The sequence below is a fragment of the Dendrobates tinctorius genome, unplaced genomic scaffold (genome assembly GCF_039654945.1).
Source record: "Dendrobates tinctorius isolate UK_male_01 unplaced genomic scaffold, ASM3965494v1 ptg000224l, whole genome shotgun sequence".
In the NCBI taxonomy this organism is placed as follows: Eukaryota; Metazoa; Chordata; class Amphibia; order Anura; family Dendrobatidae; genus Dendrobates; species Dendrobates tinctorius.
In genome coordinates this window covers 686095-830273 of record NW_027361891.1, presented here as the reverse complement: position 1 = coordinate 830273, position 144179 = coordinate 686095, and the positions used below count along the sequence as shown (strand labels likewise).

The window sequence follows — 144179 nt, the reverse complement described above, 5'->3', positions numbered from 1 at the left end:
TTATAACACAGAGCCGTGAAAAAAAATAATAATTTTTTTTCCTCAAAAAATGATTTTTTTAGCCCGCAATTTTTTATTTTCACAAGGGTAATAGGAGAAATTGGAGACCAAATGTTGCTGTCCTTTTTGTCCTGAGTACGCTGGTACTCCATATGTGGGGGGAACCACTGTTTAGGCACACGTCGGCGCTCGGAAGGGAATTAGTGATGTTTTGAAATACTGACTTGATGGAATGGTCTATGGGCATCATGTTACGTTTGCAGAGTTCCTGATGTGCCTAAACAGTATAAACCCCCCACATGTAACTCCATTTTGGAAACTAGACCCCCCCAAGGAACTTATCTAGATGTGTGGTGAGCACTTTGAACCCCCAAGTGCTTCACAGAAGTTTATAAAGCAGAGCCGTGAAAATAAAAAATTATTTTTTTTCCACAAAAAATAATTTTTTAGCCCACAATTTTTTATTTTCCCAATGGTAACAGGAGAAATTAGACCCCAAAAGTTTTTGTGCAATTTTTCTTGAGTATGCTGATTTCCCATATGTTGGGGTAAACCACTGTTTGGGCACACATCGGGGCTCAGAAAGGAGGGAGCACAGTTTGACTTTTTGAACGCAAAATTGGATGGCATCAATGGTGGCGCCATGTCGCGTTTGGAGACCCCCTTATGTGCCAAAACAGTGGAAACCTACCAATTCTAACTCCAACCCTAATCATAACCCTAACCACTAGCCTAACCCTAACCCCAACCCTAACCATAACCCTAACCCCAACACACCCCTAATCCCAACCCTAACCCTAATTCCAACGCTAAACCTAACCCTAATTCCAACCCCAACCAAAATTCCAACCCCAGTCCTAATCCCAACCCTAATCCCAACCCTAAACCTAATTCCAACCCTAACGGAAAAATTAAAATAAATATATTTTCTTTATTTCATTATTTTTCCCTACCTATGGGGGTGATAAAGGGGGGGGTTATTTACTATTTTTATATCTTGTTCACTGTGATAGGGTCTATCACAGTGATCAAAATGTACCTGCAATAAATGAATGAATCTGCCGGGTGCCGGCCAGCAGATCTCGGCGGGCGCACCGCGCCCACCATTTTATTAGATGGCAACACCCATGGGGGAAGGCCCAATAATGGAGGGACACCGGGGACTCGAGAGGTATCGGGGGGAGGGGGTGGAATCAGATGGCAGGGGGAACGGAGGGCAGGAGAGGGGAGGTAAGCAAATACTGACGGCAGCAGATATCCGTTGTCCGTGGGTGGCAGGGGCAGATCGCCGCCATCAGTCGGTTGGAATGGCACGAATTTTCATGACGCCTACGCAGGCGTCAAAGGTCGGGGAAGGCGTTAATGCACCCCATGATCCTGTTTGCCTTGGCAGCCGCTGCCTGGCAGTGGCTGCTCCAGGTAAGTTTATCATTAACTAGGATCCCCAAGCCTGTCTCCATGTCATATTTACACAGTGGTTTCACGTTCAGTGAGTAATGGTGATATTGATTCCTTCTTCCCATGTGTATAACCTTACATTTATCATTGTTAAACCACATCTGCCACCTTTCAGCCCAAGTTTTCAGCTTATCCAGATCCATCTGTGGCAGAATGCTATCTTCTCTTGTATTAACTGATTTACATAGTTTTGTATCATCTGCAAATATCGATATTTTACTGTGTAAACCTTCTACCAGATTTAATAAATATGTTCAAGAGAATAGGTCCCAACACTGACCCCTGCGGTACCCCAATGGTCACAGCAACCCAGTTAGAGAATATAACATTTATAACCACCCTCTACTTTCTGTCACTAAGCCAGTTACTTACCCATGTTTTCCCCCAGACCCAGCATTCTCATTTTGTGTGCCAACCTCTTGTGTGGCACGGTATCAAACGCTTTGGAAAAATCAAGATATACCACATCCAATGAATCACCTTCGTCCTGGGCTGGTGTTAGGGGCAGGCAGACTAGACAGCTAACTAGGGCCCCTGCTGCTCTAAGGACTCCCAGCCAGAGGTGGACATACCACCGATGCCACTGCTCCGGGGCCCAGAGGTGGAGGGGGGCCCCTGCAGGCAGACCCGTTATCATGCAGTATCGGGCCCCTCTCACTCCCTCCTGTAATCATGCCAACACCTAGAGCCAGGGAGAGAGTGGTGCGCGGAGTGCAAGAGTTCAAAAAGGGGACGTATCATGCAGGGAAAAACGCTGGCCAATGAACACTTTCCTCACCAGACTGAGGAGAGCACTCACTGGCTGTCGTCTTTCCTCCTGCATGGCGCGTCCCAATGGTGAGTACTCATCTGCAGTCAGGGGCCCCATGCCGTACAGCACAGAGGGATAGCAGTGGAGGAAGAGCAGGACTTACAGGGGGTCTTCTGCTATCTCCACTTTTCTGTTCCCAGTAGGCTGCAGCATCTCCTCACAGAGAAGACGTGGGGGAGGAGCTCACTGCATGGCAAAATATGGCAGCATCAGGGGGCTGATATCAGTCCTGTCTGCTTTGTGTTTCCATCCACCACAATAAGTTCTGCAGCCCTCTCCAGTTGAACTATGTGGCCGACCTCCTCCAGGGCTCATCTGATCACCTGATATCACAGATTAGTATGTGTGTATGTATGTGCGCATCTGTGTATGTACAGTGTGTGTATATATGGGTATGTTTCTATCTGTGTATGTATGTACAGTATACACTACCGTGTAAAAGTTTAGGGTCACTTAGAAATTTCCTTATTTTTGAAAGAAAAGCACAGTTTTCATCCAATGAAGCTAACATAAAATGATTCAGAAATATACTCTACAGATTGTTAATGTGGTAAATGACTACTTTATTCTAGCTGCAAATGTCTGGTTTGTAATGCAATATCTTCATAGGTGTATAGAGGCTTATTTCCAACAACCATCACTCCAGTGTTCTTATGGTACTTTGTGTTTGCTAACTGTGTAAGAAGGCTAATGGATGGTTAGAATACCCTTGAAAACCCTTGTGCAAGTATGTTATCACAGCTGAAAACAGTTTGGCTGATTAGAGAAGCTATAAACCTGACTTTCCTTTGAGCTAGTTGAGAATCAGGAGCATTACATTTTCTGGTTCCATTAAACTCTCAAAATGGACAGAAAAAAAAGAACTTTCATATGAAACTTGACAGTCTATTCTTGTTCTTAGAAATAAAGGCTATTCCATGTGAGAAATTGCCAAGAAACTGAAGATTTCCTACAACGGTCTGTACCACTCCCTTCAGAGGAGAGCACAAACAGGCTCTAACCAGAGTAGAAAGAGAAGTGGGAGGCCACGCTGCACGACAAGTACATTAGAGTCTGTAGTTTGAGCAATCAATGCCTCACAGGTCCTCAACTGGCAGCTTCATTAACTAGTACTCGCAAAATGCAATTTTCAACGTCTACAGTGAAGAGGCGACTCCGGGATGCTGGCCTTCAGGGCAGAGTGGCAAAGAAAAAGCCATATCTGAGACTGGCTAATAAAAGGAAAAGATTAATATGGGCAAAACAACACAGACATTGGACAGATGAAGATTGGAAAAAAGTGTTATGGACAGATGAATCCAAGTTTGAGTTGTTTGGATCACACAGAAGAACATTTGTAAGACGCAGAATAACTGAAAAGATGCTGGAAGAGTGCCTGACGCCATCTGTCAAGCATGGTGTAGGTAATGTAATGGTCTGGGTTGCTTTGGTGCTGCGAATGATTAAATTAATTTAAAGTAATTAATATTAATTAAAAATAAAAGTATGAGTTATCATGGAAAACACTAAATTGTCTGGGTGACCCCAAAATTTGGAACGGTAGTGCATGTGTGTGTATGTATAGTATATTTATATGTCTGTGTGTGTATGCATGTACAGTATATGTGTATGTCTATGTGTGTATAGTATATGTGTGTACGGTATGTGTATACTGTATGTGTATATAACTGTTTGTGTGTATGTATGGTATGTGTGTGTATGTATGACGGTATATGTATGTGTATCTTTGTATGTATGGTATATGGGTGTTTGCATATACGGCATATGTATGTGTATCTATGTGTATGTAAGTGTATGTATGTACGGTATTATTATTACTATTTATTTATATAGCGCCATTAATTTCATGGTGCTGTACATGAGAAGAGGGGTTACATACAAAGTTATAGATATCGTTAATAGTAAACAAATTTACTATGACAGACTGGTACAGAGGGGAGGGGACTCTGTCCTTGCGGACTTACATTCTACGGGATAGTGGGGAAGAGACAGAAGGTCGGGGGTGCAGCAGCTCTGGTGGTGATGAGGCAGCAGCTCAGGCGGTGGTGAGGCGGCAGAATGGTCATTGCAGGCTGTAAGCTTTCCTGAAAAGATTGGTTTTCAGGTTCCGTTTGAAGGAGGCGAGGGTGGTGGATAATCGGACGTGTTGAGGCATGGCATTCCAGAGGATAGGGAATATTCGGGAGAAATCTTGGAGGCGGTTGTGTGAGGAACGAATAAGTGTGGAGGAGAGTAGGAGGTCTTGGGAGGATCGAAGATTACGTGAGGGAAGATATTGGGAGATTAGTTCAGAGATATAGGGAGGGGAAAGGTTGTGGATGGCTTTGTAGGTCAGTGTTAGTAGTTTGAACTGGATCCATTGGGGAATTGGGAGCCAATGGAGGGATTTGCAGATGGGGAGACAGGGGAGTAGCAAGGAGAGAGGTGGATTAGTCGGGCAGCAGAATTGAGGACAGACTGGAGTGGTGCAAGAGAGTTAGCAGGGAGGCCACAGAGAGTGTTGCAGCAGTCAAGGCGGGAGATGATGAGGTATGTGTATGTATGACATTATATGTATGTGTATCTGTGTGTATGCATATAAGATATATGTATGTGTAACTGTGTTTATGTATGGTGTATGTATGTACGGTATGTGTATGTATGATGGTATATGTATGTGTATCTGCGTGTATGTATGGTATATGGGTGTTTGCATATATGGTATATGTATGTGTATCAATATAGAAAAAAAAGTTATTCAGCTCACCATTAGATGAATTTCTGTGGCTTTGGGTGTGGACTCCAGAATGGTGCTTGGAAAAAGCGGCTGTGGAAATCAAACAAAAAAAGTTCCAGCAACAGACATCCAAAGTGAGGGACTACGCGTTTCGAACAGAAGTTTTCTTAATCATAACCAAGTTATGATTAAGAACACTTATGTTCAAAAGGCGTAATCCTTCACTTACTATTTTAACAGCATGTTTGTAAAGGCATTGCAATAAAATGAAGTTTTTAACGTCCACTCAACCTGATTTTGGATGTCTGTTGCTGTATCTATGTGTATGTAGGGTGTATGTATGTACGGTATATGTATGTGTATCTGTCTGTGCATGTAAAGTATATATATGTACGGTATATATGTATGTATGGTATATGTAGAGCAGATACCAGATGATACAGCTACCAGACATATACTGTAATAAAACACATACACAGTCGGGGTCTGCCGGTTCTAGCAGTAATCATATAACCATGAGGAGGCGGTTTGCACACTTGCTGTCATGTGCCAACTAGAGTCTCAACCATATCTGTAGTGTTCTATTCACTGACATAGCGGACACTAGTTGTCACTTGACTGCAAGTCTGACTGTGCTGGAGCCAGCAGAACCGACTGCTAACTAATATATACTGTAGGAATTCGCTCTGGTAGGTAATAGCAGGGCTGCAATAACGAGGCAACACACAGGCTTAAAGTCCAATTTCAGTGGTTTAATGTCACGTTGCAAACAGCAGATTAACAGAAAGTAAGGAAAAACATAAATATACTCCAGCTTGGAGAACCACTGGTCCCAGACTCACCCCTTGCACGGGGCGGGCTTAACTAAGCAGCTGCCAGCTCCGCGGCATCTGCCAGGTGCCATTCCCAGGGTTGTTGAGAGTCTTGCTGCTATAGTCCTGCAGCACGGGGATCCTGTATACAAGTTCAGGCTAAGTCCAGCCAAGTTCCTGTAACTTCCTGAAACACTCTTCATGTGCCAAACACCAACCTCCATTACATAGACCATAACCCCTCCTACAAGTGAGGTAAACATCACATGGGCTGATCATGTGACCATGACATCATCGCAGGTCCTGTCTTTAGGGAAAAACCCGGCCAAACATTAACCTGCTGGGCGAAATGTATCTCCCATCCAGTAAAACAAACCTTTACTGTACCACAATACATATTTATTACACACACAGCATATATATCTATCTCAGTGAAAAAATATAAATATATATTTTTTTTTAGAGGTGTGGGGCCCAAATAGAACTTTTGCTACTTGGCCCTGTGATTGCTATATATACCCATCCTTGCATGGCAGTAATAATGAGGGCAATCTGCTTTGTTTCTCAGAGCCTGAGGCTCCAGGGTCCCATTGCCAGATTGCCATCATCATAAGCAGCGTACCGAGCACGGAGGGGGACTCAGATACATTTGTTGAACAGGGGCCCCAAGTTAATTAGTGTCTGTCCCTGCCCTCAACCAGTGGCGTGTCGCTAATAGCGGCACACCATGCAGCTGCTATGGGGCCTGTGAGTCAGGGGGGCCCGCCTGGTGCCAGTGGAGCAGCGGGTGACAGAAGGCAGGAGCCTGCTGCTGCAGCTAAAGCCTGTGCCCGCTGCTAAACAGAAATTAATATTCACTGCTCCCCACGCCCATAGTTGCTCCTACCGCTATGCACTGAAGTCGGTGCATAGAGGTGGGAGGGACTATAGGAGTCGAGAGCAGTGAATATTCATTTCACTTTAATAGTGGGCACAGTAGCCGCAGCTGCAGGCTTCCTGCTGCTAGGCAATCACATATGCCGGCTACTAAAGGGAATGAATATTCACTGCTCTCCACGCCCATGAATACGGTTTATATCAGTGAGCGAGTAAGTACGTGGTGGCCATCCTCATTGCCTTCGCTAATATCCTCCCCTAAAGTGGACTTTAGACTATACTTTACATAAAGGCAAACCCCTCCTCCTCTCTGATTTTTACAATCCTTTCTAAACAGACTGTAACCCTGTAAGTTAACTGCCCAGTCATAGTTTTCATCCAACCATGTCTCGGTTATTCCCACTATGTCATAGTTACCTGTAGATATTTCTGCTTCTAGTTCTTCCATCTTGTTTGTCAGTAGTGATGAGTGAGTATACTCATTGCTCGAGTTTTCCCGAGCATGTTCGGGTATCCTCCGAGTATTTTGGCGTGCTCAGAGATTTAGTTTGTGTCGATGCAGCTGCATTATTTGTGTCTGCTGGACAGGCTGAATACACGTGAGGAATGCCTGTTTGTTAGGGAATCCCCACATGTATTCAGGCTGTCTAGCAGCCGTAAATCATGCAGCTGCTTCGACAAAAACTAAATCTCCGAGCACGCCAAAATACTCAGAGGAAACCCGAGCAACAGGTATACTCGCTCATGACTTTTAGTCAGACTTCTGACGTTTGTGAGCATGCAGTTTAGAGGATTTTGTTTTGTTTCAATCTACTCCCGGTGGATTGCTTTAGAAATTTTCTTACATCAGTCTTTAACAAACAGTATCGGGCACCCTCCAGTTCTATCGATACAGTACATTTTCAAGCCTTTGCTTACGTCCAGCTGGGACTATCCTTACGCATGATCTTCTTGTCAGCCCCGTAACATATCCCTCTCATGGTTCTCCATCCACCTTTTCCTGTATGAAAGGGATTATTGCACACTCCTCAGTGCGTATTTCGGGCCATAGGCCAAAGACATTACAAGAAGGTCTGCAGGAAATTTGGTTATGACCTCATTTTGCCAGAATGATATGTAATCTACGTGCCACCAGACCACTGCAGCTTGAAATTTTTCTTGGCACGAACCTCACACTACATCTATCTCATGAAACCAGGAAGTAGTTCCCCTTTTGAATTGACCTGCCCCCTCCATCCTGGGCTGCTCACAAATATTTAACTATATCATACACTGTTCCTATCACTTACACACTTATAAGGCCCACCATTGGCTATCTTGCTGTCCTGGTCACTGCTCTGGGCCCTAAACCCTAACCTATATCTAGAGTCACTAAACTATGTCCAATGCTTTCCCTACCCCTGAGCTGAGAACCAGAGTTACCTTAGGCCAGTGATGGTGAACGGAGTGCCCAAACTTCAACTCAAAACTCACTTATTTATGGTAAAGTGCCAACACAGCAATTTAACTGAATACTGCGGTTTCACTTTAGAAAAACAACTTGTACAGAGAGCAAGAATGGTCAGCATAGAGCAGACAAGGGCAACAGGGAGTAGCCACAGACAGGAGCAGGGGTACCAGACTGCAGATATAAAGGAATATGCTCCTTATACTGGTATATAATCCCTCATTTTGGTATTTGCTCTCCCCATCCTGGTACATGCCCCCTATCCTTGTATATGCCACCCATCCTGGTATATGCCCTCAGATCCTGGTATATGAACCCCATCCTGGTATATGTCCCCATCTTGGTTTATGCACCCCCATCCTGGTATATATCCTGTATCCTTCTATATGCCCTTCTTCCTTGTGGTATGTTTCCCCATCCTTGTGGTATATGCTGACCCATCCTTGTATATGCTCCCTTATATATGACCCTCATCCTTGAATATGCTCCCCCTTCCTTGTATATGCTCCCCCAATCCATGCCCCCAATCCTTGTATATGCTCCCACAATCCATGTATATGCTCCCTAATCTGTGTATATGCTACCTCAATCCATGTATATTCTTCTCCAATCCATGTATATGCTCCCCTAAATCCATGTATATGCTCTTCCATCCTTGTTTATGCTCCCCAATCCATGTATATGCTCCCCCAATCTGTGTATATGCTCCCTCATGCTCGTATATGTTCTTTAATCTACTGTATGTATATGCTTCCTCACCCTAGTATATGCTTCCCCATTCCATGTATTTGCTCCCCCAAACCATGTATATGCTCCTCCATCCTTGTATATGCTCCCACAATCCTTGTATATGCCCCCCATTCTCGTATATACTCCCCAATTCATGTATTTGCTCCCTCAACCCTTGAACATGCCCACCCAATCCATGTGCATGCTACCCCAGTCCATGTATATGCACCATCCATACACAGTTGTGCTCAAAAGTTTTTATACCCAGGCAGAATTTTTGCTTTATTGGCCTTTTTTTGAGAATATGAATGATAACGCCAAAACTTTTTCTCCACTCATGGTTAGTGGTTGGGTGAAGCCATGTTTTGTCAAACTACTATGTTTTCTCTTTTTAAATCATAATGATAACTCAAAACAGCCAAATGACCCTGATCAAAAGTTCACATACCGTGGTGATTTTGGCCTGATAACATGAACAGAAGTTGACACAAATGGGTTCAAATGGCTATTTAAGGTAACATCCTCACCGGTGACCTGTTTGCTTGTAATCAGTGTGTGTGCATAAAAGTTGAGTGAGTTTCTGGGATCCAGACAGACCCTTGCATCTTTCATCCAGCCACTGATGTTTCTGGATTGTGAGTCATGGGGAAAGCATAAGAATTGTCAATGGATCTACGGGAAAAGGTAGTTGAACTGTATAAAACAGGAAAAGGATACAAAAAGATATCCAAGGAATTGATAATGCCAGTCAGCAGTGTTCAAACTGTGATTAACAAATTGAAGATCAGGGGCTCTGTAAAAACAAAACCATGGTCAGGTAGACCAACAAACATTTCATCCACAACAGCCAGGAAAATTGTTCAGGATGCAATTAAAAACCCCAAAATAACATCAGCTGAAATACTGGACTCTGAAAACTAGCAGTGTAGCTGTTTCAAGGTGCACAATAAGGAGGCACTTGAAAAATGGGCTGCATGGTCGAGTCGCCAGAAAAGTCATTACTGTGCAAAGGCCACAAATTATCTCACCTACAATATGCAAAACAGCACAGAGACAAGCCTCAAAACTTCTGGAACAAGGTAATTTGGAGTGAAGAGACCAAAATTGAACTTTTTGGCCACAACCATAAATGTTACAGTTGGAGAGAGGTCAACAAGGCCTATGATGAAAGGAACAACATTCCTACTGCAAAGCACGGAGGTGGATCGCTGATGTTTTGGGGATGTGTGAAGTACCACAGGAAACTTGGTCAAAGTTGAAGGAAAGATGAATGCAGCATGTTATCAGCAAATACTGGAGGCAAATTTGCAATCATCAGCCCGGAAGCTGCGCATGGGACATACGTCGACGTTCCAACATGACAACAATCCAAAACACAAGGCCAAGTCGACCTCTCATTAGGTACAGCAGAACAAAGTGAAGGTTCTGGAGTGGCCATCTCATTCTCCTGACCTCAATATCATTGAGCCATTCTGGGGATAATTCAAGCGTGCAGTTCATGCTAGACAGCCTAGGAATTTACAGAAACTGGAGGCTTTTTGCCAAGAAGAGTGCGCAGCTTTACCATCTGGGAAAATAAAGAACCTCATCCACACTACCACAGAAGTCATTATGATTTAAAAAGATAAAACACAGTAGTTTGACAATTAGTGGCTTCACCCAACCACTAACCATGAGTAGAGATAAAGTTTTGGTTTTATCATTCATATTCTCTGAAAAAAGGCAGAGAAAGCAAAAATTCTGCAGGGGTATGTAATAGCTGCAGGTGGAATCGCGATCACGAAAAATGGAGACTCTACGGGTATCGGAAAATGACGCATTTTTTTTATTTTTTTATTTTTTTAGCAAAGTTTGAAATTGGATTAAAAAGAACCTAGACATGTTTGGTGTCTATGAACTCGCAATGACCTAGAGAATTATAATGGCAGGTCAGTTTTAGCATTTAGTGACCCTAGCAAAAAAAGCCAAAAAAACACAAAACAGTGTGGGATTGCACTTTTTTTTTTTGCAATTTCACTGCACTTGGAATTTTTTCCTGTTTTCTAGTACACAACATGGTAAAACTAAGGGTGTTTTTCAAAAGTACAACTCGTCCCACAAAAAATAAGCCCTCACATGGCCATATTGACGGAAAAATAAAAAAGTTATGGCTCTGGGAAGGAGGGGAGCAAAAAACAAAAAAAGCTCCGGGGGTTAAAGGGTTAAGTTATCTCCCCATCCACTGGTCGATTGGACCCCCAGCAATCCTGAAAATGGGGCTCTGAAACTCGGGAACAAGCCTTTGCAAGGCCCATCTTGAATGGATCAGAGGACTGTAGACTTGACCTCCACTCCATACGTTGTCTATATGGAACTGGAGAAAGACAAACAAAGTGGCCACTTATTTTTAGCAGTCCCATAGACAATGAATGGAGAGGAGAATGAACAATGCGCTCCCATTCTCCATTCACAACAGGCCTTTCTTGTGTTTGGTAGAGGTCCCAGTGGTTGGAACCCCAGTGATCAGTAAATTATCCCCAATCTTCTAGATAGGAGACAATTACTATCATGCATACAACACTTTTAGTAGTGGTTATTCCAGCATGCATTAAATCAAGTAAACATTATTTTTATAAATCATTTGCTTGAAATGTTTTTTCTCATAAAGATTGTTCTGTTCCACTTCTTTTTATTGAATTAGAATCTCACACTACCAATAATTTGGATATCATACTATCAAAATTTAATTAAACCATAATTATTATTTTTTCACATATGGACAGTTGCTGTATTTAGTCTAAAAGTCACCTACCGTACCACAGAATTACTAACTATTGCAGAGATCCACCATATGAGTGGATGGGGATTAACTCGCTTTGCTGTGATATTGAGGCACAGTAACACTCTTGCTTAAAGTAACAGTCAGTGTGGCTTATTTCCTTCATAAACCAGTGTCACAGGAACAGAAGGCAAACAGTCTTACATCAGACAGACAAATTCTTAATGTCCATAGTAGAGCTTCGCTCTCTCAGGCCTGTGGGCACACAGGCTGTGCCATGTCCAGCACGCATGCTCTATAGCCAGAACACAGTCTCTTACTGACCCCGGTCAGCATTACTCACGGTTTATCCCTCACAGGTTATCAGGGAAGCGGCCGCACTGGGATCACTGTTCCAGACAGTGCCTTGCTCACTAGGCCATCAGTTGCAGAGCCACAGCTGGGCAGTAGCTTCCCTACACAGAGCCGTCACAGACTCTATCAGGTCTGGGCCTTTCCATGTGCTCTCCAGGAAGTTCAATCCCAGACACTTTCAACACACCCAGGCCTTCCGAGACCTTGCACTCTGACCACTCAGGATCAAACACACAACCCCTGTGATCAGACCTCAGTCACATTATATATCCCAAACCACCCCATATGTGGGCGGTGTGTATGTGTGGCTAGCCGATCCCGCCCAGCTCTCTGACTAGCCCTATAAGCCGCTCTTATAGGTAAATAACTTGTGGACTACAAGTCCCCGCATGACAACGCTAATTTGGCTTATAGCGCAGAGAACCTCTGCGACACATACTGGACGTTTACAACCATGCCGGTCACTGTTTCACCATCAAGGAAATGCCCACATGCATATTCTGAGTCGCATATGCAGCGCCCCCTAGCTTTAACAGAGGTTACTGCACCAGACTATAAATATAATGAAAATATACCAAAAATACAAAACCTATAAAATTGAAAACAATATGGATTTTATGGTACAGTGGGGAAAAAAAGTATTTAGTCAGTCAGCAATAGTGCAAGTTCCACCACTTAAAAAGATGAGAGGCGTCTGTAATTTACATCATAGGTAGACCTCAACTATGGGAGACAAACTGAGAAAAAAAAATCCAGAAAATCACATTGTCTGTTTTTTTTTCATTTTATTTGTATATTATGGTGGAAAATAAGTATTTGGTCAGAAACAAGCAATCAAGATTTCTGGCTCTCACAGACCTGTAACTTCTTCTTTAAGAGTCTCCTCTTTCCTCCACTCATTACCTGTAGTAATGGCACCTGTTTAAACTTGTTATCAGTATAAAAAGACACCTGTGCACACCCTCAAACAGTCTGACTCCAAACTCCACTATGGTGAAGACCAAAGAGCTGTCAAAGGACACCAGAAACAAAATTGTAGCCCTGCACCAGGCTGGGAAGACTGAATCTGCAATAGCCAACCAGCTTGGAGTGAAGAAATCAACTGTGGGAGCAATAATTAGAAAATGGAAGACATACAAGACCACTGATTATCTCCCTCGATCTGGTGCTCCACGCAAAATCCCACCCCGTGGGGTCTGAATGATCACAAGAACGGTGAGCAAAAATCCCAGAACCACGCGGGGGGACCTAGTGAATGAACTGCAGAGAGCTGGGACCAATGTAACAAGGCCTACCATAAGTAACACACTACACCACCATGGACTCAGATCCTGCAGTGCCAGACGTGTCCCACTGCTTAAGCCTGTACATGTCCGGGCCCGTCTAAAGTTTGCTAGAGAGCATTTGGATGATCCAGAGGAGTTTTGGGAGAATGTCCTATGGTCTGATGAAACCAAACTGGAACTGTTTGGTAGAAACACAACTTGTCGTGTTTGGAGGAAAAAGAATACTGAGTTGCATCCATCAAACACCATACCTACTGTAAAGCATGGTGGTGGAAACATCATGCTTTTGGGCTGTTTCTCTGCAAAGGGGCCAGGACGACTGATCCGGGTACATGAAAGAATGAATGGGGCCATGTATCGTGAGATTTTGAGTGCAAACCTCCTTCCATCAGCAAGGGCATTGAAGATGAAACGTGGCTGGGTCTTTCAACATGACAATGATCCAAAGCACACTGCCAGGGCAACGAAGGAGTGGCTTCGTAAGAAGCATTTCAAGGTCCTGGAGTGGCCTAGCCAGTCTCCAGATCTCAACCCTATAGAAAACCTTTGGAGGGAGTTGAAAGTCCGTGTTGCCAAGCGAAAAGCCAAAAACATCACTGCTCTAGAGGAGATCTGCATGGAGGAATGGGCCAACATACCAACAACAGTGTGTGGCAACCGTGTGAAGACTTACAGAAAACGTTTGACCTCTGTCATTGCCAACAAAGGATATATCACAAAGTATTGAGATGAAATTTTGTTTCTGACCAAATACTTATTTTCCACCATAATATGCAAATAAAATGAAAAAAAAAACAGACAATGTGATTTTCTGGATTTTTTTTTTCTCAGTTTGTCTCCCATAGTTGAGGTCTACCTATGATGTAAATTACAGACGCCTCTCATCTTTTTAAGTGGTGGAACTTGCACTATTGCTGACTGACTAAATACTTTTTTTCCCCACTGTATGTATTTAAACCCTTATGCTGAATATTTCATATTACTCAAGGTAAAATTTAAGTAAAGTTCATAGCACTGAGCAAAAAGACGGTCACGTATGTTCTAAGAAGTGATTTCATCACTATCATTGTTTTAAAAAGTCTTGTCCCCTTAGAATTCATATTACGTTGAAAAGTATGAGACCTGAATTTTTTTTTTCTCAGCAATACTTCACATTTCACAACCTTATAGGAAAGGTCTAATTGGCCGGGGAACATCAAGGAGTCCATTCTATGGAGCGCTACCAAAGAAAAGGATCTTGATTGAAAGCATCCGGCATGAATTGAATTCAAATACAAAGCATCTGGAACCCCAGCAAATAAACATTAACAGTAACACACTATCTCTAGAACAGATCAATAAAATGTCATAACCATGCTGAGAAAAGTAATGAAATTTCAAGACAGTGAAATCAAAACATCTGAAGTGCATTAACATATTTTCTCATTTGTTCTACTTCAATACAAATGACCATTTAAGAAAGAATCTGTTTCTCCAAAACTTGTGTTTTGTGTGTTTCATTAAATGCCTGACTAGTAATGTAGACCAGTTTAGCATTACATTCCTGTCTGCACAGGTCAAGGTTTGTGTTTTTACATGATTTTTTATAAGGCACAGAAGTTTTATTCCTCGCCATCTTTGAGCAGGAGTTTTCTAAAGGTGCAAGATTAGGGAGATACAAAATTGTTTTCTTTGTTTCATTCACATGCTCAACCATAAGCATTTAAGGCATCAATTAGCCATAGTAAATCACCAAACTGACCTTGTAACTTTTTTTGTGGGGATAAAATAAAATCATAAATTACAAAAGCAACTATTACTATCAAACCTATAGCTTTAAAAGAGATTGTCACATCCAAAACTAAAATGTAACAATTTAAACTTTCATAGCTCCTGTAAAAATCACATTGCTACAATAGATTTTAGTATTTTTGCTTGATATAAAAATATATTTTTTAGATATGTGAGGGGGCTTCAGTGCAACCTTGCATGGCCATGAATTGGTCATGCAAGGCCACCCCTCAATTACCATCTTCCACCCTTCCCCTTATGGTGCTTGCCTAATCTAAATTCCTCCTCCTGCTGATACTGACACTGCAGTGGCTGAGTGCACACACAGTGTCAGGCCTCTTTCACACATCAGTATTTTTGATCAGTATTTCATCAGTATTTGTATGCCAAAACCAGGAATGTCTCCAAAATAAGGAATAGGAGTCAGTCTTTCAATTATATTTTTTTCTCGGTAAGTTCCATTCCGGCTTTGGCATACAAACACTGATGCAAAATACTGACCAAATACTGACGTGTGAATGAGCCTTCAGTGTGTTCAGAAGTATTAATATCCCTCTACTGTGCTCAAAGATGTCAATGCCACGGGTTTACCATGACAGAAAGGAGAAATCAGACGCTGTGGTCTTCTGGCTCCTCTCTGTCGCATTAAACTCGTGACAGTCAATCTTTGAAATTGAACTATTTTGGCAATCACATAGGGGACTTAGCCCCCTATTACAGTAATGTAGACTTTAGTAACTTTGGTTTGAAATAAAAGTTTTATAAGATATGTAAATGAGGGGACTTTAGTGCACCTGTGGCATGGCTGAGAGCTCAGTGCAGCGACCAGCCCCCAAATAGCATCCTACTCCCTTACCATTGTGGTTATTGAGAGCGCTGCCTGATCTAAATCCCCAGCTCTGCGGATACAGAAAGAACAAGCTGCTGAGCTCAGGGATTGGCAGCAGTGCTGACGACGTGTCATCATTGCTACAACCAAACAACAGAGAATTGGATAGCCCTGAAAAAACAACACTGTCCTCGGGGAGGCTACATAAAGTGTGTGTCACAATCCATTTTTGGATTTGTGGCAGCTCTGGTTCCACTCAGTTAAAACTTTTTTTTCCTTTCGGGCCATAGAGGGTTAACGTCAGTTTTTCCCCCCCCCGCTGGCAATCTGGTGTAATTGCATTGCTGCAGGTTCAGCTGATGTGGGTGGTGACCACTCCCACCAGCCTTTAAAAGGTCATCTGATGCATCAGTTGACAGTTGGTGATACAGTTCCTTTCTGGAGACCAACCTAGCAGGAGCAGCTCTTTGGTGTCAGCCACGTCTGGTGTTTGGAGTGCAGTTGCTGTTGTTATCTGCGGTGTGGAGCTTAGCAGCAGTGTTCTTAAGCTAAGTGTGGTGTTTTTGTTACCTTGTTCCTTTGGTGTTTGTTACTTGCCCCTGTGTGTTATTATCTGTAGTGACTAGGCTAGCACCCTACGCCGGCCACTGCACTAGCCAGGGCAGTTTAAGTGACAGTGAGGAGCGAGATATCCTGACGGCGGTGGAGGGAAGGACCCACATAGGGCGTTAGTTGAGTGGGGGAGAGGTTCAGGTTGGAGCTCAGGTGGTGACCATCACTCATTCCCTATTGGTAGGGCCTTCCTCTCCCTTATTCCTTCTCCGTTGTGTGTTGTGCCGCTAGCTGACCGACATCTGTAGGGTTGAGTCACTCCGTGACAGTGTAGCTTGTTTTTTTTTTTTTTTACAATGAACTGAGCTAGCATGTTCTAAAAGAGGACAACCTCTCTAAAGGGTATCCATTTATAATGTTTTCCATAAATTAATTGTATATGTGAAGACAAAAACTTCCACTTAGTCAGGAATGTCTCTTTTCACCCACTTATCTTCCTATTTAAGTCTATTAAGCAAGAAGGAGTGAGCAGCTCCTCCCTAACATTTTGACCCGAGAGCTGGAATTACAGTTATACTGCTCAGTACTGTTGCATAATGCTGGCGCTTTGGAGTGTGCTACAGAGATAGAGCACAGGGTGTATAATTAGCCATGTATCTTGTTAGGGACGGCGGAACGCACTAAATATAAATAATAGGAAGTGCGTTTGCCGCCCGGGGTCCACCGTGCAGTAGGTGTAACAACCGCTGCTGAGTAATGGTAGACTCGCTATATGGCGGTATACTGCGCCCGGGTTAAACGTCACCCGAAGTGTGCAGAGCGGACTCTGTTAAACTCACAGAGGCGCTTTAGTATAAATAAAGCATAAACGCCGAGCCTGTTAGCTTCACAGGTCTCAGCTGGCTTGCACACACGGTATATGGTCACAGGACATGGCCCAAGGCAGAGGTCGTGTCCGTCCTGACCTACTGTGCGTGCGGTGTTGCTACCGCGGACGCCGGTAAGTGCTGCTAACTGCAGCGTGGCGGTAACTACTGCCGCTGTACGACAGTGCCGTGAGGCATAACACTATCGGACGCTAGTGTAGCGGTTCGGTATGCACTGTGGCGTATGGGTTGCCACTGACTTGGCGCTGACTACAACTCTAATTCCCTAACCACATACGTAATATCAGAGGGAAGGGGTTTCAAATGAGTCAGTCACCAGAATCATACATCCATTACCATTCACACATAGCAAGTATAGTCTATACTAGCGCATGGCCTTTTATAGCCATGCGCTTCCGGGACCTTCCAGACCTCTGAGATGGGCCAATCAGATCAGGAGAAGGACCTGAGCACGTGACCTCCGATCTCCACTGGGAGATCGTCTCGTGGGCATGCCCAGTAGCGCGGCGAGAGGACTTAGCCTCTGGAGTGGTTTCCTGCAAAGCAGGTTGCGCTACCATTGCTGGTCCAGAGGTGGCAGCAACAACCAGACCCAGAGAGCTGGTCTGAGCAGGGCGCCTGGATCGCTGAGATTGCTGTGTAGGTCCCTGAGCAGGCGGAAAGGAATGGAAGACCGCTGGATGTACGGCTATGGATTCCTGCTGTGCAGCTGCAGGAACCCGACGCCTAACAGTATCTAATGAGGAAACATATCTCTGCAGCACAGAAACCCATTTAGGGAAAGTGTTTCTCCATTCAACAGGGTGCTACACAACAGACCTCAACAGGTTACATCCCAGGAGTTCTACAAATAGATTGTATGTCAAACTGCAGTTCTTAGGCTTGATATGCCATAAGATAGAAAATTTTAAAAGAGGTAGCCCAGAGGTCAAATAAACTTTAATCTAAATCCCTATCTATTTGATGCCGTAATGTAAACTAATTTCTAATATGCTTGCATTGAAAAAATCCCTACCGTTCCCTAATTACACTAACTGCTATTGTACTTTTTTCCCACTTCTCTGTGCATGCTGGGATACTCAAATGAAGCGTCATCAGAGCGGGGGGAAGAGGCTGTAGTCACTGTGACAGTCTCTGCCCTTTCCATGAAACAAAGTGTCATCAATGTCCCCTGCTCTGATGACGCTTCATTTGAGTATCCCAGCATGCACTGGCATTCTCAAATTAAATGTCATCAAACAGGAAGTAGGGGAAAAAGTATAAGAGCTGTTAGTATAGTTAGGGAACGGTAGGGAATTTTTAATGCAAGTGTGGGCCCCCTGAGGGTTCAGTTGCCACAGAGGTACTGCACCTCCTCCTGAGGTGTGGTGCCCCACCATCCAGGTAGGTTGGAGGCTCCTGACCATGCTCCAGCACTTGCATCCCAAACAACACAGTAGTTCAGCAAAGCCACATTGCGGCTCCCTGCTTGGAGTGTAGCAGAGCACCTTTGGTGGCTCCCTGTTGGAACACTAAACGTGCTGGGAGGTGGGTGGAGTTAGAATATATAAAAGAGCGGGAAGGTTTAGAATTTCAGGGAGTTCGGAGTCAGTCAGAGAGAAGTGAGGAGAGAAGATCCCGGGGAGAGGGATGGAGGAAGGAGGTGCTGCAGCAGATCTCAGTGACCTGGGTCTGCTGGCACGGGAAAGGAAAGAAGGAGAAAGACATTGAACAGAAACCTGATCTTCCATAAGAAGGAAAGACTAGTACGGAGCGTAGGAGTAAAAGGGAACAGAGGACGTGGGTTAGAGGAAGAACCCTGTCTAGAAGTTCTATGCGCAAGGCCGGGGCCCGGTCCCCGAGGTTGTATTGACACTAATGGTTCTGCAGCAGACACCAGTGGAGTAGTGGGCTGTAAATGCACTACTCCCATCTCAGACTTGGGGGCACAACAGCAACATTGATAGTGAGCCGGGACTTAAGAAGCAAGGAGTCCCCGAAGCAGACTACAGCTGTCTGCTGTACAAGGAAAGTTCTTGGGAACATCTGTCAGAAGGAACTCCAGTGTAACTCAGTACTAGGAGTACTTCACACTTAAAGGCGCTATAGAGGAGACGTTCAGAAAGGCACATGTTGGCGGAGTGTTGGAAGGGAGCATTCCATCTGGCCTGGAGGTTGACCGAGTCTCTGACCCGGAGGACACAGCACGGAGGCAGGCACCTGTGTGTACTACAGACTGTGAGTAAAGCTTTGGAACTACAAGCCCTGGTGTCCTCCATTCATTCCTGCGCCAACACACCTGGCACTGCTACATCTGGGTACCAGCTTCTACACTGCCTGCGCCTCTCTTCTACCCCTACATCTACACTGCCCTGGGATTACAGCTCCACCTGTGGGGAGCTTCACCATCTTGGCTGCAACACACCACCAGTCCCAGAGGATCTGCATGCAGCGTCGGCGTAACACCTCACTTGCCGAACACCACAGGTGGCGTCACGAACTATCATTCAATTAACTACGTTCCACCATTTCAATTCCCCCATTACTTGGGCGCCCAGGGCCACGGACCGGGTCACCGCCGCTGTGACACATCCCGCTGAGACCGGTCCGGTACCGAGTACCCCACAGCCCTGGGAGGGCGACCCAACTTGGCGTCACGAACAGGATGACGAGACCCGATGCCATCGGGTTCTGTGTGCCTAAGACTTAAAGTTTTTGAAGATGTGCAGAAGACCCAATTTAATAGACTGTAAAATGAACATTAAAAATGGCCGCTGGCGCGGTGAAGAAGGACATGACAACATGGGAGGTCCTAAGAAAAGACCGCGAACTGTCTTGGGCCTCCCCTGCCTGAATTACTATGCAACGGCGACATGGCCCACCCCCCGAGGGGTTCGTATACTGGCTTGGTATGGAGGAGCTGGAAGAAGACGCCGCCCCAAGAAGGAAGAGCGGAAGCCAGTGGCGGGAAAAGAGCCAAGACAGGAAGAACGCCATCTTGGAAAGAGACGGGAGGAGGCCTGCGGAGCGCGAGGAGGTTATGCTGAATCTCCCCGGCGCCATGGCTGAAGGCTCCAACCCAGTGTCCGAGATGACCCGCCAGCAGCTGGAAGATGAAATAGCCCAGCTGACGCGCCGCCTGCAACTGAGGCAGGAGGCGCTATGGACTTTAAAGCTGCAGCGCGCCCAGGAAGGGCCTACACCTGCGGTACCCGCACCACCGGTACCTTTCCAGGCAGACTCTGTGGAGCCTGAGACCGCTGCCATACCACCGGCAGCATCCATTGTCCCCTCTCTACCGTTACCACTGTAAGAATTGTCTGAGGCCTTGGGAGCCGAAGCGGAGGAAGAGAAGCTCCCGTCCGGACCTGAAGCGGCAGCGCAGATCCCTCCAGAGACCCCTGCAGACCCGGAGCCGCCATTAGCTCCACCGCCGTCCCCCAGTGTCCCACCGAACGGCGTCCACCGCCACTATGCCTGCACCGGAGCGGAGACTGCACCACCAGGAGGCCCCCGGTATGTCTGATGCCCCTACACCTGGGAAGGCCCTGGGGTGTACCGCGGTCGCAGCGACTGGCCAGGTCGTGTTGGATCTGGTCTGGGACCGGGATACCTGTCCATGGGGGGAACCATCTGAACCCCTGATGGTTGTGCCGCGGTACACCACGAGCCGGGATCGGTCTTGGGAGGAACGGGAGGAAGATGAGAACTGGGCTAGCTGCCAAGTGACCATCCGACAACTGGCAGCTGAACACAAAGAGAGGGAGCAGCAAAGGTTAGCTGTACTGGGCCCTGACTTGGACCGGAAAGAGCAGGTCCGTGCCGGGCGCTATGGTCCCCGGGACTCAGCAGGTTGGGGACACATCCTAAGTGTCAATCATGAGAGTGGGTTCGGCTTCATCCATGACCCTAGCCGAATCTCCGATCTGTTCTTTAATCGGCGGGACGTGGAGCCCCACTTGAGAAAAGGGCACCCTGCCAGAAACCTACATTCGGGAGATCATGTAACGTTTACCAGACATGAAGGATTGAGAGGCAGGTATGCAATGAATATCAGACGGGTCCCGGAGGATCTCATCAAGACCTACAGGCAGAAACCGCCTACTGCCCCCATGTGCCAAGCTGGATCTGCACCAGTCCTGCAGCCAAGAGTGCAGAAAGCTACCGATTTTACCCCTTTGGAGGAAGAGTATCTGAAGGCTGCCAACGCATTTTTCACCCCTGGAAGCAGTTCCAGTCCAGAAACCCCAGGAGGGGACAACAACTAGTCAAGATGCTTCCTTAATTTAACTCTCGTTACCCAGGAGGGTATTTGCACCGTTGTGCCTGTGTTCCTATTTTTTTGTACCAGTTTTCTATTTTTGGCTATCATGCTCTAGTTTTGTTTTTCCAGTGTTCCCCAGTTATATTGGCAGCCTCAATATTGAACTGGCGAGATCATGAACGCTGAATGATCCAGAACTGTAACTTGTACATAGTTTGCACCTCTTTAGGTGCTCTCTCTTGGTTTTACATAGGACCCTTTTCCTTGAAAAAGGATTACCTCATCATAAGGACATTTCCCGACATATTGGCCGGACCAGTGTCTACAATTGCAATTATTGATAATGCTTAATGTTATTCTTTCAATAGAAATGAGGAAGTGATATAATGAAAGTATTATTGACAGATTTTATAGGGTTATATTGAAAAAGAAATAGTGAGTATTTTACAGTCTTGTGAATAAAGATATTGTGAATTTGAATAAAGAATTGAAGTTACAGGTGATGAACCAGGCACCCACGGTTGTCACTTAAAGAAGCAAGTAAGAGAAGGTGAAAAGTAACAGAAAGAAAATGTGTTGCTAGAAAATGTGAATTGATATTGAGTTGCTTCCATAGCACTTTAAATTAGGTAGCATAACTTTGAATTTAGATAGTTAACTTGTTTGTAATGTTCCAGAAACTGTGCCTCCCACATTGGGAAGTTTAGTATAAGACATTTTTATTCAGCATCACAAAATTTTGTATGTTCCTGTATTGTTAATGCTGTTTGAATTGCAGCTCGCGGACGTGCTGTGTTTAACGGGGGAGTGTGGCGCCCCTGAGGGTTCAGTTGCCACAGAGGTACTGCACCTCCTCCTGAAGTGTGGTGCCCCACCATCCAGGTAGGTTGGAGGCTCCTGACCATGCTCCAACACTTGCATCCCACACAACACAGTAGTTCAGCAAAGCCACATTGCAGCTCCCTGCTTGGAGTGTAGCAGAGCACCTTTTGTGGCTCCCTGCTTGGAACACTAAACGTGCTGGGAGGTGGGTGGAGTTAGAATATATAAAAGAGCGGGAAGGTTTAGAATTTCAGGGAGTTCGGAGTCAGTCGGAGAGGAGTGAGGAGAGAAGATCCCGGGGAGAGGGATGGAGGAAGGAGGTACTGCAGCAGATCTCAGTGACCTGGGTCTGCTGGCACAGGAAAGGAAAGATGGAGAAAGACATTGAACAGAAATCTGATCTTCCATACGAAAGAAAGACTAGTACGGAATGTAGGAGAAAAAGGGAACAGAGGACGTGGGTTAGAGGAAGAACCCTGCCTAGAAGTTCTATGCGCAAGGCCGGGGCCCGGTCCCCGAGGTTGTATGGACACTAATGGTTCTGCAGCAGACACCGGTGGAGTAGTGGGCTGTAAATGCACTACTCCTATCTAAGACTGGGGGGCACAACAGCAACATTGATAGTGAGCCGGGACTTAAGAAGCAAGGAGTCCCCGAAGCAGGCTACAGCTGTCTGCTGTACAAGGAAAGTTCTTGGGAACATCTGTCAGGAGGAACTCCAGTGTAACTAGGAGTACTAGGAGTACTTCACACTTAAAGGCATATAGAGGAGACGTTCAGAAAGGCACATGTTGGCGGAGTATTGGAAGGGAGCATTCCAACTGGCCTGGAGGTTGACCGAGTCCCTGACCCGGAGGACACAGCACGGAGGCAGGCACCTGTGTGTACTACAGACTGTGAGTAAAGCTTTGGAACTACAAGCCCTGGTGTCCTTCATTCATTCCTGCGCCAACACACCTGGCACCACTACATCTGGGTACCAGCTTCTACACTGCCTGCGCCTCTCTTCTACCCCTACATCTACACTGCCCTGGGACTAAAGCTCCACCTATAGGGAGCTTCATCAGCTTGGCTGCAACACACCACCAGTCCCAGAGGATCTGCATGCAGCGTCGGCGTAACACCTCACTTGCTGAACACCACAGGTGGCGTCACGAACTATCATTCAAGTAACTACGTTCCACCATTTCAATTCCCCCATTACTTGGGCGCCCAGGGCCACGGACCGGGTCACCGCCGCTGTGACACATCCCACTGATACCGGCCCGGTACCGAGTACCCCACAGCCCTGGGAGGGTGACCCGCAAGTAAATTAGAAAATAGTTTAGATTACGGCTTCAAATAGCTAGGGATTTAGATGAAAATTTATTTGACCAACCCAGACCACCCCTTTAATCGCCAGTGTATGCAGTGTTGCAATCTCATAAACAGCTTTTGACAAACAATTTCTGCTCAATGTATTCGAGTTATAATAGCAGTTTGTCTCTGTGCAATATGAAGCTAAGGTCAGTGAAACTGATAGAAAAGGCCTATAAAAGGGAAAAAATGTTAGAGTGCCACATGACATGGCAGGTACACTTTAAGGACTTGTGCATATGTTGATTTGGTGCCTTGCTGCCGTGCAGGTTTGCTAGTAAAACCTGATGTCAGCAAAGTGAATGAGAAACATGAAGTGTCATGCACACGGTGAGTATTTTTGACTTGCAGATTTGGAGCAGAAAATAATCTGTAGCGTGTCAAATCTCTGTGCGTTCTTGCCCTGAATTTTTCAGCATTGCCCTCACTCAACTCAGTCAAAAAAACTCATCAAAAATGCACATTTTTGCAGTTGCGTTTTTCCTGCCAGGAGATGCAGGAATGGTGCAGAAATTTCTGTATCCATTTACTCAAAGTGTGCATATAGCCTAAAAGTAATGGCTTTAACAAAAACTAAGGTATGAAGCGGCTCGATGGAATAGAGTGCACCTAATTCATGACGCTTGCACTCTGCTTAATGAATTAGGCGCATCTCTTAACCAGCTGGTGCCGCCACAAGAAAGGTACACAGGTACGGTACTGGTGTACATAGTTACGTTACATAATCTATCATGAATTTTACAGGCGTAGCCACACCCCACCCATGTCCTGTATATGCGACTCCCTGTAGTTGGCCAGGACTGGAGTGTAAACATCAAATGTCATAATGTTTTTGCACAATTTATGAGTTGCACAAAAATATTGCAATTTATCAAGGTGCCTTATGCCAGACTTCTGGCTTAAACAACTCTATGAATTGTCCCCTAATTATTTTTGGAAAATATCCATAAATAATTAGCCAATAGCAGACATGTCGTGAAGCTAATTCTAAACTAATTTATCAGCAGTATTAGTGAATTTGTCCCTAAATCCTCACTCACAACAAACTAATCCTAAAAATGGTCAGATTCTGAACTACAAAGTTACATAACGTTTCATTTATATAGTGCTAACATTGGAAAACCCCTTATATTTCGTAACATAAATCGGTACTTTGGAAAACCCATTATATAGCTGTCAGACGAAATATCCCTAAAACACAGGAGGGCTCGGCTGAGAGTACTTGTGTACTGTATGAGAGAGCTTCTGCCAGAATTATATGGCAGTGACTTATATCTCCACTTACCAAAAGGATTTGGTGATTGAATTCCACCTGCTCAATCCTTTAGTCCCCAACACAATTTATCAAGGCCCCCATACACATGAGAACCCGCCTATTTCACCGACTCTAATCCAAGGTGCATTGGAGCCTTAAACCGGTTTCTTGCAAAAAAAAAAAAACAATATTGAAGTATAATGAAGCCGGAATCACACCAGTTATGTTTTTACATTAAACAATACTGAGATTTCTCGTCTACTCTAACAATTAATTCACATCAGTAACCTAGTGCTGCTTTGCAGTACAGGAAATGTAAGAGCAGACTGGATGAATCCCGGTGATGCCAGCACTAATGCCGTGGTCTATACAGAAGAAAGATCTCATATGGTTCAAACAAAGCATAAAAGGTTTCAGGTGCTGCTCACATGTGGATGCCATTTCCAAGGATGAAAGTCCTAACTTTGTAAGCAACAAACTGCAGACCTCTCCGGCAACTGAGGCAGCAAGTAAAAAAGTCAAATGGAAGATACAGACCATAAGTATGGAAGTGTTACAAATAGGGGGCCAGCACTAAATGTAAAAAGGCAAAACACAACCCATTATTTATTTACAGAGCACTTGCACCATTGTATTTTACTAAATATCTTGTAAAAATGCTTAAACGGATTTCCCGTGAGATAAGGGCAGATATATGGTGCACAGCATTATTTTTTGTGACATGTAGCCTAATTACAGAGTGCTATACCCATATTACACAAGTAAACCATTTCCTCTGTGATACAGAGTACAAAGCCACATGTCACACATATAATGGTTCCCATAGGTTATGTTATCAAATGCGGATCTGGTCTATTTTTTCTGCTGCGTGTTCATGTATGTACCAAACACAGCCGATTACAGTGTATGGGATTTATAGAAATCTCATGCTCCCTGTCCTGTTTTTCATACTGTGGAAATTGACCTGTGGTGCATTTTTCAAAATCTTCAGCATGTCAATTTCTCCTGCAGTAAATTTGCGCTTTATTATCGCCGATAGCTGCTACTGCGCATGCGTTGCCGGCGCCATCTTAGTAGAGACAATTTTATTTCTCTAGAAAAATGGCGCCGCTGGCATCTGTGCCATCTTGCAAGAGGCAATTTTTTTTTCTTCAGCAAGATGGTAGCCGCCAGCGCCTGTAGAGTAGCAACTTTCGGATCACTGCACAGGTGCGGCCAGAGTCATTTTTAAACTGATTTTTTAAAATAAGTTTATGGATTCCAAAAAGAATAATTAAATGCACGTTATGGATGTTATCATGGTGCAGCGCAGGCTGCCTGCCTGCCTGCCTGCAGAAGGGGATTTTTTTTTTTTTAAATATACAGTGGGGAAAAAAAGTATTTAGTCAGCCAACAATTGTGCAAGTTCTCCCACTTAAAAAAATGAGAGATGCCTGTAATTGACATCATAGGTAGACCACAACTATGAAAGTCAAAGAGGGAGGTTTGCACTCAAAATCTCACGATACATGGCCCCATTAATTCTTTCATGTACACGGATCAGTCGTCCTGGTCCCTTTGCAGAGAAACAGCCCCAAAGCATGATGTTGCCACCCCGATGCTTCACAGTAGGTATAGTGTTCTTTGGATGCAACTCAGCATTCTGTCTCCTCCAAACACGACGAGTTTTGCTTCTACCAAACAGTTCTACTTTGTTTTCATCATTCTCCCAATACTTTTCTGGATAATCCAAATGCTCTCTAGCAAACTTCAGATGGGCCCGGACATGTACTGGCTTAAGCAGGGGGACACGTCTGGCACTGCAGGATCTGAGTCCCTGGCGGCGTAGTGTGTTACTGAGGGTAGCCGTTGTTATGGTGGTCCCAGCTCTATGTAGGTCATTCACTAGGTCCCCCTGTGTGGTTCTGGGATTTTTGCTCACCGTTCCTGTGATCATTTTGACCCCACGGGGTGAGATCTTATATGGAGCTTCAGATCGAGGGAGATTATCAGTAGTCTTGTATGTCTTCCATTTTCTTATTATTGCTCCCACAGTTGATTTCATCACATCAAGCTGCTTGCCTATTGCAGATTCAGTCTTCCCAGCATTTTGTTTCTGGTGTCCGTCAACAGCTCTTTGGTCTACTCTTCACCATAGTGGAGTTTGGAGTGTGACTGTTTGAGGTTGTCGACAGGTGACATTTATACTGATAAGTTCAAACAGGTGCCATTACAGGTAATGAGTGGACGACAGAGGAGCCTCTTAAAGTAGAAGTTACAGGTCTGTGAGAGCCAGAAATCTTGCATGCTTTTAGGTGACCAAATACTTATTTTCCACCATAATTTGAAAAATAAATCTTGCAAAATCAAACAAGGTGATTTTTTGGATTTGGTTTCTCAGTTTGACTTTTAGGCTATGTACACACGTAGCGGTTTTTTTTTGCGTTTTCGCTGCGTTTTTTAAAGCGCGATTCCGCACACATAGGAATGCATTGTTCCGCTTACTTTCCGCATGTGGCTATGCCCACCATGCGCAAAGTAAGCGGATCATGTGCGGATGGTACCCAGGGTCTGGAGGAGAGGAGATTCTCCTCCAGGCTCTTGGTACCATATACCTGTAAAAAATAGAATTGAAATAAAAAATAGTGATATACTCACCCTCCGGCGGCCCCCGGAGTCCTTCCCGCTTGTCACCACGCTCCCGGCATCTTCCGGTCCCAGTAATGCTGTGCGCGATTGACCGCAATGACGTCGCGATCTTGCGAGCATGACGTCATCTCATGCCCTTCGCGCAAAGCATTACTGGGACTGGAAGATGCTGGGAGCGTGGCGGAAAGGCGGGAAGGCTCCGGCGGCCATCGGAAGGTGAGAATATCACTATTTTTTATTTTTTTTATTATTTTTAAAATTCTATCTTTTACTATTGATGCTGCATAGACAGCATCAATAGTAAAAAGTTGGTCACACTTGTCAAGCGCTATGCTTGACAAGTGTGACCAACCTGTCAATCAACTTTCCAAGCGATGTTTGAAATCGCTTGGAATGCGCAAGCATTCCGCAAGCGAAAAACGCTTGTTTTTCGCGGGAAAACCGCATGTGAATTCGCATGCGTTTTACCCGCGGAGGGAGTTGCGGAAATGTGGAAATTTCCGCAGCATTTCTCCAACGTGGGTACAGAGCCTCATAGTTGTGGTCTACCTATGATGTCAATTACAGGTCTCTCATCTTTTTAAGTGGGAGAACTTGCACAATTGGTGGCTTACTAAACTTTTTCCCCACTGTATATAATATTCATTATGCAAACTAGGGGGCAGGTGACTGAGGGATCAATGACCTGTCAGAAGACATACAGATTAATACCTAATCAGAGCACCACATGAAGACCCCCCCCCTCCACAGGCCATCCAGAAGCACAAGCATATCATTAACTCAAACCTCAAAATAAAGATTAAACAACAACCACAAGATGGATTTAATCACCCCAGGTATGATTTTAATCAGTATAATGGCGTCAAACTGACAGTGTCTGTAGGTTACTAAGCACAATCCTACTCACAGGGTCCCTTTAAAAATTGGTTCAAGGCCCAAGCTTGATAAAATACGAAAAACACAATAGGTGAACAAATAATCACTTCAAACAGCTGATTATTCCGACTCCGATACACGTAGTAGACGACAGAGGGGCAAATCTAGAGGGACTGGTAGAGTTTTTTCAGACTGGAACTACTCACTCCGGACATGCAACCTACAAACCAGAGACCAGTCAGAGATTGGTTCAGATAGTAAACCTGTCCAGTAGACCCATAAATGTCTGTATTGAGCAAGGGACTCTCCTTTATACCTACTAGCGATTTTGTCATCTTTGAATGGATTAAAGACCTTAATCTGTTTGTCAGGAAATTAAAATGGCAGAAACATTTCGCCCCACAAGACAAAAGGACTTGTGCGGAATTAAATATTTCAATGGAACTTCTTTCCGATGTGACGCTACTAGCCAATCTTGATAACCCTATCACCCCTCAAGGGTAAAACTGTACCTTTCACATCCTTAAAAAAACTCTGGCACTAAGATGCCTCCCAATACAGCTGAGGTCTCTCACATTGATGTGTGTCTTAAAATAGTCACCAAAGAAATACCAGAGTTTAATGCCACTTTTAACAAGTACAATTTATCTAAACAACAAATGTCAGCTTTATGTGCCTTGGAAAGAGACACATTGATTGTAGTTAAACCATTGGATAAAGGAGGAAAAATTGTCATCATGGATACAGACCAGTATCACATGTGTCTTGCTTTACATTAATGACCAGACAACCTATATGATCCTATAAAAAAATCCTATGTCACTTTTCATGGTAAGGTTGTCCTATCTCCTCACTGCAGCAAGAGGAGATAACCTCATTGGTGTGGATGAACTTGACTACATGGTTCCTAAGCATTAAGTTGTGGCCACCTGCCCTTCCAAAGATAAATAATGGCCTTGTCATGATCCCAGTGCAGGTTTTGACCTGCACGTCAGGGGTTAATGTCTTGAGCCCAGTGCAGGCTTTGACCTGCATGCCTGGGGTTAATTATTGTGGCCTCTCTTTGGTTCAAGGAGAGCTTCTTATAGCCCTGGGAAACGCCAATCCCCGTCAGTTATACTTTTGCCTTTGGCTGAGTCCCCTGTGTGCCTGTTGATTGTCTTCTAGCTTGCTTATATGGTTCTGACCCGGTTCTGTCCCCCGTTGTGAGTTTGCCTGTTGATTCTGTACTGTATATCTGTTTCCCTGGTTTCTGATTTCTTGGCTACGTCCTGACTATCTGTTCTGTCTAGCCCTTTGGTACTGTCGTGCTATCTCGTGCTTTGACCCCGGCCTGATCTGGTTTACGCCTCTGTCTATGCCCCTTGGTAACTTCGTCCCGTAGTTACCTTTCTAGGAGTTTTCCTGCTGGTCCTAGCTCTCTGGAGTTTAGGCCACGCCCCCAGCAGTCACGTGCTTCAGGTCCTGTTGGTCTAGCACGCATCTTCTCTGCTGCTGCCCGCTCCACAGGTATCTTAGAGCACAGTTTCTCTTACTCAGGACACACACACTGGCTCAGTGAGCAAGTGCAGTGCGGTGTTCCTGACATTATAACTGACCGTGAACTTTTTTTTCTCACTTCTGCAGCATGGACTCAATGCATGCTTTATCTGAGCAGGTGAAATGTTTGACTCAGTCGCTGCAGAAACTAAGTTTAGAACACCAACCTCTGGCCCAGTCTCAACGGCAGGTTGCGGACTCGGTTCAGGGGGTGCTTTCCGCTGGGTTTCAGCAGGTGGGGACTAGAGATGTCATTTTAGTCCCACCTGAATCCCCGGTTAAGTTACAAGATACGTTTGCTGGTAACAAAAATGAATTTAGAGCGTTTAAGGAGGGCTGTAAGCTCTTTTTCTCCTGGAGACCCCGCTCATCTTGGCATGAGAAACAGAGGGTGGGGGTGGTTATGTCCCTGCTTAGGGGGGCCCCCCCAAGCCTGGGCATTTTCTCTTTCCTCTTCTGCCCTGGAGAGAATGACTGTGGATGCGTTTTTTGAGGCCTTGGGGCATATTTACTATGAGCCGGATAGAGTGCGTTTGGCTGAGGACAAGCTGATGAGTGTGTCTGTTCTGAATTTAGGCGTTGAGTGGCTGAGATTTATTGGAGTGATGACGCCCTTCGGGGGTTGTTCTGTAGAGGCCTGTGTGAACATCTGAAGGATGCCCTGGCACTTCATCCTCCACCTGACTCCTTGGAGGATGCCATGACCCAAGCGGTTCACATGGATCGCAGACTGCGGGCAAGAGGTGTTATGCAACTCGAAACATCTTTATTCTTCAGTGGAGGTGAGACCCGAACTCCTCATGAGGCTATGGAGGTGAGCGCTGTCACCTGTCAGGAGAAGGAAAGAAGATGCCACCGGGAAAACAGTTGTGTTTCTATTGTGGGGAATCTGGACATTGGAAGAAGGACTGCCCCTCCTGTCCGTCATCCTCCAAGGTGGAGGGAAATGACTAGGTCTGGGTAGTAGTCGAGGAGGCTACCCAGACCTTCAGGTACCTTTTTCCTCACTTGCAAAAATTGTGCTTCGGGTGAAACTGGAACTTGGCGATGGTCCTGTTCAGACTACCGCCTTTGTTGACTGTGGCTCTGCTGTTAACCTGATTGATGCCCGGATTATAACTCTTAATAAGATAGGGACAGTCAGGCTTCAGGATCCTGTTAAACTTGTGGCAATTGACTCATCTTCTCTTACCCGGGACGGTATCTGTTTCAGGTCTGAACTTTTTTCTCTGAAAGTGTTTCCCACTCATGTGGAAAAATTAACTTGTCTGTTATGAATGGGTCACCAAGGAAGATAGCAGGCCCAGGCTAAGCCACAGAAAAACCAGAGAGGTTGGAAACTAAGCGGATTGCAGACCCCTGATCCTGTCCACACAACTAGCAGTAGTCGTGGAGCGTACCTACGATGATCCTAGATGCCTCGGCACAGCCGGAGAGCTAACTAAGCCTAAAGCAAGAAAGGGGAAATGTAAACTGCCCCGCAGCAGACCCCAAAGGGATAGATAGCCCCCAAACATATATTGTCGGTGAGACAAGATGAAAACACAAAAGCAGGCAGTGAAATAGACTGAGCAAACGATGGGGCCCACACTGACTAGACAGGACAGGAAAGGAAAGTCACTGTCTGCAATCACGCAAAAAACCTGCAAAAAGTCAAACACGTCTGATGCACAAAAAACACTGAAGTCGCACGACTTCGCCCCCACTATATCAGCACTCTGGTATATTCTGAAAGCAAAGCAAAAAGAGACCAATATAACAGGGGACAAAACAAACTGGCACAAGCAGTAACATATGGGCGGTGATTCACCACAGCCCCAGCCGGAGCTGGCTGACCCGCACAAAGATGAGATAGACAAAACCAAATCAAATGCAAACAGAATAGCAAATGAACCACTTAGCTGAACCATGCAGGAAAAAAGCAGGAGACATCAGATCTCAGAAGACACAGGTGTCATGATCCATGCTGGATCAGGACTGATAAAAAGCACAGGTAACCTTCTCTTTTTTTGCTTAAGCTGTGCTTAAGTTTGTTTTTTTCCCCCGGTGGCCGTTAGGATTATTGCACTGTGGTGTCGTTTGTTCTAAGTTTGCCCCCGGTGGTGGTGAGTGTCATTTCACCCTTGTTTCTTTAGTTAAGTGCACATGATTATAATGCAGGTGTGATTGCTCTGCTCTGCTATAAAAGAGTCACAGGTGTTGCAATCAGTGTCGGTGATAGTGTTCATTTCAACCATCCTTGGTGGAGGAAGGAGCTGGAGAGCGTTCCTTGCAACACTGTCTTAGCCCTTGCCTCCGGGTGGATAGACGCCTTAGGGAAAGACATATACAAAAAGTGCCCCCTGATGTCCTCGCTAGGGAGGAGGACCCACCAGTGCGGATGGAGGAACCCAGACAGCCCGGTGTTGTTGATACAAAAAAGGGGGTGTCTGCAGCTCATCGTGGTGGGGGGGTATTCTTTTCCTGTGGGAAGCCTGGCCATTTTATGAGAGCCTGCCCAGTTCATGCCAAGTCTCCTGACGAACCTATGCAAGTAGGAGGAGCTAGTTTGTATTCGGAGCTGCCTACGGTTCGGGGAGTGGTGTCGGCATGTTTGTACTGTGGGCAGACTGGTCATGTCCTGAAGGCTTGCCTATTGCGCGCCAAATTATCTGTGCCATCTGAGAAGCCGCATTCCCCTGGTCGCTTGGAGGGAGGCGACCAGGGTGTATACATTTCCTACATTTTGCCCTCCCAAGGTACCATGTCAGCAGAGGTCTTGGCTGGCGGGGTACTGGAGGTGATACCGGTGCTTGTGGACAGCGGAGCAGGTGTCAGTCTGGTGGATGCTCGCTTTGTCCAGACTCATGGTCTGAGGTGTAGGACGCTAGCCCAGCCTATAAGCATCCAGGCCATAAACTCTGTTCCACTGAGCCAGGGAAGCTTGACCAAGTCGTAGAGAATATCCATCTGCGTATAGGACATCATGAGGAGTCCTTGTCATGCTACGTCTTGGAGGGAATGCCAGTACCTATCGTTTTAGGCCTCCCTTGGCTGAAAAGGCACAACCCGGTTATACATTGGCGGGCGAGGGAAGTGGTCAGCTGGGGCATTCGTGTGAGGGCTGCTGCCTAGGAACTACTGTCTCTGCCGTCTCTCTTCAACGGACCCCTTCCTCTCCGGTGAGGGCAGCAGATGTGCTGCAGGAGAGTAGGGGCAAGTCTCAACCCTCGCCATTGGCCAACCCTGGGAGGCGCAAACCTCGTTGGTGGAAGGGGTTGGAGGGTGGTTTACCCCTTGGTGAAGTGCGGGGGTGTGATTGTGGTGACACAAGGGGACGCCTCTGTTGTCAATCCCAGAAAGAGTTCTCCAAATGGTGACAAACGAACGAGTGGCAATAAACATTCAGGTCCGGACCTGTGTGTGAACGAGCATGTATGGGTGGCCACCAAAAAACATCCAGTGGAAGTGTGTTGTGGAGTGTTACCAGCTCATACCAAACATACACATACACAACTCGTTCCCCAGGTCAGCGCTTAGGAGATGTGGGGTGCCTCCAGAACATACGTTGCCAATACCAGCGGGCTCGTTTGTCATCAACCTGACGTGCAGGTAGTTGCTGGGGTGAACTCTGGGTCTGGACGTCCCCGCTGCAGGTGGTTCCCTGGTGGGGAGCAGTCTTGAGGGTCCAGAGGTCCCTCATTAAGGGGAGGGTACTGTCATGATCCATGCTGGATCAGGACTGATAAAAAGCACAGGTAACCTTTTTTTCTTAAGCTGTGCTTAAGTTTGGTTTTTGCCCCCGGTGGCCATTAGGATTATTGCACTGTGGTGTTGTTTGTTCTAAGTTTGCCCCCGGTGGTGGTGAGCCTCATTGCACCCTTGTTTCTTTAGTTAAGTGCACATAATTATAATGCAGGTGTGATTGCTCTGCTCTGCTAAAAAAGAGTCACAGGTGTTGCAATCAGTGTTAGTGATAGTGTTCATTTCAACCATCCTTGGTGGAGGAAGGAGCTGGAGAGCGTTCCTTGCAGCACTGTCATAGCCCTGGTGTGGAAGGAGTCATAGGGGATTTCCTTATAGCTCTGACAGAGCTTGGTGGCAGAAATTCAGGAGGAGAGCTGCATTCTGGTGGTGGACTCTGTTGCCAGGAGCAAGTGCAACAGAGTAAAGCTAAGTGGTGTTTCAATGTTTGTGTTTTTCCTTAGTGTGTATTAGTACAGCAGTGGGGCCAGTGCCTGCGCCACCCAGCTCCCTAGCAAGGGATAGGTGTAGGGTGTGCTAGGGCGACAGGTTCCTGATCGGCGCCCGGTGCGGAACTGGCATAGGGAACGTTAGGAGTGTTAGGGACACTGACTCAGGGGAGTGCAGGAGTTCTCTACATCCCCTTTCCCTATCGCAGGGCCCACCGTTGTAACTGTTTCCCCGTGTCTTGTTGTTTTAGTTACCGGCCTGCGGGCTGTGTCACACAGGACAGTATCACGTGCCGCGTCTTGTTGTTTTAGTTACCGGCCTGTGGGCCGTGTCACACAGGACAGTATCACGTGCCGTGCCTTGTTTTAGTTGCCGGCCTGCGGGTCGCGTCACACACGACGGGTCATCGTGACAACAGGAAGAAAATCACCAGCAGGGATAGAGGGAGTCAGCTGTCTTAAATCCCAATCAGAAACCCCAGATCTCCAATCGTCTTCCTCATTATCAGGTGGTAAGCCTCTGTCAGATCAGCTCCACTACCTCCAGTAACCACCAGAGGGAGCCCAGAAAGAGAACTTACAACCCCTCTCTCAATCTCACCAGCTCCACTACCTTCTGTAATCACCAGAGGGAAGCCAGAGAGAGAATTCACAACAGTACCCCACGCTTGAGGAGGGGTCACCGAACCCTCATCCACGCCACCAAGCTGGTCAGGATGGGTCCGGTGAAAAGCACGAACCAATCTTTCGGCATGAATGTCAGAAGCAGAGACCCAAGAATTATCCTCCTGGCCATAACCCTTCCATTTGACCAAATACTGGAGTCTCCGTCTAGCCAAATGAGAATCCAATATTTTCTCTACCTCATACTCCAAATTACCTTTAACCAATACAGGGTCAGGAGGCCCCGCCATGGGAACTACTGGCTCTACAAACCTCTTCAACAAGGATTTATGGAACACATTATGAATCTTAAACGTAACTGGAAGAGCCAAACGGAAAGAAACGGAATTAGGATTTCCAAAATCTTATAAGGTCCATTGAATCTTGGCTTGAATTTTGGAAACGCAACCTTCATAGGAATATTCTTTGAAGACAACCAAACCATATCACCCACTTTAAACTGGGGACCAATGGTCCTATGCCAGTTGGAAAACCGTTGGGCTTTTGTCTGAGAGTGGGACAACTTATCCACCACTTGGTCCCAAATTTGCTGCATTCTCTCTACCACAGAATCCACACTTGGGCAGGCCGAAGATTCCACCTGCCCTGAAGAAAATCGAGGATGAAACCCAAAGTTACAGAAAAAGGGCGACATCAAAGTGGCAGAACTAGACCTATTGTTTAGCGCAAATTCAGCCAAGAGCAAAAATGAGACCCAGTTATCCTGATCAGCAGATATAAAACATCTCAAATAGGATTCCAAAGTCTGTTTTTTTCTCTCAGTCTGCCCATTGGTCTGAGGATGAAATGCAGAGGAGAAAGATAACTGAATTCCCAGTTTGGAACAAAAAGCTCTCCAAAATCTGGAAACAAACTGGACTCCTCTGTCCAACACAATGTTCTCAGGAATCCCGTGCAACCGAACCACCTGTTGTAAAAACAAGGGCACCAACTCAGAAGAAGATGGCAACTTTGGGAGTGGTACAAGATGGACCATCTTAGAAAATCTTTCACAGATCACCCAGATAACAGTCATTCTCTGAGAGGCAGGAAGATCGGAAATAAAATCCATTGAGATATGAGTCCATGGCCTCCTGGGCACCGGCAGGGGCATCAACAACCCACTAGAACGAGAACAGGGCTTGGACCGAGAACAAGTCCCACAGGACTGCACAAAATTCCTGACATCACGAGATAAGGCAGGCCACCAAAAAGACCGACTCACCAAATCTCTGGTACCAAAAATACCTGGATGACCAGCCAATGCAGAGCAATGAATTTCAGACATTACTCTTTTCCTCCACTGGTCAGGGACATACAATTTTCCCATAGGGCAATGTTCAGTTTTGTCCTCCTGAAATTCCTCCAGGGCATGTCTCAAATCTGGTGAGATGGCGGAAAGAACTACACCCTCATTTAGAATGGTAGTAGGTTCGGTCACATCAAGAGAATCCGCAAAGGAACTCCTAGAAAGGACGTCTGCCTTAACATTCTTAGTGCCCGGAAGAAAAGAGACCACAAAATTAAAACGCATGAAAAACAAGGCCCACCTAGCCTGTCTAGGGTTCAAGCGTTTGGCTGATTCAAGATAAATCAAGTTCTTGTGGTCGGTGAGGACCACAACTTGATGTCTAGCTCCCTCCAACCAATGTCTCCACTCTTCAAATGCCCATTTCATGGCCAACAATTCCCGATTCCCCACGTCATAGTTACATTCAGATGGGGAAAATTTTCGAGAAAAGAAGGCACAGGGATTCATCTTAGAAGTCACCGGATCTCTTTGGGACAAAACGGCTCCTGCACCAATCTCAGAAGCATCTACCTCCACCTGAAATGGGAATGAGGCATCAGGTTGCCGTAGAACCGGAGCAGAAGTGAATCTCCGCTTAAGCTCCAGAAATGCCGAAACTGCCTCTGGAGACCAATTCACCACATCAGCGTCCTTTTTGGTCAAATCAGTCAGTGGTTTAACAATACCAGAAAAATTACTTATAAATTTACGGTAAAAATTAGCAACACCGAAAAACTTCTGGAGAGCATTCAAAGAAGTGGGCTGAACCCAATCATAAATGGCCTGTATCTTGTCCTGGTCCATTTCAATAGCAGACGGGGACAAAATGAATCCCAAAAATGAAATCCTCTGTACACCAAAGAGGCACTTCAATCCCTTAACATACAGAGAATTTTCCCTCAAAATCCAGAACACAGTCCGGACATGTTCCACATGAGAATCCCAATCACTGGAAAAGATCAAAATATTATCCAGATAAATTATCAAAAACTTATCCAGAAAGTCCCGGAAAATATTGTTCATAAAAGACTGGAAGACAGAAGGGGCATTAGTGAGCCCAAAAGGCATCACCAGGTACTCAAAATGTCCCTCCGGAGTTTTAAATGCCGTCTTCCATTCATCCCTGTGCTGAGATGCGAATAAGATTATATGCCCCCCTGAGGTCAAGCTTGGTAAACCAACAGGCACTTTTAAATCTGGAAAATAAATCAGAAATCAGGGGTAACGGGTACTGATATTTAACAGTGATTTTGTTAAGGGAATGATAGTCAATACATGGCCTTAATGAACCATCTTTCTTGGCCACAAAAAAAAACCAGCACCTAAAGGAGAAGAGGATGGTCTAATATGACCCTTCTCCAACGACTCCTTGATATAAGATCGCATAGCATCATATTCGGGTACCGATAAGTTGAAAAGCCGACCCTTGGGAAATTTACACCCGGGCATTAACTCAATTGCACAGTCATAACTCCGATGAGGAGGCAAAGACGCAGACTTACTCTCACTGAATACATCAGAAAAATCAGCCAAATAGTCAGGAATATCATGAGACTGGGGAGAGGTGGAGAAAACAGGAGTGTCACTAAGAACACATTGACAACCCCAACTCACCACAGACACAGATTTCCAACCTAAAACAGGATTATGAGTTTGCAACCAAGGCAAACCCAGAACAATAGTATCATGCAAATTGTGCAACACCAAAAATTTACAATTTTCTTGGTGGTCTGGGGCGACCAGCATTATCGCCTGGGTCCAAAACTGGGGTTGGTTTATTCTCCGCCAAAGGAGTAGCATCAATAGCCCTCAAAGGGATAGGAGTCTGCAGGGGCATCATGGGAAAACCACAACGTTTAGTAAAGTCCAAATCCATCAGATTCAAAGCTGCTCCTGAATCAACAAAAGCCTTAGCGGAAAATGTAGACAAGGAGCAGATCAGGGTAATCACCAAAAGGAACTTAGGCTGTACACTGCCCACGGCAAATGTGTGAGCAAAACGCTTATCTCGTTTAGGGCAGACAGCAATAGTATGAGAGGTGTCCCCACAGAAAAAACACAACTTATTACGCCTTCTAGACTCCTGACGTTGCATCCTAGACAAAACCCTATCGCATTGCATGGGTTCAGAAGTTCATTTGAAAGGCGGCAACGCCTCTCGTGTAGTTTTACGTTCCCGTAAACGCCGATCAATTTGAATGGCCAATGACATAGAGTCGTCAAGACCAGAGGGAACAGGAAATCCCACCATAACATCTTTTATGGTTTCTGCCAAACCCTTCTGAAAGAGAGCTGCTAGGGCATTGTCATTCCATTTAGTAAGGACCGTCCACTTTCGGAATTTTTGACAAAATAACTCTGCAGAATCCTGACCCTGGTTCAATGCCAATAAGGTTTTCTCAACTTGATTAATAGCATTAGGTTCATCATACAACAACCCCAAGGCTTGAAAAAACGCATCCACCTTAGCCAGAATAGGATCTCCGGGTGTCAAAGAAAAGGCCCATTCCTGGGGATCGCCGCGTAGCAGGGAGATGACAATTTTAACCTGCTGCACAGAGCTCCCCGATGAGTTAGGCTTCAAAGCAAAAAATAGTTTACAATTATTCTTAAAATTCAAAAATTTAGACCGATCCCCAGAAAACACATCAGGAGTAGGAATTTTTGGTTCAACAACAGATGATTGAGCGAGATAGGCAGAAATTCCCTGCACTTCAGCAGCGAGCCGCTCAACACGATCAGACAATTGCTTAGGCTCCATTTAGACAAAATATATCCTCCTACAGCCCCAGAAAAAAAAGAGGAAAAAAATATATAAAAAAAATTCTGACACTCTTTTTTTTTTTTTCAATTCTTTCCTTCTTTAGAGTACCCTAGAGTCTACAGTTAGGCTGGTGATTCTGTTATGAATGGGTCACCGAGGAGGATAGCAGGCCCAGGCTAAGCCACAGAAAAACCAAAGAGGTTGGAAACTAAGCGGATTGCAGACCCCTGATCCTGTCCACACAACTAGCAGTAGCAGTGGAGCGTACCTACGATGATCCTAGACGCCTCGACACAGCCGGAGAGCTAACTAAGCCTAAAGCACGAAAGGGGAAATGTAAACTGCCCCGGAGCAGACCCCAAAGGAATAGATAGCCCCAAAACATATATTGTCGGTGAGACAAGTTGAAAACACAAACGCAAGCAGAGAAATAGACTGAGCAAACGATGGGGCCCAAACTGACTAGACAGGACAGGAAAGGAAAGACACTGTCTGCAATCACGCAAAAAACCCTGCAAAAAGTCCAACACGTCTGTTGCACAAAAAACAGTGAAGTCGCACGACTTCGCCCCCACTATATGTCATGTCTGCCATGTCCGTTATGCCTGTCATGTCCGTTATTCCTGTCATGCCCGCCATGTCTGTTATGCCGCATGACTCCTGGAGCGGTGTGCACGTGCATTGAATTCTCATGCCCGTTATGTCTCGTGCTGCAAGATGCCTGGAGCGGTGTGCACGCGCGCCTTACCTCATGGCTGCATGCCGTTGCTAGGTAACCATCCGTCTCTGCTCTGATTTTGAAATCCTCTGTATTCCTGGAACCCCTGATCATGTGACCTTTCCTATGTTCCAGTGCTGTCTGATTCTGCAATCCTCTATGTATTCCTGGAACCCCTGATCTTGTGACCGTTCCTATGTTCCAGCAATGTTTGATTCTGCAATCCTCTATGTAATCCTGGAACCCCTGATCATGTGACCTTCTCTATGGTTCAGCCCAGTCTGATCTAGTAACGTCTCTATGATCCTGGAGGATCTGAACTGGAAGTCCTTCCATGATCCTCACCCGGAAGTGCAGGTGCTGTGGTGCTATATCAGACCGCCCCTTCCTATGGGCAGGGCCTGAGTATCGTGTTGCTTCCCTGCATGGCTGCTTGGTCTGCTCGGTCGCTCCCTGTATTCTGTGCCCCTGCACTCTGCTCTGTAGTGCGTCTCTGCACACACTCTGTGCTTGTACTCTGTCTCTTGTCTCGTGCCATGTCTTGTGTTGTCTCTCGTGCCATGTTTGCCCTTGCCTTGCTTTGCCTTGTAGTCCTTCCTCTGTTCTCTGCCTTGCCTGTTTCGCCATGTCTGGCCTTTGCTATTCTGAGCCTTGTAGTACTTCCACATTCTCTGTCTCTGCCTGGTTTTCCTTACTCTGCCCTATGGTGCTCTCTTGCACATTCCATGTCTAGTCTCAAGGTTCTGCCTTGACCCCGCTTTGGGTTTCGGCCTACGCTCCGCTGCTAGACTCTGTCCTATTGTGCTCTCTAGCACATTTTATGGCTAGTCTCTAGGTTCTCCCTTGACCCGGCTCTGGGCTTCGGCCTACGCTCCGCTGCTAGCTCTGTTCTCACTCTGTTTCTGCCTATGTTCCGCTCCGTGTTCCGTACCCTGTCTTGCCTTGTTTCTCGCCTAGCCTTGCCTTGTTTCTTGCTTTGCCTTGCCTTGTTTCTTCGTGTGCCCTTTGCATGCGCCTGGCCTTCCTAGCCTCCTGCTTGTGCCTCAGCCGTGCTCGCCCTAGCCGTGCCCGCCTGCTTGTGCCTCAGCCATGCTCGTCGGTCAGTGACAGCTGTGTCGCCTGCTATGCCCCAGTCGGGTTCGCTGGAGTCTTACCCGCCTGTTTGTGCTGCAGCCAGTGCCCAGCCATGCTCTCTGTGCTCCCTTGCACCTACGCTGTCTCTGCACTGTGCTCTCCGTGCTTCTCTTAGCACGCAGAGGCCCTCGCCTGCCCCGTGGCATACCTCCCCGTGCTTCTGTAAAAGTACGCGCAGGTCTTGCCATGTATCCTGTCGTGCCCTCTCGCACGCACAGGTCCTAGCCTGTACTCTGTCCCTGGCGTGCCCTCTGCACGTGCAGGACTCTGCTTTTAACCCTGACCCTGGCATGCCCCTCTGCACGCGCAGGACTCTGCCTTGAACCCTGACCCTGGCGTGCCCCTCTGCACGCGCAGAACTCTGCCTTGAACCCTGACCCTGGCGTGCCCCTCTGCACACGCAGGACTCTGCCTTGTACCCGGACCCTGGCGTGCCCCTCTGCACGCGCAGGACTCTGTCTTGTCCCTTGTGCCTTGGTGTGTCTCTACACATGTATCCTGTCTTGTATGTTGAACTTTGATCCCTAGCGTGTCCCCTACACACGCACCATACTTTGCACATTGAACATTGCGTGTCCCTACACACGCACCTTGACTTGCACCTTGCCCTGGAGCCTGGTGTGCCCCTAGCACGCACCCTGCCTGGAATCTTGCCTTGGACCTCGGCGTGTTCCCTAACACGCACCATGTCTGGAGATCTGTCATGCCTCCTTGCCTGTACCCTGGTTTGCCTGCTGGATTCCCGGAACCTGCCATCACTGCCAGAGATCGTAAGCGTGAAGTCTACTGCCTGACTCCCTGATCCCTGCCAGCTGTCCGGAGTTCGATGCCATCGTGTCCTTGCCGGTAACCAGACTTGCCTTCTAGCACGTACTATTCCATGGACCTTGGTGTGCCACGCACGCACCTTGCCGCGTTAGCTTGTTATCACGTTTCGCACTGAATGTTATCCTGAACTTGTCTCAATGAAGACACCTTGAACTTACGTCTTGTCTTGTTTCCTGCACATCCTTGTTGTCAGACACTCGTACCTAGTGTCTACTTGAGCCGGCCGTCTGGTGCCAGCAGTCGTGGTGGCTCACCCCCTTGGTCTTGCCCCTGACACTCCCTGTATAGGGGGTGGTTCTTCACAAGGTCAGCTCACGCTAGGTGGGTGGGTGCCACGACCCAGAGGGTCCACTCTAAAGAAGAGTCGACTCAGCGTAAGCTGACCTCGTCACACTATATCAGCACTCTGGTATATTCTGAAAGCAAAGCAAAAAGAGACCAATATAACAGGGGACAAAACAAACTGGCACAAGCAGTAACATATGGGCGGTGATTCAGCACAGCCCCAGCCGGAGCTGGCTGACCCGCACAAAGCTGAGATAGATCAAACCAAATCAAATGCAAACTGAATAGCAAATGAACCACTTAGCTGAACCATGCAGGGAAAGAGCAGGAGACATCAGATCTCAGAAGGCACAGGAAGAAAATCACCAGCAGGGATAGAGGGAGTCAGCTGTCTTAAATCCCAATCAGAAACCCCAGATCTCCAATCGTCTTCCTCATTATCAGGTGGCAAGCCTCTGTCAATCAGATCAGCTCCACTACCTCCAGTAACCACCAGAGGGAGCCCAGAAAGAGAACTCGCAACCCCTCTGTCAATCTCACCAGCTCCACTGCCATCAGTAATCACCAGAGGGAAGCCTGAGAGAGAATTCACAACACTTGTCTTGTGTTAGATAACTTGCCTGCAGGACTGGTACTGAAGATGCCTTGGCTACAATGCCATAATCCTACCATTGATTGGGTGACGGGGGAGATCACTCAATGTGGATGCAAAGATAAATGTTGAAGCCTGAGGCCTCTTGTTAGCTCTGTTAAAACCGTATCGGTGTCATCTGTCGGTCTGGAAGGTATTCCAGAGTACCTGAAGGATTTTGAAGACGTGTTTTCCGAAAGCGAGGCTGAGGCGCTGCCACCACATAGGCCCTACGATTGTGCCATTGATTTAGTACCTGGAGCCAAGTTACCTAAGGCTTGATTGTTCAATTTGTCCGGGCCTGAGCGCCAAGCGATGAAGGAGTACATAGCTGAGAGTATCCGCAAAGGGCATATCAGGCCTTCTGTGTCACCCGTGGTATCAGGATTCTTCTTTGTGAAGAAGAAAGATGGTGGTTTGAGGCCGTGCCTCAACTTTTGGGAACTTAACAAGATAACAGTTAGGAACACTTATCCACTTCCCCTCATCCCAGACTTATGTAACCAGTTATCTGGAGCCCAATGGAACTCCAAATTAGATCTCCAGGGGGCCTACAACCTGATAAGGGTTCGGGAAGGGGACGAGTGAAAAACTGCATTCCTCACATCAGAGGGACGCTTTGAAAACCTGGTTATGCCATTTGGGTTAACTAATGGCCCCGCTATTTTCCAGAATTTTATCAATGTTGTGTTTTCTGACCTGATAAGCTATTTTGTTGTCATTTATTTGGATGACATTTTGGTGTATTCCCCGGACAGTCAGTCTCACTTGCAACATCTACAGACAGTTCTTCAGAGACTCAGGGAGAACAACTTGTTTGCTAAATTGGAAAAATGTTCGTTTTTCATACAGGAACTGTCTTTTTTGGGGCTGATTGTGTCTTGTGAGGGGTTTCGTATGGATCCTAAGAAGGTGCTGGCGATCGCGGACTGGGTTCAGCCTCGTGATCTCAAGGGGCTCCAGCGCTTCTTGGGATTTGCGAACTATTACCGGAGATTCATTAAAGGTTTCTATCAAGTGGTTAAACCACTCACAGATCTTAACCGGAAGGGGGCTGATGTAAAAAATTGGTCGGAACTCGCTAAGGAGTCCTTCTCAGCTCTTAAGAAATGTTTCATGTCCGCCCCGGTGTTGGTTCAGCCAGACCCGTCCAAACCATTTTGTTGTGGAGGTGGATTCTTCTGAAGTAGGGGTGGGGGCAGTGTTGTCCCAGGGTCCGGCCACCCTTACTAATCTCAAACCCTGTGCCTTCTTCTCCAAGAAGTTCTCATCTGCCGAGAGAAACTATGATGTAGGCAATAGAGAACTTCTTGCGGTCAAGCTGGCATTCGAAGAATGGAGGCACTTTTTGGAAGGGGCGGGTCACCCTATCACTGTTATCACTAATCACAAAAATTTGGCATACCTTAAATCTGCCAAGAGGCTTACTCCTAGACAAGCCCGTTGAACACTTATTTTTTCACGCTTTCAATTCTCCATCACTTTTCGACCAGGGTCCAAAAACGTTAAAGCAGATGCGCAGTCCAGAAGTTTTGACCCAGTGTCTCCCCCCGAGCCACCGTCCTCCATTCTTCGCCCGGGGGCTGTAGTGGCGGGTGTCTCGTCAGAGTTGGAACAAGAAATTTTGAGGGCCCAGTTCCTAGCTCCGGCGGCCAGGCCAGGAGATAAATTGTTTGTTCTAGATTTATTGTGGCCTAGACTTCTGCAGGAGTTTCATGAGTCTAGGCTGAGTGCTCATCCCGGTATCACGGCCACTAGAGAGGCAGTAGCCAGGGTTTTTTGGTGCCCTTCACTTGGGTCCGATGTCAAGAAATTAATTTCTGCTTGTGGAGTTTGTGCCCGTTCCAAAAGCTCGCACAACCGGCCGGCTGGGGAACTCATACCTTTACTGGTTCCTGATAGGCCATGGACTCATCTCTCCATGGACTTTATTACCGGTCATCCACCTTCCATGGGCAATACCGTGATCTGAGTGGTGGTGGACAGGTTTTCGAAACAGGCCCATTTCATTCCCTTGGCAGCATTACCCTCAGCAGAAACACTGTCAAGGTTGTTTGTGCTGCATGTGGTCCGATTGCATGGGGTACCCCTGAATGTTGTGTCTGACAGAGGTGTGCAGTTTGTGGTCAAATTTTGGAGGGCATTCTGTAAGAAATTGGGCATCTCACTCTCCTTCTCCTCGGCATATCACCCGGAGAGTAATGGTCAGATGGAACGCACCAATCAATCCCTGGAACAGATTCTCAGGTGTCTGACCTCCACCAGACAGGAGGATTGGTGTGATGTGTTACCGTTGGCGGAGTTTGCTTTTAACAACCGGGTGAATCAATCCACCAACATGTCCCCATTCCTGGTCAATTATGGGTTTAATCCTCATTTTGGGGAGTTTTGACTGGTGGATTTCAGTTGCCCAGGGGCAGAGGGATCCGTTCAATGGTTAAAAAATCTCTGGGCTGAAGTTCGGCGTAATATCTCTCGGGCCCAGCGGAGGTATAATTATTTTGCTGACAAAAAGAGAGCCCCGGGACACGTTTCAGGTGGGAGAGAAGGTTTGGTTTTCCACACGTAACATCAACTTGAAGGTACCATCAGCTAAATTGGGACCAAAGTTCATTGGTCCGTATGAGATTTTGGAGATAGTCAACCCAGTGGCATATAGGCTGCGTCTACCCGTCTCCTTAAAAATATCCAATGTGTTCCATAAATCGCTGTTGAAACCCGTGGGGTCTGTCAAGGAGGACTCCGAGCGTGTTGTTCCTCCAGTGTTGGTGGAGGGTCACTTGGATTATGAGGTCGGACATATTGTGGACTCTCGGCGGGTGCGCCGCTCCTTGCAGTACCTGGTCCACTGGAAGGGATATGGACCAGAGGATCGCTCGTGGGTCCCTGCTCACTCTGTATATGCAGATCGCCTGGTTCGGGCTTTCCATGCCAAATACCCGGGGAAGCCTGGGGGTCCAGAGGCCCCCCGTTGAGAGGCGGGTACTGTCATGATCCCAGTGCAGGTTTTGACCTGCACGTCAGGGGTTAATGTCTTGAGCCCAGTGCAGGCTTTGACCTGCATGCCTGGGATTAATTATTGTGGCCTCTCTTTGGTTCAAGGAGAGCTTCTTATAGCCCTGGGAAACTCCAATCCCCATCAGTTATACTTTTGCCTTTGGCCGAGTGTGGTGACCCCTGTGTGCCCGTTGATTGTCTTCTAGCTTGCTTATATGGTTCTGACCCGGTTCTCTCCCCCGTTGTGAGTTTGTCTGTTGATTCTGTACTGTATATCTGTTTCTCTGGTTTCTGACTTCTTGGCTACGTCCTGACTATCCGTTCTGTCTAGCCATTTGGTACTGTCATGCTATCTCGTGCTTTGACCCCGGCCTTATCTGGTTTATGCCTCTGTCTATGCCCCTTGGTAACTTCGTCCCGTAGTTACCCTTCTAGGAGTTTTCCTGCTGCTCCTAGCTCTCTGGAGTTTAGGCCACGCCCCCAGCAGTCACGTGCTTCAGGTCCTGTTGGTTTAGCATGCATCTTCACCGCTGCTGCCCGCTCCACAGGTATCTCAGAGCACAGTTTCTCTAACTCAGGACACACGCACTGGCTCAGTGAGCAAGTGCAGTGCGGTGTTCCTGACAGGCCTGTCTCCATTCAAGGGAAGAACTATTATATCTGGCATAGATAGTATTGGCCACAAGGCAGGGATCTTCCAGGACAGAATTTTGAGGCCTTTTGTAACAGCGGTACCCTTATATACAAGTGCTTCTCACAAAATTAGCCTATCATCAGAAAGTTTATTTATTTCAGTTCTTCAAGACAAAATGTGAAACTCGTATATTAAATAGAGTCATTAAAAATGAGTGGACTGCTGCTGGAGTCATTGCTTCAAGAGCGACCACACACAGACGTATCCAGGACATTGGCTACAAGTGTCGCATTCCTTGTGTCAAGCCATTCATGACCAATAAACAACGCCAGAAGCGTCTTACCTGGACCAAGGAGAAAAAGAACTGGACTGTTGCTCAACGGTCAAAAGTGTTGTTTTCAGATGAAAGTAAATTTTGCATTTCATTTGGAAATCAATGTCTCAGACTCTGGAGGAAGAGTGGAGAGGCACGCAGTCCAAGCTGCTTGAGGTCTAGTATGAAGCTTCCACAATCAGTGTTGGTTTGGGGAGCCATATCATCTGCTGGTGTAGGTCCACTGTGTTTTATCAAGACCAAAGTCAGCGCAGCCTTCTACCAGGGAATTTTAGAGCACTTAATGCTTCCTTCTGCACACAACCTTTTTGTAGATGGAAATTTCATTCTCCAGCAGGACTTGGCACCTGTCCACATGGCCAAAAGTAAAAATACCTGGTTTAAAAACAACAGTATAACTGTGTTTGATTGGCCAGCAAACTCACCTGACCTTAACCCCATAGAGAATCTATGGGGTATTGTCAAGAGGAAGATGAGTGACATCAGACTGAACAATGCTGAGGAGCTGAAGGCTGCTATCAAAGCAACCTGGGCTTCCATAACACACTAGCAGTGCCACAGGCTGATCACCTCTATGCCACGCCGCATTGATGCAGTAATTGATGCAAAAGGAGCCCCGACTAAGTACTTAGTGCATTTACTGAACATACCATTTCAGTACGCCAACATTTCAGATTTTAAAACCATTTTTCAAGCTGGTGTCATAAGGTATTTTAATTTACTGAGATGATGACTTTTAGGTTTTCATTGGCTGTAAGCCTTAATCATCAACATTAACAGAAACACTTGAAAAAAAATCACTCTGTCTGTAGTTACTCTATATAATATATGTTTCACTTTTTGTATTGAAGAACTGAAATAAAATAAACTTTTTGATAATCTAATTTAGTGACAAGCACTTATACCAGAGAAACCATGGACCTACTTAACCGTTTGGAAGGTATCCACGTAGATCAAGAGGTATGGCTTGCAAGTATTGTCATATCTGTGTGGCATGTAAGGCAGCTCTCATCACTGTCGCCTGGTCTCCCAGATAAATGCGACCGGGTGACAATGATGGACGTTATGTTCAGCACCCACTGTGTACACAGTCTATAAAATAAATTATTTTTAAAAAAAATGGCGTGGGATACCGCACAATTGTTTTGTAGCAGCAGAGGGAAAGCTGATGTTTAATATTCTGGGAAAAAAGCCAATAGCCTTAAATGTTCCCAGGCTATTAATATCAGCTCACAGCTGTTTGTTTAGCCTTTACTGGTTATTATACGGGAGGCCCCCTAAAAATTGACGTGGGATCCCCTTTAATAAAAAACAAAAACAGCAAATGTTAAACAGACAGCTGAAATCTAATATTAGTAGCCTGGAAAGGAGTCATGGACATTGGCCCCCTCCCAGACTAAAAACAACTATTAGCCGCCCCAGAAATTGCGCATCCATAAGATACACCAATCTTGGCACTTGGCCTCCACTGTGGCAGTGGCAAGTGGGGTAGTAGAGTTGGAGTTGATGTCAGCTTTGTAATGTCACTTGACATCAAGACCAGGGGTTAGCAATGGAGAGACATCTATAAGACGTCCCCATTACTAACTCAATAGTAAGTTTTGAAATAAACACAAGGCAAGAACAAAATCCTTTTTTTAAAATAAATACTCCCCGACCCCCTTTTCCCATTTATAACAGTATAAATAAAAAGACACAATATTACCTGTCTGACAATCAATTTGTACCACATCATAATCCATTTCTGCTTCATCTGGATGCCTTTGCTGATGGCGACATGATGCTACCGTTCAGCATGACATCCAGAAGACACTGAGCCGAGCATCAGAACACAGCTTCAGTGGCTTGCGGTGATGTCATTAAGATTACCACAGGTCATTGAAGCTGCCTTTCCCACGGGCAGCTCATAGTGAGCAACCCGATGAACTGAGGTGACCTCAATGAGATCACCGCTAGCACTGTGTGAATTTGCTAGAGGTGATGTAATGAAGGTTACCACAGTTCATTGGCCAGCTCACACTGAACTGAGCATGGGAACAGGTGGCTGTGACCTGCGGTAATCTCTATGACGTTAACACTTGTCACTGAAGCTGCATCCCAAGCTCAACTCAATGTCTGCTGGATTCATGGCTGAGCGGTTGGATCATGCCACTGCTCAGCCATGTAATACAAATGTAGCAGTGCTGGTCTTTTTGAGACAAATGGATTGTTGCTGGACAGAAAATGTTTTTTTTTTTAATTTTCATTTTTACAGCAATACAGTTGTGCTCAAAAGTTTACATGCCCCGGCAGAAAGCAAAAATTCTGCCAGGGTATTTAAACTTTTTAGCAGAACTGTAAATGGGAAAATGAGGGTAGGGTGTGTTAATTTCAATTAAATGACTTTACTTCTGCTGTGTATTTTTTGCCATATAACTATGAGGTGAATAATTGGGGCGTCTTATACAAATACAAAGCCGACGTCAACCCAAACCCAATTGAGCCACATGCCACCACACCAGAGTAAGTGGGAAGAGCGAGGCTAAGCCCCAGATTTGGCGCATCTTATGGATTCACCATTTCTGGGGCCACTGAGGGCTGATGTTGGTAGCCTGGGAAAAGGGGCAATATCTCTGGCTCCTGCCGAGGCTACTATTGTCAACCCACAGTTGTCTGTTTAGCCTTTGATGGTTAGAATTTATAGGGGGACCCAAAGTCTTTTTTTTCTGGGGTCCCCCCATAAACTAAACCAGTAAAGGCTAATCAAACAGCTTTGAGCTGATATTAAAAGCCCGGGAACCTTTTGCCTAAACAGTGGAAACCCCCCACAAGTGACCCGATATTGGAAACTAGACCCCCCAAGGAACTTACCTAGATGTGTGATGAGCACTTTGAACCCCCAAGTGTTTCACTAAAGTTTATAACGCCCGAGCGTGAAAATAAAAAATCATCCCCAATTTTTTATTTTCCCAAGAGTAACAGGAGAAAGTGGACTCCAAAAGTTGTTGTCCAATTTTTCCTGAATACACCAATACCCCATATATTTGAAAAAGCTACAGTTTGGGCACATGTCAGGGCTCAGAAGAGAAGGAGTGACGTTTTGGAATGCAGACTTTGATGGAATGGTCTGCAGGCATCATGTTGCGTTTGCAAAGCCCCTGATGTGTTATGAATGAGTCACCGTAGGAGGCAAAAACAGAAATACAAGCTAAGTCTAGAAAACCAGAGAAGTTGGCAACTATCAGATTGCAGACCCCTGAACCTATCAACACAACTAGCAGTAGCCGTGGGGGGTTCCTACGATGCCCTAGACCCCTCGATCACAGCCGGAGAATTAAATAGGCCTAAAGAGAGAAAGGGGAAATCTAAACTGCCCCAGAGCAGACCCCAAAGCAATAGGCAGCCCCCAACATATAATGACGGTGAAGCAAGATGAAAACACTAACACAGACAGAAAGATAGACTGAGCAAAGACGGGGCCCAAAACTACCTAGATAGGAAAGGACAGGAAGGCTGCTGTCTGCAATCTGCCAAAACCCTATCAAAGACATAAGCCAACAACTGATATGAAAAAGACCCTGAAGCAGCTAGGCTTCAAAAACTAAATCAGCACTCAGGTATTTTCAGAAGACAGAGCTAAAGGAATTCAGCACACCCCAGCAGGGAATGGCAGAAATCCAGAAAAACAAAGCAAAACAAAGTCAAAGCACCAATGCAAAAGGCCGAGCAGCAAACTTAGCTTTAGAGGAGCAGGAATTCAGACTGGTCTCCAAGGATCCCACAGAGAAATCACCCGCAGGGCAGAAGGGCGTCGGCAGCCTTATATCCAGTCAGTAACTCCACTCAGCCAGTCATCATCATCAGCCTCAGGTGTTTGATAATCAGGCTCACTACCTTTCTTTACCAGAAGAGGGAGTTCCTCGGGCCTCAGTAATGAAGGGGAAAATTAACTCACAACAGTACCTCCCCCTTGAGGAGGGGTCACCGAACCCTCAACTACGCCACCAGGGCGATCAGGGTGAGCCCGATGAAAGGCACGCACCAATCTTTTGGCATGAATATCAGAGGCAGAGACCAAGGAATTATCCTCCTGACCATAACCCTTCCACTTAACCAAATACTGGAGTCTCCGTCTAGCCAGACGGGAATCCAGTACTTTCTCTACCTCATATTCCATGTTACCTTCAACCAATACAGGGTCTGGAGGTGCCACCCCCGGAACAACAGGTTCAACAAACCTCTTCAACAAAGATTTATGGAACACATTATGGATTTTAAATGTGACAGGAAGAGCCAAACGAAAAGAGACCGGATTAATAATCTCCACAATCTTGTAAGGTCCAATAAATCTAGGCTTAAACTTAGGAGAAGCCACCTTCATAGCAATATTTTTTGATGATAACCACACCATATCACCAACCTTAAACTGGGGACCAATGGTCCTATGTCGGTTGGAAAACCGCTGGGCCTTTTCCTGGGAGAGAGATAACTTATCCACCACTTGGTCCCAGATCTGGTGCATTCTCTCCACCACAGTGTCAACACCTGGGCAGGCAGAGGGCTCCATCTGCCCTGAAGAAAATCGAGGATGAAACCCAAAGTTACAAAAAAAAGGTGACATCAAAGTGGCAGAACTAGCTCTATTATTTAAAGCAAATTCGGCCAAGGGCAAAAATGAAACCCAATCATCCTGATCAGCAGAAATAAAACATCTCAAATATGACTCCAAGGTCTGGTTTGTTCTCTCTGTCTGCCCATTGGTCTGAGGGTGAAAAGCAGAGGAGAAGGACAACTGAATTCCCAGCCTGGAACAGAAAGTTCTCCAAAATCTAGACACAAACTGGACTCCTCTGTCAGATACAATGTTCTCAGGAATCCCGTGCAAACGAACCACCTGTTGTAAAAACAGGGGCACCAACTCAGAGGAAGACGGCAACTTAGGGAGTGGTACAAGATGAACCATCTTAGAGAACCTATCACAAATCACCCAAATAACAGTCATCCTTTGAGAGACAGGCATATCAGAGATGAAATCCATTGAAATATGGGTCCATGGCCTCTTGGGGACAGGCAAAGGCATCAACAACCCACTAGAGCGAGAACACGATTTAGACCGGGAGCACGTCCCACAGGACTGCACAAAACTCCTGACATCACGAGACAAGGAGGGCCACCAAAAAAAACGACTCATCAGATCTCTAGAACCAAAAATACCTGGATGACCGGCCAAAGCAGAGCAATGAACTTCAGACATCACTCTCTTCTTCCACTGGTCAGGAACATACAACTTTCCACTGGGAAAATGCTCAGGTTTGTCCTCCTGGAACTCTTCCAGAGCACGTCTCAAATCGGGCGAGATGGCAGAAAGAACTACCCCTTCGCCTAAGATGGTAGCAGGCTTGGTCACCACAGGAGAATCAGCAAAGAAGCTCCTAGAGAGGGCGTCTGCCTTGACATTCTTCGGTCCAGGAAGAAAAGAAACCACAAAATCAAAACGTGTAAAAAACAAGGCCCACCTAGCCTGTCTAGGGTTCAAGCGCTTAGCCGACTCTAGGTAAATCAAATTCTTGTGGTCAGTGAGGACCACGACTTGATGCTTAGCTCCCTCCAACCAATGTCTCCACTCCTCAAATGCCCATTTCATGGCCAACAGTTCCCTATTCCCCACATCATAGTTACGTTCAGATGGAGAGAACTTTCGGGAAAAGAAAGCACAGGGATTCATTTTAGATGTTAACAGGATCCTTTTGGGACAAAACAGCTCCTGCACCAATCTCAGAAGCATCCACCTCTACCTGGAATGGAAGTGAGACATCAGGTTGCCCTAAAACCGGGGCGGAGGTGAATCTTCGCTTCAGCTCCTGAAAGGAAGAAACAGCCTCCGGAGACCAATTTAACACATCAGCACCCTTCTTAGTCAAATCAGTCAATGGCTTGGCAATACTAGAAAATTTTGCTATAAATTTCCGATAAAAATTAGCAAAACCCAAAAACTTCTGGAGGGCCTTCAAAGAAGTGGGCTGAACCCAATCGTAAATGGCCTGTACCTTGGCCGAGTCCATTTCAATAGTTGACGGGGACAAAATAAATCCCAAAAAAGAAATCCTCTGTACTCCAAAAAGGCATTTAGATCCTTTGACATACAGGGAATTCTCCCTCAAGATCCGAAACACAGTCCGAATATGTTCCACATGAGAATCCCAATCCTTGGAGAAGATCAAAATATCATCCAGATAGATAATCAAAAATTTATCGACAAAATCTCGGAAAATATCGTTCATGAAGCACTGGAAGACAGAAGGGGCATTAGTGAGCCCAAAAGGCATCACCAGGTACTCAAAATGCCCCTCCGGAGTATTAAACGCCGTCTTCCATTCATCCCCATGCTTAATGCGAATAAGATTATACGCCCCCCTGAGGTCAAGCTTGGTAAACCAGCAAGCACCTTTAACTCTGGAGAATAGATCAGAAATCAGGGGTAACGGATACTGATATTTAACAGTAATTTTGTTGAGGGCACGATAATCAATACAAGGTCTTAATGATCCATCCTTTTTGGCTACAAAAAAAAAAACGGCACCTAAGGGTGACGAGGATGGTCTAATATGACCCTTCTCCAACACCTCCTTAATATAGGATCGCATAGCCTCGTGCTCGGGTACAGATAAATTGAAGAGCCGACCCTTGGGAAATGTACACCCCGGGCTCAGTTCAATTGCACAGTCATAACTCCTATGAGGAGGCAGAGACGCAGACTCATTCTCACTAAATACATCATAAAAGTCCGCCAAATAATCAGGAACATCATGTGACTGAGGAGAGGTGGAAAACACCGGAGCCTCACTAAAGGCACACCGACAACCCCAACTCACCACAGACACAGATTTCCAATCCAAAACTGGATTATGAATTTGTAACCAGGGAAACCCCAGAACAATAGTATCATGCAGATTATGCAACACCAAAAATCTGCAATTTTCTTGATGGTCTGGGGCGACCCGCATTACCACCTGGGTCCAAAACTGAGGTTTATTTTTAGCCAAAGGAGTAGCATCAATCCCCCTCAAAGGGATAGGCGTCTGCAGAGGTGTCATCGGAAATCCACAACGTTTAGCAAAATCCAAGTCCATTAGGTTTAGGGCTGCTCCCGAATCCACAAAAGCCTTGGCGGAAAATGTGGACAGGGAGCAGATCAGAGTAATAGCCAGAAGAAACTTAGGTTGAACACCCCCCAACAGAAAACGTGTGTGCAAAGCGTTTCTCTTGTTTAGGACAGACAGAAATAATATGCGAGGCATCTCCACAGAAAAAACACAACTTATTACGCCTTCTGAACTCCTGACGCTGCTCTCTGGAAAAAACTCTATCACATTGCATAGGTTCAGACATTTGTTCAACAGGTGGCAACACCTCTCGTGCAGCTTTGCGTTCGCGCAAACGCCGATCAACCTGAATGGCTAATGACATAGAATCGTCAAGACCAGAGGGAACAGGAAATCCCACCATAGTATCTTTTACGGCTTCTGACAACCCCTTCCGAAAGAGAGCAGCCAAGGCATTATCATTCCAGGTAGTAAGTACTGCCCACTTTCGGAATTTTTGACAGTACAATTCTGCAGAATCACGACCCTGGTTCAATGCCAGCAGGGTCTTTTCAGCCTGATCAATGGCATTAGGTTCGTCATACAACAACCCCAAGGCCTGAAAAAATGCGTTCACATTAGTCAGAATAGGATCATCTGGTTTCAAAGAGAACGCCCAATCCTGGGGATCGCCACGCAGCAAAGAGATGACAATTTTAACCTGCTGCGCGGAGCTCCCTGACGAGTTAGGCTTCAAGGCAAAAAATAATTTACAATTATTTTTGAAATTCAAAAATTTAGACCGATCCCCAAAAAATACTTTAGGTGTAGGAATCTTTGGTTCAGCAGCATGTGAATGAGCAAGGTAGGCGGAAATTCCCCGCACTACCGCAGCAAGCTGCTCCACACGATCAGACAATTGCTTTATCTCCATTGAGAGAAAAAAAAAATTCCCCCTACGGCCTCAGAGATATAGAGGAAAAAATATACACACTTTTTTTTTACAATTCTTTCCTGCTATTGAGTACCCTAGGATCTGCGGTATGGCGGGTGATTCTGTTATGAATGAGTCACCTTAGGAGGCAAAAACAGAAATACAAGCTAAGTCCAGAAAACCAGAGAAGTTGGCAACTATCAGATTGCAGACCCCTGAACCTACCAACACAACTAGCAGTAGCCGTGGGGGGTTCCTACGATGCCCTAGACCCCTCGATCACAGCCGGAGAATTAAATAGGCCTAAAGAAAGAAAGGGGAAATCTAAACTGCCCCAGAGCAGACCCCAAAGCAATAGGCAGCCCCCAACATATAATGACGGTGAAGCAAGATGAAAACACTAACACAGACAGAAAGATAGACTGAGCAAAGACGGGGCCCAAAACTACCTAGATAGGAAAGGACAGGAAGGCTGCTGTCTGCAATCTGCCAAAACCCTATCAAAGACATAAGCCAACAAGCTGATATGAAAAAGACCCTGAAGCAGCTAGGCTTCAAAAACTAAATCAGCACTCAGGTATTTTCAGAAGACAGAGCTAAAGGAATTCAGCACACCCCAGCAGGGAATGGCAGAAATCCAGAAAAACAATGCAAAACAAAGTCAAAGCACCAATGCAAAAGGCCGAGCAGCAAACTTAGCTTTAGAGGAGCAGGAATTCAGACTGGTCTCCAAGGATCCCACAGAGAAATCACCCGCAGGGCAGAAGGGCGTCGGCAGCCTTATATCCAGTCAGTAACTCCACTCAGCCAGTCATCATCATCAGCATCAGGTGTTTGATAATCAGGCTCACTACCTTTCTTTACCAGAAGAGGGAGTTCCTCGGGCCTCAGTAATGAAGGGGAAAATGAACTCACAACACTGATGTGCCTAAACAGTAAAAAAAAAAAAAAAAAAAAAAAGTGGAAACTAGTAAGTAAATTATTAGTGCATGGAGGTGTGGTACAATTTTAAGCAATCTTTCATACACAGGCTAGGTTTGTCAGGGCAGGTGTCGCATTGATAATTGGAGTCCTCTCTTAACACACACGGCACCTCTTTTGCAACCTTCCTTTTTTTCAAGTTTGCGGGACCTCCCCCCAGGAAATGCTGACCTGGTACGATACGAGCACCTTCAGTTCTGGAAGTACTGGGTCTTTCCTGATTTCCAAAGATTAATACCTTAATCACTACCTCCTGGAACTGAAGGTACGACATAGCGGTCTGGCCTGCACATCGTGACAGCAGGAAAGCGTTGAGCATTGCCATTTGTACAATGTGCACGGCCAGCTTTTTGCACCACACCTTGGCCTTTCTCAAAGCGCTGTATGGCTGGAGGAGTTGATCAGAGAGATCAACGCCCCCATGTTTTTGTTGTACCCCAGTACACAGTCCGGTTTGCTGACCTGTGCAGAGGTACCTCGTATAATGCCGAGGGTGTACGGTGGTCAAGAAAAAGACATCCCTTTTGTCCTTGTACTTGACCACCAGTAGGTGGTCGCTACATTGGGCTCTGCTGTCAGCCCTTATAAGCATCTGTCCAAGTAGCGTTTTTGGGAGACCTCACTGATTTTTGTGGACAATACCGCAGGCTGCTGTACTTCACGCAGAGAGGGATTTGAAAAGTGGGATGCTGGTATAAAAGTTATCCGTGTAGAGGTGATAACCTTTTCCAGCAGTGGGTGCACCAAATCCCATACAATTTTCCCACTCACTCCCAGGACAGGGGGGCATTCAAGGGGTTCAATCCAGATGTCCTTCCTTTCATAAACTGTAAATCTGTGGGTGTACCCTGAGGTGTTCTCACACAGCTTATAGAGCTTAATTCCGTACCTAGCCCTCTTGCTGGGCAGGTACTGACGGAATCTGAGCCTTCCCTTAAAATGAATTAAGGACTCATCTATGCAGATGTCCCTTTGGAGCAAGTACACTTCAGAAAACTTTTTGTTGAAATGTTCGATGACCGGCCGAAACTTGAATAGACGGTCAAAGATGGGGTCATATCGTGGGGGACACTGTGCATTATCGGTATAATGCAGGAATTTGTCAATGGCCTCAAAACGTGTCCGGTCCATGACCATTCGGAACACTGGAGTGTTGTATAAAACATCAACGCTCCAGTATTGCCGAAGCTCTGGCTTCTTCAGGATCCCCATGTGAAGGACCAGTCACCAAAACTATATCATTTCAACTGCGTCTACAGGAGACCAGTTAGAAAATGATGAACCGGGGGTTTGCGCCGGAATTTTGATGCGATCACCGTGACTTAAGTCACAGTGTCGCATTAAACATATGACGCAATGATCTGTCCATAAACAGGCCCAAGTCACATGGACGGATCATTAAGTCAGATGTCAGAAAGGGGTTTAGCATGATAGACCAAAAACGCAAAAAAAAAAAGCATGTAAAAAAATTGCACTGAAAATCGCAATGAAAAAACGCAATTCATTTACAGAAATTCTGCAACATCAAAGACTCACCAAAAGCTCATAGTGGGAATGAAGCCTCAAAGATATGTTGTACATCCTATATAATGAATATTGCAACTAACGCACGTAATCAGATAGACTACACATGTGGAATTAGAATTGATTATAGATTTTATTTTATAATGTATGCTGCTAGCAATAGATGTTTATTTTTCTTCCAAAAGACAAGCTGTACATATGCTATAGCCACACTAAAAAATAGTGTGAGTAACATTTGTCCAAGAGTATATTTTTCGTAGGATTATTTTATTTCCATTTTTGATAAGTGTCCAAGGATCTATCTTGCTGTAACATGGGCACACAGTTTAGATTTTTTTTTTCATGTTATCAAATTCTAGTCTAAAAAGGTTGATGAAAACAGATAAATTGTTAAATCCAAACAAATTATGCTTTTAATATTTTTTTATTAAATTAACACTTTCTATGCCGGTTATTTACTTTTAGTTTTTGGTCCTATTTGTCATCCAGGGGAAATAGCCTTGTTCTTCCAATCGCCTACATACTAGTATTTGCTCAGTTCCCATCCTCATTCGATTGAGCAGTTTCCCGCTTGTGTCAATTCGCCAACTGGAACTGCTTTTTTTTTTTTTATTTATTTGGGATGACATAACTCTGCAAGTAATAAGGAATTTCCAGCCCCAGAATTATGAAATGCACAAGTTGTAAAAGTACCAGTATGATTATTGGCCGTAAGAAGAAAATTCACCGTTTGATCAAAGACCTCAAATGTAAAAGTCAAATTGATGGGAGTTATTTTTGAGAAAATGCATAAACTCCGGGTGGCCGCTACAGCAGATCCACAAATGATTATCCAATCATCAATATACCGACCACACCAGATCAATGATACCTCATTAAAAAAAAAGTAATATCCTCCCACCAGGCCATGTAAATTATAGCTAAAGATGGTGAAAAATTTGATCACATACTGGCTCTTGCAGTTCTGCATATAATATACACCAACAAATAGAAAAAAAAAGTATGTGACAGAAGATATTGGAACAGAATCAATTGATACTCTCACTGAAATTGGTAGAAAAATTACCGTATTTTTTAAAAAACGAGCATAGTGCTTTTAGGGCACAATCGGGCAAAATAGATCTATTTAATGCAGATACATCGCATGTGATCCACCTGCAATTCTGTAACCAATTAATCTCCGATAGCAGTTATAATATATATTTAGTATCTTTCATAAAAGTAGGAATTTATTTTAACAAAAAGGTTGCAACAAGCTGTCAACCCACCCACTCAAATTTTCAACAAAGGAACCAATCCCTGCAACTATGGGAAGCATGACCAGTTTATTCACGTTGGAAGGGAATGGAAAACAGAAGCAATAGTGCAAATTATCACTATAAATGAATCATGATTTTTGGTTAAAATTCTAGTTTCAACCCCCTTTTGTACCAATTTTTAAAATGATCTTTTGAAAAGTCTGGACTGGATTACTAGACAACAAGTCGTATTGAGGGACAACGTTTGTTAAGTTTTCCATATAAACCCATATGAAAAATTACAATGGCCCCACCTTTATCAGCTGGTCAAGTAGTAATACATTCATAGGGTCAAATACATTAATAAGCATCACATATGGTAAGCAGAAATAGCCAAAAAAGAGAAAATGACTCCGGTATCAAATATGCACATTAAAAAAAATATAAAGACAGGTTCTATAGAGACAATATTCAATGTGGATAACTGACGGACCAAAGTTCCATATAACAAGTAGTGGAAATACACAACAGTGTCTCCCCCTAGTGGGGTTGTTAGATATTTGACATAATATAGATTTCCAGTGGTGGAAAGTTGCTCAATATAACCAGATTGTTATAAGGAACAAACAAAGAAAAAGCTATACATTATAAAGGTTAAACATTACTAATATACCAATCCAGATTTCACATGGAAGGAAGAATGATGAAAAATATCAAATATTACGATATACAGTAGTCCGCACTAGATGAACCCTCTGACTCGCATTTCGCTTGATGGCTTCCTCAGATGGGCAATCTGCCCCCTTCGACCATTGGAAATCTATATTATTTCATATATCTAACAACACCACTAGGGGAAGACACCATTGCATATTTCTAATACTTACCGTACATACTCGTGTATAAGCCGAGTTTTTCAGCCCCTTTTTTGGGCTGAAAAAGACCCTCTCGGCTTATACACGAGTCATACATCTGAAAGCCAGTGAGGGAGGGGGGAGCAGGAGACATGATACTCACCCTCCTGGCGTCTGCATATTCGGCCCTGCTACATCTCAGTCCCAGCATCTGTATCTCCCTGCCTGTCTTCTTCCTGTGCGGTCACACGGTACCGCTCATTAAAGTCATGAATATGGATGTGTCTCCACTCTCACAGCGGTGAGCCGCATATTAATGACTTTAATGAGCAGTACCATGTGACCGCACAGGAAAAAGACAGGAAGGGAGATACAGACACCGGGACTGAGATGTAGCGGAGGCGTATATGCAGACGCCAGGAGGGTGAGTAGCACTTGGGGCGGGTGAGCCAGCCATGCCATAAGGAGAGGTGAGTATGTCTTTTTTTTTAAATTGCAGCAGCAGCATTATTATGTGGGGCATACATGGAGCATGTTATGGGACACCAATAATCTTTGTGCAGCATTATTGTAAGGGGCATATATTAATATGGGCATGTTATGGGCCACCATTAACCTTTGTGCAGCATTATATGGGGCATATATTAATATGGAGCATGTTGCATTTCCCACCCTCGGCTTATACTCAAGTCAATAAATTTTCCCCGTTGTTTGCGGCAAAATTATGGGGTTCAGCTTATACACAAGTATATACGGTATCTGGAAATACTTACAATGGGTACGGAAAGTATTCAGACCCCTTTAGATTTTGCACACTTTGTTTCATTGCAGCCATTTGGTAAATTCAAAAAAAGTTTATTTATTTCTCATTAATGTACATGTACACTCTGCACCACATCGTGACAAAAAAAAAATAAAAAAAAATTTCCCAATAGATTTAAAGAGGAAAAACTGAAATATCACACAGTCATAAGTATTCAGACCCTTTGCTCAGTATTGAGTAGAAGCACCCTTTTGAGCTAGTACAGCCATGAGTCTTCTTGGGAATGATGTAACAAGTTTTTCACACCTGGATTTGGGGATCCTCTGCCATTCTTCCTTGCAGATATTCTCCAGTTCCGTCAGGTTGGATCGTGAACGTTGGTGGACAGCCATTTTCAGATCTTTCCAGAGATGCTCAATTGGGTTTAGGTCAGGGCTCTGATCTAAACCCTGAGTGCAAAAGTAATTAATATATAAAGCTCAAAGTGTGTATGTATGTATGTATGTGTGTGTGTGTATGTCCGGGATAGGCATCCGCACCGTCGCAGCTACAGCCACAAAATTTGGCACAGTCACACGTCTGGACCCCGAGAGCATCCTAAGCTATGTTGTGAGGCGAAATTTTAACCCCGTGCGTTCCAATTCACCAAACAATTTTGTCCCTGTCCACATAATGGGGAAAAAGTGTGTGCACGTCAAGCCCCGCCCCTCATTATGATGTCATAATGGTTGTCATGGCGACGCTGATGTCATCATAGGTTGCAAGCCCTGCCCCTCATTATGATGTCATAATGGTTGACTATGGGATGGAGGAGGTGTGATGGGTATATGGGCACTGGACTATGGGATGGAGGATATGTATGACGGGTATATGGGCACGGGCCTATGGAATGGAGGATGTGTGATGGGTATATGGGCACTGGACTATGGGATGGAGGATATGTATGACGGGTATATGGGCACGGGACTATGGGAAGGCGGATATGTATGATGGGTATATGGGCATTGGACTATGAGATGATGTGTGATGGGTATATGGGCACTCGACTATGGGATGGCGAATATGTATGATGGGTATATGGGCATGGGACTATGGGATGGAGGATGTGTGATGGGTATATGGGCATGGGACTATGAGATGAAGGATGTGTGATGGGTATATGGGCACTCGACTATGGGATGGAGGATATGTATGATGGGTATGTAGGCATGGGCCTATGGGATCGTGGATATGTTTGATGGGTATATGGGCACGGGACTATGGGATGGAGGATAATTATAATTTGCTATAACTAACCACAGTTAGTTACTATGCCCGGGCAGCGCCGGACTCTTCAGCTAGTTTGCCTATACAATTCCATCTTTGTTATCCACACTGAGTTTTCTCCGTAGTACCTGTCTGTTTTTATATGTACCCATTTAATAAAGTGAATTTTTGATACTGTCATGTAGAGGAATAACTTTTTTTTGGGCTATATATCAGTCCTATAGTAATCCTGTTATTTTCTTTTAGCTCAGAAAGAACAGCCTGTGGATAAGTAGGATGGTATTTTTTTAGGGTTTTATGTTGGACCTCATGATTAGTGTTGAGCATTCCGATACCGCAAGTATCGGGTATCGGCCGATATTAGCTGTATCGGAATTCCGATACTTAGTTCCGATACTTTTTTCATATCGAATACCGGAATCGGAAGTTCCCATAATGCTAGGAGCCCGCTCGATTTGATTCAGCCAATGGGGATCCTCAGAAGTGTGGGCACATCCTGTTAGGCATGTAGGCATGTTAACTACTGGCATGCCTGTGATTGGCTGCTGAAATGATGTCATGATGCACTATAAAAAGCGCTGCAGCCGCCATTTCTGGTCACTCTGCTGTGAATTCAGTTAGGGACAGGCTGCTGTTGAAGACTGTGAGGGACAGTTAGAAATAGCGATTCCACAAAACATATAGTGCTTAACCCATGCTACATAAACCACCACTGTAGCTTGCTTTTCCCTAGCAGCGCTGTTTTCACAGCTGTCTGCAAGGGATGTGAGTGCAGACCCACGCTGTGTAGTGTGTCCTGCAGGCACGTCTGCTTGTAGGCCGCCCAGCGTGTGTCTCTGCCTCATACACATTTTTCTTTTATTGCTGCTTTTTTTTTCTCCTGTATAGTGTGCTTCCATACGTATCCATATACGTTGGTTGCAAACACTAAAGGAGTGGACAGCGGAGCCTTTCAGCAGCCTTTCAGTGCTATAGCCCATTTCTCTGCACTGTTTTTGGCTGTCTGATAGGTCTCTCTGTGTGTGAGTGCAGCTCATGTTGCAGTGTGTTCTACAGCCACCGCTAGCTGTAGTCCGCTCAGCGTGCGTCACTGCCTCATACATAGTCCTTTTTTTGCAGCTAATTTAGCCAGATTTTTGCTCCTATATTAGTGTGCTTCCAACCGCATCCATTGTCATTGGTTGGTTGCAAACACTATATAGGATTAGATAGAGGAGCCTTTTTGCTGGCTTGTGCCCTTCAGGGCCAGCCAGGCTAGTATCACCCTATTTTTTGGAGCCTCATCAATTGCATTGTAGGTTAGCTTCCTGCACTGTAATCACTCCAAAAAGTTTGTGATACTATAGCTTTCAAACTTTGGTCACATCCTTTCCTTCCCCCCCAAAAAAAAAGAAATAAAGTTCACCAAACACTCCACTTTACAGTTGTCTAGGCCACATTAGATCATATTAAAGTGTAGTACACACACTCTTAGCCAAATTAGTGTTTCTTATACTGGTTAGCAGGTGCTCAGGAATAAGAACACTAAGCCACCCCTTTTTTACTTTTCTGCCTATCTTTATCAGTCCACCAAGATGAAGAAGGCAGGGAGTAAGGCACGTGGTCGTGGCCGTGGAGTTTCAGCAGGGAGAGGACGGGGGGATTCAGCAGGGAGAGGACGTGGGGATTCGGTGTCTGCTGCGGCCACTAGTGACCCGGCATCCCCCACTTTTACCAGGCAACAGTCCTTCATGCGCAGCTTTGTGGAACCTCGCCGTACCCCACTGCTGCGTGACGAACAAATTGAAGCCGTTGTCGGATGGATGGCAGCTAACGCATCCACTTCAATGACTTCCGCATCCTCCCAAGGCCAGAGCACTGAAGAGCAACCATCTGTCTCTTCACCACCTGCCAAATTGCCCAGGCAGTCTGAGAGCCCTGGACAGGAGCCATCTCAATCTTTACTTCTGTTCTCAGAATCTGTTGGCTTGGAAAGAGGTGGCCAGCCAAGCAGCATTCTAGAGCGTGAAGAAGAGGGAGTATGCAGTGATGCGCAACTGCTTTGTCCCTCTGAATCTGAAGAGGCGGGTGGGCCAGTGCCTATTGTCAGCACACCTCAGTGCTCATCTGATGATGATGAGACTCAGTTGCCAATTTCTGGTGCGTACGGTGCTGGCGAGACAACCCAGGACCAGCCGGTGCTTGAAGAGGGGAGTGGAGATGATGAGGTCCTTGACCCATCATGGCGTCAGCCACAGGAAGGTGGTGGGAGCAGCTCTGAGGAAGAGATTCCCCGAACGGCCAAAAGAGGAGGGAGAGGGCGGGGGCAGACTTGGTTGCCTGTAGCCTCCACTTTGGCACCCGTGAGGAGCAATCCTCTTCCAAAACACAAAACGGGCGCTCCCAGGACTTGCAGTGCGTGGTCTTTTTTTGACACAGTTGCAGATGACATTTGCTTTGTCAAATGCAAGCTGTGTCATCAGAAAGTGAAACGAGGGAAAAATGTGACCAACCTCAATACCACAAATATGTGGAAACATGTGCGTACCAAGCACGAGGTGGAGTTACACAGACACACTGAAGATGTAGGCCAACCTTCAGCAGCACCTACCACCTCTTCAGCTCGTGTTGGGGCCTCTTCCTCCAGCTCACACACAGCTGGTTCGGCTTCCTCACTGGAACGCCATGGAAGAACCACTGCCACTGTTGTCCAGAGACCCAGTGAAATTCCACCCACTGAACCACGTTCGCAGTCATCAGCACATTCCCAGGCCACTCACCAGCAATCGGTAGCACAGGCATGGGAGAAAAAGCGGCCATACTCGGCAAACCATCCCCGAGCACTGGCTCTGAATGCCGGCATTGCCAAACTACTGGCCCTTGAGATGCTGTCATTCAGGCTGGTGGAGACTGACACCTTCCGGAACTTTATGTCATTGGCAGTTCCACAATACAATGTGCCCAGCCGCTTTTATTTCAGCAGGCAAGCTGTCCCTGCCCTGCAAAAGCATGTGGAGGGAAAAATTAAAAATGCGCTACTAAATGCCGTCAGTAGCAAGGTCCACCTGACCACCGATGCGTGGACCAGTAGCCATGGACAGGGACGATACCTTTCCCTCACTGCCCATTGGGTCAATGTTGCGGAGCCGGGTACAGATCTGGAGAGTGGCTCTGTACGTATTCTGCCAACTCCAAGGATTGCAGGAATGCAGTCTGTACATATTGAGTCCTCCTCCTACTCTAGTTCCTCGGAATCAGCACTGCGTGAGCCTGTTAGGCCAGATATCAGCACAGGTGTGGCCAAACGTCAACAGGCCGTCCTTAAATTAATTTCTTTGGGGAATCGGAGCCACACAGCACAGGAGCTCTGGAATGCCATCAAGCAGGAGAGCGATGTGTGGTTTGTGCCAGCGAATCTCCAGCCAGGTTTGGTAGTGAGTGACAATGGCCGAAATCTAGTGGCAGCTCTGGGCCTAGGCAACCTCACTCACATACCATGTCTGGCACACGTGCTCAATTTGGTCGTGCAGAGCTTTCTGAGGGACTATCCGGATCTTGATGCACTGCTGCACAAGGTTCGCCTAGAGTGTGCTCACTTGCGGCGTTCCAGCATGGCAAGATCGCGCATTGCATCTCTGCAACGCCGATTCCGCCTGCCAGAACATCGCATCATATGTGACCTCCCCACCAGGTGGAATTCAACGTTACATATGTTGGAGCGGTTGTGTGAGCGGCAGGCAGCAGTAATGGAGTACCAGCTGCATCAGGCGCAAACAAGTCGCACTGTGCGCCGGACACACTTCACCACCACTGAGTGGGCCACTATGAGGGACATCTACCAAGTTTTGCGTGCCTTCGATGACTCCACGCGGATGGCCAGTGCAGATGATGCACTAATCAGCATGACTGTCCCCCTCATCTGTCTGCTTCAAAAAACCTTACAAGCACTAAGTGAGGAGGTTTTTGAAGAGGTCGAGGATGAGCAGTCAGAAATGCCATCTGCTTCTGGCAAGCCTGCGCAACGTGCTTCCACACAAAGGCCCAGGCAGGGGACACTTAGTGAGGAGGATGACGAGGAGTCAATGGAGGAGGAGGAACACATCTCTCCAGAGGAGGGAGGTACACAAGGCTCTAGTAGTCAGTGTGTACAGCGAGGGTGGGGTGATGCTGAGCAGGCAGAGATGCTGCCTCAAGCTGTGGACAGCGTTTCCGGTCCAGTTGGCAGTCTGCAGCACATGGTTGATTTCATGCTGCAGTGCTTGTTAAATGACCGCCGCATCGCCAACATTCTCCACATGGCTGATTATTGGGTGTACACCCTCCTAGATCCTCGCTACCGGGACAACTTACAAAGCCTCATACCACAGTTGAACAGGGAGCGAAATATGTGGGAGTACCAAGAAACACTTGTGCAGGCCATCATGTTCTCCATTCCCCCCACAAGTGTTGCTGGTAGTGCTTTTCAAAGCAGCCATGTGGGTAGAGGCAGTGGAGGAAGCTCTGCACAAAGAGGTAGCAGAGGCAGTGCCGCAGGACAAGGCAAGGCCAGTATGGCCCAAATGTGGAAAAGTTTTGTGGGACCGCCACAAACGGCTACACCATCACAGACGGCTCCAGTCAGCAGGAGGCAACGTTTCCGTCAGATGGTGACAGACTACTTGTCGTGCCCTGTTAGTGTTCTCCCAGACGGCTCTTCCCCGTTCAAGTATTGGGTCTCTAAGCTGGATACATGGCCAGAGCTTATCCAGTATGCATTGGAGGTGCTGGCTTGCCCTGCTGCCAGTGTATTATCGGAACGTGTCTTTAGTGCTACAGGTGATGTGGTAACAGACCGTCGCACGCGACTATCCGCCGATAATGTTGACTGGCTTACTTTTGTGAAAATGAACAAGGCCTGGATCTCACCTGAATTTGCCAGTCCTCTTCCAGAATAAATAATTGGCTGGCAACAGGATCCAGGTCTCCTGTTGTGTTCATGTTTCTATGACCTGAACTTTATTTCCTGGGCTACAGCAACGCCCGTTGTTGCTCAGAAGTGCTGTCCACACAGACAAAACACTCGCTCATGTGTAAGTGGGGTTCGGTAACGTCAGCTGATCCCCTGCTGTGTGTACGGCAAACTCTCCTGCTGCCTACAACTTCTGACTACCTCTGATTTAATATGTTCTCTGATTTGCCCTCTGTCTCCACTCTGTTTTGAGTAGTTCCTCCGGCCTACAACACCGCCTGTTTCTGCTCTCAAGTGCCGTCTGCACAATCCACACTTGTTCCTATGGTACCTGGGTCCTGTAACATCTGCTCATCTCCAGAGTTGAGCACGGCAATGTCTCCTGCTTTGTCTACATTCCCACTACTTGTAGTGGAAATGTGGACAGAGCAGGAGACATTGCCTGACTCACCTCTAGGGAGAAGCTGCTGTTACAGAACCCCAGTAACACAGGAACAAGTGTGGGTTGTGCAGACGGCATTTCAGAGCAGCAACTGGCGTGGTTGGAAGCCAGAGGAAATACTCGAAACAGAGTGAAGACAGAGGCCTAATTGGAGTACGTTGACAGTTAGTAGTAGTCTAGAAACAATCGCAAACTGCCACCAAGTAGGCCTCGGCCTTCTACCTGATTTTCCCTGGGCTCCAACACCGCCAGTTGGTGCTCAGAAGTGCTGTCCGCACAGACAAAACACTCGCTCATGTGTAAGTGGGGTTCGGTAACGTCAGCTGATCCCCTGCTGTGTGTATGGCAAAGTGTCCTGCTCACTCCACAGTCAAACAACCTCAGATTTACACCTGGCTCCAAGTAGGCCTCGGCCTACTACCTGATTTTCCCTGGGCTCCGACACCGCCAGTTGGTGCTCTGAAGTGCTGTGCGCACAGACAAAACACTCGCTCATGTGTAAGTGGGGTTCGGTAACGTCAGCTGATCCCCTGCTGTGTGTACGGCAAACTCTCCTGCTGCCTACAACTTCTGACTACCTCTGATTTAATATGTTCTCTGATTTGCCCTCTGTCTCCACTCTGTTTTGAGTATTTCCTCTGGCCTACAACACCGCCTGTTTCTGCTCTCAAGTGCCGTCTGCACAATCCACACTTGTTCCTGTGTTACCTGGGTCCTGTAACATCTGCTCATCTCCAGAGGTGAGCACGGCAATGTCTCCTGCTTTGTCTACATTCCCACTACTTGTAGTGGAAATGTGGACAGAGCAGGAGACATTGCCTGACTCACCTCTAGGGAGAAGCTGCTGTTACAGAACCCCAGTAACACAGGAACAAGTGTGGGTTGTGCAGACGGCATTTCAGAGCAGCAACTGGCGTGGTTGGAAGCCAGAGGAAATACTCGAAACAGAGTGAAGACAGAGGCCTAATTGGAGTACGTTGACAGTTAGTAGTAGTCTAGAAACAATCGCAAACTGCCACCAAATAAGCCTCGGCCTACTACCTGATTTTCCCTGGGCTACAGCAACGCCCGTTGTTGCTCAGAAGTGCTGTCCGCACAGACAAAACACTCGCTCATGTGTAAGTGGGGTTCGGTAACGTCAGCTGATCCCCTGCTGTGTGTATGGCAAAGTGTCCTGCTCACTCCAAAGTCAAAATACCTCAGCTTTACACCTGGCTCCTAGTAGGCCTCGGCCTGCACCATGATTGTCCCTGGGCTCCAACAACGCTAGTTGGTGCTCGGAAGTGCTGTCCACACAGAAAAACACACTCGTTCATGTGAAAGTGGGGTTCGGTAATGTCAGCTGATCCCCTGCTGTGTGGAGGGCAAACTGCTGCTGCCTCCAAATTCAAAATACTACAGCTTTACACCTGGCTCCTAGTAGGCCTCGGCCTGCACCCTGATTGTCCCTGGGCTCCAACAACGCTAGTTGGTGCTCGGAAGTGCTGTCCACACAGAAAAACACACTCGTTCATGTGAAAGTGGGGTTCGGTAACGTCAGCTGATCCCCTGCTGTGTGGAGGGCAAACTGCTGCTGCCTCCAAATTCAAAATACCACAGCTTTACACCTGGCTCCTAGTAGGCCTCGGCCTGCACCCTGATTGTCCCTGGGCTCCAACACGCTAGTTGGTGCTCGGAAGTGCTGTCCACACAGAAAAACACACTCGTTCATGTGAAAGTGGGGTTCGGTAAAGTCAGCTGATCCCCTGCTGTGTGGAGGGCAAACTGCTGCTGCCTCCAAATTGTAACTACTTCAGATTTAAACATTCTCTGATTTGGCCTCTGTCTCCACTCTGTCTCTAGTATTTCCCCTGACCTCCAACACCGCCAGTTCCTGCTCACAGTTGCCGTCCACGCATTCCACACTTGTTCCTGTGTTCCTGGTGTTCTGTAACGTGAGCTGATCCCCCAATGTGTGTCCGGCGCCGTCTCCTGCGCTGTCCACCTTCCCACTGCAAGTGGTGGGAATGTGGACAGAGCAGGAGACATTGGCAGACAAACATCAGGGGATCTGCTGACATTACAGAACACCAGTAACACTGGAACACGTGTGGATTGGGCAGACGGCTACTGTACGCATAAACTGGCGGTGTTGGTGGTCACGTGAAATCCTGGAAACAGAGTGGAGACAGATGCCTAATTGGAGCACGTTGACAGTCTGTTGTAGCCTACAAACAATCTAAAACTACCACCAAGTAGGCCTCGGCCTACACCATGATTGTCCCTGGGCTCCAACAACGCCAGTTGGTGCTCGGCAGTGTCTTTGGCACGGGTACTCCCTGTTGCCCAGCCTGTTTTCAGCACGCCTGCTGTTTCCGGGTAGTGTCAAGGTCACTATGCCACCCATCTGTTGTCCTGTCGTCTTGCGGCCGGGTTAGCCGACTCTACGGTGCCTGCAGTTTAGGTGACTCCTATGTGGGCTGCGGGAACTGGCACTGAAGGCTGGATCCGTAGTGCCAATGGGACATGGACCCCCTGTAGGACTGTGGGTTTCGGTAACTGCGGCCGGCTTGCGGCCTGGCTACTTTGCTTTGAATGGGTACCTTCTGCTACCCACCCAGGTTCCAGCACTGTCTGCTGGTTCTCGCCAGAGCCTTTGGCCTAGGTGCCTACATCTCGGTATCCGAAGTCCAGCACCGTCAGCTGGTCCTTGGTAGTGCTTTTTAGCACAGGTACCTTCTGCCTAGTAACCGTGGTCCAGCACCGTCAGCTGTTCCTCGGTAGTGCCATTGGCTCTTGTAGCTTTTGCTACCCATCTGGGTTCCAGCACCGTCAGCTGGTTCTCGGCAGTGTCTTTGGCACGGGTACTCCCTGTTGCCCAGCCTGTTTTCAGCACGCCTGCTGTTTCCGGGTAGTGTCAAGGTCACTATGCCACCCATCCGTTGTCCTGTCGTCTTGCGGCCGGGTTAGCCGACTCTACGGTGCCTGCAGTTTAGGTGACTCCTATGTGGGCTGCAGGAACTGGCACTGAAGGCTGGATCCGTAGTGCCAATGGGACATGGACCCTCTGTAGGACTGTGGGTTTCGGTAACTGCGGCCGGCTTGCGGCCTGGCTACTTTGCTTTGAATGGGTACCTTCTGCTACCCACCCGGGTTCCAGCACTGTCTGCTGGTTCTCGCCAGAGCCTTTGGCCTAGGTGCCTCCATCTCGGTATCCGAAGTCCAGCACCGTCAGCTGGTCCTTGGTAGTGCTTTTTAGCACAGGTACCTTCTGCCTAGTAACCGTGGTCCAGCACCGTTAGCTGTTCCTCGGTAGTGCCATTGGCTCTTGTAGCTTTTGCTACCCATCTGGGTTCCAGCACCGTCAGCTGGTTCTCGGCAGTGTCTTTGGCACGGGTACTCCCTGTTGCCCAGCCTGTTTTCAGCACGCCTGCTGTTTCCGGGTAGTATCAAGGTCACTATGCCACCCATCCGTTGTCCTGTCGTCTTGCGGCCGGGTTAGCCGACTCTACGGTGCCTGCAGTTTAGGTGACTCCTATGTGGGCTGCGGGAACTGGCACTGAAGGCTGGATCCGTAGTGCCAATGGGACATGGACCCCCTGTAGGACTGTGGGTTTCGGTAACTGCGGCCGGCTTGCGGCCTGGCTACTTTGCTTTGAATGGGTACCTTCTGCTACCCACCCGGGTTCCAGCACTGTCTGCTGGTTCTCGCCAGAGCCTTTGGCCTAGGTGCCTCCATCTCGGTATCCGAAGTCCAGCACCGTCAGCTGGTCCTTGGTAGTGCTTTTTAGCACAGGTACCTTCTGCCTAGTAACCGTGGTCCAGCACCGTCAGTTGGTCCTCGGTAGTGCCATTGGCTCTTGTTCCTTCTGCTACCCATCCGGGTGCCAGCACTGTCTGCTGGTTCTCGCCACAGCCTTTGGTCTAGGTGCCTCCATCTCGGTATCCGAGGTCCAGCACCGTCAGCTGGTCCTTGGTAGTGCTTTTTAGCACAGGTACCTTCTACTTAGTAACCGTGGTCCAGCACCGTCAGTTGGTCCTCGGTAGTGCCATTGGCTCTTGTTCCTTCTGCTACCCATCCGGGTGCCAGCACTGTCTGCTGGTTCTCGCCAGTTTCTCAGCCTTCTTGTACCTTCTGCTACATTTCCAAGATCAAGCTTTTTGAAATTGTCTTTGGTAATCCTTATTGATCTCCATGACGACGACCCTGATGACGACGACCCTGAAGACCACACCAAAGAAGACCAGAAATATGACCCTAAATAATAAGACAAAGAACATGAAGACAACCACCAAGATACAGAACAAAAGACAGAAGAACAAGAAGCAAAAGCAGAAGAACAGAAAGCAGGAGAACATTAAGCATAACACTAAAAATCAGCATAGAAGAAATCAAAATTATAAGCAGAAGAAGACTAAGCAGTAAATGGGGGTGAGTCCGTTCCTCCTCGTGGTGCCCCTGGAAAATGCCTGCTGCTGCAGGCCAAACTGAACGCGGACAAATCCTGTTGTAAATCTTTAGTGACAGGCAGAACGTAAGGTGTAATCTTATAACTTTTATAGATAAGTACTACAGGAATGCCTGTCACCATAAGAAAATGAAGACAAAGAAGAATAGGAAGAAGATGAAGAAATAGCATATTAAAATTGATAATAGCTGAATAAGAAGAATGGAAAAAAAAAATAATGGGAAGAAGATGAAGAAGAAGAAGATGAATAAGGTGAAGAAAAAGTTGATGAAAAAAATGCTACTGCTGTGGATCATGAAGGGGAAAGTGTGGGAGAAGTACAAAAGAACGTGAAGAGCATGGAAGTTGTGAAACATACATATCTGACAAAATATAAAAAAGGTTAACATAGTCAAAATCTTTTTAACTCCGAACGTACTGAAAAAAAAATTGGAATTAATGCTATGCCATGTGATTTGAATAAACCACTATGCTTTTAAGGTCTCCTCCACCTCCCACAATACATTCTACATGATTCTTATTTGTTTTCAATTATGTAGAATTAGCCAACAAGGAAATAAAGGGCTTTTTTTAATTCCGATACCGGAAGTCCCATTGACTTGAATGGGACTTCCGGTATCGGAATCGGCGATACCATCCGATACGATATTTTTGGGTATCGAACAGTATCGCTCAACACTACTCATGATACAAAATTGTTAAATCTTTTTTCACAAGGCCTTGAAAAATATTTAATGCCTCCAATCAGAATAACTGTGGTAAAAAAAAAACTTGTAATATTATTGTGAATAATTTATAAGTTCCTCTGGCTGTGCAGACTCACTTTTAAGATGTTGTCAATTACAAAAACATAATTTCATCCTGATAGTATAAAAGATGTACATCATTGGAGTAAGATACGAGGCGCACACCACTTTTCAGGTGCGCCAGATTCATTAAGGGGACTCTTAGCACAGGATGACCGTTCAAACTTAGTTCCCCCGCTCAGTGCTAGTCATTTACATACACTGTCTCCCTGCTTGTTTTCCCTCTATCTCCACCCCTCTTCTTTGATTGACAGCTTTGGCTTCATAGGGCCAGAGAAGGGAGGAGACAGATGGAAACCAAGCAGGTAGGAAGGTGTATATAAATGTTAAGGGGGCTTTACACAGCGATATCGCTAGCAATATCGCTAAAGCGTCACCGATATTGTGATGCAGCAGTGATATTGCTAGTGACATCGCTACATGTGATACTTACCTCTGACCGGCTCCCCTGCTGGTTATCGCTGATCGCGCGAGATCGGCCTGGTCGATTTCTCGTCGGCTTCTTGCTTGCGCCGACGAGCAAGCCATGGACGCAGGCGAAAGACGGTCACCTCGCCGCATCTGAAAGGTGAGTACGACCCCCGACCGCTGCTGCATCGCTGGTGAGATCGGCCTGTTTGGCAGCTCACTAGCGACCACTTAGCGATGCACCAGCGATCCTGACCGGGTCATATCGTGGTCGGGATCGCTGGTGCTTCGCTAAATGTAAAGGGGCCTTTAAGCCCCATCATAAAGCACCAAGTGCCTGTGCTTGGTTTGAACTATCATTGTGTGCTGACAGAGTCCCCCTTAAGAGGCATAATCCTCTTAAATGGAACCCACTGTGTAAAATAATGCTATTAATCTGCAGATATGGGGTTAATCTGATAGAACACCATGTGGCCCTGCACTGAGAGCCCCACTGCCTGGAACAAATTAACTTTATTTACCCAACAGCATTCGGTTTCCAGTCATAGGGTCGGCGCTGGCACGCTTTTTAGTCACGGCTCTGTGCATCACGAGCAGTGGCTGTTACCACGCGCCTGGCACTGACAGCAGACTCAGCATAACAGCCATCTGTCAGTCAGTGCCAAGGACGCAGTTACAGATGCTGCTCTCTATACACTGAGCTGTGACTGAAACTGTGCCAGCACCACCCCGACTGGAAGCCGAACACTGATGGGGGAAAACTACAAATGTCGCAAATTTTTGCACAAAAATGTTGCAGCTTTCAAATCTTTGATGACTCTGGGTCCAAAAGTCATTCACACCAGGGTTTCATTATATTATATAATACATAGCTCAGTTGCTGCAAAAGGAGGTTATTCCTGTCCACCAGTGATGAACACACTTATACTACAAAGAACAAGTGTAGTGTTGTTTACCAGAACCTAAATCACAGAACTACATTATACAGTCTGCAAAAGACCCTGTTGCCCTTTTTCTCCTTTTAGGCTAAGTTCACACTGGGAGTTTTTTGCAGCATTTTTTTAATGCTTTTTATGCTAATTTTCAGCTGTGTGTTACAGTACCAGCTATGTCTATAGTATTTCAGAAATCTCATGCACACATTGTTTGTTTGACATCAGTATTTTGGTGCTTTGCTTGGTTTTGTGGACATAGAGTACTGTATGTCACTTTCAGTGTTTTTCCACCAACTGAATTGAAGGGATAAAAATGAACCAAAACCTGTGTTTTTGCTGCAGCTTCTTTCCTGTCAAGCATTCAAGATTTCCTGCTGAAAAATAGTATTAGACCTACCGGTAATGATGTTTCCAGGAGTCCATCCTGACAGCACCATGGAGGACGTCCTCCTCCTCCTTACAGGGACAGGAAAGCACACGAGAGGTTAAAAGGTCCCGTCCCACCCCATTTCCCTCAGCGATTTAACAAGTACCACAGCGTGGATAATGCAAGTAACACTTTAATGATACAATCATATTACAGCATATGACATAACAAACAGGTAGGGAACTACCATTGCTGTCAGGATGGACTCCTGGAAACATCATTACCGGTAGGTCTAATACCTATTTTCCAAGACGTCCACCTGATAGCACCATGGAGAGTACCAAAGCACCTCCTCAGGGTGGAATTACCGCCTGGAGAACCTTTCGCCCAAATGCGGTCTGTTGACCAGATAGCACACCAAGCTTGTAGTGCTTGCAGAATGTATTAAGTCTGACCCAGGTTGCTGTTCTACAGATTTGAGCAACCAAGGCGCCCGACCCTTCGGCCCACGAGGCCAATACTGCCCTTGTCGAGGGGGCCTTTAAAGTATCTGGCGGGTTGGCGCCTTCGGCTTGGTAGGAGTCTGAGATTACTGAAGTAATCCATCTTGCGATGGATGCCTTAGAGGCTTTTTTCCCCTTATTTTTACCCCCAAAAAGGACGAACAGGTTGCGGTCAATACGCCAACTGTTGGTGGCTTCTAAATAGTCTATAACCGCATGTCTCACATCCAGTGAGTGAAGACGCTGTTCCTTTCCATTACAGGGATTGTCACAGAAGGATGGTAACACTATCTCCTGATATATATTTTGGCAAGAGGCTACTTTTGGAATAAATGCCGGATCTAATCTCAAGATTATACGATCTTCTCTGATCTGGAGATATGGGTCTCTGGTGGACAGGGCCTGGATTTCCCCTATTCTCTTGGCCGTGGTAATGGCTACAAGGAAGGCCGTTCTGCGAGTGAGAGTTGAGATAGTCATCTCTTTACTGGGGACGTAGGGATCCCTACATAGGAATCTGAGTACCAGGCCAAGGTACCAAGGCGGGGTGAGCTGCCTAATCATGGGGCGAAGACGTTGCGTAGCTCTTATGAATCTTACTACCCAGGGATGAGAAGCTATCGGGTAATCAAAGGAGTTCAAGGCCAAAATCTGGACCTTTAAAGTGCTGGGCTTAAGGCCTTTATTAAACCCTGATTGTAGAAAGTTTAGGATACTAGGGAGGTCAGGGGTACCCACCATAAGGTCCAACCTGCCACCGTCCAGACAGAATCTCTTCCATATTTTCCAGTAGATTGCGGACGTCACCGGTTTCCTGCTGGCCTGTAGAGTAGATATGACCTGATCTGATAAGCCTTTTGCCTTCAGGATGTCCCTTTCAGGATCCAAGCCGAGAGGTGGAGTCTTGCTGGACTCGGATGGCGGATCGGGCCCTGGTGGATGACGTCTTTCTTCAGAGGTAGATCAACTGGGTTTTCCACTGCCATGGCTCCTAGTAGGGGAACTAGCTTCTCCTTGGCCAGTATGAAAGTCTTAGTTACTCACCGGTTAACGGTATTTTTCGGAGTCCATGACAGCACCACCTGAGAGAGGGGATCCGCCCTTTAGGAACAGGAAACCTACAGATACAAAAAGGGTGGCACCTCTCCCACGCATCAGTTGGATTACAGAGCACAAGAGGACTTCCAAGGTTAATGCATGATTTATGTACAGTATTCTTTACAATTATAACTTTTATCACCAGTGAGCATATACAAGAAAAAAGACGTGCACACCCCAATTAAACTAAAGGGAGGGAATATACGGGTGCTGTCATGGACTCCGAAAAATACCGTTAACCGGTGAGTAACTAAGACTTTATTCGGTCGTCCATGACAGCACCACCTGAGAGATTTACAGAGAGTAATATCAGCTTTAGGGAGGGACTACAGCCTGCAGCACCCTTATACCAAAAGAGAGGTCTGTGGAAGCACCCAGGTCTAGCCTATAATGACTATAAAAGGTGCTCGGAGAGGACCAAGTAGCCGCCTTACATATCTGGTCGATGGAGACTTCTGATCTTTCGGCCCATGAGGTTGCCATTGCCCTAGTGGAATGCGCCCTCAGCTTTCCGGGTGGCGACCTGCCCTTTGATGTGTATGCTATTGCAATCGCCTCTCTAATCCATCTGGCTAGTGTATTTTTTGATGCTCTACAACCTTTTCTGGGGCCTTGATGAGAGATAAATAGGGCATTATCTTTTTTCCAGGGATCGGTGACTGACAGATATTCTATGAGGCCTCTCCTGACATCCAGGGTGTGTAGTCTCCTTTCCTTCTCGTTAGTTGGATTAGGGAGGAAGGATGGCAGAACTATCTCCTGTGTCCTATGGAAACTAGAAACTACCTTTGGCAAGTACGCTGGATCAGGTCTAAGTATTACCCTATCCTCTTTAAACTGTAAATAAGGAGGACACCTAGATAAAGCCTGAATATCGCTTATTCTGCGAGCTGATGTTAGAGCTACCAGGAAGGCTACCTTGAGGGACAGGTTTTTTAGGGAAGCCGACGAGATAGGTTCGAATGGAGTCTCTGTCATAGCAGTGAGGACTAGGTTCAAGTCCCACGGCATAAACCTATCCTTCATTATTGGCCTGGATCTACCTGCTGCCTTAATGAATCTGCTTATCCAATAATTACCAGCAATGTTACAGCTAAACAGGGCCCCCAAGGCTGACACTTGTACTTTAAGGGTACTGGTAGAGAGTCCCATGTCTAGACCTTTTTGTAGGAACTCTAATATCTGCATTATAGGTGCTGAATCCCCAGCGATCACTTCTGAGTTTTGAAGGAATTTTTTCCAAATCCTAACGTAAATTTTTGTGGTAATGATTTTCCTACTTTTAAGTAGGGTGTTAATTAGGTCTGCGGAGAAACCTTTCTCTTCTAATAATGACCGTTCAAACTCCACGCCGTCAGATGAAGGCCAGCCACCTGAGGATGGAAGACTGGGCCCTGGGACAGGAGATCCGGGATGTCCGGCAGAACCCAAGGATCGGACACCGACATGGTCCTGAGGCATGAGAACCATGCTCTCCTGGGCCAAAACGGAGCGATAACTATCACCCTTGCTCTGTCTTTCCTGATTTTTCTCATCACTAGGGGTAGAAGAGATAGGGGAGGGAAGGCATAGGCTAGTTTGAAGTCCCAGTTTATCAAGAAGGCATCTACCGCCAGAGGATTTTCTCTGGGATTCAGGGAGCAGAATTGTTTCAATTGCGTGTTGTCTCTGGTGGCGAATAGGTCTACCTCTGGATATCCCCACTTTTGAACAATCAGATTGAATATGGAGGTGTTTAAAGACCATTCCCCTTGCTTTGGTCGATTGCGGCTTAAAAAGTCTGCCGTGATGTTGTCTTTTCCTTTTATATGCAATGCTGTTAAAGATAGGAAGTATTGTTCTGCTAGATGGAACAACCGCTCTGCTACAAACATCAGGGGTCTGGAACGAGTCCCGCCTTGGTGATTGATGTATGCCACGGTGACCTGATTGTCGGAGAACACTCGCACGTGATGGCCCTGTAGGTACACAAGGAGCTTTTTAGCCGCCTGTTCTACTGCCGTCAATTCTTTTAGGTTAGATGACATTCCTAATTGATGATGTTGCCATTGGTCCTGGACTAAAATTTCACCCATATGAGCTCCCCAACCGTAAGGACTAGCATCCGTGGTGACTATGCGGGTTACGTTACACTCCCAGGGCACCCCTTTTGATAAGTTATCCTTGTCTAACCACCACTCTAGGGACTCCCTTGTGTTACGGGATAAGGTTAGCTGACCCTCCAAGTAACCTCCAAGGACTTTTTGATGTAATAAGACCTCGCTCTGTAGTTTCCTTGCATGAAACTGGGCCCACTGGACTGCCGGGATACAGGCCGAAAGAGAGCCTAGAAGGGACATGGCTTTTCTGAGGGACATGGTGGGGTTATTGGAGGCGTTCAGGATCTGATAATGGAGGCGAACAAGCTTGTCCGGAGGCAGACGGCATTCCTGTTTTTCAGAATCCAGGGTTAGGCCCAAAAATTGTTGGACTTTCATTGGTTGCAACCGGGACTTTTTGACGTTCAGCAACCATCCTAACCGTTCTAGGGCAGACATTGCCTTTTGTAGCTGTTGTAAACAATGGTTCGCCGTTTTACCTACAATAAGAAAATCGTCCAGGTAGGGGATCACCAGAATGTTCGATTCACGTAGATGGGCCATGACCTCCGCTATCACCTTAGTAAACACTCGGGGAGCGACTGCCACTCCAAAAGGGAGGGCCGCATATTGGAAATGTCGAATTGACCCATCCAACTGAACCGCCACTCTGAGGAACCGCTGATGGCCTGCATGGATGGGTATATGGTAGTATGCGTCTTTTAAATCTAACACCACCATGAAGCAGTTTTGGAACAGCAATTTTATTGCAGATTTAATCGTTTCCATCTTAAAGGGACGTATGACCAAAAACTTGTTGAGGGCCTTAAGGTTAATTATTGTCCTAAAGGAGCTGTCCGGTTTGCGGACCAGGAACAGAGGGGAGTAGAATCCCTTCCCCCATTCTTCCTCTGGAACCTCTATCAGGACTTTCTTAGCGCACAGGTTATGAACCTCGGCTTCCAGGGCAGCTTGTTCTGCCGCAGACGACCTGAGTGGGGTGATTTTAAATTGATCAAGGGGAACCCTAGAAAACTCTAGTTGTAGTCCCACGGCTATTATCCCCAATATCCAGCTGCTAATGGAGATCAGAGACCAGGATGGGTAGAAGGCAGCTAGTCTCCCTCCTACTGGGGCAACTAGTCATTGGGGCGGCTTTTTCGTATCCCGAGCTGGACCTTCCTGGCGCCCTCCCCCAAACATGAATCCTGTACCTTTCCTTTTTTTATCATCCCATCTGCCCTGATCTCTGGACGGCCTTCTCCGGAAAAACCCTTTCCTGGCAAAGGGACGTCTGTAAGAGGGGTTCGGGAGACTGGGAAATTTCTTTTTGTCATCTCCAGCTTTCTCCAACAATTCGTCCAAGACGGGGCCGAATAGGTACTCCCCCTCGCAGGGAATGGAACAGAGACGGGACCGGGCTTGAATATCTCCTGGCCAGCATTTTAACCAGAGCGCTCTTCGCGCTGCATTAGACAGACCTGCGGCTTTAGCCGCCATTCTTGCAGAGTCTGCAGAAGCATCGGCTAAAAACGCCGCGGCATTCTGAATGATGGGCAAATTTTTCCGAATAGATGATCTTGAAGCTCCATCTCTTAGCTCGGAATCTAGCTGATCTAGCCAGACCATCATAGATCTGGCTGTACAGGTGGCAGCTACCGCTGGTCTTAACGCGCCTGCTGACATCTCCCATGTCCCTTTAAGGAAAGAATCCGCTTTTTTATCTAACGGATCTTTCAGGGAGGCCATATCGTCAAATGGTATGGTGGATTTTTTAGATGCTTTGGCTACTGCTGCATCTAGTTTCGGGGCTTTATCCCATCTGTTTACTACCGGGTTATCGAAGGGGTATCTCCGCTTAAAGGCTGGTGGCATGGAGCCCCTTTTCTCCGGTCTCTTCCATTCTCTATCAATTAGGCTCTGAACCTTTTCGTTCAATGGAAAAGCTTTACGTTTTTTGGGGTCCAACCCCCCGAACATTATGTCCTGTGCTGAGAGTTCCCGTTTTTTGTCCTCTACCCCCATGGTGGACCGTATAGCTTTCACTAATTTGTCCATCTGGTCTAAGGGGAAGCAGAACCGGCTAGAGTCTTCATCCGAGGAAGACGACGAGGAGGCCGAGGAATTGTCACCCTTCCCAGGGGCGACTGAGGCCTCCGAGCCTGAACCACTAGCCTCTCTTCTCCTAGAAGGTTCTCTTTGAGGTAAAGCTTTCATTTCTGCCCTGATCATGTCTCTCAGGTTTGAAGTGAAGTCAGGTGTCTCTTCCGCTACCTGCATAAACGGGGGAGAGTATAAGGGCCTGACAATCTACCCCTGGACTCCCTGTCCGTAATAACTCCTACCGTCTGCCGTATGCATGGCTGGCATAACTTTTTAGGGTGGCCATCTGGTAGGGGGGAACTACAGAGGGCACATTCCCTGTGTTTCTGTTTTCCCGTAACCTTCTTCCCCTGAAAAAAAACATAAGGGAACACTGCATCAGGGTACATTCACGGAGATCTCTTACCCATGCAGATGAGGCAGGTACCGGATCACGGAGGGAGGCAGGGGGGTCCTTTCTGGAGGAACTTTCGCGGCTCTGGTCGCTAGTTCGTCTCTGTTTCTTCTGCTGGCCACTCGCCTGTTTCTGCGGGTGCTCCTGCGCCTCGTCCTGCTGGACTAAGGGGGCTTCCGACGTATCCATTGCTGGGGCCTTCAGAAGCACCCCAGCGGCGTCCCCATCTGCCTTATATGGCCTCCTGTCCGGGTCAGCAGGCATCCTGCCCTAGCACCACCCACCCGGCTTTGCGTTCCCTCCCCCATGCTCCGGCCCCCCTTGCCTTCGCCGGGTCGCCGCGCGACCCCCGGACCGGCATGCACCCGCGGCGCGCGCCGGAGGCCGCCGGCACCCGACTTCCGGTATCGGCGCTATCGCTCCGCCCCTTCCGCCGCGTCACTTCCGCCGCTCACAGAGCCCTGCGGGAGCGCGCGCGAAGGAGCCGCGCAGCCCTGCCCGGAGTGCCAGCACCCCCCGCGCCCGCCGCCATGAGCCCGGCCAGGGGACAGCACCGACCTGGAGGACCGGGCCTGGGGAAGCGCACCGGGGCATACATACCAGGTGCTGACTTTGGAGACGGCATCCACCGGACCCCTGCTCCACCTGCTTCGTCCACTGCCGTGGTGACCTACCCGGCCCCACCGTGGCGCTTCCAGGGACCCCGCACTGACCGAGGTAGGAGACCCCCTCGCTACCTGGGTCGGTCAGCCGGCCTGGGTATTCAATGATGATTCCATGACGGACGATCTGTAGAGAGTCCTGTCCTCTAGGAACAGGAAACCAACTGATGCGTGGGAGAGGTGCCACCCTTTTTGTATCTGTAGGTTTCCTGTTCCTAAAGGGCGGATCCCCTCTCTCAGGTGGTGCTGTCATGGACGACCGAATAAACGACCATTACCACCTTTGTGCGGTCCTCGCGGATCTTCCTGAGTACCGCCGGTATGAGCGCCAGTGGTGGGAACGCGTAAGAGAGGGGTTCTTCCCAGGCCTGGCTCAGGGCATTTAAGCCTTCCGGGTGGTCTACCGGGTTCAGGGAGTAGAATCTGGAGACCTTTGAGTTCTTTCGGCTTGCGAACAGGTCCCCCAACACTGACACAGTTGACAGAAAATCTCCTTGTTCAGTTCCCACTCTGTCAGGCAGACCTGCTGTCTGCTTAGGTAGTCCGCTACCACGCTCTGGGAACCTTGTAGGTGGATTGCCGTTACTGAGAGGACTGTTCCTTCTGCCCAGGCGAATATTCTTCCTGCTAGGGCTTGGAGTGGTCGGTGCCTGGGGCCTCAATGGGGCTTCAGGAATAACACTGCTGTTATGTTGTCGGATAATATTCGGACATGTCGATTCTTCAGGACCGACCGGTTCCGCCGCAGGGCCTCCAAGACCGCATAGAGTGGATCTGCTTCTGATGTCTGCTGGCCATCTTCCCTGGAAGATCTTCCCTTCTACATGGGCTCCCCATCCCCACGTACTGGCGTCCGTGGTGACTACCACGTATGGAGAGATTGTCCATAGTACGCCCACCTGGAGGTTCCTGGGCTGTGTCCACCACCATAGTGACTTTTTCACCAGTCCTGGTAGCCTTATGGGTCTGTCGAGTGAAGCCTGACTCCTGTCCCATCTTGCGAGGATCTCCCTTTGTAATGGTCTCGAAAGGAACTGGGCCCATCTGACGCACGGAATGCAAGCAGTTATTAGGCCCAGAACCTACATTGCCCCTCTTATGGAGGAGCGATGCTTCAAAAGGTCTCCGACTCTGTCCCGAATAGTCTTCTGCTTTTCTTTTGGTAGCAGGGATATCCTGTCCCCTGAGTCTAGGAGAACTCCGAGGAAGACCTTTCTGGACTCTGATATGAAGTCTGACTTCTGCCAGTTGATCACCCAGCCGAGGAACTCCATCACTGTAATTGCTCGGTTTCTGTCTCGAATGAGCGCTTCTTCGGATCCTGCAACAGGAGGAAATCGTCTAAGTATGGTATGATCACGATACCCTGACCTCTCAGGCAGGCCACTACCTCCGCTACCAGCCTTGTGAAGATTCGGGGGGCCGAAGCCAGCCCGAATGGAAGGCATGGAACTGGAAGTGGCAGGTCCGAGTTGGTAATTTGACCGCGAATCTTAACAGACTCTGGGATGAATTTCTGCACCAGCATAGAAGAGGGTTCTTCACGGTAAGAGCAGTGAGGCTCTGGAATTCTCTTCCTGAGGAAGTGGTGATGGCCAACTCACTGAATGAATTTAAGAAAGGAATGGATGCTTTTCTTGTGAGTAACAGTATAGAAGGTTAAGAATAACATATTATAGGTAGATGGTTGACCCACCTTAGGGGAAGGAATTTTTTTCCCTATGGAGAAAATTGGCTTCTACTCTGTGGGTTTTTTGCCTTCCCCAGGATCAACAATGCAGAACAGCTGCACTAAAAATAGGCTGAACTAGATGGACATAAGGTCTTCCTTCAGCCTTCAAAACTATGTTACTATGAAGGATGGATAGGGACCTGATAGTATGCACTCTTCAGGTCGAGGGTCCACATGACCGCGTCCCTGTCTATTAGATGTATTGGGGACCGAATTGATTCCATCCGGAACGTCTTGTATCTGACCCAGGTATTTAGAGGTTTTAAGTTTATAATAGTTCGGGCCTCGCCGGATGGTTTTGCAATGGAGAACAGGGAGGAGTAGTGTCCCTTTCTGTCAGAGGAACTGGTACTATAACCTCTGAACTGATCATTTCCTGTGGGTCCGTCCACATGGCAGAGTCCGCCGGGACTACGGTGGGGGCAATATATCTGTCGGGGGGAGGGGAGTAAAGCTCTATGCTGTAACCCTCCGCAACTGTTCTGAGGACCCACTGGTTGTGGGTAACTCTGGCCCAATTCACTGCGAAGTAGCGAAGTCTCCCCCCGATACCTATGGCGTCATTGCCTTCTAGCTCTGGAGGTTGACGCAAAAAGGGAGCTTTTGCTTCTTCCACCCTGGCTGTGGGAGCTCCTATAGGAGCCTCTGTTGGACCTGGCTCCTAAAGTCGGCCTGTCTCCTAGAGAAGGGGCCTCTCCGAAAGGACTGAGGCCACTTAGGTTTTTCTTCTGGGAACCCTTTATTCTTGTCGGACACTAGCTCTAAAATGTTATCAAGGGCAGGACCGAAGACTCTTAGGCCTGAGAAGGGAATGGAGCATAACTTCGCCTTAGAAGCGTTATCCCCCGACCAAGATTTAAGCCAGGCCGCTCTCCGAGCTGCATTAGACAGGGAGCTGTTCCTGGCTGCGAACCTTATGGATTCGGCTGACGTGTTCGACAGGAACGCCGTGGCCGAATTCATGAGTGGAAGAGATGCCAGGATCTCGGATCAAGGGGTCTTGTTGGTTAGGTGTTCCTCCAACTGCCCTATCCACAGAAACATAAATAGACCTTGTCACCGAGGTGGCTGCTATGTTAGCCCTAATGAAGGCCGCCGAAGTCTCCCATGTCCTTTTTAATAGAACGTCCGCCTTCCTGTCCATCGGGTCCCAGAGACTTGAGTCCTTGAATGGGATGGCGGTTTTCTTGGTAACCTTGGCTACTGGAACATCGATTTTGGGGACTTCCTCCCATGCTCGTGTTTTCTCGGGGTCAAAAGGCAGACGACTTTTAAAGTTCCAGGATAGTACAAGTCGACGTTCTGCCTCTTTCCACTCCTCATGGACCATTGTCTTGATGTGTTCACTTACGGGGAACACCGTCGGTCTCCAGGCCACCAGACCTCCGAACATCAAGTCCTGTCTGGATTGCGGTTTAGGAACTTCCTCGATCTTCATAGTGTTCCTGACCGCCTGGACTAACTCGTCAGTGTCCTCCAGCCTGAACAGGAATTTCCTGCCTGGATCCTGTCTGTCCACCAGGATCTCTCCCTTCCTCCTCCGGATCCGAGTCCCGGAAGTCTGACTCCTCGATAGAGCTTGCTTCGGAAACTGGGTCTGCCTTCCACCTCGGATGCTTGCGGCTCGGGCCTGGACTGGGGGACTGCTGCCGTGTGAGGCTGGCTCTGGAGGCTTGGACTTCCTCCCATATCAAGGATCTCATCTCAGAGAGGAGGGATGGCTGTTCGTCTCTTATGACCCTTGATGTGCAGGGTCCACAGAGGGTTTTGCCATGGGTGCCTGGCAGCTTTACCCTGCATACAGGGCATCGGACCGACTTGGAAGTGGCTTTGGCAGGGTCCTTAGTCACTGACGGGGGGTGCTGCTGGGGTTCCCTTATCCTAACATAAGATGGGGTAGCCATGTCAGTCGTCCTGGGCTGCGGGGATGGGTGGGGGAGGGTGGTCTGCGCCAGGCGCACTTACCCCTCCATTCGCCGGAGCCTCTGCATCCATCCTGCAGCGATCTGCGCTTCCAGAGAGACGGTGAGCCCCTGGAGCGCGTGCTGCGATTCAAATCCAGCGTGTGACATCACTGACAGTGACACGCGTGCTCTCGCGATAGAGTCCGGGAGGAAGCGGCAGGACCCGGCCTAGCCCCACCCACGCCTCTGATGGCGCTCTCCTCGTGACACCAGTGCCTGCCATGGCGGCCACCGCCTGGAGCCTCCCACCAGGAGCGGCTCCCTCCAGGAGCGTTGTCCTGCTCCCGGCCTTTGGGTCAGAGGGACTCCCCACTGGGAAGTTTCAGGCCAGCTGTCTTGACAGGGGGAAGGTTTGAACTGGCCGCCCGATCCCCCTGGACCCTCCGGTAAGCTTCTGCAGCTCCTCTCACGTGTCCCTTCATGCAGGGCCGGGAAAAACACTGCGGGAAATGGGGTGGGTGGGGACCTTTTAACCTCTCGTGAGCATTCCTGTCCCTGTAAGGAGGAGGAGGACGTCCTCCATTGTGCTGTCAGGTGGACGTCCTGGCAAAAAAAATGCCCAGTGTGAACTTAGCCTTAAAGTGCATTAAATGTCTGTCAATCAGTAGCTGATAAAGGAAAAGCTACTTCCTAAAAAGATCTAGCTAGTTTCACATCTGCATCTTTGTGTGCAACGCATCGTGCGCAAGTAGAAACGCATGCAAAAACGCACATGCGTTTGTGTTTTTATGCGCATGCGTTTTAACCAGTTTCTCTTTCTAGCCATGTTTACTCTAAAACGTGTTACTCTTAAAATTAATGTGTTATGACGCATTCCATGCGCAAGCAAACGCATGCGTACTGACGCCTTTGGATGTACCCAAAAATGCAACAGGTTGCGTATGGTGAAAACGCAGACGAACGCATGCAAACGCAAGACCATGGGTACGCCATGTTAAACATAGGTACGCATGACGCATGCGCACGATGTGCTGTGCAAAAAAACGCTAATGTGAAACCAGCCTAAGGGGTAAGGTTTCATTCCTAAAAAGGGACGTACATGAAAATGTGAGCAGTGCCTGTGCACAGCGGGATATTAACCCCTTCACTACCAAGGGTGGTTTGCACGTTAACTCCCGGGCCAATTTTTACAATTCTGGCCCCTGTCCCTTTATGAGGTAATAACTCTGGAACGCTTCCATGGATCCCGGTGATTCTGACACTGTTTTCTCGTGACATATTGTACTTCATGTTAGTGGTAAAATTTCATATAAACTTGCATTTATTTGTGAAAAAAATGGAAATTTGGCGAACATTTCGCAATTTTTCAACTTTGCATTTTTATGCTCTTAAATCACAGAGATAAAAAAACTTGATAACATTTCCCACATGTTTACTTTACATCAGCACAATTTGGGAACCAAAATTTTTTTTGTTAGGAAGTTATAAGGGTTAAAAGTTTACCAGCGATTTCTCATTTTTACAACACCATTTTATTTTTACGGACCACATCACATTTGAAGTCACTTTGAGGGGTCTATATGAGAGAAAATACCCAAAAGTGACACCATGCTAAAAACTACACCCCTCAAGGTGCTCAAAACCACATTCAAGAAATTTATTAACCCTTCAGGTGCTTCACAGGTATTTTTTGAATGTTTAAAAAAAAAAAAAAATGAACATTTAACTTTTTTTCACAAAAAAAATTACTTCAGGTTCAATTTTTTTATTTTACCAAGGGTAACAGGAGAAATTGGACTGCAAAAGTTATTGTGCAGTTTGTCCAGAGTACGCTGATACCTGATATTTGGGGGGAACCACTGTTTGGGCGCATGAGCTCGGAAGGGAAGGAGCGCCGTTTGACTTTTTCACTGCAAAATTGGCTGGAATTCAGATTGGACACCATGCCACGTTTGGAGAGCCCCTGATGTGCCTAAACAGTGGAAACCCCCCACAAGTGACCCCATTTTGGAAACTAGCCCCCCCAAGGAACTTATCGAGATATGTGGTGGGCACTTTGAACCCCCAAGGGCTTCACAGAAGTTTATAACGTACAGTCGTACAATTAAAAAAAATCATTTTTTCCACAAAAATGATCTTTTCACCCCCAATTTTTATTTTCACAAGAGTAACAGGCCCCCAAAAGTTATTGTGCAATTTGTCCGGAGTACGCTGATAACCCATATAAGGGGGTAAACCACTATTTGTGCACATGGCAGAGCTCGGAAGGGAAGCAGCGCCATTTAACTTTTTTGGCTGGAATTGAGATAGGACGCCATGTCGCATTTGGAAAGCCCCTGATGTGCCAAAACAGTGGAAATCCCCCAATTCTAACTCCAAACCTAGTTCTGACCCTAGCCCTAACCCTAATGGGAAAATGGAAATAAATAAAAAAAAAATTATTTTATTATTTTTCCCTAACTAAGGGGGTGATAACGGGGGGCGGGGGGGGTTTGATTTACTATTTATGGCGGGTTTTTATTTTTGGCAGCTGTTATACGCTAAAAGGCGTTTTTATTGTAAAAAGTTTATGCATCACCACATATTGAGAGCTATAATTTTTCCATATTTTGACCCACCAAGTCATGTGAGGTCTTATTTTTTGCGGGACGAGTTGACGTTTTTATTGGTACCATTTTCGGGCACGTGACATTTTTTGATCGCTTTTTATTCTGATTTTTGGGACGCAGAATGAACAAAAACCAGTGTTTCATGAATTTCTTTTGGGGGGTGCGTTTACACCGTTCCGCGTGCGGTAAAATTGATAAAGCCCTTTTATTCTTCGGGTCAGTACGGTTACAGCGATACCTCATTTATGTCATTTTTTTATGTTGTGGCGCTTTTTATACAATGAAAACAATTTTATATAAAAAATAATTATTTTTGCATCGCTTTATTCTGCGAGCTATAACTTATTTTTTTGCTGATGACGCTGTGTTGTGGCTCGTTTTTTGCGGGACAAGATGACGTTTTCAGCGGTACCTTGGATATTTATATGCGTCTTTTTGATCGTGCGTTATTGCACTTTGTTCGGCAGTATGATAAATCATTTTTTGCTTCGTTTTTTATTTTTATTTTTTAAGGGGTTCGCTAAAGTGGTTAACTAATGGGACAGTTTTATAGGGTGGGTCATTACGGACACGGCAATACCAAATGTGTACTTTTATTGTTTTTTTATTTTCAAAAAATGAATTTAATGAATTTTTTTTTTTAATTATTTTTACACTTTTTTTTTTTACTTTATTATAATGTCCCATGGGGGACATCGTTGATCTGTCACATCACAGATCGCTGTGACAGATCAGCGATCTGTCACAGGCACTGCTGCAGGCTTCCTCATGCCTGCGTCTGCGGGCAGTGAGGAAGCCAGCTCCCTGCAGGCCCCCGAAGGTCCCCGTCGCCATATTGGATCCAGGGGCCTGCAGCGGCGCTGCACATCGCGCTGCTGTGGGGGTCGCAGGGAAGCATGGAGGGAGCCCCCTCCCTGCCAATGCTTCCTTTAATCCCCGATACACCGCGATCATGTTTGATCGGTGTGCAAGGGGTTAACGTGTCGGGGCGGTCCGTGACCTCCCCTGACACATTGTGCCGGGTGTCAGCTGTGATAATCAGCTGACACCTGGCTGTGATCAGCGGCGCTCCCCCAGTGAGCGCCGCTGATCGCATTAGACGTACTATTCCGTCCTTGGGACTTAGGTCCCAGGTCACATGGATGGAATAGTACGTCCAATGTAGGAAAGGGGTTAAGTGACAGCCCAAAATAAAAGTCCACTTTTGCAGATAAAATAAAAATCAGGTATTGTATATTACAAAATAGCCTGGCTTGCATTTGTTTCAGAAGCTCATTTATGTGAGAAATGACATGTACACAACATTTTACAGTACCAGCAAAGTGAATTAGATTTCTGAAATCTCATGCACGTTTGCTTATTTTTTATTTGCGGATTTGAACACTGAAAACATTTTTTTTCATATTTTCAACATGTCAATTCTTTCAGCATTTTTCACCCATTCAAATGAATAGAAAAAGACAACTAAAAAAAAAAAGTCAAAACATGTGCCGCAAACACTCAAGGTGTGCACAGAGTCTAATCATGTGCATGTTATACAACACATGTAAGACGTAAACTTGTAACCTAACGTTCCGCAACTGTGCGCGAATGCACAACCACGGAATGTACTGGAATAAAGACATGAGGAAGGAGACTTGCTGAAATATTTGTCATTTCTGTTCTCAGTAATAAAAAATACAGTAGAAATATTTTCTTTATGAAACCTCACAGCAAACTTTCTTTGAGAGTAAATACAAAGCAACTTTGATCAGTTTTATTTTGTAGTTCCAGACAGAAGTCATTGATGACATGGAAAGCTAACAAGAAATTACGCTTTGTAAAAAGGGAAAGTTTTTACAGTAAAAGGAAAAATAAAAATAAAATCCTTAAAAAGAATTTACACATTTTTTAACTCCGGCTCCCCTGTTTCAATGTATTCTCATGGGATATTATATACATACACTTTGTGGTAGAATACATTGGATTTTACCACGCTAGTCCTTTTGGGATTTTAGATTTTCCTTTTTTCCCACGTTGAGTCTTCAGCTTCTTTCTTTGCCTTGGGTGCATCCATACGGGGTACTGCCCGTGCTCATCTCGGAGAGTTTTCTTGTTTCGTTTTACATCTGTTTCCATCTTCGAAGTTTCACCTAAATGTGTGCCATAAAGAGTGGACAGCATGGACAAGAGAAAAAAAAAAATGGCTTAGTCACACCCGACAAAATATTTTAAATCATTGTCAAAATTACGATATTGTTTTCTTTATAACAACCTCCTGCTTTTATAATAGGATTTTTCTACTTAAACCCAAAATAAATATTAAAGGGCTTGTCACTGTGTGACTGCAGACTTGTGAACCCTGAGCGCTGTGCGGTTTCTCCACAGTCAGCGCTGGTCACGTGACTGCAAGCACGCAATTTGCATACTCCGGCCAAAATCCGGCTAATCCATTTCTGGCCTTGCGCAATAAACTCGCATTGAGCACGCCGGGAAATCTAATCGGATTCTGACCAAGAGTATGCATATCGTATACTCGTAGTCACGGGACTGCTGCCCCCACCACTGACTGTGGAGAAACCTCAACGCTCCACGTGCGTGCGGTGAGGATTCATAAGTCTGCAGTCACAAAGAGGGACAACAACTTTTGGAATGTTAACTATTGTCAGAGAAAACAGCATCGGTAAGTCACTGGTTTTATCAATGCTGTATACACATATATGCCCTATAGAGAAAATATATATACCACTATAGTCACTGTATGGTGGTATTATTCAGTCACCACTCTATATGATGGGATTATGTGGTTATGGTATGGCAGGATTGGCTTCTTATAGAACAGTATTCATTTAACATTGGTCTTAGTACATTGGTTTTTGTTAATGATGAGTATGGTGGTATTTGGTCTCCATGTGGTGGTATTATGTGTATACCTCCTATAGCAGTTTCATAGGCCATAGTGGTCTTAGCCTTACTGAACAAAATGCAGTATGCCATGTGCACACAGTGCAGATCCTCCCGCGGATTTTTCCGCGCGGATTTTACGAAATCCGCAGGTCAAATGACCTGCAGTTTTCCTGCGGATTTCTTCCCTTTTGTTTGCAGTTTTACTGCGGTTTTTGTGCGGTTTTCCACCTGCGTTTTTGTAGAATGGAGCAGGTGGAAAACTGCAGCAAAACCGCACAAAAGAAGTGACATGCACTTCTTTTAAATCCGCAGCAATTCCGCACTGATTTTTCTGCACAGCTTTTTTTTTTCCATTGATTTCCATTGTACTGTAAATCACAGTGCGGATCTGCAACGTTTCTGCGCAGATAAATCCGCTGTGGATCCGCAGCAAATCTGCATCGTGTGCACATAGCCTAAAGGTATGGAGATAATATTGGTTACTTGTATAGAGGTGTTATTTTGTAACATAGTAACATAGTTATTAAGGTTGAAGGAAGACTAAGTCCATCTAGTTCAACCCATATCCTATCCTAACTTGCCCTAACATGTTGATCCAGAGGAAGGCAAAAAAAAAAAAACCCATGTGGCAAACAGTAAGCTTCACATTGGGGAAAAAAATTCCTTCCTGACTCCACATACGGCAATCAGACTAGCTCCCTGGATCAACGCAATATTAAGGAAACTAGTGTATATACCCTGTAATATTATACTTTTCAAGAAAGGCATCCAGTCCCTAACTAAAATTTTATTAGGGAATCACTCATTACAACATCATATGGCAGAGAGTTCCATAGTCTCACTGCTCTTACAGTAAAGAATCCGCATCTGTGTATGCTTAAACCTTCTTTCCTACAAACGTAAAGGATGCCCCCTTGTCCCCGTCACAGGTCTAAGAGTAAAAAGATCATTAGAAAGGTCTTTGTATTGTCCCCGCATATATTTATACATTGTAATAAGATCATCCCTAAGCCTTCGATTTTCAAAACTAAATAACCCCAAGTGTAATAACCTGTCTTGGTATTGCAGACCCCCCAGTTCCCTAATAACCTTGGTCGCTCTTCTCTGCACCCGCTCCAGTTTAGATATGTCTTTCTTATACACCGGAGACCAGAACTGTACACAGTATTCTAAGTGTGGGCGCACTAGTGACTTATATAGAGGTAAAATTATGTTCTCCTCATGAGCATCTATGCTTCTTTTAATGCATCCCCTTATTTTATTTGCTTTTGCAGCAGCTGCTTGACACTGGCCACTAAATGTGAGTTTGTCGTCCACCCATACACCCAAGTCTTTTTCAGTGACAGTTTTGCCCAGTGTTTTACAATTAAGCACATAATTATACATCTTGTTCGTTCTACCCATGTGCATGACCTTACATTTATCCCCATTAAAACTCATTTGCCATTTATCAGCCCAAGCTTCTAGTTTACATAAATCCTCCTGTAATATAAAATTGTCCTCCTCTGTATTGATTACCCTGCAGAGTTTAGTGTCATCTGCAAATATTGAAATTCTACGCTCTATGCCCCCTACAAGGTCATTAATAAATATGTTAAAAAGAAGCGGGCCCAAAACTGGCCCCTGTGGTAACCCACTGCTAACTGTCACCCAGTCCGAGTGTGCTCCATTAATAACCACCCTTTGTTTCCTATCCCTGAGCCAGCTCTTAACCCACCTACACATATTTTCCCCTATCCCCATTGTTCTCATTTTATGTATCAATCTTTTGTGTGGCACCTTATCAAAAGCTTTTGAAAAGTCAATGTACACCACGTCCACTGGATTTCCTTGGTCCAGTCCTGAACTTACCTCTTCATTCACAGTCCCTTGTAAACCCATGTTGATATTGGGTCATGAGGTTATTCTTCTCCAGATACTCCAGTATAGTATCTCTTAGAAAACCTTCCACGATTTTACCCACAGTTGAGGTTAAACTTACTGGCTTATAATTTCCAAGTTCAATTTTTGTCCCCTTTTTCAATATCGGCACCACATTTGCTATACGCCAGTCCTGTGGTACAGACCCTGTTATTATGAAATGAAATATTGGTCTATGACTGTGCTTAATTCCTGCAGTACTCTGGGATGTATCCCATCCGGGCCCGGGGATTTGTCAATTTTAGTGACTATCATTATATAGACAGAATTATCTTATAGCATTGTTGTCTTGGAAGTCCAAGTTTAGATTACTTTTTGTGGGGAAGGAAGGACATCCTTATAGATCAAAGCAACACGCTGGTGGTAGTGTTGTTGCGGGCATCATGTCTTTGTAACAGGTCACCCATTCATGGTGCATTAATTAGGAGAAAAGAGGCTGCGCTTAGTAGTTTTAATGGTAAGAAATGTGGTTCATGGGGTGTTATTTTTCCCATCAGAAAGGACAGAATCTGCATTTGAAGCAGATGTGAACATAGCCTTACATTGTAATCAAAACATCTTGCCTTTTGTGGTAAGAAGCAAAATCAGTTTTTCTTTTGACTTCTTTTGTTAAAGCCCCATAAAAGCTAATTGGTACTCCACATTATAATATGCTTTGTGGTACTTCCCTAACTAGAAAAGACATGACTAAAGATGATGCTGTGTTAGTTTTGCAATATACAACCCAGTACAATGCCCAGAAAATGTCAGATGAAATTCTCCAGAGGGGCAGGAGAATCAGTGCGCACACAGCATGCCCGGGACCCACACAGGAAAATAAATCTGTCTTCGGTGGAGATGAAAACTGATACCATAAAAACAAAAGTCTTAAGTAGACACAATGGAGTGTGTGCCAGGATCCCCCACCTCCTCCCGCCTGTACACAATCATGTGGATTCAGTTAAAAAACAAAAGAAAACAAAAGATTCCTTGCTGAAAAGGAAATGTATTACAGATCTGGTACCATACCTTTACAGTCTGATCACACCAGTTGACCCGGACCATTAAAATGTTTTACAACTGTGCCAATATTCACATAATTTCTCTTTAACCCCCTCTACACACTTCAGATACTTGGATACTAAATTAAGGTATTTGGCTTAAAAAGGATCCATCATGAGAAAACATAAGAAAAAAAATGTTATAGAATTTTATTGGGATGCAAAATTTTCAGGGCCTCCTTGAATCTCCAACCAGGCTCCACCCTAGTCACGCCTCCACCTCTTGAACCTTCCACAGTCCCACCAACCTCTCTTGTAAAAACTCCACTTCTGCACCATGTCCTGAGGACGCACGGGCAGTTACTGAGTCGGCAGAATCCTGCTGCTGGGGCCTGCTGAGCAGAGGAGAGGGGGCTCACTGCGGGACCCCTCTGCTCATCGGGCTCCATTTGCCAGTAAGGGCAGTAACGCCCTGATGGTGGCCCTGACACTCCCACCACTCATTAGCAGCTTTCTTCCTATACACAGTGTACACAGAAAGCTATCAAACAAAAAGTGGGGTTATACAGAGCTTAGCATTCAGAAACTGCAGCAGACAAAAACGTATCAAAACAGCAGCAAGTAGAACAGTAACTGATACATCACTGGAAGCTAGGTCTCTATCCCTATAGCATGCTGCTCTGGTCCATGGGATAACTTACTGATCACTGAGGGGGTTCGACCCGGTTATTCTGAGAACAAGATCTCAAGAACGGCGCTCTGCAGAGCTCAATCGTTAATGTAGAAGAGGTGCCCATGTTCAACCGCCGCTCCATTCATAACTTGAACTACCCAAATTCAAAATGTAAAAAAATTAAAACTTTACTGAACACAAAAATATATCAAATACAAATTAAAATATGGGGAAAAAGAATTTGCACAAAGAATATAATGGTAATTAATCTCATATGCAATTTGACATTACAGCACATACAAAGAAGGCTGATTCCATCATTAGGACATACTTTGTGGGTAAAGACAGCATGTTTGTGCTCCATTCCCACCAGAGGAAACAGCAGCCCCAGCATCACTTATGAGTTGCTCCTGTCCCAGCGTCTCCTACGTGATGTACATGCTCCAGCCCAGGCGTCTCCTATGTGAAGTATATGCTCCAGTGTCTCCTATGACACCACAGATTCTCAATTGGATTAAGGTCTGGGCTTTGACTAGGCCACTCTGCAAGAGAAATTGACATGCTGCAGTCTGGAGAGACCCACTGCATGTTCGTCTCAGCAGAAGAGCTGCGGATGCATAGTGGGCATGGGATTTCTTGAAATCCCATCCACTATGCTGTAACATCTGGCCACTGAGGGTTGGACTCTGCACAAGTATGCAGCGTCCAGCCCGCAGCGTTTACTGATCGTGTGCACATACCCTTAGTGTGTGATTGGTGAGGGCGTGGTGCAGAAGTAGAGTGTCAGGAACACCACACTGCACTTGCTCACTGAGCCAGTGCGCGTGTCCTGAATACAAAGACTGTGCACAAAGATACCTGCGGTGCGGGGTCTCAGTGGTGACGATGCATGCTCCAAGCACCTGAAGCACGTGACTGCTGGGGGCGTGGCCTCAGCGCCACAGAGCCAGGAGCTGCAGGGAAACTCCTAGAAAGGTATCTACTGGACAATGTTACCAAGGGGCATAGACAGAGACAGAAACCAGATCAAGCCGGGTCAAAGCACGAGATAGCAATACAGTACCAAAGGGTTAGACAGAATGGACGTAGCAATAGATCAGAAAACCAGAACGGGCAATAGACTGTACAAAATGGACAAACTAACGGAGTAAAGATAGCCAAGCCAGGAGGTCAGAACTGGAAAAAGACAATAGTACCAAAACGAGAGACGTAGTACATAGTGAGGGAATGGACCAGGTCATACACGGGAAGCAAACAAGCAACGCAGAATACACGCACACCAGGGGTCAGACACACCAGAACAACAGAATAGCTGACAGAGAACCCTGGTAAAGAGTGAGTATAAATACCCCTCCCAGATCCAGAAAGAGGCCACTAACACTTAACCCTGTGAGTGCAGGGCAAGAACCCTGTTCAAACCATGACAGTACCCCCCTCTTAACGGGGCGCCACTGGACCCCCAGGCTTGTCTGGGTATCTGGCGTGGAGCCCGCACCAGACGATCGGCATGCACCAAACTGGCCGGAACCCAGGACCGATCCTCCAGAGAGTACCCCTTCCAGTGTATCAGATACTGGAGTCTCCGGCGCACCCACCGGGAGTCGACAATGCGCCCTACTTCATACTCCAGCTGCCCCTCTACCAGCACTGGCGGAGCATTTGATGAGGGATCCTCTCTCACCGTCCCCACAGGCTTTAACAGGGACCTGTGGAAGACATCAGAAATTTTAAAGGAGGTGGGCAGCTGCAGTCGGTAGGCTACTGGGTTAACAACCTCCATAACTTTGTATGGGCCAATAAACTTGGGGCCCAGCTTTATAGATGGTATCTTAAGCTTGATATAGCAGGTGGATAGCGACACCCTCTCCCCTACTGCAAATGCTGGACCTGACCCCCTCCTCCTGTCAGCAAACCACTTATAGTTTCCTGGGCTTTGGAAATATTCCTCTGAACCTCCCTCCATAGAATTCTAAGACGTTGTGTCGCACCCTCCGCTCCAGGACAACCTGAATCCATGCGGGAAAACTCTCCCAAATGTGGGTTAAACCCATAGTTGATCTGAAAGGGAGACTTCCCAGTAGATTGATTCACACGACCGTTGAATGCAAACTCTGCCATGGGCAATACCTCACACCAGTCCTCCTGCCTGGAAGAGGCCAAGCATCTTAGAATCTGCTCCAACGGTGCGCTCCGTCTGTCCATTAGACTCTGGGTGGTAGGCAGAGAAAAAGGACAACGAAATCCCCAGCTTTTTGCAAAAAGCCCTCCAGAACCTGGCTACAAACTGTACCCCTCTGTCTGACACCACATTTATAGGCACTCCATGCAACCGAATTATATGCTGCATAAATAAGCGGGCCAGGGTTTCAGCAGATGGTAACGCGGGGAGAGGTACAAAGTGGGCTTGTTTTGAAAACCTATCCACCACCAACCATATCATCAAGTTGCCCCTGGAAGGAGGAAGATTTGTGATAAAATCCATGGACAAATGTGTCCATGGTCTATCTGGAATTTGCAAAGGCACCAACTCCCCAGCCGGCCGGACCTGAGAACTTTTAGACCGAGCGCACACCCCACATGCAGTCACAAACTTTTTAATATCTGTTACCATAGAGTGCCACCAGAAACCCCTCGCAATTGCCCCCCGGGTAGCTGCAATCCCAGGGTGAGCACTCAACATAGAATCATGAAATTCCTGCATAAGTCCAAGATGGAAACGTTCCGGTACAAACAATTTACCCGGGGGTTTACCACCCGGAGCCCGAGCCTCCAAAATCTCTCTCTGTAACTCAGATGAGATTTCCGCCACCACTACTCCTGGCTGAAGAATGGAGGAGGGAGGTTCTGGAGGGGACACAGAATCAAAGCTTCGGGATAAGGCATCAGCCTTGATGTTTTTAGATCCCGGGCGGAATGTGATGGTAAACTGAAATCGGGAAAAAAAAAGCGCTCACCGAGCCTGTCTGGGGGTCAATCTCTTGGCAGACTCGATATAGGCCAAATTTTTGTGATCAGTGATGACTAACGGCCCCCTCCAGGAAATGCCTCCATTCTTCAAAAGCCAACTTTACCGCCAATAACTCTCTATTGCCGACATCGTAATTTCTCTCGGCAGAGGAAAATTTTTTAGAGAAGAAGGCGCAAGGTCTCAGATTAGTAAGGGTAGGAGGGCCCTGAGACAATACTGCTCCCACCCCTACTTCCGAGGCGTCAACCTCCATGACAAAAGGTCTTGACGGGTCGGGTTGTGCCAATACAGGGGCTGAAGAAAAGCACTTTTTTAATGTCATGAAAGAATTTTTTGCAGCTACAGACCAATTTTTTACATCAGCTCCCTTGAGAGTGAGGTCCGTTAGAGGCTTTACCAACTGCGAGAAGCCCTTAATAAATTTCCTATGAAAGTTAGCAAAGCCTAAAAATCGCTGCAACCCTTTCAAGTCATGAGGCTGCACCCAATCTGTAACTGCCTGGACCTTCTTAGCCTCCATGCGGAACCCCTCCCCTGACCCAATCAACCCCAGAAAGGATACTACTTGCATGAAAAATGAGCATTTTTCCAACTTGGCATACAAATAATTCTCCCTCAGTCTCAGGAGAACCATCCGCAAATGGTGCAAGTGAGATTGACTGTCCACCGAGTACACCAGAATGTCATCCAAATAGATGACCACAAAACAACCAATTAAATCAGAGAAAATTACATTAATAAAATTCTGAAAAACAGAAGGAGCGTTGGTGAGACCAAAGGGCATAACCAAGTTTTCGAACAGCCCTTCAGTTGTCAGGAATGCTGTTTTCCATTCGTCCCCTTCCCGGACTCTTATAAGGTTGTATGCCCCACATAAATCCAGTTTAGAGAACCACTTGGCCCCGGTGAGTTGATTACATAGATCAGGAATTAGGGGGAGAGGGTATGTATTTTTCACAGTAATTTTGTTTAATTCCCGAAAGTTGAGGCACGGCCGCAAACCACCATCTTTTTTCTCAACAAAAAAGAAGCCCGCCGCCACAGGTGAAAGAGAAGGCCTAATATGCCCTTTGCGGAGACTCTCGGTAATGTACTCCTTCATGGCTAGACGTTCGGGCCCGGACAAATTGAACAGGCGAGCCTTGGGTAACTTGGCTCCAGGGACTAGATTAATGGCACAATCAAAGGGTCTATGTGGTGGTAGCGCCTCAGCCTCACTTTCAGAAAATACGTCTTTAAAATCTTTCAGGTACTCCGGAATACCTTCCAGATTGACATACGACACTGACACAGATTTTACTGGGGTGACAAGAGTTGTCAAGTTACAACATAGACCGTTAGCCATACAAACCCACTGAATGATCTCCCCCGTGACCCAGTCAATAGTAGGATTGTGACGTTGAAGCCAAGGCATACCCAGTACCAGTCCAGCCGGCAGATTATTTAGAACAAAACACCTTAATTTTTCCACGTGAGTGGAACCCATTTTCAGCGAAAAGGTATCAGTCATGAAACAAATTCCCTCCTGGGTGATAGGAGAAGAATCGATTGCCACAATTTTAACAGGATCTTTTAACCTGACTGTTCCTATCTTATGAAAAGTCACAACTTTGGCATCGATCAGATTAATAGAAGAACCACAGTCAACAAAGGCGGTAGTCCCAACCGGACCGCCTGTAAGTTCTAGTTCCACCGGAAGCAGAATTTTAGTAAGTGAGGAAAAGGGTACCTGGGAGTCTGGGCAACCTCCTCGATTCTTACCCAGACTCAGTCGTTTTCCTGACGGCTTCACTGAAGAAGGGCATGGAGGACAGTTCCTTCTCCAATGTCCAGCGGATCCACAGTAAAAGCACAATTGGTTGTTTCTACGGCGTCTCCTCTCTTTTTTCTCCAATGACGTGGCACCAACCTCCATGGGCTCAGGACTAGATGCAGAGTCTCTCAGATTGGAGAATAAAGGGGTCTCCTGCAGCATGACCCCTCTTGCAGGCAGCCTACGGTCCATGCGAACAGCCTGGATCATAGCATCCTCCAAAGAATCCGGTGGAGGATGAAGGGCAAGGGCATCTTTCAAACGTTCGGACAGGCCTCTACAGAACAAACCCCGGAGGGCATCATCATCCCAGGAGACCTCCGCTGCCCAGCGTCTGAACTCAGAGCAGAACCATTCAGCAGAGTGCTTCCCCTGTGTCACAATCATCAACATATCCTCTGCCAGACGCACTCTATCAGACTCATCATAAATGTGCCCCAGAGCCTCAAAAGAACAAATTCACAGACATACGTTCAGGAGCAGAGGAAGGGAGAGAGAAAGCCCATGCCTGTGGAGCACCCCGAAGTAAGGAAATGACGACCCCCACCCTCTGGAACTCATCCCCGGAGGAGCGGGGCCTCAGAGAAAAAAAAAAAAGCTTGCATCCTTCTCTGAACGACCTGAACTCCCTTTTATCCCCTGAGAAAGGGTCTGGCAATTTGACTGGAGATTCAGGGGATGCCAATGACACATCTCTATCCCCAGCACTAGGAGCCCCTGCAGCGACAGCCCACTGCACAGTATCCACCAACTGTTGCTGGGTATGGGCCATCGTGCGCTGTTCCACATTAAGTTTATGGAACATTTGGGTCAGGTGCTTGACCTTTTCAGCCAAAGCTTGTATGGGATCCATGAGGATAAGGCCTGTTTCACCATCAGTCAAAATCTGCCGTTTTTGCAAAAAAATGGATTCGCCATTTTTTTTGGCAGATACGTTTTTTTCCCCATTGATTTGCATTACCGGCAGATCTTGACCATCCATTGGATCCGTTTTTTTGCAGATCCGTCAATTTTTTTGCGTCCGCCGAGATGCCTGGACGGACCATGCAACGTTTTTTTTGCTGCAGGATCCGCATTTTTATAGTGCGCATGCCCGGAGGAATGAAGTCAGGAGGAAATTTAACCCTGAAATCATTTCTGGAGGACAGAAAAAAATTCTCTCTCTCTCTCTCCTCCCCGGGCTACGGTTCCTTTAAAATTCTTCATTAATCGGATCCGTCAAAAAAAAAAATAAAAAAAAACGGTCCGGTGGCATCCGTTCACATCAGTTTACCAACGGATCCGCTTTCCGCCATTTTGGCGGATTTTGACTGACACAAAAAACTGAAGTGTGAAACAGGCCTAACACTTTTTTTTTCTTCAGAGTAAAAAAAAATGAAATGGTCAGCTATAATGTCAGGAACACCGCACTGCACTTGGTCACTGAGCCACTGCGCGTGTCCTGAGTACAAAGACTGTGCACAAAGATACCTGCGGAGCGGGGTCTCGGTGACTTTGCATGCTCCAAGCTCACAGGACCTGAAGCACATGACTGCTGGGGGCGTGGCCTCAGCGCCACAGAGCCAGGAGCTGCAGGGAAACTCCTAGAAAGGTATCTACTGGACAATGTTACCAAGGGGCATAGACAGAGACAGAAACCAGATCAAGCCGGGTCAAAGCACGAGATAGCAATACAGTACCAAAGGGTTAGACAGAATGGATAGTCAGGATGTAGCAATAGATCAGAAAACCAGAACGGGCATTAGATGGTACAATAGGGACAAACTGAAACGAAGTAATGATAGCCAAGCCAGGAGGTCAGAACCAGAAAAGACAATAGTACTAAAACGAGAGACGGAGTACAGAGTGAGGGAACGGACCGGGTCATACACGGGAAGCAAACAAGCAACGCAGAATACACGCACACCAGGGGTCAGACACACCAGAACAACAGTATAGCTGACAGAGAACCCTGGTAAAGAGTATAAATACCCCTCCCAGATCCAGAAAGAGGCCACTAACACTTAACCCTTTGAGTGCAGGGCAAGAACAATGTTCAAACCATGACAGTTTTTCCCAGGAGTCAGTGGTGGGACTGTGGAAGGTTCGAGGGGTGAAGACGGAGCTGGAGTGGAGTCTGGACAAAGTCTCAAGGGGTCCAAAAATATTGCCAGTACGGTGACCTGGATATATAGTCCATCATTAAGAAAAAAATCTACAGCACACACAAATAAAACAGTAGATAAACCTCATCATGACATGCAGGTACATGACCAGAACACAAATCCACAATAATTCACATCCTCTGATACAGTCACAAGAAGTAAAAACCGCCTGCCCAGAGAAGACGCAATGTTTACCTGCTGTTTTGTGGGCGAGTTGTAGTGGATCCTCTTTCTTCTCTGACTACATTAAGTTGTATGACAACCTAATCTATGTTCACACTGGGCGTTTTTATGCTAATTTTCAGCTGCTTTTTACAGTACCAGTAAAGCCTATGCAATTTCAGACATCTCATGCACACACTTTTTTTGTCATCAGGATTTCGTACTTTGATGTGCGTTGATGACAGAGCAGGTCACTTCTTTCAGCGTTTTTGCAGTGGTTTTCACCCATTGACTTGAATGGCTGGTGAAAAAACGCTGCAAATACGCAGGTTGACTTTTTTTCAACGCATTTGCTGCAGAAAAATCAAGGACAGCAGGATGTTACCTCATAGTCAGCTCTGCTACATCTAGATGGCAGGCTGCATGATGCGACCATACAGACTGTCATCCAGCAGAAATTTTGAGACGGGGACCCAAACCCAATTCACTTGAATGGGGAACCCGAACATACAGTGTTTGCCACGCTGTGATGTGCATGACAGCGCGGCAAACACCATTCCTGCCGGTCAAGACAGCCGCGATTTTCACACTGTCAAAAGACAGTGCGAGCCCGCAGCAAAATCAAAAGTATAAAGCTTACCTCCAGTCACTGGTGTCAGCTAATGGGACTACTGCTCTCATCAGCCGGTGCCTGCTGCTACTAATAGCGAGAGCAGGAGCAGCTGATGGGAGTATTCATCAGCCAGCTCCTGCGCTGTAAATAAATAACTAGAAAAAAAAAAAAAAAACATGCATGGGTTCCCCCGTACTTCTGATAACGAGCCAGAGCCAGGCAAAACTCAACTGTCAGCTTCAGCAAGACAGGTGATCATTTCTTGGGGTATATTTCGTCCTTACATACCCTTTCCTAATAGATCTCCTACTATAGCCAAGTTCTCTAAACCGCTCCCCAAGGTCCACAGCCTGCTCTTCAAACAAAAAGTCAGAGGTACAGATCCTTCTCGCTCGAAGGAACGAACCAGTGGGGATGGCTCCTATCATGGAAAGCGGATGTGAGGATGAAGAGTGCAATAATGCATTAACTGAGGGTTTTTTTTACAGTACATATACGTATATATAAGGCCATTCTCCTGTACCTTAAGTATAATATCAAGAAAATACATTTCTCTGATGATAAACATACGTGAGATGGATATTGGAGTCGTATATTTGAGAGGCAATTGTCTCTAGGCTTATAGAACTTCTATTTTAGCCACACTTGCCAACCTGTCCTCGCTTTTTATCCCATCGATTACAAAGCACTAAGCACCTTATTTCTGTGATGTGTGTGGTATTTCTGGTTTAACACATTGGTTTGTTCTACCTTGTTTTACCCTCGCTGAACATGTAATACCTGTTGATTTTCTATTTACCTTTATTCTCTGTCTGTGAATAATGTGATGAACTATTTAATAAACGTGTACCTTTTTAAGTATTTTGGACTTGTACTCCATTTTCTTTATGTCCAAAGACACCAAACATGTCTAGGTTCTTTTTTATTTACCGTAAGTAGTGAAAAAAAAATTTCAAAGTTTGTTAAAAAAGAAAGTATAAAAATAAACAAAATTGCGCCATTTTCTGATACCTATCGCATCTCCATTTTTTGTGATCTGGGGTTGGATGAAGGCTTATTTTTGCATGCCGAGTTGACGTTTTTAATGATACCATTTTGGTGGAGATACGATCTTTTGATCGCCAGTTATTGCATTTTAATGCAATGTTGCGGCGACCAAAAAAAACAATTCTGGTGCTCTGACTTTTTTCTCATTACATTGTTTAATGATCGGGTTAATATTATTTTCTATATTCATAGATCGGGCGATCCTGAACGCGGTGATAACAAATATGTGAATATTTGTGTTATTCTGAAAGGGGCGAAAGGGAGGGGGGGGATATAAACTTATTTTTTGAAATATTTTTAAAAACTTTTTGCATGCTTCAATAGTCTATGATGATCAGGCCGGTGTGTAGCAAAAATGCTCACTTCCTCTGAGAGCTGACCACCGGCAATGACAACCAAAGAGGTCTGCTGCAGACCTCTGGTAGTCATGTCGACCCATCGGTAACCTGCGATTATGTAACGGGGTCACTTATGGGCAGGTTTAGTGATACACTCCCAGTAAGCGCAAGTTAAATGCCGCTGTCAGAGATTGACAGCGGCATTTAACTTGTTAACAGGCGAGTGTGGATAACAATTCCACCCTCGGCTGTTGTGGGCACATGTCAGCTGTATATATCAGCTGACGTGCCCGGAAAGGTACGGGCTCAGTGCCGGAGGCCGCACCAAACATGGGGAGTGCAACATCAGCGTACTATTAAGCCTGATGTTGGAAAGGGGTTAAATACATGTACAGTAAGCTGCAAAGAGCACTGCACTAATTATATATGTCAAAGACATATGTATCTATTCTACATGTATATACTGTATTTAATCCATCTATTCTATACTGTCGGCTCCTGCTGTGATTTTACTGTATGCGACAGATGAATTGCCAGCTTTTCAAAGGATCTAGAGGTATGGTTCTACAGAAAGTAATTTTTTTTCTCTGGGGACACAACTTTATTAGCATGCACATAGAGACACAAGTTAGCCCCAAAAACGCATGAAAAAAAAAAACGCACCAAAACTAGCGTTTTTGCAGCAACTTCTTTCCTGCCAAGAAATCAGGTTTCTTGGAAAACCTACAGAAAAAAAATGGATCAAAAACACCCAGTGTGAACTTACCCTTACACATCTGACAGGTAAAGGAAGATATCTTCCATATGTAACCAAGCAGCAACTTGAAATAAACTGTTTATAAAATGCTGTGAGCAGGAAACGTGAGAAAGAAAGGAAAACTTTAGATAGTGGTTTTCCCCAACTTTGTAGCTTACAGCATTAAATAACATAGGGATGCAGACCGCTGTTATTTAGCTGATAACTCTGGTGCCTGAAGGGACAAAGAAATGGAAACCGCTGTAAGGGCAGTTTCACACGTCAGTGTCTCCGGTACGTGTAGTGACAGTTTTCTCATGTACCGGAGACACTGACAAACGTAGACACATTCTCATGAATGTGTCTATGCAGATGTCAGCGTGTTTTCACGGACCGTGTGTCCGTGTGCAAAACACGCTGACATGTTCGTTTTTGTGCAACAGCACGGATCACACGGACCCATACAAGTCAATGGGTCCGTGTAAACACGTACCGCACACGGATGCTGTCCATGTGTGTGTTTTTAAAAGTCAAAGGGTTAATATTAAAAATAATTTTTCAAAAACACGGACAGCATACGGACAGCACACGGATGGCCTCCGTATGCACACGGACAGCTCCGGTACCGGAATTATCTGGACGTGTGAAACTGCCCTAAGAAAGCAAAGCTGGTCAAGACATACTGGAGGGGGCAGGCAGCAATGAGCAGGGTGCCAGAAGAAGAAAAGATAAAAGGACTACTAGGCTAACACTACTAAAACATGGACATATGAGGGACATTTTTCTAATCATAGCAAAAGTTTAACTATTCCATTTGAAGGGTTTGTACATTTTTTATATTTAGGTTTTAATTGTTACCTGTTGCTGAAAGTGTAAATACACTTTGTAGATTAAAAATGAATAAGGTACACTAGCGCCCAATAGAACGTAAAAGGGATACTCTTGGCAGACAAAAAAAAAATAAATGTTTGTACTGTCCCTCAAACTATAAAGATAATAGAACTGCACTGGAAATCTTATCTTTCTAACAGTTGTAATTTAGTCCCATCTGGGACATTAAGGCCCCGTTACATTTAGCGATGCATCAGCGATCCCGACAACGATACAACCTGTTCAGGATCGCTGGTGCATCGCTAAATGGTCGCTAGTGAGCTGTCACACAGGCAGATCTCACCAGCGATGCAGCAGCGGTCGGCGGTCGTTACTTACCTGTCACACCTCAGCTCTGATGACGTCTTCCGCCCGCGTCCATGCGTCGATCGTCGGCGCCAGCAGGAAGCAGACGATGAGAAATGGACCAGGACGATCTTGCGCGATCAGCAATATCCAGCGGGGAGCCAGGTCGCAGGTACGTGTCACATGTAGCGAGATCGCTAGCGATATCACTGTTGCGTCACAAAATCGGTGACGCTTTAGCGATATCGCTAGCAATCTCACTATGTGTGAAGGGGGTTTTACAGCAGTGTGCAGCTCCATGCTGTTACTATCAGCCAGGCTCTTGATAATTGCCGTTTCTCTGCTGAGAACAGGGAGCCTGACCGTTACGCATAGTGGGGACCTGCACACTAGTGTGGACGTAATGTCTCAGATAGGAGGGGTGAGCAGTGAGGAGCAGCTGTCACACTGAATTACAAGGGTTATAAAGATAATTAGTGCACTGGGCATTTAATTTATAGTTTATGACGGCAGGGACAGTATAGCGCGCCTGCCAATAGATGCTACTGCCAATGACTGCCGTTTTGCTAGAGTAAGAAAAAATGTGGCTGCAGTAAAATGGTGCCAGTGCTTGTGCAGTAACATCCATCGGTAACAGACTGATGTTACTGAGCAGGTGACGCCGCCATTGTGCTGGATGTAAAAAATGTTTTCAAGAGAACACTATTACATGCAGTAAAAGAGGGATTTTGGGTTCTTACCGCAAAATCTCTTTCTTGGAGCCTTCATTGGGGGACACAGATGACCATGGGTGTATGCTGCTGCTGCTAGGAGGCTGACACTATGCAAAACAAGAAACTTAGCTCCTCCCTGGCAGTATACACCCACCGACAGGCACCAAGCACCTCAGTTGGTGAAAAAAGCAGTAGGAGAAGCAACCAAAAACCATAAACATATGTACCAACTCAACAAGGGACTCTCAGACCCAACACGGTACTACTTAAACAGGGAGGGTGCTGTGTCCCCCAATGAAGGCTCCAAGAAAGAGATTTTACGGTAAGAACCCAAAATCCCTCTTTCTTTATCGCCTTATTGGGGGACACAGATGACCATGGGACGTTCCAAAGCAGTCCCGAGGGTGGGAACAGCAATAAAGGAACGAAATAAGGAAGGGCTTAGGTCGGTCGATGCGCCACCGCCCCCTGCAGAAGCTTCCTACCAAGAGCTGCATCAGAGGAGGCCTGGGTATGAACCCTGTAGAACCTCGCAAAGGTGTGCAAAGACAACCAGGTCGCAGCCCTGCAGAGTTGTAAGGCCGAAGCCTGGTGCCGCACAGCCCAAGAAGCCCCTACAGCCCAGGTGGAGTGGGCTTTCACCCCCGGAGGGGGCCGTTTCTGCTGAAGACGGTAGGCTTCCAGGATGGTAGACCGAATCCAACGAGCAATTGTGGATTTGGAAGCCGGAAGACCTTTCCGGCGACCCTCAGAAATGACAAGCAAGGAATCAGATTGGCGAAAGGAAGCGGTCCTGGCAAGGTAAACACGCAAGGCTCTCACTACATCCAGGTTGTGGAGCGACTTTTCTAGAGGATGAGCAGGCGCAGGACAAAACGATGGAAGGACGATATCTTCGTTAATGTGAAAGGGTGATACCACTTTCAGAAGGAAAGAAGGAACTGGCCTGAGAACAACCTTATCTTGGTGGAGGATAAGGTAAGGAGAACGACAGGATAAGGCCGCCAGCTCAGAAACTCTCCTGATGGATGTAATGGCGATTAGAAAAGCCACCTTCCATGAAAGAAAAGCCAGAGGGATATCCTGAATCGGCTCGAACGGCACCTTCTGGAGAGCGCCAAGAACAAGATTGAGATCCCATGGATCTATCGGAGAACGATGAGGAGGAGCCACATGAGCGACTCCTTGGAGAAAAGTCTTCACTTGCGGTAAGGAAGCTAGATCCGTCTGGAAGAGGATTGCTAGGGCAGATACCTGGCCTTTGAGAGTACTAAGGGATAGGCCCGCATCGAAGCCGGATTGGAGGAAACCAAGAATGGGAGGAATTGAGAATGATAGTGGAAAAACATCGTTTTCGTCACACCAACGAAAAAAGGCCTTCCAGTACCTATGGTAAATGCGGGAGGAAGCCGGCTTCCGAGCCTTAATCAAGGTCTGAATGACCCGGTTGGAAAACCCTGATTCCTTCAGAATCGCGGCCTCAACGGCCATGCCGTTAAACTCAAGAGACTGAGAACTCTGGTGGTAAAGGGGGCCTTGCGAGAGAAGATCTGGACGGTCTGGAAGCCTCCAGGGGACGTCCGTGAGCATGTTCACAAGCTCCGCGTACCAAGGGCGTCTCGGCCAGTCTGGAGCCACCAAGATGACTGGGATGCCCTCTGACTTTATCTTTTTGACCACTCTTGGGATCAGGGCAAGCGGAGGAAACAGGTAAGGTAGGTGGAACTGGGACCACGGAATTACTAGGGCGTCGTAACCGACAGCAAATGGATCCCTGGACCTGGCTACAAAGTGAGGAACCTTGTTGTTCATCCGAGAGGCCATGAGATCGACGTCCGGGGTGCCCCAGCGCTGGCATATCTGACTGGAGACTGTGGAAATTGCCGGCACATGACGCTCTGCCCAGCGGAGAATCCTTGCCACTTCTGACATCACCTGCCTGCTGCGAGTACCGCCCTGGTGGTTTATGTATGCCACGGCCGTGGCATTGTCCGACTGAATGCGGACCGGTTTGCCTACGAGAAGATGCTGCCAACGAAGGAGAGCGAGGAAGATTGCCCTGATCTCCAGAAGGTTGATGGGCAGAAGAGTCTCCTGGGGGTTCCATCGCCCTTGGGCCGTTCTCTGATAGTAGACCGCCCCCCATCCTAGGAGACTGGCATCGGTGGTGATGACCTGCCACCGAGGCGGGAGAAAGGATCTTCCGCGGAGAACTGACGCCGACAACGTCCAAGTCAGCGATTGTTTGACTATGAGCGGAAGAAGAATGGGGCGATCCAGAGAAAACGAGGTCTTGTCCCAGACTGACAGGAGGAACAGTTGGAAAGGGCGAGAGTGGAATTGTGCAAATGGCACTGCTTCCATAGAGGCTATCATCTTCCCCAGGACTCTCATGCAGGACCGAAGGGACATGATCCTCGAGCGCCGAAGGGACTGGATCCCCTTGCGAAGGGTTGAAAACTTGTCCCTCGGTAGGAACACTCGGGCTAGATTCGTATCGAACTCCATGCCCAAAAAGGTCAGACGCTGGGTAGGGCACAGAGTGGACTTGTCCTTGTTGACTATCCATCCCAGGCGTCTGAGGGCATCCAAGGTTATGTGAAGACTGTGAAGACAGTCTTGGCGGGACAAGCCCTTGATCAGGAGATCGTCCAGGTAAGAGATGATAAGAATCCCTCTGGATCGAAGGATGCCCATGACTGTTGCCTTCACCTTCGTGAAGACACGAGGGGCGGAGGCTAGGACGAAGGGAAGGGCCTCAAACTGATAATGATTGTTCTTCGCAAAGCGGAGGTATCTCTGATGCCGCCGAGAAATGAGGATGTGGAGGTAGGCATCCTGTATGTCCACCGAGCAGAGAAACTCTCCGGGCTCCATCGAGGCTATTACCGAACGCAGAGACTCCATCTTGAAGTGGCGGATCTTCACGTGGCGATTGAGCAGCTTGAGGTCCAAAATTGGGCGAAGAGAGCCGTCCTTTTTCGGGACTACAAAGAGATTCGAGTAGAACCCTAAAAACCGTTCGTTTGTAGGAACGGGAACGATGACCCCGGCGGAAAGGAGAGAGGAGACGGCCTGAAGGAACCCTGGAACCTGTGATCGCTGTTTTGGGGTTCGAGACAGACAGAAACGACTGTTTGGGAGGGAAGAAAACTCGATTTTGTATCCGGATGTGATGATTTCCCTGACCCAAGCGTCATCGACAACGGATAGCCACGCGTCCTTGAAAAAGGAAAGTCTGCCTCCCACCCTGGAAAGCTTTCCAGGTGGGGGTGACCCGTCACTTAGATGAAAACCTTCTGGATCGAGAGCCTGAGGACCTGGAAGGCTGACCCCTGGACCTCCAGCGAGGGGCCGGCTTATACGATGGCTTTCTCCGATCATTGGAAGCAGTGTTCCGGTCCTGCTGGGATGAACCGTCTGTGGGAGAGAAGGGGCGAAAGGACCTAAAAGGCCGAAAAGCCTTCTTGTTAAAGAACCTCTTAGGACGGGACTTGGACAGGGGAAGGGAAGTGCTCTTTCCACCAGTGGCATCCGAGATTATCTGATCCAGCTTGGCGCCAAAGAGCCTAGTGCCGTGAAATGCCAGGTTGGTGAGCGGCTTCTTTGAGGTGGTATCCGCATTCCAAGACTTCAACCAAAAAATGCGGCGCATGGCCACAATGTTGCTGTTAGCTCTAGCTACGCACCCTGCCGCGTCCAAGGAGGCGGCCAGAAGGTACTTGCCTGCGTGATTAATTTGGTCTGCTAAATCTGCCAGCTTGTCCTGAGGAGCTGCCGCTGAAATGCCCCTGCGCAGAATTTTCGCCCAAGCCAAAATGGCTTTCGCCACCCAAGCGGATGCGAAAATAGGGCAGAGGGATGCACCGGATGCCTCAAAGATAGACTTAGCCAACGACTCTATTTGCCTGTCTGATGGGTCCTTAAGAGAAGCTCCGTCTGGAAGGGAAAGAACCGTCTTAGAGGAAATACGAGAAACTGGTGGATCTACCTCAGGAGCTTTGGTTCATTTCGTGACTAGATCCGCATCGAAGGGATAAAGTACATCTAAGTACTTGCGGCCTGAGAAACGTTTCTCAGGATGTTGCCAGTGATTGGCTAAGGAAGTGTCGAAATCCTTATTAGGAAAGGTTCGAGATGGAGGCCTCGCCTTCTTAAGGGAAACAGAGCATTCCTGAGGGGGGGCCTTATCCTCCTTTATCTTGAGTGTTTGGTATATAGCCGATATGAGACTATCTACCATCTCCCGAGTTCTAGCTATGTCGTCCGCCTCTGAGTCTGATCCAGATTGTGAATCCTCGTCTGACCCAGGATCGTCTGCCGATGAGGGAGATGAGGAGCGTAGCCTGAGAGAAGCGGAGGGACCCTGCGAACCGGAAGAAGAGCCAGACAGGACCCGCTTCCTAGAGCCCCTACCTGGTCTGTCCGTCTGAGGGCCACGGTCCGGTGCTGTCGACTCACTATGCGAGGTGGTCGGTGCACAGGTGACTGCAGATAACTGAGGTAACCGCTCTAAGACCTGGACCAGCGATTGAGACACCTTTGTCAGCTCAGAAACTGACTGAGACATCGCCACGGCCCACTCAGGGGGTTGGGTGGTCTCCGCCCGGGGTTCGGAGTGCTCCTGAGGGGCAGACATGGTGGAAGGGCTGCAGGACGGGCAGAGGGGAGACGACTGACCCGAAGCCCACTTCTTTTTACAGTGCGCGCAGGCGTAGTGAGTAGCGGTGGGTCTGGAGCAGAAGGCTCTTGCAGGGTTGGGCATAAGTCTCAGTGGTAGAAAACACTACCTGAGGAAAACTGCGGGGGGGAAGCTAAGTTAGGCGTCAGGGATAGTCAGCGTCCAGCCTACCGAGGTTCAGAAGAAACTAGCGGTGTCCCCCAGGCAAGGTCCAGAGAGAAGGAGGAAGAAGCTCGGCAATCCAGGAAGGAACGCTGGCGGTGGGCGGAGCTAAGCCACTGCACCGCGTGATTGGCTGAGACCCCAGTGGGGAGGGGGGCGGTTAAAGACACTGACAGGGCTGAAATGAAAGCAGCCCTGAGATAGGCTGTAGAAGCGCGCGAAGAAAGCGCGCGCAGGGAGAGGGAGGACCGCTCTTGAAAGTGAAAGCGCTCCCTCAGCTTTCACTAGCGACGGCGCACCCGGGCTCCCTGTGGGCTGAATACTGAGGATCGGGAGCGCTGACAGAGGAAGCGCCCCCGCCGGACCCCCCCCCCCCTCGCGACAGGAGGGACGCGCGCCTGTCAGAGCGCTGAGTCAAAAGAGCGGGGAATTCAAAACAGGAGGAGAAGTACTCTGTTGTACGTGATTGCTGAATGTGGTCCTTGATTGGTCTGTGAGCGCAGGGCTGCAGGGAACATTCAGACAAGCTTACCTGATGTCCCTGAAGAGGCTGACCACAGGGGCCCACGATAGAGCGCAGGCCGCTGGGAGAGGCGATCCTCAGTACCCGCACCAGCCGTATGGTGCAGAAGACGGCTCCAATCCCCGTGTCAGGGGAAACGTCACCGCTGGCGACCGCCGTCTTCCTCTCAGCCTGTCCTGGGAGAGGGATGAGGAGGGGAATCGGCAAGGACCGGACACCTATCCATGGACCCTAGCACCCGAAGGTGATAGGGAAAGGTCCTGCCTGCGGGCCTGAGAGTTGCGATGTGGGCAATACCACATTGCTCGCTCAGCCGCATTAATAGGAAAAGCAGGATGAACTCACATCCCGTTTCCTGATGCTGTATCTGGAAAAGAAAGGGGAAATCATTAAAAAACACAACTAAAACCTGAAAAGAAAAGGATTAAATGCGGATCTGGGGAGATCCCGGTCCGCCTCCTACAGACACTAAGCACAAACTGAGGTGCTTGGTGCCTATCGGTGGGTGTATACTGCCGGGGAGGAGCTAAGTTTCTTGTTTTGCATAGTGTCAGCCTCCTAGCAGCAGCAGCATACACCCATGGTCATCTGTGTCCCCCAATAAGGCGATAAAGAAATAGGGGCCAGATCAAGGGATCAGTGACCTGTCAGGAGCCCATACAGATGCAAATGTAAGCAGAACACCACACAAAGACTCCCCCCCACAGGTCGCCCTGAATCACATTAACTGAAAACTACAAAAACAGATTAAACAACCACCACAAGACGATTTCATAACCCAGGTATCATATTAATCAGTATATCGGCGCCGACCTGACACTGTCTGTAGATTACTGTGCACAATCCTGCTGACAGGTTAACTTTAAACTAATCTTGATTGCGGTGCTAGTGTTTGTTCATTGCACAGTTAACTCTAAATGGGGTTTTACACATAGCGATGTCGCTAGCAATATCGCTAAAACGTCACTGATATTGTGACGTTGTAGCGATATTGCTAGCGATATCGCTATGTGTGATACTTACCTCCGACCGGCTCCCCCGCTGGTTATCGCTGATCGGGCGGCTCCATTTCTCGTCGTCTGCTTCCTGCTGGGCTTCCTGCTGTGTGAGACGAGCGACGCTGGACGCGGGCGGGAGGACGTCAGGATCGCTGTGTGTGAAAGGTGAGTATCGTGCGCTGCGTTGCTGCTGCATCGCTGTGAAATCTTTCTGTGTGGAAGCTCACTAGCGATTATTTAGCGATGCACCAGTGATCCTGACCGGGTCATATCGCTGGTCAGATCGCTGGTGCATCGCTAAATGTAAAAGGGCCTTAAAGGGCCTGTCACACTAAGCGATATCGCTAGCAATATCGCTATAACGTCACTGGTTTTTGTGACGTTATAGTGATATCGCTGTGTCTGATACTTACCTCCGACCGCTCCCCCGCTGGTTATTGCTGATCGCGCGAGAACGTCCTGGACCGTTTCTCGTCGTCAGCTTCCTGCTAGGGCTTCCTGCTGTGACGACGAGCGACGCGTGGACGCGGGCGGGAGGACGTCAGGATCGCCTCGTCTGACAGGTAACGACCGCCGACCCCTGCGTCATATCGCTGGTCGGGATCGCTGGTACATCGCTAAGTGTGACAGTACCTTTAGGCATATTTTAAAATCTATATATTTAAATTATTATTGTTATGCATTTATTCAGCATTATTTGAGGTGTGACAAGGTGGCTCTGCCCACTACTACTATACCCATTAGCCACTCGATCAACCACACCCATAAACCACTGGAGCACCTTTAATGTAAAAGCACTGGATGTTACCTATACACAGTATCATAGTATGTGCAGATACTAGTCCAATTTTGTTCTACCTTATTTTGTACATCTGCACAACCACCCACTGATGTTTGTGAGATTCATATTCTACCCAGGAGCTAGTTACAGCGTTTAGTTTTAATATCTTTACCTTAGACTAATATTTGAGCGTGGCAGTGTGCTTTGTTTCATTCACACTTTATAGATTGCAATCTCTGTGTAATCAGCCAACTGTTCGCTTTAGTTATATTAATAGTTTGGGAAGAGTACCTTTTTTTTATTGCCGGAAAACTCAATTGTGCATGATGATTGGTGTGATGATCACGAAGGCCTCATTCAGACGTCAGTTATTTTTCACATACGCAATAATCAGTTTTATTAGTGTTTGGAAAGTGTCAGATTTTACCCTCAGTTTCATCACTGATTTTATAAGTTACAAAGCTTCTATCTACAGCATATCATAGGACATTTTTGTAAATATTTTTTCATGAGAACACTGGAGATATGACACTTTGATACAATGTAAAGAAGTTAGTGTACAGCTTGTATAACAGTGTATTTTAAAAAAGACATCAACAAACTGGAGCAAGTTCAGAAAAGAGCGACCAGAATGGTGACCGGTCTGCAAACCCTGTCTTATGAGGAAAGGTTGCAGGATTTGGGAATGTTTAGTTTGCAAAAGAGAAGACTGAGAGGAGACTTAATTGCTGTCTACAAATATCTAAAGGGCTGTCACATTGTAGAAGGATCAACTTTATTCTCATTTGCACAAGGAAAGACTAGAAGCAATGGGATGAAACTGAATGGGAGGAGACACAGATTAGATATTAGAAAAAACTTTTTGACAGTTAGAGTGATCAATGAGTGGAACAGGCTGCCACGAGAAGTGGTGAGTTCTCCTTCAATGGAAGTCTTCAAACAGAGGCTGGACAGACATCTGACTGGGATGATTTAGCGAATCCTGCTTTGAGCAGGGGGTTGGACCAGATGGCCCAGGAGGTCCCTTCCAACTCTACGATTCTATGATTCTATGATTCTATGAAGATCTCCAAAATTTGCACATTGAGGCCTAAAGTAATAAAATGTCAGTCTCTTGTTAAATATTTGTCCAGGACTCATTAATGATCTACGATTAGGCTAGGAAATCAGATTGCTTGGAGTCCAACAACTTACTGTAATAATCAGTTGATAGCGGAAAATCCTGGACTTCCCCTTTAAGGCTCTATGTATATGGAAAATGCTTCCATGATGTCAGAAGAATAATTTAGAATAACAGCATAGCGCGTAGGCACACTGCAGTAAGTAAATAGCAAAGCATGTAAAAAACAAACATGGTACTTTTTTGATCAAAAGAGAGATGTGATTGTTTTTACACCTTTTTCATTAAAAAAAGTTAACTAAGTATCCCATGTTTTGTTTTTTACATGTGTTACTATTTATTTACTTTCAGTGTGCCTACGTGATAGGGTATGTGCCCACAATCCGGAACTGGCACAAGATAGACATTCTGTGGTCTGGAAAGACGCACCGCATGTCCATCTCCGCAGGGAAGCAGTGGGCATCGGTGCACACATAGTGGGCATGGGATTTCTTGAAATCCCATCCACCATGCTGTAAGAGCTGAACCCCGCACAAGTACGTAGCGTCCAACCTGCAGCGTTTACTGATCGTGGGCACATAACCTTATGCTTTTATTCTAGGTCATACTCTTGAGATCATGAAAGCATGTTCCATATGAAGAGTGTCTTAAAGGGGAAGTCCGGGATTTTAAGCTAACAGACGATTATTAGGGTGTAGGACTCCAAACGATCTGATGTCCTAGCCTAATCATACATCATCAATGAGATCTAAACAATCATTTAACAAAAGAATGAAATGATTACTGTAGGCCTCAGTTAGACAACTGTCTTTTCGATACATGTTCTAGTCATGGTTTGCTTGGTTATAACAGTCACATTTTATTCAATGTTCTAATTCCTGTAGCAAAAAGGAAGAAGTGTAAAGGAGAACCCTCACCTTCTGCAGCTTCCACAGCAGCTTTCACCTTCACTTTCTCAGCTGTCACTACAGTTGTTATGTCTTTCACATCCTCCATCAGCACGTCTACATTTGCTTTTGCTAACACATTTTTTAAGCGAGCAAGTTCTTTTGGGGCATTTTTCTTTCTCTTTTCAGCCCGCATCTTCCTCTTCCATTTGCTTCTTAAACTTTTAGCCATTTTTTCTCTGCTGGCAATAATAGAAAATGCATTGTTACTGTATAGAACATTTTAAAATTCAAAGTAGTGAAAAGTAGAGATGAGCATATTTGTTCGGATTTTGTCCCAGAGTCTGATTTTGATATATTCGGGCCATAATCGAACAATATTTATGCCGAACATCTTATGATCGGTTCTGAACATATTCGGTAATTTCTACTCCCATTGACTCTAATGACGTTTGGCTGTGTTCGACCAAAATTGCAAAAACAATATTCGAATCCGATTCCGAACAAATTCGCTCATCTCTACTCAGTATAGTCAAAACCCCCAACAGCTCCAACGTATGAACAGGCATCAGGTTCATAACGGTTTACAGCACAGCTCAGTGGCAGGAGGGTAAAAACCTCCTCGTCAATCTGTCTTGTCTGGAGAGCAGGGTTGAAACTATACTTTTCTGGACATTGTGGAACTTCTTGTATATTGTTTCAAGCACACCACAAAGGTAGCAACTTAAACAGGATTGTATACTTTGAAGGGGTCTTCTAACTTTAGCCTCAGGCCCCAGTTTGGTCATTCACAACCCTTTAGTCCTCTGATCTCATGAGGTCTACACACACAAAAGTGGGAGAGCAGTGTCCGCCAATTTTAGGTAACAAAGGACTACAGAACTTCTGGGAAACAAATCAGGACTAGCAGCGATGGAAGCAGTTCAGCTTTTTAACAAAAGGTGCACCATATCAATTTATATTTTAATGTGAACTGTTTTTACAAGGCGTATAACCCTTTTAAACAATTAGACACTATGTAGCATTCATCGTTGATGTTAGGCTGAGTGCAGATGCACTTTTTAGCCCTGTGGATTTTTCGCCCAGAATTGAAGAAATCTGCAGGTCAAATGACCTGCATTTTTCCTGTGGATTTCTTCCTGTTTTCTTGCGGTTTTGCCCCGCGGATTTGGAGAATGGAGCAGGTGGAAAACCGCACAAAAGAAGTGACATGCTGCATATTTTGAACCACAAGAAAACCGCACAGAAAAATCCGCAACGTCTGCACAGCTTTTTTTTTTTTTTTCAATTGACTAACATGCTACTATACATCACAATGCGGATATGCAACGTTTCTGCGCGGAAAAATCCGCTGCGGATCCGGTGGATACCTGCATCGTGTGCACATGGCCTCAATGCCATTAATTGCCTGGACTATAATTTTCTGTAATGCTCTCTCTGAGGAATATTACTAGATCTAGAAAAGGTAGATTGCACTAAACCAGGGGTCTTGGGGGGGTTGTTATAGCAGGTATAAAAATTGGTAAGAAGAATCCCTCAACCTTTCTGTATCATAATGCCACAGGATCAATCTGAAAAGATATTTAGATTTCTCACACTGCCATATAGTTCCTATATGGTGGTTATGCTGTGCTCTTACCTACAGTCCATAGGGGGCGACATCCCTATACACAAACAGATTTTGCTGCAGCAAACTTCTAAGGGTATGTGCACACGTTGCAGATTAGCCTGCAAAAATTATCTGCACAGAATCCGCATCTTTTGAGGATTGTAATGTGTTTTTGCTGTGCAATGTTAGGCGGTACAGGGAATAGATTTGGTCTGTGAGTAATTTTCCCTTATGGAGTGAGAGATACAAGTTTTTTAGGCTACATTCACACATCCATGTCTTTTTACAGCCATATAAAACAATCCATTTTCACTCGTGTCATCTGTATTCTCATCCATTTGTAAATAATGAGCAAGGTATACTGTCTGAACCTTTAGGCTATGTGCACACGTTGCGGATTGTGGACATTTTTGCTGCGAAAACGCTTACACTTGAATTCAATGGGATTCCGCAATGCTGTGCTAATGCTGCGTATTTTTCCGCGGCGGAATCGCATTGTGGAAAAATACACAGCAGGCTCATTCTTTGTGCGGAATCGCGGGGATGCGGCACACATAGGAATGCATTGTTCCGCTTACTTTCCGCATGTGGCTGTGCACACCATGCACAAAGTGAGCGGATCATGTGCAGATGGTACCCACGGTCAGGCCCTGGGTACTATACCCCTGTTAAAAAAAAGAATTAAAATAAAAAATAGTGATATACTCACCTTCTGGCAGCCCCCACACCCATCGGGAAGACTGTGGGGGCCGCCGGAAGGTGAGAATATCACGATTTTTTATTTTATTTTTACATTCTCTCTTTTACTATTGATGCCGCATAGGCAGCCTCAATAGTAAAAAGTTGGTCACACTCGTCAAACACTATGTTTGACGAGTGTGACCAACCTGTCAATTAGTTCTCCAAGCGATGCTACAGATCGCTTGGAAACCGCTAGCATTCTGTAAGCTAATTACGCTTGCAAAACGCTAGTGTTTAGCGGGAATACACATGCCAATTCCACATGCATATTTCCCGCAGCAGGGAGTTGCGGAATTTTTGCGGAAATTTCAAGGGCAATTCCGAATGTGTGCACATAGCCTTAGGGTATGTTTACTCTTTTTGTTTTTTTTATAGGCCAAAAATGACTGTTGCAAGCAGAAGGCGCTTCAGGAGACTCATTTTCTCTGGCTTTTTGTAAATTGGAGGAGCCTCTATAATAATAATTTTATTTCTATAGCGCCAACATATTCCGCAGCACTTTACAGTTTAGAGGGGACTTGTACAGACAATAGACATTACAGCATAACACAGAAAACACATACCAGAAGGAGTGAGGGCCCTGTGCTCGCAAGCTTACAATCAATGATATTTAGCATCTTTTAGGTCATTTCCAGAGTGATTTTTCAATGTTTCAAAGTTTGTGCTTTTTATCCTATATTTCTGTAGCATCTTTTGTACTGCCACTATCCAGACATTTCTTTTTTTCTCCTTCGTCTCATTGGGGGACACAGAGACTGTGGGTGTGTGCTTCTGCCGTCTGGAGGCTGACACTAAGTATACAAGAAAAGAGTTAGCTCCTCCTCCGCCGCATACACCCTCGCCCCCAGACCGGGCGTAACTCAGTTTTTTGCTTAGTGTCTGATGGAGGCACACGCAGTCTGGAGCTCCAGACTAGGTTTTTTTTTTTTTTTTTTCCTTTCTTTGAAGATAAGACAGGGGTGACGGATCCTATAGAGAGGGTCCGATCTCCCCAAATCATCAACGGGCGACCACGTGTGAGTAGTCCTCCACGTGTTTTCTCTCCCGCACCGAGGGACACATCTGGGACTTTTCCCCAGACAACCATTTTTCTTTTTTATTTTGTAAAGAGGGGCAACGCATCCTGATGAGAGGATTCGATTTCCCCATGAACTACAACGGGCGAGCACGTGTGAGCGATGGGCGATCCCCAACGGACTCCACGTTTTGTTCCTCTCCTGCAACGCGGGATTTCAGGTTGGCCCCTTCCACCCCTAGGTAGTGACACCAGGGGTGCAGTTGGAGGCGCAGGTGAGCCAGGGGATCGAAGCATCCACCCCCAGTAGCCTCCCCCTCCCCGCCCAGGGATGGGGTTGAGAGCACCCCAAGAGAGCCCCCCCGGCGGCCAGGCTCACCTTTTTTTGTAGGGTCACCCCCCGGAACGGGACCCCCCAGAATGCGCCGCGGGGCTGTCTGTTCCCCCGCCCGACGGGGTTACTTTTTCTCACGGGGCCCGACTCTCTCCCCGGTGGAACCCGGTGCGAGTAGTGCCACATGCGGAGTGCGGCCAGAAGTCCCGCCGGCGGCCGCGGTCCCCGCGGTATGGGGAGATCCGCAAGGCCGCGCGAGGCCTGCCCGCCCCTTCCACTGACTTCCGGCAGCCCGGGGGGCGCGCAGTGACCGGGGAGCGCGCGCCCTCCTCCCAGGTCCCCGCCGGAGTACGGCTGAAGCTCCGCCGGCGGCCGCGGTCCCCGCTGTATGGGGAGGGCCGCGAGTTCCGCGCGAGGCCCGCCCGCCGCTTCCGGTGGGGGCCGGAAGCCCCGCCCACTGACTTCCGGCGGCCCGGGGAGCGCGGCGGGCGCGCACAGTGACCGGAGGCTCCCGCCCCCTCCCCCTCCTCGCATTTCCTCGCCGGAGTGCGGTCGGAAGCCCCGCCGCCTCTCTCCAGAGTGCACCGCAGTGCCCCCGGCGAGTAACGGCACGTGAAGCAGCTCGTCCACGTCTCAGGGTTTTCGCTGCGTCCAGAGCACCCCGTGGAAGAGGTGGGACGTTACCGGTGGGTGAGTGCAACCCCGTTTCGAGTGCCGCACTGGTTGTCAAGGAAGGGGTTACCCTCCTCCTCCTACCCTACCCTGCAATATGTCTGGCAAAGGGAAAGCTCACTCTTTCCTATACGCTGTTTGCGTTTCCTGTGGGGTCAGGCTGCCTAAGGCGCAGCCGGGTAAATTTTGCGAAGCCTGTGAGTCGGAGCGAGCCCAGGAGCCCCCCATGGTTGCAGAGCCCAGGGGTCAGGACCCCCCAGAATGGGCAGTGTCTTTATCGCATTCTATGATGTCCCTTACGAAGGCAATTGAGTCCCTTCGGGGCCCGGGCAGGGTCAAGGATGGTGGTCTGCCAGCGGAAGACAGCTCGTCCACGTCTCAGGACCCTTCGTCCGTTAGGGGCCGCTCTAGCACCAGACAAGCTCATGGTAAGAGAGCTCGTTCTCCGTCGGCCGGGCCCTCTGGGGAGTCGGCGGCGATTTTTAGGGCATCTCGTTCCCTGTCGCCAAGCTCAGGAAGCGATCAGGACGAGGGCGAGGAGGAGGAGGAGGAGGAGGAAGCCTGGAATCCAGAAAGCCTGGGATACCAGGACTCGGTGGACAGCCTCATTGAGGCGGTCAACCAGACTTTAGAGATCGAGGCTGATGTGTCCACGGCCTCAGGTCACAAGGTCTCCTTCAAGAAAACCAGGCGTCCGCATAGAAGGTTTGCCACACATCCGGAGTTCGAGGAGCTAGTCCAGAAACATAGGGAACACCCGGATAAGCGCTTTGCAATGCAAAAGGCGCTGCAAGCAAAGTATCCGTTTCCTCCTGAACTCCATAAAGGGTGGGTGGAGTCGCCAGTAGTGGACCCACCGGTGTCACGTTTAGCATCAAGATCGCTATTGTCGATACCCAGCGGTTCTTCTATTAAGGACCCAACTGATCGCCTCATAGAGGGGCTTGCCCGCTCAGTGTATGAGGCAGCAGGGTCGGCTCTAGCCCCCTCCTTTGCGGCTACCTGGGTGGCTAAGGCCATGGTTTCATGGGCAGACACTCTGCATAGGGTCCTCCAAGACAGGGATCTGCCCGCGGAAATCTTGGAGGTGACAAATCAGATATCAGGAGCGAGTGATTATCTCGTCGGCGCTGCTCTGGATGCGGCCGAGTGTTCTGCTGTGGCAGCAGCAAATGCGATCGCCGTAAGGCGAGCATTATGGCTGAGATTATGGAAAGCGGATTCTATCTCTAAAAAATCCTTGACCTCATTGCCTTTTCAAGGCAATCGGTTGTTCGGTGAAAAGCTTGATAAGCTTATCTCAGAAGCCACAGGGGGGAAGAGTAGTTTTCTACCGCAGCAGAAGAGTTGGCCGGCATTCAGGCAGACGCAGAGGCGTTTTCGGCCCTTTCGTAGCTCCTGGAGGTGGACTTCGGCCAGGGCATCCACCTCCGCAAATGATGGTCAGATTAGGGAAAGGCAAGTTTCTTACAGGGCCAATCCGCTGGGTAGAGGCCGAGGCCGTTTGCCCAGAGCGAGGGGGGCCAGATCACAAAAGCCTCCAGCAAAATGACTCGAGGCACTTCGTACCTACGGACGACAGAGTGGGCGGACGCCTACTAAGGTTCAGCCACGTTTGGGTCGCAGTGGCACGCGACGCTTGGGTGGCAGAACTGATATCGTCCGGGTACAAGATAGAGTTTGTCGGACTCCCGCCACGGCGTTTCTTCCGTTCCCGGCTCTCCGGAACAGAATCGCAGGCGGAAGGTCTGTTGCAGGCTATAATGACGCTACAGCGCAACGGGGTCATTGTCCCAGTGCCGAGAAGCGAAGAGACGCAAGGTTTTTACTCCAACCTGTTTTCAGTCCCCAAAAAGGACAGGACAGTAAGGCCAGTACTGGATTTAAAGATCCTGAACAAATTTATCAGGGTCAGGCGATTCCGGATGGAATCCCTCCGTTCGGTCATTTCAGCCATGGATCCAGGGGAATTCCTGGCCTCGATCGATGTGCAGGATGCATATCTACACATCCCGATTTTTCCTCCACACCAGAGGTTCCTGCGTTTTGCGAGGAGGGCGACATTTCCAATTTGTTGCTCTGCCCTTCGGTCTGGCCACTGCCCCCAGAGTCTTTACAAAGATAATGGCGGTGGTTATGGCCATCCTGCATGCTCGGGGCATAACGGTACTACCCTACCTGGACGACCTTTTGGTAAAGGGGCCGTCGTTTCAGGCGTGCCAGGAGAATGTCGGTATCACTCTGGATACCCTGGCCCGCCTAGGTTGGCTGATCAATCGGAACAAGTCGTCCTTGGTTCCGGCTCAGAGAATCATATTTCTAGGCATGGTTTTCGACACCTCCCAGGGGCTGGTGATCCTCCCTCAGGACAAGGCGCAAAGGATCAAACAGGGGGTACGGAACGTTCTTCAGCCGGACTCCAGATCCATCCGGTACGGCATGAGTGTGTTGGGCAGAATGGTGGCGGCGATGGAGGCAATCCCGTTTGCCCAGTTCCATCTCCGTCCGCTTCAACATGCGCTCTTGTCAGCATGGGACCGAAGGCTGCTTTCCCTCAATCATCGGTGCAGTTTGTCTCCACCGGTCCGACGGTCACTCCAGTGGTGGACTCGCGACTCGTCTCTGGTTCAGGGAAAACCCTTTCCCCCGGAACAGTGGTTGGTGGTGACGACCGATGCAAGCCTGCAGGGTTGGGGAGCAGTTTTTCAGAGTCACACAGCCCAGGGGCGGTGGTCCTTTCGGGAGGTAATTCTCCCGATCAACATTCTGGAGATACGGGCAATACGATTGGCCCTGCAACATTTTCAGCGTTGGCTGACAAACCGGCCGGTGCGCGTTCAGTCGGACAATGCTACAGCGGTAGCGTATGTGAACCATCAGGGGGGCACGCGCAGCCAGGCAGCCATGCGCGAGGTCGGGCTGGTACTGCGTTGGGCCGAGAAAAACCACGTGGTAATTTCAGCGGTGCACATTCCAGGAATCGAAAACTGGGCGGCGGATTTTCTCAGCCGACAGGGGGTCGCGGCAGGGGAGTGGTCCCTGCACCCCGAGGTTTTTCAACAGATCTGCCAACGGTGGGGGACACCAGACGTGGACCTTATGGCATCCAGAGAGAACGCCAAGATTCAAAGGTTCGTCGCTCGATCCCTCGACCCGCAGGCAATCGCAGCAGACGCTCTGGTGCTTCCGTGGAGCCAGTTTCGGCTCCCGTACTTGTTCCCCCCGCTACCTCTGCTTCCAAGAGTCATCAGAAAGATAAGGAGAGAGAAGGTTCCAGCAATTCTGCTGGCCCCAGACTGGCCTCGGCGGGCCTGGTATGCAGATCTGGTTCAACTAGTGGTGGACGTACCCTGGCGTCTCCCAGATCGGCCGGACTTACTGTCCCAGGGTCCGATCTGCCATCCGAACTTAGGGGCCCTGTGTTTGACGGCGTGGCCATTGAATCTTGGCTGTTAACACAGGCAGGATTCAGGCGCGATGTGGTGGCCACGATGGTGAGTGCCCGAAAGCCTTCCTCGGCGAAGGTATATCATCGGACTTGGGAAGTGTTTTTCCGTTGGTGTAGGGATCGCGGAGTGGCTCCTCTGGTTTTTTCGATCCCCAACGTACTGGCTTTTCTGCAGGCAGGGCTGGACGCGGGATTGGCTCCGAGTTCGCTCAGAACGCAAGTCTCGGCCCTGTCGGTGCTTTTCCAACGAAAGGTCGCTTCGGTCTGGCAGGTTAGGACGTTTATGCAAGGGGTCGCACATTTAGTACCCCCCTATAAGGCACCGATGGAATCATGGGACCTGAACTTAGTGCTCAGGGCCCTTCAGGAGCCTCCCTTCGAACCGTTACAAGAAGTCTCCTTACCTTACCTGTCCAGGAAGGTCGTTTTTCTGGTAGCGATAACATCTATTAGGCGGGTTTCGGAACTGGCGGCTTTATCTTGTAAACCGCCGTTCCTTACTTTTTATAAGGATAAAGTAGTTTTAAGGCCAGCTCCCCCCTTCTTGCCGAAGGTTGTCTCTGCATTCCATATCAACGAAGACATTGTCTTACCCTCGTTTTGCCCGGCCCCGGTGCATAGGGTAGAAAAGGCATTGCACACCCTGGATCTGGTAAGAGCCCTTAGGAGATATGTGACAAGGACAGCGCCATTCCGCCAGACAGACTCTCTATTCGTGATTCCAGAAGGGCGGCGGAAGGGACTCGCTGCATCCAGAGCGACTTTGGCCAGATGGGTTCGTCTGACAGTCCAAGAATCATATCAAATCAGTGGCACGCCGGTTCCGGCAGGGATCAGGGCACACTCGGCTCGAGCAGTGGGTGCCTCATGGGCACTGCGACACCAGGCTTCAGCGGAACAGGTGTGCAAAGCAGCTACCTGGTCCAGTTTGCATACGTTTGTCAAACATTATAACGTACATACCCAGGCATCCTCGGATGCAAGCCTGGGAAGAAAGATTCTCCAGGCAGCAGTTGCGCACCTCTAATCAGGGGCGCAAAATAGCATGGATTGGGTGAGCTAAGATCCCGCCCAGGGACTGCTTTAGAACGTCCCACAGTCTCTGTGTCCCCCAATGAGACGAAGGAGAAACATGGATTTTTGTGAGTACTCACCGTAAAATCCTTTTCTCCGAGACGCTCATTGGGGGACACAGCACCCACCCTATTAGCCAGTTGGCATCTGTTTATTTTAAATTTATTTAGTTCCATTCAACAATGAAGAAACCACTAGTTGTTTTTGAAGCAAAACACTAGCAATTCACTCAAACGTACAGCCAGACATCTTCTGAGCCTTCCCTATCACTTGTAAAGTACTAAGCGTCTTCAGAGCAGAAGACGTCTTAAGAATTCCTACTCACTTTTTTCTTTTAACCGCTCGGCATGTTTGGAAAAATGAACCGGTCAAATGACTCCCAAAAGACTGACCATCTGAACAAGTCGTTCTTACATAACGTGTATGCTCATTCTTTCCAGCACTTTGTTAACGCTTTGTTCAGGCGGTTCTCAAAACCTGCCGTACTAAAGTACCTTGGGCTAAAATTAAAAAAAAATCCCAGAAAAAGGAGTTAAAACTAGGTGATAAAAATAATAAAAGGTATACTCCAATAAAACTTGTAAACAAAAAAGAAAGAATAAGAAGCATCTAATACCATACCATACCATCTAATTCTCCTCAAAATTTGTGGTGCGTCTTATAATCCGGAGGGTCTTATAAAGCAATAAATACGGTATATCTAAAGTGGCATAAATGACTCTATATGTCTGGTACCATTGGTATATGTGAAGATATTATAAGGTTGTCTCCCTGATCTGCAATTATAGCAACTGTGTCGAACCTTATGTCTTGTGTCCTTCACATTTTTAATTAAAAATTTTTTCTAAAAATAATAATGAATAAAAATCTTTTTTTATAACTTATGAATATATTCAATAAAATGCTATTTGCATATGGTATTAGATGCTCCTTATTCTTTCTTTTTTGTTTAAAGTACCTTGGGCACGGCAAAGAAAATCATTCTTGAGGCCCACTATGTACCTACATAGAAATGATTACAAGACCACCAATTGTGCTGTAACACTAATATTGGGGTATAATATAAGGTAGCGCACTTCTTAATTTTATAGAAGAGTTGGTGCCCACAATCTGGTGCAAACAATGATAAATGCTCCCTGACATGTAATAACCACTAAGCCAATGTTTTAAAGCTTCAGCGTAGTGGATGGGATTTTAGGACATCTCATCTATACGCTGAGAAAATGCACGGTGTGAATTGACCGACGCTGCGGATCTGACATGAACAAATTTATGCTGTGAATATTCACCACCGATTTCATCCTTTATAAGACAAAGGATCAGGTCAGTGGTAAAGGTGCATCATTGTGTGGTAGTAGGTGCAGCTGTATCTGCACAATGTCTGGGTGGATCATACAGGTGATAATTGGCTCTGGGATTTCCATTGTAGAAATTCAGCCGTAAATACATTGTGAATTTCCCCTCTTATGGTGGTGGGGGCCCTAAACCCTTTATGTATAACAGAGCTGTCACTCACATCCCCCATACACTTTTTACAGTAATCCCTCTGCCCAGTAGGTACGGGGGAAAAGAGGGTGTCCAGTCAGTACGGGGGGGGGGAGAGGGTGCCCAGTCGTATAAGGGGGGGGGGGGAAGAGGGCGCCCAGTCAGTGCAAGGGGGAAGAAGGCGCCCAGTCAGTATGGGGGGGGGGGCCCAGTCTCAGTATGGGGGGGGGGGGGGGGGGAGAGGGCACCCAGTCAGTACAAGGGGGGGGGGGGAGAGGGTGCCCAGTCAGTGCAAGAGGGAAGAAGGCTCCCAGTCAGTACAAGGGGGGAGGGGGTGCCCAGTCAGTATGGGGGGGGCCCAGTCTCAGTATGGGGGGGGGGGGGGAGGGCACCCAGTCAGTACAAGGGGGGGGGAGAGGGCGCCCAGTCAGTGCAAGAGGGAAGAAGGCGCCCAGTCAGTACAAGGGGGGAGGGGGCGCCCAGTCTGGAAGATACGACGTTGCACGGGGTGGGGGATCCGTGAGCTATACCTCTTTTTCTCCCAACATATCTGATTGTGAAAGTTTGATCTGCAAGTCACATCGGACTTTTTTTCTTTTTGAAGAAATCAATCTGCAACAAAACCCAGCCATGTGCGCGGCGCCACAGACCATGCGCAGGGCGTAATCTACCCGTGTAAGGCATAGACAGAACTTGTGTGATTGGAGGCCTCGGACATGTCTTCTATATGGATTTTGTAGATAAAATAAGGCATTTTGAAAATAATCCGACCGCACGCCTCTATGAAAGCACTGGCGACCACAGCAGTAACAAGAGACCCTCCCCAGCATTTCTCACAGAAATCCCCCCCTAATAATACCTGTGATATACCAGCACAGGGCACTTCTCCACGGCCTCTACACGACACGCAGGTCCCACGCTGTAGAGTGGACTGCCCCGGATACGCTCCACACTGGGGAAAGGTGGGTGCGCTCTCAATGGATACTAGAGGCAAAATTGAGAACAGCAGAATGTCTTCTAAGAGAGTGGACCCGCCGCCATTTTCCTGGAGTCTACCCCAGACACTCCGTTCACATCAACTGCGCAGAAAAAATTTCAGAACACATCACGTGACTCATGAATGCCATATGGGAACGTCCGGAGCAGCTCACTGCAAGCACCGGCGTCGTGACCCGCGCTCCAGAGGCGCGTGCACGCTTCTCAGCAGGTGTGCGGGTCCGTAACGTCGTCTCACCAACGCTGCTACGCTACAGACGTGGCTCATAGTCAGCTGAGATCTCCACTGAGGTCACGTGTCAGAGGCACGGGCAGTGCGTAGTCTGAGCACTCCGTACACAGTGAGCAGGAAGTGTCGCGGATGTGAGGCTACAGTGACGCTGGTGATAATGGCGGCTGCGGATCGCTACCCCCGGTCCTCCATCGAGGATGACTTTAATTATGGGACCAACGTGGCTTCTGCCAGTCTCCAGATCCGTATGGGTGAGAGTATTTCCCAGGCTTGTGTAATCCTTGCTTCTGTTATTGCGCGAGCCCCGCCGTAGTCACGATGTGTGCCCCCGTAGTCACGATGTGTGCCCCCGTAGTCACGATGTGTGCCCCCGTAGTCACGATGTGTGCCCCCGTAGTCACGATGTGTGCCCCCGTAGTCACGATGTGTGCCCCCGTAGTCACGATGTGAGCCCCCGTAGTCACGATGTGTGCCCCCGTAGTCACGATGTGTGCCCCCGTAGTCACGATGTGTGCCCCCGTAGTCACGATGTGTGCCCCCGTAGTCACGATGTGTGCCCCCGTAGTCACGATGTGTGCCCCCGTAGTCACGATGTGTGCCCCCGTAGTCACGATGTGTGCCCCCGTAGTCACGATGTGTGCCCCCGTAGTCACGATGTGTGCCCCCGTAGTCACGATGTGTGCCCCCGTAGTCACGATGTGTGCCCCCGTAGTCAGTGACATGGCTGCTCTGACTCGCCCGGGATTGTGGGGCCGTTACTACCTGATGTTGCCCTTGTGTGAGCAGCAGCTCCGGTGCAGGCCGCTCGTGTGACTGACGTTCTCGCCTTCTGTCCTATGGCGCAGATTTCCTCCGGAAGGTCTATACTATACTGACAGTGCAAGTTCTTCTGACCGCCGTCTCCGCGGGGATATTCCTGTACTCTGCCGCTGTCCGGTCATTTGTCCATGACAGGTGAGTTTCTGGTAGACATCATCGCTTCTGTTTAGCTGCTGACACTCTCTAGTGTAGCTGAAATAAAGCTATACCACATATACCAGCTTAATGTCTGGCCGAGAAAAGTCCTTTTTTTTTTTTTCTTCATAAGCCTAATTTCTCTCTGTAAAGTCTGGGCTGATAAATGTATATGCCATGTGTATTGAATGAGATTATTTTTGTTGTTTATTCAATAATCGTTTATAGAGCCCCCATACACATTAGACCAGACATGCACAACCTTTCTTGGTCCGAGTGTTCAGAAATAGCCAAGATGACCGTACAGTGAGCGCGCCTGTCATAGCTTGAGCGTAAGGCCGGGATCACACATGCGAGAAACACAGCCGAGTCTCGCATGTTAATACCCGGCACTGCCGCCGGCACTCAGGAGTTCAGCTGCATGTATTGCTATACGGCCGTACGCTGCGCTCCCGAGTGCCGGCGGCAGTGCCGGGTATTAACATGCGAGACTCGGCTGTGTTTCTCGCATGTGTGATCCCGGCCTTAGGGTCCTTTCCCATTGTCCAGTACTCGCTCGATGGCACTGTCGGGGCATACGGCCAAACCCCCAGAAAACACGTCTGAATCCTGATTTGTGGGGGTTTCAGATGTGGGCCACCGAGCGTCTGCTAGACACAATGTGAAGGCACCTTTACTGAACACAGAGGATTCAGGGATGGCTGGGGGCATCACCAAAAAAGTGGAATGAAATGAGTTCTTGATATCTGCAATCTGATGTCTTATTTCAAGGAAAACCACATTCTTCTTAATCTGTAACTGTGAGGTCTAGGGGATGGACATAGATCTCCCTAAGAATCTTCCTCCAGAGCTTATATTAAATGAAGGGGGCGTTACTAGTGTGAGATATTTAATCTCCTGAGCTACTTGTCTCACACTGGCATAGGAGGTTTGATCCTGCTGACAGGTTCCCTTTAAGTGTAGGTAAGTGAACATTGTGCATTGATCGCCTGCCATACATAGGTGGCACTGTCACACAACCTCTTATTTTCTCTTGGTTTGCAGCCCAGGTTTGCTTTTGATCTCTGCCCTTGGATCCTTGGGAACAATCATCGCTCTGACAATTTACAGACATCAGCACCCTGTGAACCTGTACCTGCTGTTTGGATTTGTGAGCATGGTTTCTTATTCTCTCCGATTGTCTTAGATACAGTAAATCATGTGTGTAGTGTTTATTCCGTGTCGATTGAAGCACACGGCGTGGGTGTAGATTTAGTATATTAGTGGGGGGCGGGGGTAGGTTCATTTGACTTCCATGACAAAGCTGTCCAGGGAGAAGCTCCAATTTCTGCTCCAGTTTACATGCAGAATGGTAAAGGTGCAAGTACAGTAGCTTCAGCAGGAGCTCTCTTTAGAAATAGAGCCACGTGGCACTGCCATTGCTAATGCCAGGTAGACGACACTGAGCCACAAACTGTTACGCAAACGGGAACTTAAATGTCAGATTTAGACGACTGAAAACCTGCTAATGTTTGTCTAATTCTGCACAGTCCAATGGAAGGACGTGACATATGACACTTATTCTTTGTTTCAGGATACATTCTTAAACATTAAGGATAACTGTTATTAAACCCTTAAGGACCAGGCAATTTTCTTTTATTTTTGCTTTGTTTGTTTTTTTTTTGTTTTTTTTCCTTCAGCAGGCCCCCAAATGCCTCGGTAAGGCCTGTTTCACACTTCAGTTTTTTGTGTCAGGTAAAATCTGCCAAAAAGGCGGAAAAGCGGATCCGTTCCTAACTGATGTGAACGGATGCCACCGGATCCGTTTTTTGACGGATCCGCCGAATGAAGAATTTTAAAGGAACGGCTGCCCGGGAAGGAGAGAGAGAATATGAATGAATTGTTTTTTTCTCTGTACGCCAGAAATGATTTCAGGGTTAAATTTCCTTCTGACTTCATTCCTCCGGGCATGCGCTGTATAAAAATGCGGATCCTGCTGTACAAAAAACTTTACATGGTCCGTCCAGGCATCTCGGCGGACGCAAAAAAATTGACGGATCCGCAAAAAAAACGGATCCAATAACTGTTCCATTGAAATGTTGCAGTCAGATTGATGGCAGCATGTAAATGGATAAATAGCAGTGATCGGAACAAGCTCCTGTTAGCATCTGCTTTGTACGGAGCGGGCTCAGCACAGCCCCCTCCACACATGTGGACCCCAGCGTGGATATACTGCTACGTCCATTTGCGCCAAGGAGTTAACTGTACAAACAAAAAGTATGAGGTTTTAAGCTTGAAATTACACTTGACAGCTTCTTCTGTGCTCACACTTCTCTTGTGAGTCTCGGTTTTGCGTTCCTCCAGCTGAAATTTTGCTGGGGTGGTGGGGGCAACTGCCAAGTTGCAAAATATGATGCCCTCAAAACAGTATGATTTCTTCACAGTATCCCCACGTTGATTTCCACTTTTCCATATTATGCCAACACATATTATGAGGTCCTAGTGACCCCCTATACAGTATGATGGCTCCCACACAGTATGATGCTCCTACAACTCCCAATACAATATGATGGCTGCCACATAGCATGATGTCCCACAACTCCCTACACAGTTTGGCTCCTACACAGTATGATGTTCCCACAACTCCCTGTACAGTATGATGGCTCCCACACAATATGATGTTCCCACAACTCCCTGTACAGTATGATGGCTCCCACACCGTATGATGTTCCCACAACTTCCAATAGAATTTGATGGCTCCTACATAGCATGATGTCCCACAACTCCCTATACAGTTTGGCTTTTACACCGTATGATGTTCCCACAACTCCCTGTACAGTATGATGGCTCCCACACAATATGATGTTCCCACAACTCCCTGTACAGTATGATGGCTCCCACACTGTATGATGTTCCCACAACTCCCTGTACAGTATGATGGCTCCCACACCGTATGATGTTCCCACAACTCCCTGTACAGTATGATGGCTCCCACACAATATGATGTTCCCACAACTCCCTGTACAGTATGATGGCTCCCACACAATATGATGTTCCCACAACTCCCTGTACAGTATGATGGCTCCCACACCGTGTGATGTTCCCACAACTCCCTGTACAGTATGATGGCTCCCACACCGTATGATGTTCCCACAACTTCCAATAGAATTTGATGGCTCCTACATAGCATGATGTCCCACAACTCCCTATACAGTTTGGCTTTTACACTGTATGATGTTCCCACAACTCCCTGTACAGTATGATGGCTCCCACACAATATGATGTTCCCACAACTCCCTGTACAGTATGATGGCTCCCACACAATGATGTTCCCACAACTCCCTGTACAGTATGATGGCTCCCACACAATATGATGTTCCCACAACTCCCTGTACAGTATGATGGCTCCCACACAATATGATGTTCCCACAACTTCCAATAGAATTTGATGGCTCCTACATAGCTTGATGTCCCACAACTCCCTATACAGTTTGGCTTTTACACAGTGTGATGTTCCCACAACTCTCTATACATTATGATCGCTCTCACACAGCATGGTGGCTCCCACACAGTATGATGTTCCCACAACTCCCAATACAATATGATGGCTCCCACATAGCATGATGTTCCCACAACTCTGTACAGCATGGTGGCTCCCACACAATATGATGTTCCTACAACTCTCTGTACAGTATGATCGCTCTCACACAGCATGATGTTCCCACAACTCCCTGTACAGTATGATGGCTCCCACACAATATGATGTTCCCACAACTCCCTGTACAGTATGATGGCTCCCACACCGTATGATCCCACAACTCCCTGTACAGTATGATGGCTCCCACACAATATGATGTTCCCACAACTCCCTGTACAGTATGATGGCTTCCACACCGTATGATGTTCCCACAACTTCCAATAGAATTTGATGGCTCCTACATAGCTTGATGTCCCACAACTCCCTATACAGTTTGGCTTTTACACAGTGTGATGTTCCCACAACTCTCTATACATTATGATCGCTCTCACATAGCATGGTGGCTCCCACACAGTATGATGTTCCCACAACTCCCAATACAATATGATGGCTCCCACATAGCATGATGTTCCCACAACTCTGTACAGCATGGTGGCTCCCACACAATATGATGTTCCTACAACTCTCTGTACAGTATGATCGCTCTCACACAGCATGATGTTCCCACAAATCCCAATACAATATGATGGCTCCCACAACTCCCTACACAGTTTGGCTCCTACACAGTGTGATGTTCCCACAACTCTGCACAGTATGATGGCTCCCACACAATATGATGTTCCCACAACTCTCTGCACAGTATGATGGCTCCCACACACAGTATGATGCTTCAGTCTGTGCAATATGCAGCAGGCGTGATGTAGTGACATCATTGCACCACCTGCACTGAGACACAGATACAACTGTGAAACCTTTTTGAGGATATAGATACTGTGAAACGGCATCGGGCCCCCTTAATTCACAGGCTCCAGAACGGCCGCATGCTCTGCTGCTATGGGCAGCACTCCCCAACTGTAATGTAGTCTGTGGCCATAAACTAGTTGAGAGAAGCTCTGAAAAACAGATAAGAGTTACTTTCCTGTTCGGCTGATGAATTCTCAGGTAAGGAGGTCGGTATTTTCTCTTGTCATTACAATATTCTCCCAATCTGACCAGCATTTCTCTCTATAAAAGAGGTGCTAGTGGAGGAACATGTGACCAGACCGGTCTATCAGCCACCTCCAGTTGTAAAACGCCTCACATTGGAAATCTGCTTCAGGAGGATGATGGACAGGCCTGGTCACGCCCCTCCACCAGCAGCCATTTTATGGGCCGAAGCGCTGGTGCAGCTTTGACCAACAAGACAAGTGGCTGACCTCTTTATATGAGAATCCATCAGTGAGCTTGTTCTCACAGTCTCACAGGAAAGTGTGTAACTCTTCTTTTATTTGTTAGCTTTTTCAGCTGTCAGCTGACTTATTGCATTTGTTTTACCTCACAGAAAGGTCAGCACAGGATCGCAGCTGATTCTATCCATATACTATTTTTCTCCCCTCCCTGCCCAGGAGCTGTGGTACGATCAGACTATGTTCCTGCACGGTCAGACACAGCCATTACACAGTACACAGCAGGGGCACATGTATAAGATTATCTCAGCACAGGGACATATTTTTTTTTTTAAACACATCCAATTGTGGAACTTATTTTTATTCCAAGATCTATTGGTTAAAATGAACTTTTTTCATGGGGAAAACCCCTTTTAACCAGTGTAACGTGCAGATAAACATTTTGTTTAATTTCACTGCCATTTACTTTACCTTTTATTTGTTAGTGGAAACCGCTGATGTGTTTTGCTCACAGAGGATAGCCTTTCCTGACTCATCGCAGCAAACTCTCAATTGTGATCCATGTTGGGTCGGGACAGGTTTCCAGCCTTTAGATCTAAACTATAGTTTCCATCCCCAGAGAACATGGATCTTGAAAATGAGGTTTACTGCGCTGTCAAATGATGGGATATGTGCAGAATGATTCCTGGCAGGGCTGTGGAGTAGGTATAAAATGGACCGACTCCTAAAATATATAATACATTTTGTACAGTAATACAATGCAGGATGTGCTGTAAACGTTTTCATGAGAATTTGGGAAAGTTATGAAATGTCCTATAAATGTCTGTTTTGTTCTTGATCTAAGGATCTCTGCTTTTAGTTGAGATGAATCTGTGCTACACTTTATGTACATGCTCAGTAGTGAGGCAGTATTGAGGGGTCGGGGTATGTACACGCTCAGTAGTGAGGCAGTGCTGTGGGGTCGGGGTATGTACATGCTCAGTAGTGAGGCAGTATTGAGGGGTCGGGGTATGTACATGCTCAGTAGTGATGCAGTGCTGTGGGGTCGGGGTATGTACATGCTCAGTAGTGATGCAGTGCTGTGGGGTCGGGGTATGTACATGCTCAGTAGTGAGGCAGTGCTGTGTGGTTGGGGTATGTACATGCTCAGTAGTGAGGCAGTATTGTGGGGTCGGGGTATGTACACGCTCAGTAGTGATGCAGTGCTGTGGGGTCGGGGTATGTACACGCTCAGTAGTGAGGCAGTGCTGTGGGGTCGGGATATGGACATGCTCAGTAGTGAGGCAGTGCTGTGGGGTCGGGGTATGCACATGCTCAGTAGTGAGGCAGTGCTGTGTGGTCGGGGTATGTACATGCTCAGTAGTGAGGCAGTATTGTGGGGTCGGGGTATGTACATGCTCAGTAGTGATGCAGTGCTGTGGGGTCGGGGTATGTACACGCTCAGTAGTGAGGCAGTGCTGTGGGGTCGGGATATGTACATGCTCAGTAGTGAGGCAGTGCTGTGGGGTCGGGGTATGCACATGCTCAGTAGTGAGGCAGTGCTGTGTGGTCGGGGTATGTACATGCTCAGTAGTGAGGCAGTATTGTGGGGTCGGGGTATGTACACGCTCAGTAGTGATGCAGTGCTGTGGGGTCGGGGTATGTACACGCTCAGTAGTGAGGCAGTGCTGTGGGGTCGGGATATGTACATGCTCAGTAGTGAGGCAGTGCTGTGGGGTCGGGGTATGCACATGCTCAGTAGTGAGGCAGTGCTGTGTGGTCGGGGTATGTACATGCTCAGTAGTGAGGCAGTATTGTGGGGTCGGGGTATGTACACGCTCAGTAGTGATGCAGTGCTGTGGGGTCGGGGTATGTACACGCTCAGTAGTGAGGCAGTGCTGTGGGGTCGGGATATGTACACGCTCAGTAGTGAGGCAGTGCTGTGGGGTCGGGGTATGCACATGCTCAGTAGTGAGGCAGTGCTATGGGGTCGAGGTATATACGTGCTCAGTAGTGAGGCAGTGCTATGAGGTCGAGGTATATACGTGCTCAGTAGTGAGGGTCAGGGAAATGTCAGTTTTTCGTTTGGCTTACCGACTTCACAGTCCTGTTTTCTGGACATTGGGCAGCTGCAACTGTCCTACTTTGCATGTAGAAGCCCCTCTCCACAACCAGGTGGAAGAGGGAGGTGCTGCACCGCCCCTTTTTTTTTTTTTTTTTTTTAAACTTCTTCATGACATATATGAACTAAGTTTGTCATGGTCAGGAAGGGGTTTAGCAAAATGTCGTAACTTTGCGTCATGGCTATCATGCTGGCACAGGAGCTGTGTCTGCACAATCGCTGTCAGGAGTGGTGCCAACACCGCTCCAGGCCATTTAACCCCTAAATTCCACAATAAATAGCGAGCACAGCATTTAGAGGGAGGGGGCGCACTCTCCCATTTGATTAGCGCCCCTGCAACATCATCACGACGGGAACAAGGAGACCTTCTGCACATGACTTTTAAAGATTGCGCGCGCCACACTTCTCATCTCCCACGTCTCCATATAAAGGATGCAGGTGGACTAAAACAGCTACCACACAGCCCCCCCCCCGAGGAAGCCCTGTAGGGCGAAACGTGTCGGGCATTAGTGAGGCGTATCAGGATCCCACATGGGTAAGGTTATGCATACTATGGCACTATAAACGGCACTTTACTGGACTCTTGGTCTGTGGATGGCAGGAGGGTTAGCACTTGTGTATGGGAATGTGGGTGTAGCTTATTCATACAATTTTCCCCTTTCCGCTCTGGCCACTGTGGAATTTTTTTGGATACTTTGATAAAATTCCAAAATTAGGAATTGATGTACATATGATCTTTTTGTGGTCCCCAGTATGGATATGAGGGAAGGTATTCTTAGATGAGAAAACACAAAAAACTCACTCTAAATCCCTATACCTTTTGTGCATCTAACTATGACCAACTATTTAGGATAGTTTTATATTTGTGTGTGCTATATATGCATCTAATCTATATCTGATATACTTCTCTTATGTGTTTCCACCTTGGATATATACTCATTCTGTCTGATTTTGAACTATGTCTTTGTGTAAATTTTCAATAAAATAATTGTTTTTATGAAGAGAAAAGTGAGACTTTCTTTCACAAATTAGTCTCCCTTTGGGGTATGATGACTCCGGTATTCTATGTAGCTTCTAATGTTATGGGGAGTTGCCCATTAATTTTGATGTTATGATTAAATCATCTTTAGCAGGTATGATATTATCTGTTCTATTCATGTGGAACTGGTAAAAAAATAAATCTTGACCTGTTGATTGATTTATTGATTCTGCCTTCCAAAGATCACCGTAAGGCTAGGCTCGCATTTATTCTGCACCCTACGCTGGGCGCTTAGACCGGGGTTTCCGTGTAAATCTCTGAAATACGTGATTCAGGTTAGAACCCCCAGCTGAAGATTCTCTATAATGAGGCAGATGGAGACACTGGATGCCATCTGGCCTTTAATCCGGCGGTGTCCGTCTTTTTAAGTGTGCATAAAAGTGCGGTTGACCAGCTTTGTACACGTCTGTAAATGACACCGATGAACAGAGGTCAGGTGGAGTCCAGAGTAAGTCTGCTGCCTCACTGTAATGAATTGATCCCTCAGGAAAGTTTCATCTGAATCACGTTATTTGGAGATTTCAATGGAAACCCCAAAGGAAGTGCTCAGTGTAGAGTGCAGTATAAATGGGATCCAAAATATTATAAAATTCTGTGATACACCCATGGTGTCAATATGATCACCGCATCCCCCAGATGAATTCATTGAGAGTGTAGTTTGTAAAATGGGGTCGCTTATGGGGGTTCTGCTGTTTTGGCACCTAGGGTCTTTGCCAATGTATCATGGCACCCTCAAACCATTCCAGCAACATGTGCACTGTAGTATGTGCCTCCATAAGAAGTTTTTGACCACATATGGAGTATCGGTGGGGCAATTTGGGGCAAAACCAACGTTTTTGTGGGAAAAACCTATTTTTTGTTTCATCACACAACGTTAGAAAATTTTGTCAAGCGCCTGTGAGTTCAAGGTACTCACTACAACTCTAGATAACTTTCTTGAGGTGTGTTGTTTCCAAAATGGGGTCACTTGTCTGTGGGAGTTTTCCACTGTTTAGGAACATCTTAGGCTCTCCAAATACCATATGGCGTCCGCTATCTATTGCAGCCAATTTTACACTCCAAAAGTCAAATGGCGCTTCTTCCCTTCCGAGCCCTGTCTTGTGCCCAAAGAGTAATTTTTCACCCCAATAGTTAGCAACTATCCGGTGAATAAGTGTTTTTATCGAACTACCCTATTTATAAGAAATGTATATCACGAGCAGTGTAAAAACTAGTACATATTGTAAATTTGCTGTGTAATTGATTCTGCACACAGGATTTAATAAACTGCTTTGTCATTTTATTTTCAGACCCTTTTAGAAGCCATAACAGTTGGCATTGCAGGTAAGGCATTGTTATCTCTTACAATCATTGTCAGTGACCGTTTTTTGTTTTTTTTATTTCTTCAATAATTTAGTCCTATTTTTCCCATCTTTAGTGACTTTCTATGATGTGGCAGTGGTTCTTCAGGCTTTTATATTGACGACTGCTGTTTTCTTTGGTCTCACGGCATTTACATTCCAGTCAAAGAGGGACTTTAGCAAGTTTGGAGCTGGGTACGTTTATATTCCTGCATTACTGAAATACATGCCTACCAAACTAATGTGTGTGTATATAAACATTAGTGTCTGTGTGGTTGAAGGGGTCACAGGAAAGCAGGGTAAACTGGTTCTAGTTCTACACATGTAATTAAACTTCCTGTTGTGACTTGGGGCATGTTCACATGCAGCGTTTTTTTGCAGCATTATTTATTTTTTTGCTATATATATGTATTGCCTATGTATGGCAGGCAATCCCCACGTTTTTTCCTGGCTGTCTAACAGCCGTGAAACATGCGGGGCGGAGACTCGAGCACGTCACTCGAGCTCCTACGACACTTGGTGCACACCAAAGCACTCTGATGTAAACTCGCGTAGAGAGCACTTGCACTCAACACTAATGACGACATAATTTGTCAAATTCTGTGTAGTACCTTTTGGGTTCACAATCCTCACTATACCCCTGGATAAAACTCTTGAGGGGTGTAGTTTTTAAAATGGGGTAACTTGTTCTACTGTTTAGGTACATCAGGGGCTCTTCAAATTCGACACGGTGTTTGCTCTCGATTCCAGCCATTTTTCCGTTTAAAAATGGTGCTCCTTCCCTTTCAGGCCCTGTCGTGCACCCAAATAGTAGTTTTCCCCCACATATGGGGTATTGGCATGTTCAGAAATTGCACAACAAATTTTGATGTTTATTTTTTCTTTCCGCATTCCATTAATTTCTGTGAAGCACCTGAAGGGTTAATAAACTTCTTGAATGTGGTTTTGAGGTGTCGTTTTTAGAATGGTGTCACTTTTGGGTATTGTCTGTCACATACATAGCCCCCTCTGATGTAAGGAATGCTAAAGCTCGTCATGAATTGGATGAGCTGTGGCTATGCTATGCTCTTCATAGCTTTTTGATAGCGCTAATGCAGCAAACTAGCAGACAGCCATGATCCACACATCATGGGCCTACATGTGACTCCTGAGCAATTGTTGGGGACCTCTGATGGTGCTTTGAAATGGTTAATAAACGATGATCCTATTTTATAGGTAATATTAGGATGTGTATCTATAGTGTGTGTGTGCACTTCCCACTCTTGGAGGGATTGTTGTGATGCAGAATGTTTTCTGCCACTTTTGTAGCAATATTACTTATACTCTATGTAATTGTGTAGCAATATTACTTATATACTCTATGTAATTATTTAGTTTGTAATTGTACTTAGGACAAGGAATTTTTTGCTTGAAGTTTGTATTGTCTGTATTTTGTCAAATGTAAATTATTTTCTATTAAAAGATAATTTAAAAAAAGAGTAACAAACCATCCAAAATAAATAGATGCAATTTATTGTTGCAGGCTCTTTGCTGGTTTGTGGATTTTGGTCATAGCTGGATTTTTAAGGGTGAGTGAAGGGGTCACTAAAATAAAATCACCATGTAAAATGTATCTGTGCACTTTGTTCACAATGCAGTCCTATTCACTTCAATGGAGCTTAGTTGCACTACTAAAAACAACCTAATAGACTAGTGTGGCAATGTTGTTGAAATAAAGCAGATAGTTGTTCGTGACACAGTTTACATTGCAGAGCTGTTCCTTCTTGTAACATGGGGAAACAATTTTTTTTAAATCAGATAACAAAAAAAAGTAAATAAGGCGTTGTGCCACCACAAAGAGTACATTTAATTATTATTTATTATTATTATTATAGCGCCATTTATTCCATGGCGCTTTACATGTGAGGAGGGGTATACATAATACATACAAGTACAGTAATCTTAAACAATACAAGTCACGACTGGTACAGGATGAGAGAGGAACCTGCCTGCGAGGGCTCACAATCTACTAGGGACGGGTGAGGATACAGTAGGCAAGGGTAGAGCTAGTCGTGCAGCGGTTTGGTGGCTCTGTGGTTACTGCAGATTGTAGGCTTGTCGGAAGAGGTAGGTCTTCAGGTTCTTTTTGAAGGTTTCCATGGTAGGCGAGAGTCTGATATGTTGTGGTAGAGAGTTCCAGAGTAGGGGGGATGCGCGGGAGAAATCTTGTATGCGATTGTGGGAAGAGCAGATAAGAGGGGAGTACAGAAGGAGATCTTGTGAGGATCGGAGGTTTCGTGCAGGTAAGTACCGGGAGACTAGGTCACACATGTACGGAGGACTCAGGTTGTGGATGGCTTTGTATGTCATGGTTAGGGTTTTGAACTGGAGTCTTTGGGTAATGCGGAGCCAGTGCAGTGATTGACAGAGGGGAGAGGATGGGGAATAGCAGGGGGACAGGTGGATTAGTCGGGCAGCATAGTTTAGAATATATTGGAGTGGTGCGAGAGTGTTAGAGGGGAGGCCACAGAGCAGGAGGTTGCAGTAGTCAAGGCGGTAGATGATAAGGGCATGGACTAGGGTTTTTGCAGGTTATTGGTTGAGCAGTGTATGGATCCGTGAAATATTTTTGAGTTGAAGTGGAAAGGGCTTGGATATGTGGTTTGAAAGAGAGATCAGTGTCAAGGATAACCCCGAGGCAGCGAGCTTGTGGGACTGGAGAGAGTGGGCAGCCGTTTAATTTAATGGAAAGGTCTGTTGGGGGGGGGGGGGGGGGTGTCACATGAGATGTGGGAAAGATGATTAGATCTGTTTTGTCCATATTAAGTTTTAGAAATCTAGCGGAGAAGAATGAAATAGACACATTGAGGGATTCTATTTAGTAGGGAGGTGGTATCTGGTCCAGAGATGTAGATCTGTGTGTCATCAGCATAGAGGTGATACTGAAAGCCATGAGATTCTATGAGCTGTCCGAGACCAAAGATGTAAATGGAGAAAAACAGGGGCCCTAGGACTTAACCTTGCGGTACTCCGACAGATAGGGGGCGTGGTGAGGAGGTGGTGTGCGAGTGGGAGACGCTGACTGTCTGGTCTGTTAGGTATGACGCAATCCAAGAAAGGGCCAAGTCTGTGATACCAAGAGATGAGGGAGTCTGTAGTAATAGGGAATGGTCCACTGTGTCAAAGGCAGAGGACAGGTCCAGGAGGAGGAGGACAGAGTAGTGTTGCTTGGCCTTGGCGGTTAATAGGTCATTGGTGACCTTAGTTAGGGTAGTTTCAGTGGAGTGGTGTGGCCGGAAGCCAGATTGTAAGCGGTCAAGGAGGGAGCAAGAAGAGAGGTGGGAGGACAGTTCAAGATGTATGTGTTGTTCCAGTAATTTTGAGGCATAGGGGAGAAGTGATATAGGGCGATAGCTAGATACAGAGGATGGGTCAAGAGAGGGCTTTTTGAGGATAGGTGTGATTGAGGCATGCAGGAAATGTGTAAACAAATGTTTTTGTAATTTATAGTTATTAAAAATGTTATGCTCCGTTCAAAAAATAACCTTTCATCTTCTGCAATGGGCAGAACAGTCTCACCCAGCTATCCAGACCTGTGTGAGTGCTGGAAGTGTCTATCGCTGCACTCGCTTTCCAGTATTCTGGGAGCACAGAGAGCTTCTCGCATACTTTGCGCACACTGGGGAGGTGGAGGAACATTTATTTAGACTTTCTGCGTAATTAAATGTATGATTTATGGTGGCACAACACCTTTCTAAGGGACAATAATTAAAAAGTTTTCATTTTCTACTTAAAGGGAATCTGTCACCCTTTTCTGGACTATGAGCTGAGGCATCAACATCAGGGGCTTATCTACAGCATTCTGTAATGCTGTAGATAAGCCCCCGATGTAATCTGAAAGATAAGAAAAACAAGTTATATTATACTCACCTGGGGGGAGGTCCGTTCTTGGTCCGATGAGTGTTGCGGTCCGGCGCCTCCCATCTTCTAACGGTGACGTCCTCTTCTTCCCTTCCTGTCGTGGCTCCGGCGCAGGGGCACTGCTCTGCCCTGTTGAGGGCAGAGCAGAATACTGCAGTGTGCAGGCGCCGGAGCCACGACAGGAAGGGAAGAAGAGGACGTCACCGTTAGAAGATGGGAGGCGCCGGACCGCAACACCCATCGGACCAAGAATGGACCGCCCCCCAGGTAAATATAATATAACTCGTTTTTCTTCTCTTTCAGCTTACATCGGGGGCTTATCTACAGCATTACAGAATGCTGTAGATAAGCCCCTGATGTTGATGCCTCAGCTCATAGTCCAGAAAAGGGTGACAGATTCCCTTTAATCATTTTGTTTATTAAAGAAAATCAACATTGATTTCCATCTTTTCAGGGACCGCTTAAAGGAAATCTGTCACCAGGATTTCTCCCTCCAAAACTATTTGAATATATAGCTTTCTCAGAGACAAAACCAGCAATACGTTTACATGACCAGTCCATTCTTCAGTTACCGAGAAATCAGTGATTTCAAAAGCAAAGGCGTTCAAAGAGCTTCTCCTGCTTGATGAAGGGCTCCTTCGTCTGAAGTGACACTTAGTGGCTTTCAGTCACTAATTGGGAAATAGAGTTGAAGGGCCAATTCAAACACTGGTTTCTCAGTAATGAAATATCAGACTGGCCATGTAAAGGTATTGCTGGAGTAGTCTTTTTAAAAGAGCTACTTGCACTTTTTAATAGTTTTGGGGACGGTGAAATGTTTCTGTAAGATTACTTTTTAAAGCGACTGCCCCAAGGGCAAAGTTAAAGGAACCTGAACTGTGGTTCGGGAAGCATATATCAGTCACTAGTTATATACTCAGTCTCAGCTAGTTATGTTTGACTCTGAAACGCCTGTGCGTCATGTCCACTTAGGCTATGTGCACACGGTGCAGATTCTGCTGCGGATCCGCAGCGGATTTGGCCCTGTGGATTTGCAGCAGAACTGCATGTGATGTACAGTACCATTAAAGGAAATGTAATTCAAAATCCGCTGTGCACATGGTGCGGATTTTTCCGCGCAGACTTGCTGCGGATTGAAAACTACAGCATGTTACTTCTTTTGTGCGGATTTCCTGCAGTTTTCCACCTGCTCCATTCTAGAAATCTGCAGGTGGAAAACCGCACAAAAACTGCACTAAATCCGCAGGTCATTTTACCTGCGGATTCAGAAAAATCTGCACGGAAAATCGGCAGGAGAATCCGCACCGTGTGCACTCACCCTAAGAATCGAGCCAGCAGCTTCTCCCGCCCTGTTTGTGATGGAATATAGATATGTGTTACAAAGATCCTTTTCGAAAGAATGTTAACAATCTCTGAATTCTGTCTTCACAGCTTTTCTTTTATAGCGAGACTATTGAACTAGTCATGGCTGCGGGTGGAGCATTACTCTTCTGTGGGTTCATCATCTATGACACACATCTGCTAATGCACAAACTGTCCCCGGAGGAGCATATCCTAGCTGCTATCAACCTCTATCTTGATATAATTAATCTCTTCTTACATCTTCTTCGTCTGCTACAGGCTCTTAACAAGAAGTAAATCTCAGTATTCTGGTGTTACAAATGGCCATCTATGGAGTGTAATTTTTCCCAGTATTTTGCTCAACAGCTTCATTTCAAAAAGTATGCTCATTTATAAGGGTGTCCTCTTAAAGAAAATGTATGCAAAATGCCGGATTTGATGCAATCATATACAATACACGAATAACCAGGGGGAAAAAAAAATACCTGGTCAGATATATAAATTCAGATATCCAGATAATATAAAACACTGTTCTTTTACCTATGACTTCTGAGAATTCCTTAGGGTGTGTGCACACTAGGGTGACCGGATCTCATATGGGGGGGAAAAAATGTCAGAATCTTGTTCGTCTGGACCCCACAAAACGATTCCCCTTTCCAGATATTGAGAGAGCCAAAATTTGAGCTCGATCAAACGACGTTAACCCGTGCCGCTCGTCGCTCAAAGTTTGAAAAAATCCAAATTGAGGTATTTAAAGATTTAGGTATTTCTCGTTCGCCTTATTGGGGGACACAGAGACCATGGGTGTATGCTGCTGCCACTAGGAGGCTGAAACTATGCACAAAAAAGGTTAGCTCCTCCTCCGCTGTATACACCCCACCGACCGGCAGGAAATTCCTCAGTTTAGCTTAGTGTCAGTAGGAGGTGGACACGGGTCTTTTATTAGACCCATATCTACCTCAGTGTGCGTCGTTTCTTTGCAGGTTCCGGAGGGATACGGAGTGAACAGTCACATCCGTACTCCCACAAAGAGACTATGAGTACGGCGTGTACTGCCACCCCGTATCCTCATAGGTCTCCGCAGCAGGACCAGGAGCCTCGCACAAGTAGGTGCCAGCCGCACGGACGGTCCTTGCCCCCCGCCTCCCACCCTCTCGCCTACCAGAGCCTGAAGGTTGGATGAGGCGCGGATTTCATAGAGACAGACAGCGTGGGATTTTCAGGTACCTTTATTGTAAGGCCCCCTTCCTGGGTGAGTATGTCAGTCTTCCCCCGGCGTTTTCTCTTGGAGCGGTCGCCAGGGGGACCACGTTAGGGTCCCTGCACGCCCCGCATCCCCCCACGGTCACCGCATCCATGCAGGCCCCGGGTCTTCACGGGCCTCGTTCTGCGCTTCCCCCCCCCCTTTTTTCCATCTCGGCAGGGGTAGCGCTGGAGTCGGGCAGTTCTGGGCAGGGACGCGGCCTGGTGTTGCGACGCGTCTTCCGCACCGACCCCCTGCTGACAGGCGGCCGCCGTAACTAATTTAGGCCCCGGCTTGTGTTCGGGCCTACCGCAGCGTCGCGGCCACGCCCCCCGCCCCTTTTTACTAAGCGGGCTTCACTCCCGCTCTCCCCAGGCCCTCCCCCCGCCTTTCCCTCTCCTGCCCAGCATATTATGGCTAGAGGGCAGCAATTATTAACCCTGCGAGGAGCTCCGCCCTTCCCCGGGACCCGCGCTTTTCTACAGGCAGGCGCCATCTTCACAGCCTGCCAGCCGGACGCAGCTGGAGAGGCTCCCCAGCCCCTGAGCAGTTTCTGCAAGCAGCTTTTTGCCTCTTTGGGACGGCCATCCGGACTTCTCCCTGATCTGCATCCCCGGACAGGTCGAGCAGCATCGCTTTTGGGGACACCGGACCGTGAGTAGCTCTGCACGGCAGACTGACCCTTCTCCGCCCTCTGTCCCCCAACCTTCCGGCACTACCTCAGGGGTCAGTCCTCTCCCCTCTGCCTGGTCTGTAGCAATCCAATCCAGTCCGACGCCGCTCAGGAGCCATCCATAGCCCCAGGGGTGAGTGAGCCCCCCTTGCCGGGTTGGGCCTCCTCCCTATCACAGTCGGTGGCAGACCTCACCAAGGTGTTTCAGTCCCTAGTAGCCGTTCTGGATAAGTTGCCTTTGGGAGCTTCTGCGGGACCTAGCACGTCCCAGGACGTCCCATCTGAGCCAGCCAGTGTCAGTCGCAAGAGACCCAGGCAGGATCTCCAGGTGGAGTCCTCTCCTCGCCCTACCTCACCCCATACTCCCCAGCAGTCTCCCTCTCGGGCCTCCTCTCCCGAGTCAGGTGAAGCGCTTTCGGAATCTGAAGGGGTCTTAGAGCTGGATTCGGATCAGGATGCGAGCATGAAGGTTACGGTGCAGAACCTCATTGCCGCGATTCACCATACCTTCGACATCACTGACGCCCCTGCGAAATCCCCAGATCAGGAGGTTTCGTTCAGACGGGCGGAAACACCTTCCAGGGTGTTTCCCTTTCATTCCGAGTTTGGGAAGATTTTTACCAAGGAAAAGGAAGATCCGACTAGACGCTTTCAAAGAGGAAAGCGTCTCGGCGTGCTGTATCCGTTCGCTAAAGAGCTCACGGACAACTGGGCCGCTTCTCCTTCAGTGGACCCTCCCGTATCCAGACTCTCTAATAATACTGTTCTTCCGCTGTCGGGTGTAGCGTCTCTAAAAGATTCTAATGACAGAATCATAGAATCCCTAGCAAAGTCTGCCTTCGAGGCGGCATCTGCGGCGGTATGTCCAGTCTTTGCTTCATCTTGGGCAGCAAAGGCTATATCCGCTTGGGCAGAGGACCTTCGGCAGGGCATTCTGGATAAGGCACAAACGGAGCATTTGGCCGATCTCGCCAATCAGATTTCCCATGCGGGGGATTATCTGCTTTCTGCTTCCTTGGATGCCGCATCTTGCGCGGTTCAGGCGTCAAGCAACATCGTGGCAATCCGACGTACAATTTGGCTCAAGGCCTGGCAGGCGGACTTGTCCTCTAAAAAGTCTCTGACTAATCTGCCTTTTCAAGGAGTGCGTCTCTTTGGGTCCCAATTGGACCAGATTATTAAGGACGCTACCGGAGGTACGAGTTCTCTTCTCCCCCAATCCAAGCCTCGCAGACCTCCTCCAAGGCGTCAGTTCCGTCCCTTTCGGTCTTTCCGCCGTTTCAATGCGGCGGAAAACCCTTCCAACCAGCAAAGGCCACAAGCACGT

General features: G+C 47.0%; 2 protein-coding genes across 3 annotated transcripts; one reads left to right on the top strand and one right to left on the bottom strand.

The window, feature by feature from the left end:
* Nucleotides 1-88226: 88226 nt before the first annotated feature.
* Nucleotides 88227-125267, bottom strand: LLPH (LLP homolog, long-term synaptic facilitation factor). Of its 2 annotated transcripts, none has more exons than XM_073555443.1 (3): nucleotides 125051-125267; nucleotides 113844-114055; nucleotides 88227-88624 (listed from the first exon to the last, which is right to left on the bottom strand). In XM_073555443.1, the coding sequence occupies exons 2-3, from the start codon at nucleotides 114043-114045 to the stop codon at nucleotides 88461-88463; spliced, it is 366 nt and encodes a 121-aa protein (XP_073411544.1). In that variant the 5' UTR covers nucleotides 114046-114055; nucleotides 125051-125267; the 3' UTR covers nucleotides 88227-88460. The 2 variants fall into 2 exon arrangements, with proteins under 2 accessions (XP_073411544.1, XP_073411545.1); XM_073555444.1 differs by having other exon boundaries at nucleotides 113844-114052.
* A 150-nt stretch (nucleotides 125268-125417) lies between these two features.
* On the top strand, nucleotides 125418-141257 carry TMBIM4 (transmembrane BAX inhibitor motif containing 4). Its single transcript, XM_073555442.1, has 7 exons — nucleotides 125418-125670; nucleotides 126265-126373; nucleotides 127418-127523; nucleotides 135645-135678; nucleotides 135773-135890; nucleotides 137218-137263; nucleotides 141027-141257. Exons 1-7 carry the CDS (start codon nucleotides 125577-125579, stop codon nucleotides 141231-141233), a joined length of 714 nt encoding a protein of 237 aa, XP_073411543.1. The 5' UTR covers nucleotides 125418-125576; the 3' UTR covers nucleotides 141234-141257.
* Nucleotides 141258-144179: the final 2922 nt, after the last annotated feature.

Coding starts and splice junctions, on each gene's coding strand:
- LLPH (XM_073555443.1), bottom strand. CDS start 114,045: ATGGCTAAAAGTTTAAGAAGCAAATGGAAGAGGAAGATGCGGGCTGAA. Junction 88,625..113,843: donor TGCTGTGGAAGCTGCAGAAG/GTGAGGGTTCTC, acceptor GCACACATTTAG/GTGAAACTTCGAAGATGGAA.
- TMBIM4 (XM_073555442.1), top strand. CDS start 125,577: ATGGCGGCTGCGGATCGCTACCCCCGGTCCTCCATCGAGGATGACTTT. Junction 127,524..135,644: donor TGTACCTGCTGTTTGGATTT/GTGAGCATGGTT, acceptor TTTTATTTTCAG/ACCCTTTTAGAAGCCATAAC. Junction 135,891..137,217: donor TTTAGCAAGTTTGGAGCTGG/GTACGTTTATAT, acceptor TTATTGTTGCAG/GCTCTTTGCTGGTTTGTGGA.